At 41.9% G+C, this 144,179-nt stretch overlaps 2 protein-coding genes across 4 annotated transcripts; one reads left to right on the top strand and one right to left on the bottom strand.

Moving 5' to 3' along the window:
* Positions 1 to 34,478: 34,478 nt before the first annotated feature.
* maip1 (matrix AAA peptidase interacting protein 1) lies at positions 34,479 to 59,253 on the bottom strand. Of its 2 annotated transcripts, XM_060827428.1 has the most exons (6): positions 58,883 to 59,253; positions 54,079 to 54,150; positions 50,311 to 50,437; positions 46,403 to 46,553; positions 37,659 to 37,756; positions 34,479 to 36,380 (listed from the first exon to the last, which is right to left on the bottom strand). In XM_060827428.1, the coding sequence occupies exons 1-5, from the start codon at positions 59,177 to 59,179 to the stop codon at positions 37,678 to 37,680; spliced, it is 726 nt and encodes a 241-aa protein (XP_060683411.1). In that variant the 5' UTR covers positions 59,180 to 59,253; the 3' UTR covers positions 34,479 to 36,380; positions 37,659 to 37,677. The 2 variants fall into 2 exon arrangements, with proteins under 2 accessions (XP_060683411.1, XP_060683410.1); XM_060827427.1 differs by having other exon boundaries at positions 34,479 to 37,756.
* tyw5 (tRNA-yW synthesizing protein 5) lies at positions 58,789 to 128,303 on the top strand. Of its 2 annotated transcripts, XM_060827426.1 has the most exons (9): positions 58,789 to 59,274; positions 92,661 to 92,815; positions 97,778 to 97,847; positions 101,515 to 101,559; positions 107,577 to 107,714; positions 111,844 to 111,931; positions 121,217 to 121,333; positions 125,546 to 125,773; positions 127,652 to 128,303. In XM_060827426.1, the coding sequence occupies exons 2-9, from the start codon at positions 92,784 to 92,786 to the stop codon at positions 127,756 to 127,758; spliced, it is 825 nt and encodes a 274-aa protein (XP_060683409.1). In that variant the 5' UTR covers positions 58,789 to 59,274; positions 92,661 to 92,783; the 3' UTR covers positions 127,759 to 128,303. The 2 variants fall into 2 exon arrangements, with proteins under 2 accessions (XP_060683409.1, XP_060683408.1); XM_060827425.1 differs by lacking the exons at positions 58,789 to 59,274; positions 127,652 to 128,303 and adding an exon at positions 69,194 to 69,280 and having other exon boundaries at positions 125,546 to 125,886.
* The last annotated feature ends 15,876 nt before the right edge of the window (positions 128,304 to 144,179 follow it).

Genomic DNA, 144,179 nt, shown 5'->3' with positions numbered 1-144,179 from the left:
GAAGGAGGTCAAGGTGAGGGTGATAGGCCGGAGTGGGGTGGGGGCGGAGAGGTCAGTAAGGAGATTGCAGGTTAGGAGGGCGGTGCTGAGTTGAGGGAACCGACTGAGACAAGGTGGGGGAGGGGAAATGAGGAAACTGGAGAAATCTGAATTCATACCTTGTGGTTGGAGGGTTCCCAGGCGGAAGATGAGGCGCTCCTCCTCCAGCCGTCGTGTTGTTATGTTCTGCCGGTGGAGGAGTCCAAGGACCTGCATGTCCTCGGTGGAGTGGGAGGGAGAGTTAAAGTGTTGAGCCACGGGGTGGTTGGGTTGGTTGGTCCGGGCGGCCCAGAGGTGTTCTCTGAAGCGTTCCGCAAGTAAGCGGCCTGTCTCCCCAATATAGAGGAGGCCACATCTCCAAATTTTGTTGGTTGGAATGTAGTTCGGAGTCCATGTGGGATCAGTCGGTTCCTTAGGCTCCAAATTTTAGCCTGCTTGGCTACTCTCTCTCATTCCTGATGAAGGGCTTATGCTTGAAACGTCGAATTCCCTATTCCTGAGATGCTGCCTAACCTGCTGTGCTTTAACCAGCAACACATTTTCAGCTATAATGTCTACTAACAAATAATGATATCATGAAACACGGAAGCAATACACAAAGTGCATTTAATGTTATAATTGACCAAACTTAACCTTCACATTTAAAACTCATTTGGTTCACTAATGTCCTTTAGGGAAAGAAATCTGACATACAAATGGTGTGGCCTACAGGTGACTCCAGACCTACAGCAATGTGGTTGTGTCTCAACCACCCTCTGGGCAATTAGGAAATGACAATAAATGCTGGCCTAGCCAGAGATGCTCTCTCCTGGTGAATGAATTTAAAAAGCATCAAGATATAACCATGGTGCCTGCCATCATCTCACTCCATTCTGTTCCCATGTCTAGATTTCTATTAGGTTTTGAATTCAGGAACACACTCCTGAATTATTTTCAGGATTATTTTCCTGAATTATGTGTTTCCTGAAAGACAGTAATTCATGTAGCAATGTCTGTTTTCCACTTTGATGATTTCAGATTAAATGCCCAGGGGCTTTACTACTGGTGACATAGCCAATGGTCTGATTGCACTCTACCATTAACAGTTCACAGTCCATCTATTCTATAACAGGCATGTCTGCAGTGCTGATGAGAACTCCTTGAGGTGTCCATTTTTAGGAAATGCTTCTAGGTTCAATAATGATCACCCCTGTCTTACCTTAAAGGGGACTGATCTGCTTCTGAACTGCTGCTTTTTCAATTCCCTCAGGCATTCTTATATCATCTTGAATTCAGCACACCCTTTAGAATCGTTTCATTAAGTTCACATTGCCACTCCCTATCACTTCTGCTAAAAAGTGTCACTATTGGCAACTCTGTATTAAATTTACTTGTATGTCCATTCCTCTGACCCATCACCTTCCTGGTGCATGGAGGTCCTCTGGAGGCCCCATAGCTAATGATCTCTGTGCTCTCCATTCAGGCTTGCCAGTCTGGGGAGGGGGACTCTTATCTTCCAATCCTGGAATATCAAAATCTCTTATCGTGCAGTTCCAACTTGAAGAAGGAGCATGGAGTCCTCATCCAATCATGTTGGTGGTCAGCTTTTCACCTCCACCATTGCAGTTTGGCAGCTGGTGTTATGGGAGTGGGTCACTCAGAAATGCTGGGGAAGGAGATGTGAGAGCTCTGCAGTAACAATTATTATTTCTACCTTATCTAGTGTGCCACACCTTGCAGATTTTGCATCCAATGCCAACTTGCATCTCCCACTTCTTGCTCACCTCATTCCATAACTTTGATCAGAGCTATAAGGCAGCAGATTACCAAAAGTTCCTCCGATGTTGCCTTTGGCACTGACTGTGTCTCTTTCAATCCGACACTGAAGTCTTCTTTCAGCATACAGCTGATTGTGCCACCACAGGAAGTCCCAGCTGAGAACACCAGCTAACCAGGAGTCCCTCTGGTTAGCTGTGAAATGGCCAGCCATTGCTAAATTGTACTGGGAACACAGAGCTGGGCAGGAGAAGGTAAGCTCTCCACTTTTACATCCTGATCCCACCATGATACATAAAATCCATGTTTTTACTTGAATACTCTCAGGTTCGATAATTCTTTTTAACAGCTTTAAGAAAATTGCCCTTCCATTCACTTATTTGAACCCTCTGGTCTTCTAGGTGTCAGCTGTAATTTTCTAAATGCATCAGTTCACATTTCTCTGCATTAAATTCCATCAAAAATCCACATGTGATGAAACTGCTTATGTCCTCCTAAGATGGTGTGCAGTGACTATGTAGAGCATTTACTATTCATCTGCACAGTACTGAACTAACCCAGGAATTCCATCTGAACCAGACAAACTATTCCTTCAGGTCTGCAAAAGCCAGTCAGCAAAACTAAACTTACATTAAATAAATCAAATTGTCAAGTCTGCTGCCTTGATAAAAATGAAAGGGTATGTTTTGTGGATAGTTGACTCTGTGTCTATTCTCTCCCATGCAATGAATTGCTCTGGAATTGCTTGTGGAATAACTTGATGGATTTCTTTGACTCACAGGAATGTCTCTGACTACCAATGACTCAGCATGTACCACGCCAGTGAAAAGCCAGAAGTATTTGAATAGGCTTTTCTTGTCTGCCGTAAAGAGGTACAGGAAACAAACTGTTCAAACATAATGTCGCAAGTATGTACATAAGAAAAGTACACATGGTAGATCCAATACAGGCCTCAGTCTGTTACCCTGACCGACAGTATGCAAAGCACAAAAAACCGTCAATAACAGAAGGGTCAGCAAGATGTGGCGTTGATGTGGATTGCTGGAATGGGGTTGTGTTGTATGGAGTTGACCATTTTTGTGTCTCACCAGTTCCTAAATATAACTTAATTCCTGGATAATCATCTGTTGTATTTTGCTAGGTGTTTGATAAGACAGATTTGCGTATATTGAGAAGTAACAATTACAACAAGTTAACATTTCAGGACTTTTGTTACTGTTTCTCCAGTTTTATTTTGGACCTGATGTAATGAGAACAGACGCAAATGTATTGGGAAAATTGCAAACAAGAGTGAAACTGCAGCAATGTACATGTGCATTGCAAACATATTTTGAGAAAAGATATATTTTCTTCCCTCCTTTTAAAACCACAAGTTTTAAGAAAAGAGTAAGGGAGTTAGGAAGAAACAGTATTTGCTGTCTATTATCAATTGTTTTGAGAAAGTGGTGCTCAGCTATCTTCTTAAACTGCAGCCATGTGAATCTCCCACATTGCTGTTTAAGAAGGAGTTCAAGGATATTGACCAAGAGACAATAAAAATGTGAGATATGTTCTTGTTGAAATTGTGGGTGTCTTGGGTTATGTTCCCATGCATGTCCTGCCCTTTGCAATCTAGGTGGTGACCTGCCAAGGATTGGGACGTGTTGTTGATGTCTTTATAATTTCCTGGTACAGTAAGCTTTCTTTCTTTAGATAATGATACATGCACTTGCCACAATTTTACAGAAGCCACACAGTCCCTGGAGCCTCAATCAAGTGGCCTTTCATCATATTTGTACATAGAGATTATTGCTAGGGTATTCAACCATGGAAACATCACAGCCAATCCTGATATGTCCTCACTGGATGTCTGTACGTGATACATATGATAGTAAAATGAAGGGTATGTAGGTTAGTTTGAATGATAGTAAAATGAAGAGTATGTAGGTTAGTTTGATCTTAGAATATGAGAAAAGGTCGGCACGATATCAAGAGCCGAAGGGCCTGTACTGTGCTGTACTGATCTATGTTCTATGTATTTCCCAAGGGAGTTAGGAGATAGGAATCTCGGGTGATTTTCTCCTCCATATCCAGTTTAGTACCAAGACTATTGAAGCACCTACAGTTTCCATATTGCTGAGGACTATGCCTTCAGGAAGTGTCTTTGGTTGCAAATCCTATTAGATCACATGGATCGGTTGGAGTGGCAGTTAGAGGCAATGAGGAATTTACAAGAGCTCAGGGGTGTGATGGATGGTAGTTATAGCAAGGGAGAAAAGTTGCAGATAGTCAGATAGATGGGTTAACTCCAGGAAAGTTAGGCGGGTAGTCTTGTGTGGCTCTTCCCATTTCAGACAAGTATGCTGTTTTGGAAAATGTAGGAGGTGATAGATTCTCAGAGGAATGTAGCACAAACAGCCAAGGTTCTGATATCAAGACTGGCTTGAATGTAATGAGGGGTATGTTGGATTCTAAACGATCGATTGTGATGGGGACTCTCAAGTCAGAGGCACAGACAGACATTTTTGCGTCCAGCAGCAGAAAATCATAATGGTATGTTGCCTCCCTGGTACCAGGATCAAGGAGGGTGCAAGAATGTATTCAAAGAGGAGAGGTGCCAGCAGGAAATCATTGTGTACATTGGATAATAATGGCATAGGAAGAGAAAAAAGATTAAATTCTGAAGGGAGAATATAGAACGTTAGGCAGGAATTTAAAAACAAGGTCCTCAAGGATAGTAATATCTGGATTACTCCCAGTGTCACGAGCTAGTGAGGGTAGGAATAGGAGCATAGAGCAGATGAATGCATGGCTGAGGAGCTGGTCCAGGAGAGAAGGGTTCACATTTTTGGATCATTGAAATCTCTTCTGGGGTAGAAGAGACCTGTAAAAGAAGGACAGATTGCACCTGAATTGGAGGGGAACTCACGAACTGGCAGGGAGATTTGCTAGAGCTGCTCAGGAGGATTTAACCTAGCAAAGTTGGAGTGGGAGGAGGGAGAGGAAATAGTGAGGAAAGAGATCAATCTGAGACTGGTACAGTTGGGAAAGGGAGCAAGTCAAATGGCCAGGGCAAGCAGGAACAACACAGAGAACAAGGTAGGACTGATAAATTAATCTGCATTTATTTCAATGTGAGAAGCCTAATGGGGAGACGGATGAACTCAGGGCATGGTTAGGAACATGGGACTTGGATATCATAGCAATTACAGAAACATGGCTCAGGGATGGACAGGACTAGTAGCTTAATGTTCCAGGATACAAATATGAAGGATAGAAAGGGAGGCTAGAGAGGAGGGGGAGTGGCATTTTTGATAAGGGATAGCATTACAGCTGTGCTGAGGGAGGATATTCATGGGAATATGTCCTGGGAAGTTATTTAGGTGCAACTGAGAAATAAGAAAGGGATAATCACTTTATTGGGATTTTATTCTAGACCCCCATATGCTCCGCAGGAAATTGAAAAACAAATTTGTAAGGAATCTCAGTTATCTGTAAGAATAATAGGGTGGTTATGGTAGGGGATTTTAACTTTCCAAACATAGACTAGGACTGCCATAGTATTAAGGGTTTAGATGAAGGGGAATTTGTTAACTGTGTACAAGAAAATTTTCTGATTCAGTATGCAGGTGCAAAACTTGGCCTACTCTTGGGAAATAAGGCAGGGCAGGTGACTGATGAAAGGTTTTTGCCGGAAACATCGATTTTCCTGCTCCTCGGATGCTGTCTGACCTGCTGTACTTTTCCAGCACCACACTTTTGACTCTAATCTCCAGCATCTGCAGTCCTCACTTTCTCCCAGGTGACTGAGGTGTCAGTGGGGACCACTTTGGGGCCAGTGAACATAATTCTATTAGTTTTAAAATAGTGATGGAAAAGGATAGACCAGATCTAAAAGCTGAAGTTCTAAATTGGAGGAAGGCTAATTTTGACGGAATGAGGCAAGAACTTTCAAAAGCTTATTGGGGGCAGATGTTCACTGATAAAGGGACAGCTGGTAAATGGGAAGCCTTCAAAAATGCGATAACAAGAGTCCAGAGATAGTATATTCCTGTCAGGGTGAAAGGAAAAGCTGGTAGGTGTAGGGAGTGCTGGATGACTACAGAAATTGAAGTTTTGGTTAAGAAGAAGAGGGAAGCATATATCAGGTATAGACAGGATCGATTGAGTGAATCCTTAGAAGAGTATAAAGGCAGTAGGAGTATACTTAAGAGGGAAATTAGGAGGGCAAAAATGGGTCATGAGATAGCTTTGGCAAATAGGGTTAAAGAGAATCCATTGGGTTTTTATGACTACATTAAGGACAAAAGGGTAACTAGGGAGAGAATAGGACCCCTCAAAGTTCAGCAAGGCAACCTATGTGTGGAGCTGCAGGAGATGAGGATAATAAAAACAAATATTTTGCATCAGTGTTTACTGTGGAGAAGGACATGGAAGATATAGAATGTGGGGAAATAGATGGTGACATCTTGAAAAATGTCCATATTACAGAGGAGGAAGTGCTGGATGTCTTGAAATGCATAAAGTTGGATAAATCCTCAGGACCTGATTAGATGTACTCTAGAACTCTGTGGGAAGTTAGGGAAGGGATTGCTGGGCTCCTTGCTGAGATATTTGTATCATCGATGTCACTGGTGAAGTGCTGGAAGACTGGAGGTTGGCAAACATGGTGTCACTAATTAAGAAAGGTGGTAAGGAAAAGCCATGGAACTATAGATCAGTGAGCCTGACATTGGTGGTGAACTATTTGTTGTGGGGAGTCCTGAAGGACAGGATTTACATGTATTTGGAAAGGCAAGGACTGATTAGAGATAGTCAGCTTGGCTTTGTGCATGGGAAATCATGTCTCACAAATTTGGTTGAGGTTTTTTGAAGAAGTAACAGAGGATTAATGTGGGCAGAGCAGTAAACATGATCTATATAAACTTCAGTAAAGCGTTCGACAAGGTTCCCCATGAGAGACTGGTTAGCAAGGTTAGATCTCATGGAATACAGAACTGGCTCGAAGATAGAAGGCAGAGGGTGATGGTGGAGGATTGCTTTTCAGACTGGAGGCCTGTGATCTGTGGTGTGCCACAGGGATCGGTGCTGGGTCCACTATATTTCATCTTTATAAAAAGGATTTGAATGTGAACATAGGAGGTATAGTTAGCAAGTTTGCAGATGACAACAAAATTGGAGGTGTAGTTGACAGCAAAGAAGGCTACCTCAGAGTATGATCAGATTGGCCAATGGGCTGAGGAGTGGCAGATGGAGTTTAATTTAGATAAATGAGAGGTGCTGCATTTTGGAAAGCCAAATCAGAGCAGGGCTTATACACTTAATGTTTAGGTCCTGGTGAGTGTTGCTGAACAAAGATACCTTGAAGTGCAGGTTCATAGCTCTTTGAAAATGGAGCCACAGGTAGATAGGACAGTGAAGAAGGCATTTTGTATGCTTTCCTTTATTGGTCAGAGTATTGAGTACAGGAGGTCATGTTGCAGCTATACAACACATTGGTTAGTCCACTTTTGGAATATTGCATGCAATTCTGTTCAGGAAGGTTTCAGAAAAAATTTACAAGGATGTTGCCAGGGTTGGACGATTATAAGATAAGGCTGAATAGGCTGGGACTGTTTCCCCTGGAGCATCGGAGGCTGAAGGGTTACCTTATAGAGGTTTATAAAATCATGAGAGGCATGTATAGGATAAATAGACAAGGTGTTTTCCCTGGGGTGGGGGAGTTCACAACTCAAGGGCATGGATTTGGGGTGAGAGTGGAAAGAGAGAAAAGGGACCGAAGGGGCAACGTTTTCACACAGATGGTAGTGCATATATGGAATGAATTGCCAGAGGAAGTGGTGGAGGTTCATACAATTACAGCATTTAAAAGGCATCTGAATGGGTATATGAGTAGGGAGGGTTTAGAGGGTTATGGGCCAAGTGCAGGCATATGGCACTAGATTGAGTTAGAATATTTTGTTGGCATGGGCGTGTTGGACCAAAGGGTCTGTTTCTGTGTTGTACGTCTCCATGACTCTATGATTTTAATTGGCCAAGAGTCAAATTGGTGACTGTCTTATTCCCAGCACTATTTCACATTAAACAATGGGACCTTTACAAGTAAACTGCAAAATGCTTTGTCGGTTATGTTAAACCAGCAGGTTTCAAGTCACACAAAAGCAGCAGTATTTAAACATGATAATAAAACAAAGTAAAATTTGCTTCAATGGGAATCAATTAGTTAAAGAAACCTTAAATTCCTTCTTTATTCAACAAACTCAGAACATTATAACTGCAGTCAAGATATTGCATTACAGTTGATTCCCACTTGAAGAAATTTCATTTTGTCTCTGCATGGTGTCAATATCAACATTGTCAGTTTTGATTTGAAACATAAGGAGCTCCTGGCGTTGACCACAGAGAAATAGCTATCAGGGCTGACCACAATGTGAGACCATCCTTTCCTGGTGTTAAAAGAGTCACATTCCAGAAGTCTGGCAGTGCTTCCCTCCTGTCCTGGATATATCAGATGCTTCTTTGTATTGATTTGCAAAGCACTGGATTAACATTAACAGGAAGGACTGTATATTTGAAGTAATTACACTGAAACCATTTAGGAGTTACCTCCAAGCATACTGCCTTGACACTGTACACTTTGTATTTGATATGACGAAGAAGTAAATGTTTTGTTATTATTCATTCATGGGATGAGGGCTCAGCCAGCATTTATTGCCTATCCCTAATTGCCCTGTAGGCAATTAAGAATCAACCACGTTGTTGTGAGTCTGGAGCCATATATCAACCAGACCAAGTGAAGACAGCAATGTCCTTCGCTAAAGGACATGAGTGAACCTAATTGGCTTTTCCGACAATTGGCAGTGGAATCATGGTCAGCATTAGACTCTTACGTCCAAACATCCAGTGTTGCTTCCATCCCAAGATTAAAGTATTCTGAAAATTCACAAAAGTCCCAACAGATGTCTGATGAAATGTTGGCTAGGGTAATGCCAGCTGTGGTGAAGGTGGTGCTGGGTTGTAATGGCATTGTTGACGTAATGACATTATTTGGTGACAGTGTTGCTTGTGTTGACAGTGGTGGTGGCAATCATGGTGACAGTATTGTACTGGTCTTCTGCTGTTTCTGGGATTCTCGCACAAATTTTGTAAGAGGCAGAATCTTGACCCAGCCTTGCAAGACAAATGAGAAGAATAGGCCATCTCTATCACAGCAATTCCTGACTCACTGGCTCAGTCAGGAGTTAAAGTCCATCATCCTTAAAATATGAAGCTGGGCATTGCTATCAATGGCATCTCAGCTGACCAGCTAAGCCAGGTTTTGCCTTCACCTGAGATCCAATAAAAGCTGTTTTTTAAATAGGAGGTCAGTAACTAGCAATCGGGAGGAGAATTCCACTTCCTCTGAGGCTCTGAGTTCAACTTTTACATTTCAATTTCTGCTCTGCCTGAGATCATTTGACGCAAGATCATCCTCGTAAATACGTATTACTTGCAGACTGCCTTTACCATTGGCAAAATGCCATTGTGGGCTAACCAAATTGTTGACCTCATTACCATTGTTTACTGTCAACACAACTGTACTTTTTTGGAAAAAACCTTGAAAACATTTAGCAAATAAATAGAGGTAGTAAAGTCTGCTTTGGCCTGATGTAGATTAAAGTTTTGAATGTTGCGGTTAATATACCTAAATCTCAAGCATATATTAAAGTGTGTTGATTATGCAATCCTTTGTAGCAAAGTAATCGTTACAAACTTGAGTATATTAGAAAATAGAAAAAGATCTCTGCAATTTAGCTGTGTTCACTATTTGAATTTTAATCTGGAACAAGTTATAATACTACTCTCTTTTGTGTAACTAAGATATAGAAATTACTATCTCTGAGATAGAAAACCAATTTTTGAAAGTTATGGACAGATTTTCTCAGTCTTTCTCCTTTTCCACTGCTGTTTGCTGACCACCTTGTTCAGGCACTAAATGACGTTTCCACCAAACTTTGCTGAAATTACTCCAAAGGGAGAGCCATTCTCATAGGGGCACCATCTAGTGACAAGTGAATGGTCGTTGTACCCAATAAATCCTTTCTTTTTTATTGATCAATCTCTTCATGGCCTTGGCATGGTGGTGCACAAGGTAAACTGTGGGTTACAAAATATTGCTTGGAGAATTTAATCCTTCAGCCTTACCCCCTACTTTAACAGTAGCTCTCAGCCTGGAAAACTGGAAATTCTCTATCTATACAATGGACCAGCCAATAGAATGGCAACAGTACTTCCTCTCAACAGTTGCATGATGCTGTCAAGAAGACAAGAATAGTTGATTTTTCATAATTTTTTAAAAATTCATTTGTGGGATATGGGCATCACTGGCTAGGGCAGCATTTATTGCCTATCCCTAGTTACCCTTGAGAAGGTGAGTTGCCACAGCAAACAGTGCTTGAGCCCGAACAGTTCACAGTCCAAATCAATGGCTTGACATGAGCCAATTTTTCCAAGTTAGCAGATGAGCCAAGGGTTGGTGGAAATGTGAGCTATGAAAATGATGCTAAGAGGCTTTGTATGGACTTGGACAGGCTGAATGTTGTCCGAGGTCATAGCAGATGGAATACAATGTGAATAAGTTTGATTTTGATCATTTTGGTAGGCTGGAGTCGCAGAGTATTTCATAAATGGTGCACAAGTGTTGATGCCTAAAGGGACATTGGTATCCTTGCTCTTAATCTCAAACTAGCATACATATACAGCAGGTGATTTGGATGGCAAATAATATGTTTGAGCACAGAAACAAAGATGTCTTGCCCTGAATGTACAAAACACCGTTGAGACTATACCCGGAGAATCGCATGCACTTCTGGTCCCGATGCCTAATGAAGAATCATACTTGCCAAAGTGAAAGTGAAGCGGAGATATACCCGACAGATTCCTGGGAAGGTTGGTGATGAGAGGTTGAGGAGACTTGATCATGTGTGCTGTGGAGTTTAGAAGAATGAAAGGTGATCTTATGGAAACTTAATTATTAAAGGACTAAGGTAGAAGTGAATGGAGAAAATATGTTTTCCAAGACTGTGGAGTCTAGAGCTAGGGCATAGAATCTCAGAACAAAAGGTAAATCACGTAGAACTGAGATGAGGAGGAACTTCTTCATTCAACAGCTGGTGAATCTTTGGAGGTCTCTGCCCTGGATGACAAAGATTGATAGATTTCTACTTACAAACCCAACAAAGGACATGAGATAGTTTGAAAATGTGATGTAAATGATCAGCTACAATCTACAGTGCAGAGTAGGCTCAAGGGCTGAATAGCCTATTCTTGCTCCGATGTTCTTCACAGTTACTTTATGTCCATCTTCACTAAGAAGATACAGAAAAACTTCAAAGAAATACTTGGGGATGAAGGGACTTGTGAAATCAAGGAATGAAAAGACATTAGTATTAATACAGAGGCTGTTCTTGAAAAATAAAGTGGATTGAAGATTGATAAATTCAAAATAACTTCATCCCAACATATTGAAGGAAATGGCTAGAGAGATAGTAAATATTATGGAGGTTATCATTCAAAATTCTATAGACTCCGGAAAGGTTCCTGCAGACTGAAAAATAAGAAATGTCACTGCACTATTTAATAATGGAGAAAAGGGAGAATGGAGATTTCACACCTGTTAGTTTGATGTCAGTTGCAGGAAAATATTTAAATCTATTCTAAAGCATATGATAACTGGGGATATTTAGACAACAATTGTGAAATTAGGTAGAGTCAACATGGATTTATGGAAAGGAAATCATGCATGATAAACCTGTTGGAGTTGTTTTGAGGATGTCATTTCTAGTCTAGACAAAAGAGAACTATCAGTTATGGTGTACTTAGATTTTCAGAAGGCTTTTGATAAGGTCCAATATAGGAGGTTAGCAAATAAAATTAGAATGTGTGAGGTTTGGGATAACATGCTAGTATGAATTGAGATTTGTTTAACAGAAAGAAAACAGAGAATAAAGGATTAAAGAATGTTTCTCACAATGGCAGCCTGTTTACTATTAGGGTACCACAAGCATCAGTGCTTGGTCCACAGCTCATCTCAATTTATATAAATGATTAGAATTCATTAGTCACAATGCTGCAACCTTTAAGTTGCATATCCTTTAAGTTCTAACTTGGCCACTCACATATGTCATGGTGTTGAGGTCTTTTTCCTACCTATGATTGTAGAAACAAAAAGTAGAGAGAGGCAAAACTATATAATTATGAAATAAAATCTCAGAACAAAGAAGAGAAAGAAACAGAGCAAAAAGGGAAAAAAAAAGAAATGAAGGAGTTGTATGTGGCACAGTCCAATGCTTACAAGAGGTACACAATGGTTTAAAGAGGTTAATAATTGTTCCATTCAACTCAAAAGTCATTTAATCAGATGTAATTCACCTGATAGACCTTATTCATTAAAAGATCTAAGTTGTTATGTTACAGAAGGGAATTTGGACCCTAGATCAACCTTATGGTAAAGTTGCAGAACTGCACATCACTTGGTATGCATACTACAGAGTGGGTGGACTTAAAACACTCTGGAAGAAACACAATACAAGACAGTAGAATATGTGACTTACTGGGACATACGCTGAGAGCACATGGACTTGAAGGACTTGAGCACTCAAAGCAAATAGTTATTTCTTGATGTAACTATAAGTGAAAGTCTGAAATATGATATCATGGATAACAGTAGTTAATATGAAAATATACTAAATGCTGCTAATTTTAGATTCAAACCTGAAGACAGTCCTTGACTTCTCCTTCTCCACAACCAGTCTGATTCAAACCCAAACTCAGATGTTACATCAACCACATGACAAAAACTAGTGTGTGAGGTGGGGTATTAACTTTTAGAAAAATTAACACAAGTGTATGCCAGTCAACACATGGAAGTTACATTTCCCAATTATGGAGTCATGTTCAGCCCATTTCTTTGCTGTTAAAATAAGTTTAAAAGAACTCATATGGTTAATTCCCTTGGCATTTCAGTTGACTGTAAAATAAAAGGGAAATGAACTTCACATAGAACCATGGTAGAAATTATGGTTTGTGGCACAGTCGCATAGTAGTAAGGTATACCTATCATGATCATGACTGAAGAACACAACATTTAAAACATGTAAAGAAAAACAGTTGTTCCTTTGATTAAATAAATTATTGATATTCCCTTATAACTTGGAAAAGGGTGAAATCTCAGATAGTACAAAGGCGATCAGAAATAGTAGCATTCCCAGATATTGCTTACCTGCTGCGCTTTTCCAGCAACACATTTTTCAGCTCTGATCTCGAGCATCTGCAGTCCTTACTTTCCCCCAGACTTAATGACACTCATGTTCAAGCTATCATCCAACATTTATTGGCCCAACAATGGCCTTTCATCTGTAAACTGTGCATGGTGCCAGCAAAATGATTTCCTAACCAACAATAAAGTTCAATGTTTCCTCACCATTCTTGATTTAACGTTAAGAAGCTGAATCCAGAATGAATAAGAAAAGTTGATCCACATAATTTGACATAATACAGGTACTTACAGAATCCTATACAGGGCAGAAGCAAGCCATTTGGGTAAATGAGTCAATGTTGGCATCTATGTTTCACTCAAGCTCTTATTCACCTGTTTGTTTGTGCGATTCACCTCTTTAAAAATAATAGTTAATGTTATCATAAATCTTAGAAAATTACAATTTCAACTCTGATGCTTTGTTGGCTTATGGGGGAACCACATAAACCAGGAAGCTCTCAGGTCTGAATCCTGTACCATGTGCTGAGTTAGGGAATCTCAATCAGTTTGGCAGTAAAGTTGTTGAAATTGCCCAAGTTTGGGATCCCACACTCGGTTGCTCCTCTTGGAAAAAGCTGAGTGTGGGCCGAGGTAAACACAGTGGGGCTGCAATTTGTATAGAGTGTACATTGAGTGTACATTGTGAATGTGAAGAGTATTGAGATCAAATTGAGACACCTCATTGTGGATCATGCTGCCTGGAAAGAAGTGAAATTTTATTGCATTTTGTAATTGTCAAGTCAAATGCTTTGTAATGTCATAGAATCATGGAGAGGTACAGCATGGAAACAGGCCCGTTGGTCCAACCCGTCCATGCCGACCAGATATCCCAACCCAATCTAGTCTCACCTGTCAGTGCCCGGCCCATATCCCTCCAAACCCTTCCTATTCATATACCCATCCAAACGCCTCTTAAACGTTGCAATTGTACTAGCCTCCACCACATCCTCTGGCAGCTCATTCCATACAGGTACCACCCTCTGCATGAAAAAGTTGCCCCTTAGGTCTATTTTATATCTTTCCCCTCTCACCCTAAACCTATGCACTCTAGTTATGGACTCCCCGACCCCTGGGAAAAGACTTTGTCTATTTATCCTATCCATGCCCCTCATAATTTTGTAAACCTCTTAAGGTCACCCCTCAGCCTCCGACGCTCCAGGGAAAACAGCCCCAGCCTGTTCAGCCTCTCCCTGTAGCTCAGATCCTCCAACCCTGGCAACATCCTTGTAAATCTTTTCTGAACCCTTTTAAATTTCACAACATCTTTCTGATAGGAAAGAGACCAGAATTGCATGCAATATTCCAACAGTGGCCTAACCAATGTCTTGTACAGCTGCAACATGACCTCCCAATTCCTGTACTCAGTACTCTGACCAATAAAGGAAAGCATACCAAATGCCTTCTTATCCTATCCTATCTACCTGCGACTCCACTTTCAAGGAGCTATGAACCTGCACTCCAAGGTCTCTTTGTTCAGCAACACTCCCTAGAACCTTACCATTAAGTGTATAAATCCTGCTAAGATTTGCTTTCCCAAAATGCAGCACCTCACATTTATCTGAATTAAACTCCAACTGCCACTTCGCAGTCCATTGGCCCACCTGGTCCAGATCCTGTTGTAATCTAAGGTAACCCTCTTCGCTGTCCACACACCTCCAATTTTGGTGTCATCTGCAAAAATACTAACTGTATCTCTTATGCTCACATCCAAATCATTTATGTAAATGCCAAAAAGTAGAGGGCCCAGCACCGATCCTTGTGGCACTCCACTGGTCACAGGCCTCCAGTCTGAAAAACAACCCTCCAACACCACCCTCTGTCTTCTACCTTTGAGCCAGTTCTGCATCCAAATGGCTTGTTCTCCCTGTATTCCATGAGATCTAACCTTGCTAATCAGTGTCCCATGGGGAACCTTGTCGAATGCCTTACTGAAGTCCATATAGATCACGTCTACTGCTCTGCCCTCATCAATCTTTTTTGTTACTTTTTCAAGTTTGTGAGACATGATTTCCCATGCACAAAGCCATGTTGACTATCCCGAATCAGAACTTGCCTTTCCAAATACATGTACATCCTGTCCCTCAGGATTCCCTCCAACAACTTGCCCACCACCGAGGTCAGGCTCACCGGTCTATAGTTCCCTGGCTTGTCTTTACCGCCCTTCTTAAACAGTGGCACTTTTATGTAATGTACGTTTATAAATTTTATGGACAAAGTATATTTTTAGGAATAAATATAGAGTTAGGACCTTAATTAGGCTCATCTCTTTTACAGTCAACTCAGTCCACAGGCTAGATGTTGTGGACTTGGATAGACCTAAGTCCCCCAGAGACTGCACCTTCAGGGAAAGTAGGAAACGGGAAGGGTGATAACTGGGGAGGACAGCTACCTGCAATGCAGCATTAGCATTTGATATGACTGTTGTGGACTGAAATGTATATTAGTCTTGCGGGAATAATTAGAACCTGTTGCCTGTGTTAATATTCCTTTAATTTGTTCAGGCAAGCTGGTTTAATTTAAATTCTGTTAGTTGGATTTTATTTAGAACTTTTGCTACATTTAAGTTTAAAAGTGTGAATAATTATTTTTCCCCAAAATGTTCCCGAAAATTATTGTCGGTGGTACAGTGGTCTACATTTTCCTTACATTGCCAACATTAGTGAGAGTGTTGGTGGGAGGTTTGCTCTTGATTTCATCTCTGGCATTTGGGAATAAGTGATGTTTATCTAGCAACCAGTGATCCAGGTGATCAATGAAGAACACTGATACAATCCACAACATCTAATTATTGAAAACAATTCCATAAAAAAGGTGAATTGACAATATTGGTTGGTATCACACACATCCAAAACTTTCGGTAAAAGCTTTTCTGTTTCTCTCATTAGGAAATACCTCCTCATACAAGCATATGAGAGGTTCCATTTTCTCCAAACTCCCTTCCCTAAACACACTCTTTAAGTAAGAGGCTGGGAAGCAGGAATCTGTGACTGATACTCATGAGCAAGAAGTAATATGAGAGCAGCCTCTGAAAATTTCAATCACCAGACCAGAGGGAGTAAGCATCATTTCATAACACAGTCCACATAAGGGAATCATCATAATGGGACTCTGGTAAAACCTACACCTTGTCTTCCCTGATACAACATTCAGAGCACAAGAACACATCAAAGTCAAGTACCAGGACACTTGAGAAATTATTGTTTTAATTAAAATAAACAACAAAACCAAATGCACTTAGACCATAATTTTCAGAATTGAAAGCATGTAACTTGAAACTATCCTGTGTCATTGAATCAATCAACATCTTTTGCTTTCTTTTATCATAGCTTATTACATAGCTTATTAAATCAGGGACCTAAACACATGCCCTAATTAATGAAATTCCTTAATTTTTTCCATTAAGAAGCTTCTGTCCGATTAAACTAGGATCTGTTTGTAGTAGTTTTAAAACTAAGTGAAATTATTGATACAGGTATGGTATTGTGTGATGGACCAAAACTCTCCTTAACTCAGTGAATAATGGCAAGAAATTTGTTAACTTTTTGCAGTAATTAAAAATCCAGTCTGTGACTCAAAGCAACTTCATTTTATTAACCAAAAACAGTAAATGCTGGAGGAATGCAGCGTATTTGGCAGCGTCTGTGGAGAGAGAAAAACAATGTTAACTTTTCAAGTCCAATATGAGTTCTTTGGAAGACTTGCTGAGTTCCTCCAGCACTTTCTGTTTTTATTTTAGATCTCTGCAGAATTTTGCACTTATTCTTTTTACTCATTGTTGTTTTGATGGTGCAACATGTAAGATCACCAGGTTACACACTTTACTGACTAAGGTATGTCTTCCTCAGGTCTTGGGTTTTTCACTGTTCTCATCTTTCAACATTACAGCAACCATAAAATATGCAAATAGTAGTATGATCACAAACCACTGAAGTAATGTTATTTATTGCCATTTTTATAATTGATAGTATCTTCCCTTGGCAGAGTAATCATGAGCAGCCGAAGGTGGTCATGTTAAATATGGATAAAGTGACATTTCATTTAAATCAAAGATAGTTCCCAACTCATCAATAAGCTGAATGGAATAACTATTTATCTTTTGAATGGATATAATGAATATAGCGAAACATCAAGCATTTGAATTTATTTTGTTAGTTGACGTATAAATGTATGAAGTTGAAGAAAACCAGATCCACCCAAAAAAAGTGCAATCTTAATGTGTTTCGGTTGATTTCTTAGTTATCATCATGAAAGGTGGTTGCTGCAGTACAGTTCAAAGAAAATGGTCCCTTCTAAGGATTGTAAATTATGCTGTTATCAAAAGTAAATTGCACATTTGCAGAATTTTCTACCAAGCAAAACCTTTAACTGCCCTTCACTTGGGATTTGAATTTGACACTGAACAAGAGTAATAAAGACAGTTTTTGAATTGACTGAAAGCTTGTTACAAATTAATTCATCATACTGCTCCCAGATAGTCAGGCCACTCATTTAGCCTTCTGGCAGAAACATAGGAAAAGACCACAACTAAATATTTCCAATGGTGATGGGAGGTCAGCGCATGTATCTATTACGTGCAAGTGTCATTTCTGAATGTCAACTCAGATTGAGACTCAATGCTTCAGCCTTCTCTCCCTGTGCTATCTGGGGTGCAGTTGGAACCAAATACTTTTAACTGCAAGATGGAATACCACCACAGAGTCAGTGTTCACTCCATCTAAATATGCATGTGAAGCTGTTAGCATCCTAGCAGTGAGGCATCTTGGCTATAATATTTATTTGTGTAAATCCTGTATTTTTTAAACACAAGTGTGCCAAGACATGATCATGGCAGTGAGGTAGTGGTAATTTCATGGGACTGGCAATCCAAGGGCTAGGCTAATGGGGAAGTGGGTTCAAATCCTGCCAAGGCAGCTGTGACATTTAAAGTTCAATTTAAAAATATGGAAATGAAAAGTAGTGTCAGTCTCTGAAATCTGGTGAGAGGGTTGTGGGTGTGTGAAGCTCATGGGTACTGCATATTCCAAAGAGCTACCTGATAAAAATGACTGACACTTTGCCAGCCCTCTTCCTGCCCCCATAGCAAAGACCGCCCCCCCATGACAATTTAGAGTTCAACAGGTCAAGGTCAACAGCATAACACCACAGGCTCAATGGCTCATTTCTTTGACAAGCATTTTAATGACTCTACAAGTAAGTTGGAGCTTTTTTGAAGTTGCTGTTGTGAGGGGGGGATAGAAATGTGAGCGTCGATTCAGAAATGAGAGAAGAAAAGTTGAAAGTGGATGGAAGACAGACGAAACTAAAGTAACAAAATAGACATAAATAAAAACTGAAAGTGCCGTAAAAACTCAGCCTGTCTGGCAACATCTGTGCAGAGAGAAATGGAGTTAACACTTTGAATCCAATATGACTTGTTTAAAAGAACAGAAGCTGCCAGACCTCTGAGTTTCCCTATCATTTCCTGTTTTTATTTCAGATTGGCAGTATCCACAGCAGAACACTTTTATTGTTGATAAAAGAGACCGGGGAGAGCTTGATTGTGCTAAGTAGAATATATTTCAATGCAATAAGTCTAAAGAATTAAGCAGAGGAGCTGAAAATATAGGTTGGCACAGTGCAACTTAGCTAATAGCTAGGAGTGGCTGACAGAAAGCCAGATTCCTCGATTATGGGGTTTTCCGATGGGATAGAGGGGATTTACAGAGGAGCGTTGCAGTATTAGTTAGGGGCAATTATAACAGTCAAGAGGAATAATTTGGCATAAGCATCATTAAAAGAGGCCATAAAGATATAGCTAAGAATAGAAAATGGTTATTCACACTACCAGCACAATACAGCACAAACAGCTTGGGGGAGATGTAGGACCAAATATGTAGACAAATCTCTAAGAAATGCAAAACAAAACATATTATTGAATTTCAATTACCATAGAATCATAGAATTTTACAGTATAGAAGGAGGCCATTTGACCCATCGTGTCTGTACTAGCTCCCAAAAGAGCTAGTCTGATTTCCAACCCAATCTCTAAAGCCCTTTAATATACCCTAATGTAAACTGCAATAGAATTAGTGTGGAAGGCACAGGGGAAACAAAATTGTTAAAGTATGCTCAAGAGAACATTTTTAACAACGATGTAACAGGAAGTAATTCTAGACCTAGTTTTAGGGAATGAAACTGGGAGTTGGAAGGTCTATTTGTTGGGAACACCTTGGTGGATATGATCCTGATTCAATTTCAAGCTCCCTCCAAGTCATGCACCATGCTGGTTTGGTGCTTTAGCAGTAGACCTTTAGTGTTACTGGGTTAAATCCGAGAATTCCCATCCTAACAGCACTGTGATTGTATCTGCAATACATCGATTGCTGTAGGTCAAGAAGTTGCCTTACCATCACTTTCTCAAGGGCAAATGGGGATGGACAATAAATGGTGACCTAACCAGTGATACATTCAGCACATGAATAAATAAATAGCAAGTTCAGATTTAATTAGTTATGGTAAAGGACAAAGGTAGACCAGGAATAAAAGTTCCTCAATTAGGGAAAAACTGATTTTACTGAACTGAGATGTGACTTAACAGAAGTGGACTGAAAGCAGTTTCTTGAAGGTACATCAATGTCAGATCAATAGCAGACATTGCAAATTGAGAGAAAGTATGTTTACTTAAATACAAAGGGTACCACTGACATTTTCAGTGTCCTCTGAAAAGTCAAGAGCTTACAGGAAAGAACAAAGGGAAAAATAAGGGAAGTTTATGACAGATACAGAGGGGGTCTCAGTATGGGTGGTACGGTAGCTCAGTGGTTAGCACTGCTGCCTCACAGCACCAGGGACCCAGGTTCGATTTCCGCCTTGAGCGACTGTCTGTGTGGAGCTTGCACATTCTCCCTGTGTCCGCATGGGTTTCCTCTGGGTGCTCTGATTTCCTCCCACAGTCCAAAGATGGGTGGTACTTTGGCACTGTAGCTAGCACTGCTGCCTCACAGCGCCAGAGACCCGGATTCAATTCCCACCTCAGGCAGCTCTCTGTGTGGAGTTTGCACATTCTCCCCATGTCTGCGTGGGTTTCCTCCGGGTGCTCCGGTTTCCTCCCACAATCCAAAAAATGTGCAGGTTAGGTGAATTGGTCATGCTAAATTGCCCGTAGTGTTAGGTGAAGGGGTAAATGTAGGGGAATGGGTCTGGGTCGGTTTGCTTCGGTGGGTCGATATGGACTTGTTGGGCCAAAGGGCCTGTTTCCACACTGTAAGTAATCTAATCTAATTTGCAGGTTAGGTGAATTGGCCATGCTAAATTGCCCATAGTGTTTGGGGATGTGTTGGTTAGGTGTTTTAGTCAGGGGTAAATGTAGGAAAATAGGGTAGAGGAATAAGTTTGGGTTCAGTTACTCTTCGGAGGGTTGGTGTGCACTTGTTGGGCTGAAGGGCCTGTTTCCACACCGCAGGGATTCTATCTGAAACTCATTGCCTGAAAGGGTAGTCAAGGCAGAAATATTCATAACGGTTAAAAAATACTTGGATATCTACTTGAAGTACTGTAACTTATAAGACTGCAAACCCAGACCTGGCAAGCAGGATTAGCTGGATAGTTATTTGTTGGCTAGCAAAGACAGGATGTCTTCCTTGCATGTTGTTTATTATATGATTTATAGATTGTCTTTTATAAAGGGCAGATGTTTATTAAATTGTCAGAAATCAAAGCAATCCCAGCTGATAAAGCAGCAGGAACTTGGCTATGTACCATCACCTGGAATTCACAATTAGCATTCTCTTGGTTTTTTCTAATGGAAATTTCAATATTGCATGGGCTCTGGACCAACACGTACATCACCTATTGGCTTGTCGAGGTGGTGTCCGGATTTGCGCCTGTTTGAAATATTAATTTTATCACAAAAGTCAAAGACTGTGGATGCTGGAAATTTGAAGAAATGCTGGAAATACGTCAGGGCAAAAGTCTTTCCAACTTTCCAACTTGTCACAGATCTTTCCATTAGTTCGTCCTGATTTTACCTCCATCTCTTTAAGTGGCCAGCATTTATCTGCATGAAAATAAGTGAGAAATATAGAAAATGACAGGAACATGTAGCGTTATTTGTGGAGAGAGAAACAGTGTTAAGGTTTCAAGCCAATGAGCTATCATCAGTTCTGACAGAGTTAATATTTCACTGTCTCCACTGATGCTAACAGACTTACTGAAAAGCTTCCAGCATTTTCTGTTTGTCTTATTTCAGATTTCCAGAATCCACATAATATTTATGTTTGAATTAAAATTAAGTTGGTCAAAGAGTAAAAAACAAAATTGTTACTCTACGATCTATTTACTATTTTAATTTTTGTTTTATTCTTTTATGGAAAGTGGGCAACACTGGCAAGATCAACATTTGTTACCCATTCCCAAATTACCAATGAATGGAATGGCTATCTGGGCCATTTCATAAGGCAATTAAGAGGTAATCAAATTGCAGTGGGTCTGCAGTCACATGAAGTCAATACAAGGCAAAGGTGACTGATTTATTTCCCTACAGGATGAAACTGATAGAGTTTTTATGACCATCGATGATGTCTACATGGTAGTCAATACTGAGATTAAATCCAGTTACGTTAATTGAATCCAAATTTCACTAGCTGAACTGTTGGGATTTAGAACCCATGTTTCCCTGCTGTATCAGCTTGGTTGTCTCAATTACTAATCCAGTGATGTCACCATTACACAATAGCCTATCCTCAGATTTACAGAACTGGCTGATAAAATGCTTTTAAAAATCGTAGAACAAACATAGTCATTTTATGCCCTAAGTGGACTTGAAAAGATAACAAGGAGAAAGTGAGGACTGCAGATGCTGGAGATCAGAGCTGAAAATGTGTTGCTGGTAAAGCGCAGCAGGTCAGGCAGCATCCATGGAGCAGGAGAGTCAACGTTTCGGGCATGAGCCCTTCTTCAGGAATGAGCCCTTCTCATTCCTGAAGAAGGGCTCATGCCTGAAACGTCGACTCTCCTGCTCCATGGATGCTGCCTGACCTGCTACGCTTTTCCAGCAACACATTTTCAGCTTTGAAAAGATAACAAACTGATTCTCGAACACTCAAACTCACTCCTTTCCTTCCTTTAAATTCACCACATGCTTTATAAGAAAATAGAATCTCTACAGTGTGGAAACAGGCCCTTCAGCCCAACAAGTACACACTGACCCTCCGAAGAGTATCCCACCCAAACTTATTCCCCTATCCTTTTACTCTGTATTTACCCCTGACTAATGCACCTCACCTACACATCCCTGGATACACTATGGGCAATTTAGCATGGTCAATTCACCCAACCTGCACATCTTTGGACTGTGCGAAACTGGAGCACCCAGAGGAAACCCATGCAGACATGGGGAGAATGTACAAACTCTAAACTTATTGATGAATCTGATGAGAACAAAATCAGCACGTACATGTGTGGGTCTCTGTATGAGCATCTTCAAGTCTGAGTGGTCTAGCATGGATGAAGAGAGCCACTGTAATGATCTACCTTTCTGGTCTTAAGTTTTAATATGTTTATGAAAGCTGGCATTGTTTGCTTGTAATTAATTTAAATTTACTATTTTAAGGTACAACTTTATTTCAGGTATGGGTATGGCTAAACAAGCTCTCTGTTGAAAAGCAGGTAAGATTAATTAAGTAAGTAACAAATCTAATCCAGCTCTGTAGCTGCATGAAAGCTCATTCATCGAAATCTCAGTGGTAGATACAAGGAAAGAGAGAGTGCTGTCTATTGGAATGTAGCTGCAACAGAGTGTAAATCTGAGAGTTTGGTGAGTAAGGGAGTTCAGTGAAGAGGGAATGGAGGTGCTCCTTTCTTCTAATTTTTTCAGTCTCAAGGTGAGCAGAATTTTGAAAACTGCATGAGAAGCGACAGACAAACAGCAAGAGTTCAACTCTATGCAATGAAAGCTGAGGAAGAAGCTGATTAATGAGTAACTGGTAAGTTATTCTACTTATTCTAACAATCATAAAGAGTTTTTAAAGTTATAGTTTGGCAGGTCAGCCTTGCTAAATGAAATGTGTATCTTGTCATATGTGGAAGTCATGTGAATATGACTACAGAGAGTGCTAGCAGCATACCCAATCTTGGGTCTGTCTCCGATCAGCTTCCTCTTTATTCTGACCAAGTCTTCAGAATCGGTGGTGCTTACTTCAGACCCATTTACTTTTTAGTTGTCTCCACAATGTTTTATTCACTCATATTATTTTTGTTACCCATTTATGACCCCATGTCTCCCCACCTCCATCCAGGTCTTTGACTTTACCAATGCTGAAGAACCAGAGGATTCGCTATTCTTCCTGAATATGTTCCCTTCAGACCGAGATGAATGATAATTTGTTGGGGAGAAGGCACTTGACTTGGACCGTTCTCCTCACAGTCTGAGGTCTGTAGATCTCTCTTGAACTTCAGAGCCTTCAATCCCTTGTATTCTTTTGGTGGAGGGTTTTGCTGATGTTTGTCTACTCTTGAAAGCTGTTGGTCTGGTCCCTGCTATTGCAGCCACTTGTTTCCATTGCAGAATCTCAGATGTTTGCACATTGTTGTCTCTTTTTCGTGGTGTTTCTGTAGAGTTGTGTTCACCACATCTTCAATTTGCATCACTGGAACTTAGCTCTCCTTTTACCCACAGATTTGTGCTGACATAGTTAGATGTCGCATTTAAATTTTATAGATTATTTACAGGCAAATGATTCATATGAAACAATGGAAAATGAAGATGATGCTCATGAAAGGTGGCATGAGGCTGAGGCTCATAAGGCTGAGGCTCAACATAAGGCTGAGACTAATAAATGCATTTTTTAATAACGTGATGCACTTTTATTTACTCAGAAAGTAGTTGGGGCATAGAACAGCCTGCCTGCAACAGGAGTAGACTCACCAACTTTAAGAGCATTAAAATGGTCATTGGATAAACATATGGATGAAAATGGAATAATGTAGGTTAGATGGGCTTCAGATTGGTTTCACAGGTTGGCGCAACATCGAGGACTAAATGACCTATACTGCGCTGTAATATTCTATATTCTATGTTCTATTTCATTTGCAAATGTTTCCGGATCCAACTAGGACCATAGAAGTATTTAAGCAGTATGGGGTTGATAGGGGCGCCAAGTTTATTTTAAAGTCCCATAGCTCAGTTGGCAAAGACACTGCATATTGGAAATCAGTCCATCAAAGCCTCAAATTCAAGTCATGACTGACGACGGGTTAAACAAGTTCTGCTGGAGCTACAGGAGAGAATCTTCAATGCAAATCAATGGTCTTGGCCTTCAGAAATGGTAATAAATCTGCACTTGTCAAATCCATCGCATTGAGGTTTCAAAATGACACCTATTGATGTATTTTACCCCTGGAATGAGAATGAATCTCCCTCTTATTTCTGAAATAGAAGATGGTAGCTTCAAAGTCACCTAGAATTTGAGCATTTGATCTAGATTGATATTTCATTGCAGTATTGTACTATTGAAAGGCTTATTAGTCCATGCTCCTACCCCATTGACATGTTCAAGTAAAGACTAAAATAAATTACATGACTTGGAGAACAAATAGTTTTCTAAGTTGAATATTCATCACATAACCTCACCATTAAAACAGAGCCATGTGACATCAGTTTCCATAACTTCTCTGCCACACCCTTACCCATTCAAACCGATCTCCCTCTGAACTGACTGCACTTCGTGCTCTTAGACCCAACCCGGACTTGTCATCAAGGCTGCAGATGAAGGTGTTGCTGTTGTTGTCTGGTGTACTGATCGCTACAATGCAGATATCGAGCACCAGCTCTCTGGTACCTTTCTCCACTTGGACCATGGTTCCATCATTGAGCTTTAGGCCACTGTGTCCATGACTGTCACCAGCCTCACCTCATCTGGGATCTCTCCTTGAAAGCCTCCCAGCTGAGAGTCCCCCAACCCTGTACAGCCCACTTCCACCATCTCCTCAATAACCACAAACAGGACTGCCCATGCTGACCCATTGTTACTGCCTGCTCTTGCACCAAGGAACTTACTTCTTCCTACAGACTTGATCATTTCTCCCCTTGTCCAGTCCCTCCTCACTTGAATCCACAATTCGACTGACGCTTTATGTTGGTTTCAACCTTTTCTGTTTGAGGTGAACCAGCTTACTTCTCTTCATCATGGAAGTACAATCCCTTTACGTGTCCACCCCCCACCAGATGGTCTCAGGGTTCCCTGCTTCTTCTTGGAAAAACGGCCTGAAACTGTCCCCACTCACCACCACCCTCCACTGCCTGGCCGAGCTCATCCTCACATTGAACAGCTTCTCCTTTGACTCCTCTCACTTTCTTCAGGTCAAGTTTACCCGCATAAGCCCCAGTTATCATAAATACTCTATGGCGTGGAAGCAGGCCATTCAGCCTATCAAGTCCACGCTGACCCTCCAAAGATCATCCCACCCAGACACACCCCACTACGATATCTCTGTACCCCTGCATTTCCCATGGCTAATCCACCTAGCCTGCATATCCCTGGACACTATGGGCAGTTTGACATGGCCAATCCACCTAACCTGTAATGCCCATCTCTTTGTGGGGTACATGGAAATTCCATTTTCTAGTCCTAACCGAACCCTTCCCCACTACTCTTTCTCCCATACATTGATGATTTTAACAGTGAAGGAGAGCAGCCAGAAGTGGTGGTACACATTGGTACCAATGACATAGGTAGGGAAAAGGAGGAGGATCTCAAAAGAGTTAGGTTGGAAACTAAAAGGCAGGACGAGCAATCTCAGGATTGCTACCAGTGCCACATGCTAGTGAGGCTAGGATCAGGGAGTGAGTGCAGATGAACATGTGGCTGCAGGGCTGGGATAGGAGAGAGAGGGCTTCAGATATGTAGATCATTGGGATACCTTCTGGGGAAGGTGGGACCTGTACAAGAAGGATGGTTTGCATCTGAACTGGAAAGGCACCAATGTCCTGGGTGGGAGGTCTGCTTAGAGCTCTTCAGGAGGGTTTAAACTAGATTGGCAAGGGGTTGGGAACTTGAGCTATGGATCAGGTGATGGAGTACGTAGTGAATAGCCAGATACAGCGTGCAGAGAGTCTGTAAAGAGGGATAGACACTTGATAGGACAAAGGTGCAGTCAGTGTGATGGGTAGAAGTGTGTCTATTTTAATGCAAAAAGTCTCAGGATTAAAGGTGACGAACTCTGAATATGGGTCAGTACGTGGAACAATGATGCTGTGGCCATTATGGAGACTTGAATATCATAGGGACAGGAATGGTTGTTGGATGTTCCAAAGTTTTGATGTTTCAAAAGGAAAATCGGGGAAGGTAAAAGAGGTGGAGGAGTGGCATTGCTAATCAGGGACATTATCACAGCTACAGAAAAGGAGTTCACCGAGGTGGGTTTGTCTACAAAGTCAGTATGGGAGGAAGTCAGAAACAGGAAAGAAGCAGTTACTTTATTGGAAGTTCTCTACAGACCCTTCAAAAGTAACAGAGACATGGAGGAGCAGTTTGGGAGACAGATTTTGGAAATGTGTAGAGGTAACAGGGTTGTTGTCATGGGTGACTTTAACCCTAACACCGATTGGAACCTACTTAGTTCAAATTGTTTGGATGGAGCAGTTTTTGGCAGGTGTATCCAGTAAGGATTCTTGATGCAATATGTAGATAGAGGTGTGACTAGAGGGGAGGCCATATTGGATTTGGTGCTTGGCAATGAACCATGTCAGGTTTCAGATCTCTCAGTGGGAAAGCATTTCAGTGATAGTGATCACAACTCCATGACTTTTACTATAATCATGGAGAGGGATAGGAGCAGATATTATGGAAAAATATTTAATTGAGGGAGAGTGAATTACATTGCTATTAGGCAGGAACTGGGGTGCCTAGATTGGGAACAGATGTTCTCAGGGAAATGCACAACAGAAATGTGGAGGTTGTTTAGGAAGTACCTGCTGATAGTGCTGGACAGGTTTTTCCCACTGAGGCAAGGAAGATCTAGTAGGTTGAAAGAACGTTGGGTGACAGGGATGTGGAACATATAGTCAAGAGGAAGAAGGAAGCGTACTTAAGGTTGAGGAGGCAAGGATCAGACAGGGCTCTAGAGGGTTACAAGATAGCCAGGAAGGAATTGAAGAATGGACTTAGGAGAGCTAGAAGGGGGCATGAAAAACTTTAGTGAGTAGGATTAAGGAAAACCCTAAAGCATTCTACACTTATGTGAGGAACAAGACGATGGCCAGAGTGAGGGTGGGGCCAATCAGGGATAGAGGAGGGAACTTGTGCCTGGAGTTGGAGGAGGTGAGAGAGGACCTTACTGAATACTTTGCTTCAGTATTCACTACTGAGATTACTTGACGTTTCTGAGGACAATGTGAAACAGACTTGTTATGCCAGAACAGATTGATGTTTGGAAGGACGATGTTCTGAAAATTTTAAAAAACATGAGGATAGATAAATCCCCTGAGCCAGACAGGATATACCCTATGTTACTGCAGGAAATGAGGGAAGAGATTGCTGCGTTTTTGGCGGTGATTGTTGCGTCCTCACTGGCACAAGAGTACTAGAGTAGTGCCAGTGAGGATTGGAGGCAGATGATTGGAAGGTGGCAAAAGTTATTTCCTTTTTTTAAAAAAGTGAATAGGGATAATCCTGGGAATTATAGACCAGTAAGTCTTATGTCTGTGGTGTGCAAAGTATTGGAGAGCCTTCTGAGAGATAGGATTTATGATTACTTGGAAAACCATAGTTTGATTCGAGATAGTCAGCATGGCTTTGTGAGGGGCAGGTCATGCCTCACAAACATTATTGAATTCTTTGAGGAAGTGATGAAATGTATTGATGAAGGTAGAGTAGTGGGTGTGGTAAACATGGATTTTAGCAAGGCAAATGAAAAGGTTCCCCATGGTAGGCTCATTCAGAAAGTAAGCAGGCATGGGATACAGATAAACCTGTCTGTCTGGATACAGAATTAGCTGGCCCATAGAAGACAGAGGGTGGTGGTAAATGGAAAGTTTTCAGCCTTGAGCTCAGTGACCAGTGGAGTTCTGCAGGGATCAGTTCTGGGAGCTCTGCTCTTTGTGATTTTTAGAAATGACATGGATGAGGAAGTAGAACAGTGGGTTAGTAAGTTTGCCGATGACACGAAGGTTGGTGGAGTTGTGGATAGTGTGGAGGATTGTTGTAGGTTGCAACAAGACATTGACAAAATATAGAACTGGGCTGGCAAATGGTAGATGGAGTTCAACCTGGAAAAGAGTGAAGTCATTCACTTTGGAAGGTTGAATTTGAATGCAGAGTACAGGGTTAAAGGCAGGATTCTCAGCAGGGTGAATCCTGACTGATCCTCACTTACCACCCACCAGTCTCCCCATCCAAAGGATTGTAAGTTTGGGGCGGCACGGTGGCTCAGTGGTTAGCATTGCTACCTCACCTGCAGGATCCCAGCTCGACTCCAGCGTTGAGCAACTGTCTGTGTGGAGTTTGTGCATTCTCCCTGTGTCTGCGTGGGTTTCCTTCCACAGTCCAAAGATGTGCAGCTTAGGTGAATTGACCATGTTAGATTATCTATTGTGTTCAGGGGTGTGTAGGTTGGGTTATTTGGGGTAAATGTAGACTAATAGGATAGGGGAATGAGTCTGGGGTGGGTTACTCTTTGGAGGATTGATGTAGACGTGTTGGGCCGAAGGGCCTGGTTCTACACTGTAGGGATTCTAATTCTAAAAAAGCTGCCATTTTTGTCAGTTTCTGTGGGATGCCACCATCAGACATATTCCCTTCCCCTTGTCAGCCTTCTGCAGGGACTGTTCCTTCCGGGACAGCTTGGTCCACTCCTCCACCATTCCTAACACCAGCCACACAGCAGCTTCCTCTGCAGTCGCAACAGATGTAACACCTGCCTGTTTACTTCCTCCGTCCTTACTATCTAAGTCCCCAAACACACCTTCCAGGTGAAACAACAATTTACCTGCACTTCATTCAATCCAGTCTACTGCATTCGCTGTTCACAATGTGGTCTCCTCTACATTAGGGAGGTGAAATGCGGACTGGGTTACCTAAGTTCTATCTGAAGTTTCCCATTGCTTGCCATTTCAACACTCTGCCACATTCCCACTCCAACATTGAAGTAAATAACTTTAGAGCCTTATTCCACACTTCTAGGTATGTTTTTACCGACACTATACCTGGTCCTGGTATGACATGGGGTGCTTTTAGCTCAGTCATGTATTCCCACATTCTCTAGGCCCATTATCATGCTGTATGAATTGCATTCAGCACAGTTAACTCATTTTCTTAGCAATTATTATCTCTTATTCAGCTGTTCTTCTGTCCTGGCCTGCTATCCATTATCTCCTTGTTTACTTTCTCACTCCATACCTTGCTGTGTCTCTCCCTCTCTGGGCTCTGTTTCCACCTGTCAGTCTTACCTAGCTACTAAGTTCTAATGAAGTTCTAATGAAGAGTCACTGGACTCAAAATGTTACCTTGCTTTCTTCCCAAATGCTGTGAAAACTGCTGAGTTTCTCCAGCAATTTGTTTTTGATTAAAATGGATAATTTGCCAATTTCTATATGTTGCTGCATGTGGAATCTTGCTATCCCTAAAATGGATGATATACTTGGATATGTAAGTGAATGCACTTCAATAGTATTTATGAAAGGCTTTGTATAAAATATGGAGCTATGTTTTTTTAGAATGTTTCAATAGATTCGTGACCTGCTTCAGTCCTTGAATCATAAACCTCCCTTCCCAGGAACTGTTGTGGCACAGTGTTAGTGTCCCTACTTCTGAGGCACAATGTCTGAGTTCAACACCCACTTGGTTTAGAGGTGGGTCATAATACTTTGATTAAAAATATCCAAGTCTTGCTTCCATGATGATGACCATTCTGGAAAAAAATCAGCCTGGTTTCATGCTCAACAACACAAGGCACTTGTGAGAACACTGGATAAAGAGGGATCAGATTTTACCCATCTCCTTTCTTGCCACGTACAAATAATGCTCTGAGATTCACAACCTAGACTCATGGAATATGAAAGATACCAAGCAATCACATTCCAACAAGAGGCAAAACCCAATGTAAAGGAGACTTTGTTTGGGGGGGGAGGGGCGGGGGGGGGGGTGTTGGTGGAGAACGGTAACAAAGTTATACAATTGTGGGTGAGATGGACAGAGAAAAATGTGTAGGGTTGCCACCTCAAATAACTCTAAAGTTCTGGAGATTAATTAAAACACGCAAATATGCAGTGTTTCTTCAGCCTATGTCATAGACAAACATTAAGTAATAATCCTGGATGGCATGACAAACAAATAACTTCATATCTCACTGTCTCTTTCTGGGCTGTTTCCGAGACAACATTTTTCCATAGTTTTTGGCCTAAGGGTATGTCCACTGGTCGCACACTAGGATTCCCACAATATCACACATTACTAAACCAATCATATTGGCAACTTTGTGAATTCATGAGTTTTAGTGCCAATGTGATGCCAGGTCTGTTAACCACATGCTCCAACTAGTGGTCCTTCAAAGAACACTTCTTTTGATTGTCCAGCAGGCAGCATGTCAATCATGCTGAACCAGCTAATGTCTGCAAAACTCAGACATTTGAGTGCCCAACATGAATGTGATTCTACGAATGAACAGCATTTACTAAATAATTCAATCTGTGCTAAAAATACATCAGAAACTAATTTAAGTTTTATCAGTCTCCTCCATCATGCATTTCATTTGTGTGTGTGTGTGTGTGTGTTCAAAGTTGCATATGTTGACGCACAGCATCATATTCCATGAAGGCAAAGAGAGATTTTGCATACATCATACCTCTTTCATTGAAGCAGGGTTGAGACTACTATTCCCTGCTGCATTCCCATGATAATGCCCTGACCAGATTATAACTGCCTTGGCAGATAGTTACGATTAGCAATTCATATATTGAGCTGTCTCAATGTTCACTACTCTCCAATCAAGTCTCTTCCAATGCTGAATAAATTGGTGTGTTTTTTTCAAATTTTGGTATCTTACATTGCAGTCCTGATGAGTAAAAGACAAAAAGCTTCAACTTCAGGTCACATGTACGTGCTCATTTAGATTCTTATATTCATTCATGGGATGTGGGCAATGCTGGCTAGACGAGGCCAGCATTAATTTCCAACCTCTAATTGCTCCTTAGAGTAAGTGGCTTTTTCAGAGGACAGTGAAGAGTCAAACACATTGCCGTGGGTCTGGAGTTACACATAAACCAGATTGGGTAAGAATGACAGATTTCCTTACCCAAAAGAAAATCAACTAACCAGATGGGACTGTATAATATCACTGATGTTTGATGATTTTCATTCCAGATTTTATTGAATTCAGTGTGATTTGAACTAATATCTCCAGATCACTAGTGACATTCCCACAATGTCACTGCCACTCCCTTCTCAAAATAGCTTCTTGTTCAAATAGTTAGCCCCAGCTAGTTATCGTTGTCAACACTAAATTTACACTGCTAACAGCAGTAATTCAGCAAGACAATACAAGATCTTTTTAAAAAAAGAGCAGAGGACTTATACACTTAATGGTAAGGTCCTGGGGAGTATTGCTGAATAAAAAGACCTTGGCATGGAGGTTCATAGTTCCTTAAGAGTCAAAGGTAGGTAGGATGGTGAAGGCAGCATTTGGTATGCTTGCCTTTATACTGGTCAGTGCATTGAGTATAGGTGCAAATGTGTTGCTGGTCAAAGCACAGCAGGCCAGGCAGCATCTCAGGAATAGAGAATTCGACGTTTCGAGCATAAGCCCTTCATCAGGGTTGGGAGGTCACGTTGCAGCTGTACAGGACACTGATGGAAGCATTCCATGCAATTCTAGTCTTCCTCCATTAGGCAAGATGTTCCAAAAAATGAGGGAGTTCAGAACGGATTTATGAGGATGTTGCCAGGGTTGGAGGGCTTGAGCTATAAGGAGAGGCTGAGGCTATTTTCCCTAGAGTGTCAGAGGCTGAGGGGTAACCTTAGAGGTTTATAAATCATGAGGGGCATGTATAGGGTAAATAGCCAAGGTCTTTTCCCAGGGCAGTGTGGTTGGGAATCCAAAACTAGCAGGCATAGGTTTAAGGGAGAGGGGAAAGATATAAAAGGGACCTGGGGGGAGGATGACCTTTTTTGCAGAGGTGGTGTGTGTATGGAATGGAGCTACCAGAGAAGATAATACAGGCTGGTATGATTACAACATTTAAAAGACATTTGGATAAATACATGAATAGTAAGGGTTCAGAGGTTTAAGGGCCAAATGCTGGCAAATTGGACTAGATTTTTGTAGGATATCTGATTGGTGAAGACATATTTGTCTGTTTCTACGCTGACATTTCTACAACTGTCTACTTCCTTCCTAGCAGCAGAATAATATAGCAGTAATTACTGAGTAAGAATAACTGGTGAAGAGCAATGTTTCTTCATCAGTCTCATACTCCCTCATGTGGCAGGATTTATCTGAAGCTTGCTGAGTAGGAAATATGCACATTGAAAAGTGAGACGAATAATTGTAAACCACCCCTAAAGAACTAATAAGCAGACATTAAAGTATCTGCTTAATAGGAGGTCCAGGTTATGGATTTCTATCTCGATTAAAATCAGGTCATTTGATAAAATCCACTAATTCTTTCCCAATATGCATAAAAACTGTTGTGATCTGAGGAGTGTCGTCATTAACACAAAGTCCAAGCTCTCTTGCAATTTTTAAATCAAAATTGCTCTAGACAGAATTTACATTTTAAACTTAAGAAAAAAAAATGATTCTTCTGATTGAGACATAGCTCATACCATTTGTCATTTTATCGGTCCAGGAGAAGCCAACATCTCAGAGGAAAAAAAAGTTTACAAAATGCATGAAATTAAGATATTAGAAAGATCCACAATTTTCTCAGACATACATTGGGACACATATCAGGGAAGAACACAGTAGGTGCAATTGTATAGATGTATTTAACCTTTTTTGTTAGATATTAATTCACAAGATCATTGGCAAAGGAAGCACACAATTAACAGCAAAACACACTATATCCCCAAGCCAACATGAAATGTGGTCATAAGACTGGAGTGGTTTTGGTGGTGGGGGTCCATCAAGGTGGTGGTTTTGAGAAGGATTTTCTTGCAAGTCAACTTGAGATACAAAGCCCAGGAATAAATAAGAGGGCACATTTGTCAACCATCTCTGTGCAAATCAGTTATTTTGTTTAAGTCTGGAACTGTTAGGTGTGCAGAGCAGTTTCGTTTTCCAAGGTTAGTACCAACTTAGGAATTGCTAACTCCACCCAAAATGCTGGTAGGAGTCTGTTATAAAAAGCAATAAAATTTGGGCAGGTTTCACTGGAAGACTGCAATGTGTTTTTTTTTGGGGGGGCGGTCTATATTTTTTTGAGAGCTTCTCTTGAAATTTCTCAAGGCTCATATTTCCATTCTCATTAACTCACTTATTAGTTATGCAGAACTGTAGTTACAATAGCTTTTACATTTGTGTTGACATATGGGGTATTTAAGCTGAAACAGAATTTTAAGAATTCATACACATCCTCAATAATAATCAACATTCCCTTTCATTTTTCTTTGCTGCATGGACCTCAGAGGCCCATCCCACAAGCAGAGTTAATGTGTCAGTGTGCCAATCAGTTTGGGCATGGAACTATCCAGTAGCTTAGAGAAAACTTGCTCCCCATTAAACTTAAGTCACAAAACATAATGAAAGTATTAATTTCCTATATACAATCGTATTTAAATTAACACAAGGCAATAGGAATAAGTTAACAACAAAAGATTATAGAACACAGAACATTACAGCATGGTGGCTCACTGGTTAGCCCTGCTGCCTCACAGCAGCAGGGACCCAGGTTCGATTCCTGCAATTGGGGGAACTGTGTGGAGTTTGCACATTCTCCCAGTGTCTGCATGGCTTTCCTCTGGGTGCTCTGGTTTCCTCCCACAATCACAAAGATGTGCAGGTGAGGTGAATTGGCCAAGCTAAATTGCCTATACTGTTAGGTGTATTAGAGGGAAATAGGTCTGGGTGGGTTACACTTTGGAGGGTCAGTGTGGACTGGTTGGGCCAAAGAGCCTGTCTCCACAATGTAGGGAACCTAATATGTCCTGGAAGATGAATGAGCCAATTATGCATCATCAGGTGTCATTCAGCCTACAATTGCAAAACAAAAGAAAATATTGTAAACATGACCATTAACTTCACTGAGCAGGTTTCAGCACCTTGATTTTGAAAGGCCAAACATCAGTCAGATCTGACAAAATTAACAATTTGCTAATCAGATTCTCATTAACACTAGTTCTTTTAATATGAGAACTCAAAAGAATTGTGACTTTTGAAGCATATTTATTCATAAAAAAAAGTTCATCTTCACAAACTTTTTTAAAAATTCAACATTCACCACTTGAAATTTTATAAAACATCAAGAAAACTACAATAAAAACATTGAAATGTTTGTAGTTGCATCTTATGAGGAGCATATTCTGTTCATTTTGTGTGGAAAAAAATAATTCTACGACAAGTGTTGTCAAGTCCTTAGTTATGACTACAATCAGCGAAGCTAGCACCATTAGATGGATATTAATTTAGTTTTACAAAATTACCTGAAAATTTATTTCAATTACAAAAGTCAGTCTAATTAACAGGTTAAAAATCAAATGTTAATAGGTTATTGGTCATTGAGTACCCACTTTCTCTTTTTGAATTCTGTTCCATAAATTTCTGAATCCTTTCTGAAAGAGGAGCTTTATGCTGTACCAGCTGTCAGGTAATACTCTAAAACAGTGTAGGGTTAACTATTGGTCTTGTCCCCTTACCACAGAATTAGCTTACAGACATTCAGGCTGCACATTCAGGCATATATATGGGGCTTGGATGTATCATTCCTCCCATGCCCTCCTGCCAAACACACACAACCCCATTTCCCCCAAGAACATTAATTTAATAAGTTTCTGCTGAAACTTTGATTTGTGTTCCAGGTGCTCCTTTCTCAAGAGACAGTTTCTCATTTATTTTAATTAAATTTTTGGGATGTTATGTTATTTTAAATATCACTGGATGCAATAGTCGCATTGAAGGATAATACAGGAAGAAATCACATTTTCAACCAGCAATAAATGTTCATAGTTTTTGCAAAGTTATCAAGTGTTGAGCCTTTTCCTTCAAATGCATACAAAATGAACTCCATGAAACTGAACCAGTGTGTGCTGCAAGTAATACTCTCCAAGGGAGGAGACAGCAAAGATTTCTGTAAATTCACTGCATTTCAAGTACAGTAGTCCCTCATAATAATACTCCCATTGGGAGTAATAAAAATACATTGATAAATGGAAAACAGCCAATCTACATCTGCTACCATATAAATAAGACAATTATAAAAGGATCCCGACAGATAAAATTCTTCAGATGAGATGAAAAACATTGTCAAACAATATTCAACCTGTAAGTGTATTATCTTTGTTCAGTAAACTGACCAGTAAATTAATTTGAGCCAAGGAGTCTCCTAGTTTGGAGGACCCAGCCTAGCTCCTGTTGAACTAAAACCTTAACTCACAAGTGACAAGAGTGCAGACTGACTCTCATAGGTTATTTTTTGTGTAAAAGGAGAAAGAATGTAAAAAGGAACAAATTAGTTTGTTCTCCAATCTGCTCTTCACTCTTTTTTTGAAGTATCACCCAGCTTCTTTTATTCCACATTGGAGAAGAACTGGACATTGGAATCAAACAAAATAGCGTCCAAATAATGTGTAAGGTGTTGGCAGTATTTTTCCTCAGACTACTCCGTAATGACAACTGATTGCCCAAGCACTGCCCAATATAGGGCTTACTGTAGAAAGCACATTTTCGAAGCATCACTTTGCAGAAGCTTGAATAGTTACAGGAAGAGTGATCAAGAATAAGATACTGGAATTACTTAAGAACTAGCTGCAAGTGGGAAGATGGAGCAGTCAAAAAATAATTCCTTGCGTTGCATTTCGATTATAACCAGCTGAGTTCAGCAGTTTAGATCTGCAGAAAATTTTCCAATTGGAAGTATTCCGTTTTCCTACTGTCCAGCTGGTAAGTTCTCTACTTGTTCTGCAAAACAATAATGCAGACCAGGAGGCACTAGACTGTACACAGGGTTGCCTCTTCATTATGGATTATTACAGCATAGAACAACTGGTTTCTGCCTACTAGAAAGGAGCAATAGAAAAACAATGCATAACAGCCACCCGATCACTATCCAGTGGTCACGACATCAGTGAAAAATTGGAGTGAACGGCTTACACATGAACACCTCTTTGAGGAGAACCGTTATTTCCTGTGGAACCAAAAACATGCAGAAGTCAGCAAATTCAGGAGAGAAAGAAATGGTAAACCTTGTTAATACTGAATGTTTGTTGACAACTACATAACTGAAGTGATTTTATGGAAGAACTGGCTGTTCTTCAACAGGAAAGGTCACAATTAGAAAATGAGTTGAACAAAATGCAAAAATGCATAGGAAATTGGCAGATGAAATTTAATACAAACATGCAAGATATTGCATAGAAAGGAAAAGTAGGAAATATTTCTACTCCTTGAAAGATTCTGTTATAATCATGGATTAAGGTGAAAGCAGCAGAAATCTTATTCGGCCAAATGTTAAACATGACAAATCAATACAGACCAAAGATGCCAACAGAAAAGAGAAAAACACAATGGAATAATGGGGGAAAATCATTGCTTAGATTATATCATGTTTTGGCCATAGCTTGATCACCGTGTCTAGTTGTGGTCTGTACAACATAATGGATATATTCAAAACCTGGAGGGAATGCAGAGAAAAATTGATAGGGCCAAGAATTAAGCGACTCCCAAAAAATAAAATTGCTTGACTAAGACTTGGGGTGAGGCAGTGAGGATGTACATCAATAAAATGAAAGGCAGTTTTAGAATCAATTTTCTCACAGGTAAACTTAAGGTAGAATGATCCATAGGATTTCTGTTTACATTTAAAAACCGATTGAATTCTGTAACAGGAAACTCTAGGGTATTCTTTGAAATAAGATGGGTTAACTTCCTACATTTGTAATTACCTTACTATAGTGTTCAAGAAATTACATGTATTTGGGTTTACTGGAATATGCTTATTAACTTCGATTGTTGGACATTCGACAGGAAGCAACACATCAATATTCACTTTCTATCCCTCCCCCACCGACTCCATCATTGCACACCTTTAAGGAGTGTTTGCATATTTGCTGCAATTTTGTAGTGACACTTATGTTGCATGTTCCAGAAGACAGCCATTATCCAAGTCCACTTACACCTCTCTGCTGAGAATACCAAATCAAACTCATTGGAAGAGATAACAGGAGATCCACCATAAGCTAATACTTTTTCAAAAAAAATCATGAAGGCTTTGCAATTCTGTGGTGACAAAATCAATTACAATCGAGGTATCATTCACAATGGTTAAACATTGCAAGTGTCTTTCATGTAATATCAGCATCTAATTTGATGCTTGAATTTTACAGAATTAAAAAATTACAGCTCAAAAGGGCTCAGTCTTGCAGGTCGTCTTTTTTGGCTGTGAATTATGCAGTAACATCCTTACAGAAAGATTTTCAGCAGAATTACTCCAATAATTTGAAATGCTGTATCCTTGTAACGATCCAATCTGGTTCCACACCTTGTGTAAATTCACGCCGAAACCTAAAATTAATGAGAAATATAAAATTAGCTAAATTTAAAATGGCAATTAAAGAAAATTCTCATTGCCGCATTGCTTTAAGAATAATAGAACAAGGACTTAAAATGCTAAAGATCTCAATATAAAAAGCACAAAATGGATCCACGTTGCCCTAATGTTCTGCTGACTTCACACTACCTTCAAGTGGATTATGGTTCCTCTGGCAGTCCTCACTTTTGCCTAGATAGTTTCTCTGGGCCCATTTGTTGGTACCTCACGCAACTGTTCATTTATGGTCCTTGACAGTGAACATCTTTAGGTTATCCAAAACCTATGAAGCATCACAGCCAAATATATTCTTGCCCTTACCCAGTGTTCATATTTGAGCACATTCCAACAGAAGCCACCAAAATATGTCCAAGAGATAGGTGCCTAGAAGAGTTTGTCCTGTCTTTACTTCACCTTGGACCTTTACAGATCTTGAGCTTTATTGATGTGTAAAACTCATTATCCACACTGAGCAAAATTATCAACTCCACTATTCCTTGTCATTTTCTATTTCCTGAACTACAGAAATCCATAACTTAATATTTTGCAATGATTTCACATTAACAATATGCACAATTCAGCTTGTTCAAGTGAATACATTATCAAGTTTCACTTAAATTTCTAAACATACGCTATCTCTAAGGAAACTAATTGATTACATGGCAATATGGCTGTGATACAAAGACTTTCAAACTGATTAATATGAGGTTAATTTTATAGATAGTCAAACATTGTTCTATGCCAAATTACTCTGCTTTCATCAAGCTTTAACTGTCCAGCATTCAAACAAAATGTGGAACAAATGACAGAAGATGTACTGATAGACTTCCTTCCAACTTAATCGCATTAGGCTTTCCAGCCATTTCCACTTATAAAGTTTTGTGCTGTTGGGATCCATTATTAAGGTTAGGTAGTGTAAGAAACTTTATTGTTAGGTAGTGCTCACGTAAGGTAGTATTAGCAAGTCTGGAACTTGTTAGCTTCACTAGACAACAGTAAGCCATTATGTTACACTAAGAACAGACTGAAAAGCTGATGGCATAGCCTGAAGAGGCCCCAGGGAGGGTGAGAGATAACAGGACATTGGAGCCGTGTCTAAATGCACGTAGCTCAAACTGAGGTAATAGAACGTTATCAGGTGAGAACCAATGACATACGAAAATTCTGTATTTTACCAAATAAGGATGTAACTCTGGAATGTGAGAGAACAAAAGAATAGACAAATTAAAAAATAGTCAGAATGCGCCTTCTCCAGTGAGCTAGACACCTCACTGTACTGTGTACGATTCTCTCTCATTAAACCTGTTTATACTTTTAATCAGACCCGGTATCTCTCTCCTCCAAACGAACACGGGGACAGAAGACCTGTCTCAACAGAGATGGTGACCCCGTCGCGGGAGGGAATAGAGACACGACTGTTGGCAGGGATTGAGAGCTCGCCGGACGGCCGGCCACTCCTAATCGGGCTCGGAGACGCCCTTTATACAAAAGATCTCCAGTAGGGGTTTGAATACACTAAATTCTTATTTTGTTTGGCGTCTCACAACTCTTTGCCAACTGAAATTCTGGGCTTGTCAGCCCGAGAGAGAATCGAACCGTTTTGTTTTATAGTAACGAAAGTCTCTGGGTCAAGGATTGAAAGTCCTAGAGATGAGTAAGTAGAGTGAACCGGTGATCAAGAGTGGTGAGTCATTTTTGGATGCAGCGCTGCTAAGTTTTGGTGAAGAGATAGTTTTGGGGTAAAGCGGATACTTCCCCTGCGCTTTGGACTGGGTTGGGGTAAAGTGGATACTTCCCCTGTGCTGAAGAGTTTGGGTAAAGCGTATGCTTCCCCTTGCGCTGACGAATTTGGGTAAAGCGTATGCTTCCCCCCGCGCTGACGAATCTGGGTAAAGCGTATACTTCCCTCCGTGCTGACGAATTTGGGTAAAGCGTATGCTTCCCCCCGCGCTGACGAATTTGGGATAAAGTGTATACTTCCCCTGACCAGAGGACAGTGTTGACTGGAACAGGCTTTGTCAGGAGTCGAATTACAAGGATTTGAGAACCCGATTTCTGGACCGTATTTCAGTAGCCGGCCCGTCCCACAATATAATGGAAGTATTTAATAGGGGCTCACGAACCCCGACGCACATAAGTTGAATTCCTAGAGTAGGGGGGGCATTGGGCAAGGAGAGAGAGACAAAGACAGAGGACAGAGACAGACACAGAGTTACGGACAGAGCAACTGTGTGTGTGTGTGTGTGTGTGTGTGTGTGTGTGTGTGTGTGTGAGAGTGAGAGAGAGGGAGTCTGTTTATGAGAAAGATAGAGTCTCTGGGTGTGTAAAAATCTGTGTGTGTATAAATATTTCTGTGTTTGTAAAAGTCTGTGTGAGAAAGAGAGTTTCTGTGTGTGAGTCTGTAAAAAAAAAGTCTGTATTGTTGCCCAAAGAGAGAGAGAAAGCTATTGCTGCGTGCGTCAGCGGTGTGTCTGTGTAAAAGAGAGAGACTGGCTGAAAGCTTCTCTGCTAACACACAGTTTAACACTTTGTGCTCTGGCTTGAATTCATCTGTTTGATAGTGATTGAATGTTTAAGTCTTGTCACCTAGGGCGTAAGTCCCGGGACTGTTTTGGATGTGATTGTTATGGTTGTTTAACATGATTTAGATGCATCTGTTTGTTTGGTGATTGAATTCTTGTTTTTGTTTCTAGAGCTTGAGTTCCGGGACTGCTGTTTAAAGTGATTTCTTTTTATGTGAACTTAACATGATTTTTTAAGGCTAATAACTCCTGTTCTTTTATGAGTCATGACTCCCTAACTACTTTTCTTACTAACCTCTTTTATTTTTACATAAAAGCAATATATGAAGGACAGTCGAAGTTTCGTTCGACAGTGGGTAGTTGTAAAAGCGAAAGTTTCCATGGTTATTATCTGTGACCTTGGATTCAACCATTGTGCATGCGTTAGAAGCTTTTAACTTGAATTGACAAATTGTTGTAAGACAGCTCTGATTATTTTTACGACCTAAAGTATTGTAATTGAGAAATGATTGGTCAGGAGTACATAAGAAAACTAATTTTGGATCTAAATTAGGGTACTAAATCTGGACGATTACAGTGGATTTCAAAATTGGGAACTGTACGCATTTTACATTTTAAATATTAAACACTGAATAAATGGACGTAAATATATAAATATGTTTACAAGTTAGGAACAGGCCTTAAAGTTAGTCAAGCACGAATTGATAAATTGGTGTTTGAGCATATGGGAAGATAGGAACATTGGAAAATTTCTTAAAAGAAAGAAACAGGGAAGAACATAACGACTTGTCCCCTTCGGGAAGTGTTGATAGGGGACAAGGAGATTGGGTTTGTGTGTGACCCCCTCACCAGTGGGGAGGTCGGAACATTTAAAAGGAAATGACGGTCCTGGTTGAGAATCCGATAGGATTGTCAGAACAAGTTAATTTATTTTTGAGGCCCAGTCTGTATTTGTGGGCTGAGTTGATGTCTATTTTGAATATACTATTTACTGCGGGAGAAAGGAGACTTATATGGGGATGCTGGATAGGGAAAGATACGGAAGATAGAAGGGTGAAGTGGGATAAATCCATTAAATGAATTGTTAGGAGGGGCACAGAAATTGTTTGTAAAGAGAGAAAGGACGAGTGACAGGAGCAGAACACGTAAATGATGGTAGCTGCGGTTGATGAGGTAATTAGAAGAATGCAGCCAAAAGTGAGCAACCGGAGCAGCGGGTGATAGCATGTAGGGCAGAGAAGAAAGGGAGTAGGGAGAGACAAGGAGGAGCTTTTGATAGAGAGTTTGAGCGACAGGGGCAGAGACGAAGGTCTCCACAGGCAGGATGCCATTATTGTGGAAGGACATTTGATACTGAAACAAGATTGGTGGCTCAGGATTTTGAAGGGAGGTGCACACAGGGAGACAGTGTTAGAGGGGCCACGGAAGAAGGGATAACGGGTGGACAATAACTGGCACCACTTTTCACACTGTTCCAGATCTCCAAAAGGACAATCACTGGCGGAGGGCGCTCCCGGAGAGGAGACGGAGAGTGGTGGTGATGATGTCTGAATCAAGGCGGACTGGTCATCTTCTCATAGGGCTGGGTCTGCGCTTTGCGGTACGACTCTCCGTGCAGGACCCTTGTAACTCGAACTATCGACTGAGCCCTTACAGGCAAGGATGACCACCTTTCTTCGCCCCCACCTTATCAAGCTGTACAGCAGGAGTGCGCAGGCGCTTCCTGTGCGACACTTGGCATGGCCGAATTTGAGATGGAGGGAGCCCTCCCACCCCCATGTTACGACTTCTGAGTGCTTATGTCTGTTATGTATTATTTCACTGCTTCTCGTGCCTTAACGATTGTATGCGAACTGGAGAGGCGCCTAGAGTAGGGATTTTTTGTGACGCGGATTGCTTTGTGAAGTTGTATGCTGCTTAGGGACTCCTATCCCCTATAACTATGTCTCCCTAGAGTCAGACAAGCCAGGTTAAGCTAATTGGTCGGTCTTGCAAAGGAGCGACGGAGGGGCGCTCACCGACCATCCGGGTCCTGACTGCTGCGCACGAACTGCTGTATTTTGTGTGGCCTCTTTCGAGGCCAAGGGAGGGAGTGTTGGGATCCATTATTAAGGTTAGGTAGTGTAAGAAACTTTATTGTTAGGTGGTGCTCACGTAAGGTAGTATTAGCAAGTCTGGAACTTGTTAGCTTCACTAGACAACAGTAAGCCATTATGTTACACTAAGAACAGACTGAAAAGCTGATGGCATAGCCTGAAGAGGCCCCAGGGAGGGTGAGAGATAACAGGACATTGGAGCCGTGTCTAAATGCACGTAGCTCAAACTGAGGTAATAGAACGTTATCAGGTGAGAACCAATGACATACGAAAATTCTGTATTTTACCAAATAAGGATGTAACTCTGGAATGTGAGAGAACAAAAGAATAGACAAATTAAAAAATAGTCAGAATGCGCCTTCTCCAGTGAGCTAGACACCTCACTGTACTGTGTACGATTCTCTCTCATTAAACCTGTTTATACTTTTAATCAGACCCGGTGTCTCTCTCCTCCAAACGAACACGGGGACAGAAGACCTGTCTCAACAGTGCTCAAGCTGGAAGCTTTTCATTCGATGAAAAATAACAATTTCCTATATCAAGCATCCTTCATCAGCTCCAAGAATTTGTAATTACAGTAGCCTGTTATAGACAAAACTCTTTCTGCTGTGCTTCAACCCCAGTTCATACACTATCCATTTGTGCCTTGGTTCCGAATGAGGCTGCTACTCAAAGGCCAGTTTGAGCCGTAAACCCACACAAATGGAATACAGGACTCAGACTGGCCAAACTATATCATCATCAGGCAGGTAAGACTTCCAATTCATTGAGAGGGGTTGGAGAATTGAGCCAAGGTAAAAGGCACTCAGGTTCATAATTTGTTCTTGATTTTTATTTAATGTGTTTCCACTATTTTAACCATCATTTATACCATCAGAATAAATGGACTGAAACTAGAAGACATCTGAATCAAACCTAGTTGAACAGCAGGTGACCATGCCAACTTGATATCTACATATTTTGGCTGAGATCAAATACATGACAACTGTGTTTCTTAATCATTAGGCTTTAAAGTTTCAGCATGACATATGAACAAATTATTTCAGCAAATTCATAAACTCAAACATTTAAGACAGATAAAACAAAATGTGATGTCCTATATTTAATCATATTCACTTTGAAAATATCTTTTAAGAAATAAAGTTTCCATTTACATGACAGTACATGCAGCCATCTATTTGAGCCATCATGCCTGTCCCAGCTCTTCTGAAGAGCAATCCACTTAGTTCCACCTTCACTACAGTTTTCACCTTCAAATATTTACCTAATTCCTTTTGCAGAACCAATGTTGAATCCATTTTCACTATCCTCCTAGGTAGTGCATTCCAAATTTTAATCACTTACATTTAATCACCCTGGGTTCTTTTACCACTCATCTTAAATCTGTGCTCTGTTTATCAACCTGTCAGCTATTGGAAAATTCATCCCAACTAATTTTATCTAAGCTCATCATGACTGTAAACACTCCTAGCAAATCTTCCCCTGGACTTTTCTACTCTCAGGATTACAACCCTTGCCTTTTCAGTCTAGCCACAAAACTGAAGTTTTTAATTCAAAAACCTTTCTAGTAAATCTCTTCTGTACACCATGCAGGGCCCTCGCACCTTCTGTAAGTATGGTGCTCATAATTTGGACACAACAACCCAATTAGGATTAAATATTAATATAATAGTATTTATATTATTTTATTATAACTTCCTGGCTTTTGTACACTAATGCCTTTGTTTAGAAAACACAGAATCCTAGCACATTATTATTTGCTTATTAACCTGCTCTATCAACTCCAGATTGCGTTTCCTGAACCCACTTTACAATTTAGCATCTCTGTCCTCTCTTCTACAAAATGTATCACCTTAATTCTCTGCATTTAATTTCACTATCTATCCATCCACTGATTTCCTCAGCTGGGCCATGTTCACCTAAAATCTATTACTCATTCATGTTATTAAAATGCAAGTTTTGTGTCACATGCTATTTCAAATTAGTCAACATAGCTCAAATATAATGCTGACTCCCTGATAAGTGGTGACTCGACACACTTCTGTCCTTTTGTAGGTCACCCCATAATCCAGCTTTTCCCAAATTATCACAAGTCTTGCTACAATTCCAGAAGCATTTTGGAAAATTGATTTGCTCCACAACTTACCCACGCAGCAGCCCCACTCTCGCAGCAAGAGGCGAAAACAGAAATTTGTCACAACGACAATTCTTTTTTTAAAATTGTAGAATCCCCAGTGTGGAAACAAGCCGTTTGGCCCAACAAGTCCATCCCTCCTACTCTATCCCTATAACCTTTCATTTCCCATAGCTAACGCACCCAACCTAACATCCCTGAACACTGTGGGTAATTTAGCATGGCCAATCTATCTAACTTACAAACTTACAGATCTTTGGATTGTGGGAGGAAACCAGAGCACCCAGTGGAAACCCACACAGACACAGGGAGAATGTGCAAACTCCACACAGACAAATGCTCGAGGCTAGAATCAAACTCAGGTCCCTGGTACTGTGAAATGACAGGGAGGAGGCTGGAAGAAAACAGCAGGCCAGGCTGCATCAGGAGGTGGAAAAGTCGACATTTTGGGTGTAACCCTTCTGCAGGACTAGGGGTGGGTGTGGGGGAACTGCAGATAAAGGGGGTAGTGGGGACAGGGTGGTGAAGTGGGGATAGATGAAGACAGGTAGAAGGTACAACTTGGTTGGTCAATGGGGGGGTGAATCCAGTTGGTGGCAGGGAGGAGTGGAAGAAAGGGGGAAAAAAGAAAGAGGCTGGGAAGGAAGTCTTTGGGGGGGGGGGGGGGGGGGGGGTGTGGCAGGGAGGTCATTTGAAATTGGAAAATTCAATGTTGAGTTCTCAGTCTGTAGGTTGCCCAGGCAGAAGATTAGGTGTTGTTCCTCCAATTTGTGCTGTGGTTCATTTTGGCAATGGAGGAGGCCAAAGATGGTCATGTCAGAAAGGGGGTGGTTGAGGAATTGAAATGGGCGATGACTGGGAGGTCAGGTTGGCCCCAGCGAGCCCAGCTGCGATGCTTGGTGAACCGTTCCCCAAGTTTATGTTTGGTCTCCCTGATGTCAAGACGACCACATCAGGAGCACCTGATGCAGTAAACTAGGTTAGAGGAGGCAGGTGAACCTCCGTCTCGCCTGGAAGGACTGTTTGGGGCCCTGGTATACTGACAGGTCTTACATGTTTTCCAGTTTCAGGGGAAGGTACCTGGTGGTTTGTGGGAGTTGGGGGGCGTGGGAAGAGTGGCACAATTCAAGGATTTTCGAAGACAACGGTCCTTGCAGAAGGCAAAGAGTTGTGGGGAGGGGAGGATGTTCTTGGCGGTGGGGTCTAGATGGAATTGTCAGAAATGTTTAAGGATGATGCGCTGGATGTGGAGTCCTGGAATTCGGGGGGGGGGGGGGGGGGGGGGAGAGGAAAATTGCATTGTTCAAAGTTGGAGGACATCTGGGAAGCTCGCGAGTGGAATATCTCCTCTTCCGAGCAGATGCGTCGGAGGCGGAGGAATTGGAAGAATGGAATTGAGTTCTTGCAGGATACTGGATGGGAGGAGGCATAGTCTAGGTAGTTATGGGAGTCTGTAGGTTTTTAATAAACATATATCTGGAGACTGTCAGCAGAGATGGAAATGGTGAGGTCAAGAAAGGGAGGAACATGTCTAAGATGAACCAATTTGAGGGTGGGGTGGAAGTTATGGGTCAAGTCAAGTTCAATCTAGGTGCAGGATCTTGGTACTGTGAATCAGTAGTACAACTACTGAGCTACCACGTTGCCCTTGAGTAATAAAACCAAATTCATGTTATACCCAGTCCTGGGAAAGTGAGATGGCAGAAACATTTGGTTGCGAAACAATGTAGACTGAGTTTCCTCTTCTGGTTATATGTAGCCAAAGCAAGCAATTCATTTTGTAAATTTAAGATGCAATAAACAGCATATGCCTTCAAAACAATTGCCATAACTCCCAATATGCGTACAGGTTTAGTCAAAACAACTTACTCATAGTTGGCTGTGAGAAGGCGTAAGCTGTCTTTACTGCTTTCATCACCAAAGACAACTTGAAACACTTTCGTTCCCTCTGGTGTCTCATCAGGAAGGTCAACATCAGTCAGGTACCAGTATCGCATTATTATACTGACAAACTTTCTACCTGTTGATATAACAAAACAAAGGCTGACATTCTGATACCAAAAATTACTTGTGCAGTAGAACAAAATCCCAAATTAAGAATAAGTACACTGACATCAATGAAAACTAGCCATTTTATTTTAAAAAGCACAGTTGCAAATACAAAACAAAAATGACCTATCAGATGATGCGTCTCCTTACCCAACTGTGACATTATAAGGAAGAAGGCAGCAGGTTTAATTTCGGACACTACACAACAGATCAATATCAACTCTGTTGAACTTTGAGATTTATAGACACCTACTCAGTAATGGACACTCACATTAAAAGGTAGCAATACGATGCACTGGATCTTTTCTTAGTTGCAAAAATAACAAAATATTTCCTTCAACACAGTTCCTTTAAATGGTTTTAAAAATTTGTTCATAGGATGTGGCCAATGCTGGCTAGGCCAAAATTTATTGCCGAATCCAAATTGCCCTGGAGGTGGTGGTGGTGAGCAGCTTGGGATGTAGGGACACTGATTGTTAGGGAGTTCCAGGATTTTGATCCAGCAGTGAAGGAACGGCAATATTGTCAGCTGCTCCCTTATCTTTCATTGTGAAAGGTTTGGAAGATGCTATCAGTGAGTGAGTTGGTGAGTCACTGTCAGCCATCTTGTAGATGGCATACCCTGTTGCCACTCCGCGACAGCCATGATTGGAATGCATGTTGAAGGTGATGGAATGGGCACCAATAAATTGGGTTGCTTTGTACATGAACGGTGTCAAGTATCTCAAGTGTTGTTGGAGCAGCATTCATCCAGGCAAGAGATTAGTATTCAATCACCTTCCTGAAATGTACCTTGCAGATGGTGAAATGGATTTAGGAATACAAGAGACAAGTTACAAGCCACAGAATTTCTGGTTTTGACCTGTTCTTATAAACATAGTATTTCTATGGCAGGTCCAGTTAAGTTTCTGGTCAATGGGAACTCCCAATGTTATGGGGAATTCAGCAATGGTTAAATTCTCCCTTGTTTGGGATGGTCGTTGCCTGGCACTCAAGTGAACAAACGCTATCTGCAATAAATGTTCAAGCCTGAATGTTATCCAGGTCTTAATGCAAATGAGTACTGACTGGTTCTGCGTAAGAAAAGTCACAAATGATTCTGAACTTTGTGCCAACATCAGTACTTCTGGCCCTATGATAAAGGAAAAGTCTTTGATGAAGCAGTCAAAGATGGTTAGGCCTTATATATCTAAATCCTAATGAATGCAGGAATGACTGAGCATTGAGATGAATGAATAATAAACACAACTATCTTCCTTTGTGCAAGATGAAATACTTTAACCACAGTCGTTTCAGTTGTTCCCATTGACTCGAATTTTGCTCAGGCTCCTTAATGCCATGCTCACTCAAAAACTGCATTGAAATCAAGGACAGTCACTCTCGTCTATGACTGAAGCAATAAATGGCACGGTGGCTCAGCAATTAGCACTGTTACCTCACAACACCAGTGACCCACGTTCGGTCGGTGACTGTGTGGAGTTTGCACATCCTCCCCATGACTGTGTGGGTTTCATCAGAGTGCTTCAATTATGTGCATGTTAAATGGATTGATCATGCCAGGAATGTTGACTGGCCATGGGAAATTGAGGGTTACAGGGATAGCACTGGGGGGCAGGAAGCTATCATTTAGCTTCCCTTTCAAATTCCCTATGGTTTCAAGGTGTGACAAAATCTTGGAAATGGATTTCAATGGCCATATGGCATTGGTGGTGGTTTGGGGAGATTTGAAGCTCAGTTCATGAGCTAAAAATGAAAAACAAAGGTACAATGGCCCAGATTTTCCACTGGCTAGGTAGTCAGTTTGTGAGCACTTATCACAGTCATGCAAGGAGATACTATTAGAATTGCTGAGGAAATTGAATTATCCGCTCAGTAAATCCTCTACTTCTGGAATATTCTGAAAGTCTCCATTTAAATCTGAGAGTTGGGATGGTTTGGATTAGATTAAGTAAAATACTGAGGAAAGGTTAGACTGTGAAATGAACAGTATGACTCCTGAATAACAATTAAATTGAACTCATACTTAGGACACCCCTCCAACTACTTCTTCCCAGACCCCTTAATGCCCCCAAAAGCCTAACCCAACACCCAACCAGATCTGGCCAGACGTCCTTACCCACCTCCACTAAACTGACCCCAATGTGGATATACAGCTCCACATTTCTGAGTGAGCCCAGAGTTGAATTTCCTCTCAGAAATGGAGGGCTCCCTTTCCCTTTGGAAAAGAAAATCTGCAACTTGTCCTAGACTGCCATTCCTTGGAAAATTCAACCCAATGTTGCTTTAGGTAATCCGACCAGATCCAGCAGTGGATACAAACATCAATCAGCTCCAAATGCAGTCCAACCGTCAACCCTCAGATTCAAGGACACAATGTGGGAATTGCCGCTGAGGAAATTTACAGCAAATCAGTGGCATTGGAGGCATTGATAATAGAAACAAAGCAACCGTCAGCAAGTTTAATGCAATAGCTGTGCCAAGGCAGATGGCTATCTAGTGGAGAATGTGGAATTCGCATCACAAAGATGTGAGGAAGGTGTTAAATTTCTCCTGGAATGGAGATAATCGTAGAAGGGTCTGAAGTAATCAGAATGATATAGGTGTTCAACAAACTGAGGAAACAAATAGAAATGGTTTTGACTGAAGTGAAATCTTCAGGTGGCAGGACCTTTTGTTGAGAAGATCAAGAAAATTCATGGGAAGGAAGAACATCTAGGAGGGGTTCCTAATAACGAGTATGAAATGTATTGAAGTGGATTGCAGTGATATCAGGAGCCAGTAAGGGAAGGTGGGTGAAAAGAAATAACTAATGGGGAACCACTCAGGGCCAGAGATTTAAACTAAGAAGCAACATGTGGACTTGTGAGGGTGACTTAACAAAGGTGGTGATTTAACAAAGTGGACCGAATGCAGTGCTTAACGAAAGGTTGCCAACAGACTAAAAGGACATGTCAATGCCAGAACTAACAAATGCCACACTTGCATTGATTAGACCAAGGAAATACCATTGGAAATGTAGTCAGAAGGGCAGCCTTAATAAGTAGGAAGTGAATTAAGTTTCAGTAACGGCCAGGATAGCAAAAGCTTCTAGGATGAACTCATAGATGATAAGCTAAATTTACATGCAACAATCATTAAGCAGTGCAATAGGTAATGTACACATAGTAACTGACATCCATGTTATTGCATTACTATTCCAATTAGTCTTCTTTCCTCTTCATCTGCAAACACAGTTAATGTCCAGGAAGTACTCATTATTAATAACTGCGTTATGATTTCATGAGAAAAATCTGATGACACCAATCTAGACAATACCAACAGTTTTATCTCAAGTTTAATAAATCCACTCCCTCCACACTTCTGCTACTATCTATAAGATGCAATGCAGAAATTCACCAAAGATCCTCAAATAGCACCATCCAAAGCCTTGATCACTTCCATCTAGAGGGACAATTGCAGCAGATATATTGGCACTCCTTCAAATTCCCATCCAAGCCACATACCATTCTGACTTGGAAATATATACTGCCGTTCCTTCACTGTCGCCGGGTCAAAATCCTGGAATTCCCTTCCAAATGGCATTATGGATCAACCCACAGCAGATGGACTGCAGTGGTTCAAGAACACAGGCCACCACCACCTTCTCAAGGGTAACTTGGGACAGGCAATAAATGCTGGCCAGCCAGCAAAGCCCACATCCCACAAATGAATAATAAAAAAAGACAAACCTTGGTTATCATAATAAATTCCAACATCACCTGGTGTGCTATACATAATTTCATCCACTTCAGCAGCTAAGGCCTCCCTGCGGTTAACAGGCATAGCTAAACATTTTTCTTCCACCTCCTCCAAAGCCTGTATAGAAAACACTTGGATAACAAAAGAACAACACAGACCGACTGATAGACACAGATCATAATGTTAATACAATGGCTTCTCAATGAAAATAAAGGATGCTGACAAGTTATCACCTCCAAAAGGATTTAACAGCCAATAATATACAAAGCATAGTTTTAATCATTTTGATTTGAAGGAGAAAGTTAACGTTCGAGTCCTAGAGTCCACATCGATTTTTGAGGTTAAGTAGACAATTGTTGTTTTAAAAAAAATGCTCAAGCCATTCTCCCCCCTTTGTAAAGCCACAGCTCAGTACTTAGAATGTGGAACAACATAGAACAATGGAGCGCAGAACAGGCCCTTCGGCCCTCGATATTGCGCTGACCTGTGAACTATTCTAAGCTCATCCCCCTACACTATCCCATCATCATCCATGTGCTTATCCAAGGATTGTTTAAATCTCCATAATGTTGCTGAGTTAACTACATTGACAGGTAGGGCATTCCTCACCCTTACCACTCTATGAATAAAGAACTTGCCTCTGACATCTGTCTTAAATCTATCACCCCTCAACATGTAGCTATGCCCCCTCGTACAAGCTGATATCATCATCCTAGGAAAAGGACTTTAACTGTCTACCTATCTAATCCTCTGATCATCTTGTATGTCTCTATCAAATCCCCTCTTAGCCTTCTTCTTTCCAATGAGAACAGATCCAAGTTTCTCAGCCTTTCCTCATAAGGCCTACCCTCCAGACAAGGCAACATTCTGGTAGATCTCCTCTGCACCTTTTCCAATGCTGCCACATCCTTCCTGTAATGGGGCGACCAGAAATGGGCGCAATATTCCAAGTGCGGCTGCACTAGCATTTTGTATAGTTGCAGCATGACATTGCGGCTCCGGAACTCAATCCCTCTACGAATGAAACCTAATACACCATATGCCTTCTTAACAGCACTATCAACCTGGGTGGCAACTTTCAGGGATCTATGTACATGGACTCCAAGATCCCTCTGCACATTCACACTACCAAGAATCTTTCCATTGACCCAGTATTCTGCCGTCTTGTTATTCTTCCCAAAGTGAATCACCTCACATTTATCTGCATTGAACTCCATTTGCCACCTTTCAGCCCAATTCTGCAGTTTATCCAAGTCCCCCTGCAACCTGCAACATTCTTCCACACTGTCCACTACTCCATCGACTTTAGTGTCATCTTCAAACTTACTAACCCATCCACCTATGTCTGTTTCTAAGTTATTTATAAAAATGACAAACAGCAGTGGTCCCAAAACAGATCCTTGTGGCATACCACTAGTAACCAGACTCCAGGCTGAATATTTTCCACCACCCACTACTTCTTACAAATCCAAACTGCTAGATCACCCTCAATTCTATGCCTCTGCATTTTCTCCAACAGCCCAGCTTGTGGAACCTTATCAAAGGCCTTACTGAAGTCCACGTACACCAGGTCAACTGTCTTACCCTCCTTTACATGCTTGGTTACCTTCTCAAAAAACTAAATGAGGTTTGTGTGACATGACCTGCCCTTGATGAAACTACGTTGATTATCTGCAATCAAATTGTTGCTTGCTAGATGATTATAAATCCTATCCCTTATAACCCTTTACAAAACTTTTCCTACAACAGACATAAGGCTCACTGGTCTATAATTACCTGCATCATCTCCACGACCCTTCTTGAACAAGGGCACAACATTTGCAATCCTCCAGTCCTTCGGTGCTAAACCTGTAGACAACGACGACTCAAAGGTGAAAGCCAAAGGCTCTGCCATCTCCTTCCTAGGTTCCCAGAGAACTCTTGGATAAATCCCATCTGGCCCAGGGAACTTGTCTATTTTCACTCCTGCTAGAATTTATAACACCTCTTCCTTACTAATCTCGATCCTTTCTAGTCGGATATCTCATATCTCATTCTTCTCCTCTACAATATTCTCCTTTTCCTGAGTGAAAACCGACGAGAAATATTTGTTCAGAGCATCTCCGATCTCCACAGGGTCCACAAAACAACTTCCTACTTCTGACTTAGACCTTTTCCTACCGTAGTCATCCTTTTATTGCTCACGTACCTATAGAAAGCTTTAGGGTTCTCCTTTATTCTACCTGCTAAAGACTGCTCATGTCCTCTCTTGGCTCTTCTTAACTCTCGCTTTAATTCCTTCCGAGTTAATCTGTAACACTCCATCACCTCATCTGAACCATCTAGTCTCACTGTCACATAAGCCTCCATCTTCCACTTAATAAGAGATGCATTTTCTGCTGTAAACCACGGTTCACTTACCTTGTCATTTCCTCCCTGTCTGACAGGGATACTTATCAAGGCCACTCCATATTTTGAATGTCCCCATCCCCTGCATTTTGCTACCCCATTATATGCATCCTAAGTCTTGCCTCATCGCATTATAATTGCCCATGCCCCATTGATACTTTCCATCATTAAACTAAATGTAACCGAATTACGGTCACTCTCTCCAAAGTGCTCACCTACCACTAAATCAAACACTTGGCCTGGTTTATTACAAGCATCAAATCCAGTGTGGCCTCCCCTCTTGTCGGCTCTTCAACATACTGTGTCAGGAAACCCTCTTGCACACATTGGACAAAAACTGATCCATCCGACGTACTAGAGTTCTAGCATTTCCTGTCAATGTTGGGGAAAGTCCCCCATAATGACCACCCTGTTCCTTTCACTCCTACCCAGAATCATTTTGCTGATCCTCTCCTCCACATTCCTAGACCTCTGCAGAAGCCTATAAAAACTCCTAGCAGTGTGCCCTCTCTCTCCTGTTTCTAACCTCAGCAAAACGTGTCGTCTTTCAGCCACCGTTATACTGTCCTTGACTAAGAAGGCCACACCCTCCCCTCTTTCACCGCCTTCGCTGTTCTTAATGAAAGATCTAAACCCTGGAACCCACAACATCTATTCCTGACCCTACCCTGTCCATGTATCCAAAATGGCCAGAACATCAAAGTCCTAATTTAAAACAAAAACAACCTGAAATTGCAAAACAGAACACACAGATACCAGCAAAAGGGATGAAACATGCTCTGAGGGATTCTTTCAAACCTCCTTCACAATACTATGTTTGTCAAAGAATCTAGAACTTCGCATATACAGAACTTGGTTTTACAACGTGCTATTACAAAGATTAATCTAGGACAACACGCTATCCCTCTTCAAAACCTGTATAAATTTAAAAAATAATAAGATAGAGAGTCATAGAGACGTACAGCATGGAAACAGACCCTTCGGTCCAACTTGTCCATGCCAATCAGGTATCCTAACTAATCTAGTCCCATTTACCAGCACTTGGCCCATATCACTCTAACCCCTTCTTGTTCATATATCCATCCAGGTACCTTTTAAATGTTGTAACTGTGCCAGACTCCACCACTTCCTCTAGTAGCTCATTCCATGTACTCACCATCCTCTTCAAAAGTTGCCCCTTAAGTCTCTTTTAAATTTTTCCCCTCTCACTAAACCTATACCTTCTAGTTCTGGACTCCCCCACCTCAGTGAAAAGACCTTACCTATTTACAAGTGTTGAAGTCATTACAAATTTACTAGAGTAAACATCTTTTATTTAATAGAGATCTAAAAATCTGATTGTAGATCTAAAAACAAAATTGTATTTTTACCTCTTTTGATACAAGATTCTTCAAGGCATCAAAATTGCACTCTGAAAGCATCTTTGACACTTGTGAAAAGGCCTATGGAAAGAATCAATGAACATTTCGAAGCTTTAGTTTCACACAGTTATGTATCGACATACTAAACAATGCCCCATGACAACTATAGCAAAGCAGAAAATGAATAATTAATGAAAAAGTATTTAGTTATGTTAACTGCTTCATAAGCAATAAAACCATAGTCAGGAGCTCTCTTAAGCAAGGTAATAGAGAGTAGCCCCATCAAGCACATTTTTCTTTTAAAAAAAATGTCCTCAACATTCCCATGAATCCTGTCTTTAACCCTGTATTCAGCATTCAAATTCAACCTTCCAAAATGAATTACTTCACATTTATCCAGGTTGAACTCCATCCGCCAATTCTCAGCCCAGCTCTGCATCCTGTCCATGTCTTAGGGTCGAGGGCTGTTGCAGGCTACAACATCTGCAGCACCACTGACCTCTGTCATTGGCAAACTTACTAATCCACCCTTCCACTTCTTCAACCAAGTCATTTATTAAAAACTACAAAGAGCAGAGGCCCAAGAACAGATCCCTGCAGGACACCACTGGTCACAGACCTCCAGGTGGAATACTTTCCATCCACTATCACTCGCATTCTTCTTTTGTCCAGACAGCCAAATTTCCCTGTATCGCACACCTAACTTTCTGAATGAGCCCACCATGGGGAACCTTATCAAATGCCTTACTGAAATCCATATACACCACATCCACAGCTCGTCCTTCATCCACCTCCCCTTGTCACATCCTCAAAAGAACTCAATAAGGCTTGTGAGCTATGATCTGCCCCTCACACCGCCATACTGTCTATCTTTAATTAAACTATGTTTTTCCAAATAGGCATAAATCCTATGTCTCAGGATCCTTTCCAGTACCTTGCTTACCATAGACGTAAGATTGACTGGTCCGTAATTCCCTGGGATTTCTCTATTCCCTTTCGTCAACAGAAAAACAGCATTTGTCTCCCTCCAATCATCCAGTACTACTTCCATGGAGAGTGAGGATGCAAAGATCATTGCCAGAGGTACAGTGATCTCATTCCTCGCTTCCTGTTGGAGCCTTTGGTATATCTGGTCTGGCCCTGGGGACTTACCTATCTTGATCCTTCCCAGAGTTTTCAGTACATCCACTTTCTTAATATCAATCTGTTCAAGTCTTTTAACCTGGTTCACAGTGTTCTCACCATCAACAAGGTACCTCTTTCTAGTGAATACTGAAGCAAAAAACTCATTTAGTGCCTCTCTTACCTCTTCAGACTCCAGGCACAAGTTCCCTCCACTATCCCTGGTCAGCCCTACCCTCTCGCTGGTGCTCCTCATATGTTAAGCTTTTCATTCAATGACCATTCGTGTGCACCTCCTCTGAACATGCTCCAGGGCCAATTCATCATTCCTGGGACATGGGTGCTAAAACTGCACAGTATATTCCAAAGTGGTCTGGCCGCTTTTTTAGTCCTCTCAAAATAAATGCCCTTATTGCAGTTTCCTTCCTAAACAGGAATAGAAAGGGTTTAGAGGGATATGAGCAAGTGCTGGCAAATGGGACTAGATTAATTTAGGATATTTGGTCAGCATGGACGAGTTGGACTGAAGAGTCTGTTTCCAAGCTATACATCTCTATAACTATAACTCTTAAGTGCTGGGACATTCTTCTACCATTTGAAGGGGATTACACACAATGTGTGACTGTGCCTCAGTACTGATCTTTGGCCAACTGGAGGAGGAAAGTCAAAGAACCTGACAAATCTGCACAACATGGGCATTACCAAGTCTAGGCAGCACATTGTTAATAGATTCTTCAGTTAGCCACAGGAAGGAAACTGGCATTCTATGTCAAAACCTGAATCTCCTGAGAGAGAAAATATGCCTTATTTACCAGAACACTCAAGGCTTTCCTCTACAATAGGATGAAGGGACAACTAGAATATTTTAATGACATGGGAAATACCAATTGGATTTTAGATTAGATTAGATTACTTACAGTGTGGAAACAGGCCCATCAGCCCAACAAGTCCACACCGACCTGCCGAAGCGCAACCCACCCATACCCCTTACCTAACACTACGGGCAATTTAGCATGGCCAATTCACCTGACCTGCACATCTTTAGACTGTGGGAGGAAACCGGAGCACCCGGAGGAAACCCACGCAGACACGGGGAGAACGTGCAAACTCCAAGTCGGGAATTGAACCCGGGTCTCAGGCGCTGTGAGGCAGCAGTGCTAATCACTGTGCCACTGTACCACCCTAAAGATTAGTTTCCTCTTGTTTTAAGTTTATTAATTGTATTCCTTTTAAAATGTTGCCAGTCAACATTACTTTTTATTCAAACATGGTAAAGACTAACTCTGGACAGGATATAATTTCATCTGTACCATGCTGCTGCTGGAGAATCATCTCAGAAGCCACAGGACCTTGCTTCAATCTCCATGATGTAGATTCACTGTTACATTCACATCAACACTACACCTTCCCAACCCCAAGTTCATTACATTATCACACAATATATAACTATATCCCCAGATGTAAAAACTACTGGACTCCTGGCCAACATTCAGTAACCTATATAAAACAGATGCATTCATCTCAATATTACAACTGGGACCTTAATATGTGCAAATTTGCTGTCACATCAACTAAACTAAATTAATTACAAGAACTTCAAAACACCACATGGGCTCCTTTGGCATATCAGTACTGTCCCTGCCTTTGGGTCAAGGTTCTGAGTTCAAATCCTACCTTTACTGGAAATGCATCACAACATGTGATTAAAAAAAAACTCAAAGTACCTTATTGACTTGTGAAGCAATGCAATATCATGTGATAGTGTTCATTTTGTGGTAGGAATAGCAAGACGTTTCATTCAAATGCATGAAACTGTTAAAAGTTGACAAAGAGACTTAGGTGTTCTCATACAAGGAACACAGTTTGCAGATGAATGCCACGAGCAATTAGGAAGGCAAAGAGCATGTTGGCCATTAGTGAACAGTTCTTACAAAAGGCTGGTCGCTGTGATTATAGATTAGATAACTAGTGGTTGGAGACGCATTTAGGAAGTTGACAGTTTTGTGTTCTATTGGTTAGAGAACTATGCCCAGGGTAACTGAGAAGCATTTCTTAAAAAAAAATCTTTTTTTAAAAAAAAAGAAAGGTTCGAGCATTATAGTGGAGAGACTGAACGGTGATTTGTGTAAAAACTGTCTGTAAGTTGCATTAATTATTATAAACTGCAGTTACTTGGTATTGGGAGAGGGAATTGACTCAAGTTCAGGGGCATTTATGAGTTTGAGAGAGGTGAGAATAGGTGTTAGAATAAGTGACAAAGATATGTAAGTTTAATGTAAATCCATTTCCTGAATTTTTTGGATGGCCTAATTCAACAAATTTAGTAGAAACATGTTTGAGTGAAATGTTGAGTAACATGTTTAATGGTGTCCAGTACTCCAATCACCAATGGCTTCCTGCCTTCCAAAATGTTAAATTCAACATCTTTGACTGTTTATAGAATCACTCCATGGCTGTACACTAACTTATCTCTACCACCTCCATCAGCACTGTGATCCTCTCCTCAATGCTTTATTGCAGTTTTTCATATATTCTTCCCATCCACACCTCCGACTAACCATCAACTAGTTTCTTCAGTCACATGCTGCCAGTCTTCAATAGTCCTTATCCACCTAATTCACCTCCAAGACACAGACATTATTGCATTAGAAAACAAGTTGGACATTCACTTGCAACTTGTAAGTACAGAATAATCTTGATTATCCAAACCAAACAGGCAGGGACTATTTTGTTCAGATAACAGAGAATTCAGATAACTGACAGCGTTTTTACAGGCGGCGTGGTGGCTCAGTGGTAAGCACTGCTGCCTCATGGCGCCAGAGACCAGGGTTCAATTCCCACCTCAGGCAACTCTCTGTGTGGGGTTTGCACATTGTCCCTGTGTCTGCTTGGGTTAATCCGGGTGCTCCGGTTTCCTCCCATAGTCCAAAATGTGCAGGTTAGGTGAACTGGCTATGCTAAATTGCCTGCAGTGTTAGGTGAAGTAGTAAGTGTAGAGAAATGGGTCTGGGTGGGTTGCTCTTCGAAGGGTCGGCGTGGACTTGTTGGGCCGAAGGGCCTCTTTCCACGCTAAGTAATCTAATCAGGATCTTGAGATCTTGTTCAGATCATTGATGTTCAAATAATCGATGTTGTTCTGTTTTGGATTGCAATTTCCATATATCTCCCAAAGCAGAGAAAAGAGTCACGTCAGCAATCATTCCGATCAACAACAACGCAGGGAAACAACTTCACATTTTCTTCAGACAAAAGCAAGTCATCCATCCACCCTCCCCACCCCAAAACACTCGGGCATCATCCAGAACTGAACTTTATTCCTGATGAAGGGCTTTTGCCCGATTTTCCTGCTCCTCGGATGCTGCCTGAACTGCTGTGCTTTTCCAGCACCACTCTAATCCAGAATCTGGTTTCCTGAGTCTGCAGTCATTGTTTTTACCCTGAACTGAACGTTTGCTGATCAGTTTCACCTCATCCCCATGGGGGAGGGGGGAGGGAGAAACTAACACAAAGAGCCGACACGAACATGATGGGCCGAAGATCCTGAGTGTGCTGTAACCACGAATGATCCTGAAAGTGTCCAGCTGACCCCAGTCAGGCCGACGACCAGGGAGCCAGCACAGACTGGACGGGCCGAACGCCCTGCTTCCCTGATCTCACGGCCGTTCCTGTTCCAGCTCAGTCAGTCACCCACCTGCCTGGCACCGGCGGAAAACTCCTCGAAGGTGAAGTCCTGATCGAAATAAGCTCTGATCAGGAAGAAGTACATCTTGGTGCGGGCCCAGATGAACGGGTTGGGGATCCCGACCACCACCACCTTCTTGGGCCGCGGCTGGCGCCCCGGTCCCGGCTCAGTGCTGTACCGCCGGGCCCAGGGAAGAGGCCCGGGCGGAGCCAGGCACCGCGGCACGGCGACGGGGGCGGCTATGGGGCCGGGCTGCCTGTGAGCCCAGGACAGAGCGAAGCGGCACCGCCTGACCGCCAGCGCCATCTTCACCGGGCAACAGGTCCGCTCCTCCCATTGGCTGGGGAGGCGAGACCCCGCACACTCACCCGTCCGGGCAACAACCCCGACCCCAGTAACAGGTACCGCCCAGAGCTCACTGGAGCCCTCTTAATCTCTTTAACTCACCACCACTGTTTTTATTTCCAAAAATATACTTTATTCATGAAAATCTTTTTGTATATTTACATTGTCACAAAGGCAGTTCGGTTTTGTACAGTTGCATATCAAGTAAATAAACAAAACATTGAACTTTGACTCCATCCAAAAAAAACCAAAGACCCTTCTTGTACATATAATAGTAATGTTTATCTACATTTGGGGCACTCGGAGAGTCCAATACCTGAACTGACTCCCATTTACCGTCAGGAGGAAGACTTCAGACAGTGGATTTTTCCCTCTGCACCTTGGCAGCCGCTGCCCCAAGTCTTAGTGCATCCCTCAGCACATAATCCTGGACCTTGGAATGTACTGGTCTGCAACACTCAATCAGGGTCAACTCCTTGATCTGGAAGACCAACAAGTTCCAGGCAGACCAAAGAGTGCCTATCACTGAGTTGCTGGTTCTCGAGGCTCAGTTTATGTTTGTTTCAGTGTGCGCGCAGGAGAACAGACTGTAGAGTACAGAGTCCCGCGTCACGGAGCTGCTCAGAATGAACCTCGATACAAGCCACTGCATCTTTCTCCAGACTTTCTTTCCAACGGATGATTCCAGAAGGGGATATGTGACAGTCTCAAACCCCAGAATGACTTTGAGGGCAGCATGCGGTGATACAGATCAACCAGGTGTGCTCAGAGCGTTCAGCAGGAGTGAGGCCGGCTTTAGGGTTTAGGTAGAACCTCAGTACCAAATGTCTACACACAGCTTGATGCAGCCGCACTCAAAGGTGGCCATCAGGATGAGGGCGATGTTGGGAACATTCTTCCAACGCATTGTCCAGAGCTTTGTACATAGAGTTCCTGTGAACCGGATCTATCTTAGACTTCCAGATGAAGTGGAAGGTGGCTTGGGTGACTGTAGCAGCACAGTTTCAGGAAATGAGACAGACCTGTGCCATGTACAACAAAAGAGAGAGCTCCTCACACCTGAGGACCAGGTTTTTACATTCAATGGAGACGAACTAGTGCTCACAGAAGACCAGTTTCTACTTCACCTTGGTGATGCTGTCCTCCCAAGATTTTGTCCACATCCCAGCCCCTCTGAACCATATTCCCAGCACCTTCAGGTAATCTGTCCTGATGGTGAAGGGAATGAAGGATCATTTGGCCCAGTTCCCAAAGAACATGGCCTCACTCTTGCCTCGATTTACCTTGGCTCCCAAGGCCAGTTGAAAACTGGTTGCAAGTGCTCATGAGTCTGTGCACAGACAGCAGATCTGAGCAGAAAATGATGACAGCATCCATGTACAGGGAGGCTTTGTCCTGCAGGGCTCCACTGCCTGGAATACTCACTCCTCTCGGGTTCACATCCTTCCTGGTGGACTCAGCGAAGGGCTCTATACAACACATAAACAAAGCAGGACAGAGTGGGCAGCCCTGCTTGACTCCAGATCTGCTCGGGAAGCTTTCTGATTCCCACCCATTGATTGAGACTGCACTAATAATGTTGGTGTAGAGCACTCAGATCCAATTGTAGATTCCCTCCCCAAGCCCATTTTGGACACCATGTCCCTCATGTGATATCCTGTTAAAGGCCTTCTTTTGGTCTAGGCTGATGAGGCAGGTGTCCAGTCTCCCAGCCTGTACATAGACAATTGTATCCCTGAGGAATATGAGGCTCTTGGAGGTCATCCTACCTGGTATGGCACATGTTTGGTTGGGGGTGAATCACTGATTCCAGTGCAGACATGACCCTGTTAGCAATGACCTTAGACAGGATTTTGCAGTCTGCATTCAGCAGTGCAATTGGTCACCAGTTTCTAACTTCCTTCCTCTCCCTCTTGTAATTGAGGTTGATGATACCTTTCGTTGTGGATTCACACTTGGTACCAGCCAGACGCATACTGTCATACACCTCCAGTACATCCTGGCCTATCAAGTCCCACAGTGTTGACTACAACTCGGCTGGTAAGCCATCGCTTCCTGGAGTTTTATTCCTTTCTAAGGACTCGAGGGCCTTGGTCAGCGCATCCAGAGATAATGACTGGTCCAGCTCTCCCACAAACTGTCATCTAAGACTCCTATGTTAGATGACAGGAAAGACTGAGTGGCCGCTCTGTCTGTGGACTTTGTGTCTTACAGTCTGGCATAAAAGTATTTGCTGATCCCCAGGATGTCAGACTGAGATGACATTACCAAGCTATTTCATTCCTTTAGGTTGCTCAGCACGGTGTTCTCCTCATATACCTTCTAGAAGATGAATAGTGAGCACATCTCATCTTGCTCCACAGTGCGGATCCCGAACTGGACGACCCTTCAATTCACCACCATCCTGTGAACTGTCTCAGGACAGGGTTCCATCCCAGGTTCATGCTGGAGGTGGAGGAGGCTTTCCTGTCACTTTATCTTCATTGTTTGGTGCACATGATGTGGCACAAATATTATTAATCTCCCCAAACCTGTGCCTTTAGCCTGGAAATTATTTCAATATTATGTCTGCTCCTCAGGCCAACATTCTGGAATATGCAGCATTGCATCTAATTTTATAATAATGCCTGCTCCTCCCTCTCTTCACTGTTTTCATTGGATCAATCCAAGTGTCTGTTGATGGGTTCATTTGGTGGGCAGCAATTGCCACACACATCAACTTCCTCCCATGATCTGCCACTGTTTTTGCCCTGATGTGTTAATTCAGCTCCAGTGGCATTAAAACTGGATGTGCTGAAAGACATTTATTACAGCTCCTGTTCCAATATATTCGACTTGAGGGTGTGGTACGGGAAAAGCACAGCAGGTCAGGCAGCATCCAAGGAGCAGGAGAATCAACGTTTCAGGCATAAGCCCTTTATCAGGAATCGTGAGCTCTTGATGAAGGGCGTATGTCCGAACAACGATTCTCCTGCTCCTTGGATGTTGCCTGATCTGCTGTGCTTTTCCAGCACCACACTCTAGACTCTGATCTCCAGTATCTGCAGTCCTCACTTTCCAATTATATTATAGCCACAAGTACTTCAGTGTCTAGGCTAATGCAAAGCTATTTGGTTAGAAAATATAGCACACATCCATCAGTGCGTCATGCTTCAAATGACAACAGTTAGGTTGGAATCTGGACTTTACTATTCCTTGGGTCACATGGTGACAATATTACGAGCATTTCTCTTAATTAAAGATATACTGTATTCAAACTGAAGCATAACCCAACAGAAGTCAGATGTGAGACACATGGTGGACTGGTGAATGGTGGGCAGTAGTGACAACAACAGGATGTGATGAGGGTCAGGTGAATGGAGAACAGCAACCACAAGGACAAAACACCAATAACGTTATCCTACAGGTACACAATCCTTTATCCGAAATTCAAAAAAGCTCCGAAATCCTAATTTATTTTTGTGAAGTGCGGAGTGTCATTTTGGTGTGTGAACAGGTGACCCAACTCCAAACCCACACCATCACTCAGATGTGACTTGGTGGCATGGCCCAGAACTGGCAGGCATCGATTGTGTCTCAGCACTCGTACTATTCACACATGTGTCTGCTGTTAGGTAATTTTTTTTATTTCACAGTGAAAATGTCATTTATTCCGAAATCCAAAAATATCTGAATTCGGAAAAACAACTGGCCCCAAGGTTTTTGGACAAAGGGTTGTGTACCTGTAGTAGGGGAGATTGTTTCCATGAGGGTTGACATGGGATTGGTGGCTGACATGACATGGGAAGGAATTGGTTGGAAATGACAGTAGGGGATTCAATGGGAAAGAGGAGATAGCTTGGGAAGGGTTGATGATATTTGGTACAATTTACTTTTGCTAAAAATGACATTCAATAGATTTGATTGGAAAGGCTCTTGAAAAGCGGACAGGTAAATGAAAAGAATACATCAGGGTCGATTCCAGAAGTGAAAGAAGTTGATAAGGGTCATTTTCCGAGTTTCTTCATTGTACAACTCCAGTGATAAAGGCCAAGAAAACCAATTCATTTTATGGAAGGGGCAGTTACAATGTTACTATGAAACCTGAATGCAAACACGAACACTGTCATGGATTAAGAGTGTGACCTGGGAACTTGTTTTCTTTGGCTTTATTCTTTTCAAAGAGCTGTTCCATGAATAATAATGAGCTTGTCAGTTGTATTATTGCTAGAATGTTAATCCCTAGATCCTACTAGTGTTCTGGGGACAAGGGTTCAAATCCTGCCATCGAAGATGTGGAATTTGAATTTGATAAAGATGTGGAATTAGTAGACTAATGATGATCATGAAACCATTGTCAATTATCAGGAAAAACCCACGTAGTTCACTATTGCCCAATAGGGAAGGAATCTGCTGTCCTTACCCGGTCTGGTCTACTTATGACTCCAGACTGACAGCAATGTGGTTGACACTTAACTGCCCTTTGGCTGGCCAGCACTTATTACACGATGACACCCACATCCTGTGAATTAATAAAAAAAACCCTGCTTTTTCAACTCAGGAGAAAACAATTCCCTATTAGATTTTCATAAATTGTAGCTGTGAAAAAAATCCTTTAGACAAAAATATGTTTTCATATTCTCAGACCTGATCTTGCACGTGTGCATACTTTTAGGTAATTTTTTACAGTGAGAAGTTTTGATTCTGACCATAAATGTTTGTAAATCTCTTTTAGTGTTTAAAATCAATAACAGTAAAATGTGTTATAATGAAAGAATGTTAAAGGTTTATGGAAAGAAATAGATGAGATGTATTTCTCAGCCATTCTTTTTATTTTTGGTGTGCCATATTTAGTCTATAAAATATATCAAAGATGTTTTCTGTTGTGATTGTACTGGGTCTTTAAGAGTGATTTGTTCTGTACTGTTTCTCTTGAAGAGAGGGGTTACCAAGATGATGCTGGACAGTTTACTTCAAAAGCAACTTCGAGCTCCCTGAGTATTAAAGAAACTTGAGTGGTTGGATTCAGGTTCACAGATATTCAGGGTTTTTGTTTTGCTTTCAGTAGGATTTGGAACTAGCTGTTGCAACTGACAGATATATCTCTCTTTCTGTCTGCTGCAGCGAATAGCTTGAGTTCTGTCTCTGCTGCTAGATTGTTTATTTCAGTATTCCTTTCTCCTGGACTGGAAGGGAGATAGTACATGAAGAAAATCTGTTTTGCTGAATTTGCTTTTTGCCTAGGGTGTGTTTATTGGGTGTTGCTATATTGGAAGAGTTGTTGCTCAGTAGTAAAATAATATGTTATTTTATTAAATATTTCAAGAGAGTAAAGTTGTGACTTTTTGTTTTCTGCTTTTAACTGTTTTGTAAGAATGAAGTGTGTTTTGCTTAAAGTGGACGAATCAGATCACATCTGGAACACAACACTTGAATTTAAATAAAATAAGAAGTCTCAGAGTGTTTGATCTGGCCTATGACACTAACTTCATTTGTACTTTTTCCTGCTTTAAGAAGTTAGGTAACATTTTGGTCTTTTCCAGGAATTATGTGTATATCCTACCTAAAATCAATCTGTACCTTCCTCTCAAGGCCAACCTATATCTCTCTATCTCCCCACAGGACCATGCTGTATCTTTCTCTCATGCAGGATTCTTATGTTTCTCCTTCCCAGGACCAGGCTGTATCCTCCACCCAAATGATGACCTTCCAGGTGCAACCTTTATCGACCTCCCAGAATCAATGTGTATCACCCTCTATTTCAGGACCAGTCTGTATCTCCCTATCTCCCTCCCTAGACCAGTCTGTTGCTCCCCATACCCCTTCCAGGCTGTACCACTTTCTCAGGACCATGCTGATCTCCCTCCAGGATCAGGCAGTATCTCCCTTCTAAGACCAGTCTGTATCACTCTTCCAAGACCAGGCTGTATCCCCCCACCCAGGACCAGATAGTATCACCCCAATACCAGGCTGTACACCGCACCCAGGGCCAGGCTGTATCACTCTTCTAGGATCAGGCAGTATCCTCCAGCCAGAACCAAGCTGTATCTCCTACCCAGGACCAGGCTATATCCCTGTCCCAGGACCAGACTGTTACCCCATCCCAACACCAGCTTTTCGTAACTCCCTGGACCAAGCAGTATTCCCCACCCAGGACCAGGCAGTATCCCCACCCTGGACCAGCCTGCATCTCTCACCCAGGACCAGGCAGTATCCCCCACCCTGGACCAGCCTGCATCTCTCACCAAGGACCAGGCAGTATTCCCCACCCTGGACCAGCCTGTATCTCTCACCCAGAACCAGGCAGTATCCCCCACCCTGGACCAGGCTGCATCTCTCACCCAGGACCAGGCAGTATCCCCCACCCTGGACCAGCCTGTATCTCTCACCCAGGACCAGGCAGTATTCCCCACCCTGCACCTCTCACCCAGGACCAGGCGGTATCCCCACCCTGGACCAGCCTGCATCTCTCACCCAGGTCCAGGCAGTATCCCCCACCCTGGACCAGCCTGCATCTCTCACCCAGGACCAGACAGTATTCCCCACCCTGCATCTCTCACCCAGGACCAGGCAGCATCCCCCACCCTGGACCAGCCTGCATCTCTCATCCAGGACCAGGCAGTATCCCCCACCCTGCATCTCTCACCCAGGACCAGGCAGTATCCCCCACCCTGGACCAGCCTGCATCTCTCACCCAGGACCAGCCTGCATCTCTCACCCAGGACCAGGCAGTATTCCCCACCCTGGACCAGCCTGCATCTCTCACCCAGGACCAGGCAGTCTCCCCCACGCTGGACCAGCCTGCATCTCTCACCCAGGTCCAGGCAGTATCCCCCACCCTGGATCAGCCTGCATCTCTCACCCAGGACCAGGCAGCATCCCCCACCCTGGACCAGCCTGCATCTCTCATCCAGGACCAGGCAGTATCCCCCACCCTGGAACAGCCTGCATCTCTCACCCAGGACCAGGAAGTATCTCTCACCCAGGACCAGGCAGTATTCCCCACCCTGCATCTCTCACCCAGGACCAGGCAGTATCCCCCACACTGGACCAGCCTGCATCTCTCACCCAGGACCAGGCAGTATTCCCCACCCTGGACCAGCCTGCATCTCTCACCCAGGTCCAGGCAGTATCCCCCACCCTGGATCAGCCTGCATCTCTCACCCAGGACCAGGCAGCATCCCCCACCCTGGACCAGCCTGCATCTCTCATCCAGGACCAGGCAGTATCCCCCACCCTGCATCTCTCACCCAGGACCAGGCAGTATCCCCCACGCTGGAACAGCCTGCATCTCTCACCCAGGACCAGGCAGTATCCTCCACCCTGGACCACCCTGCATCTCTCACCCAGGACTAGGCAGTATTCCCCACCCTGGAACAGCCTGCATCTCTCACCCAGGTACAGGCATTATCCCCCCACCCTGGACCAGCCTGCATCTCTCACCAGGACCAGGCAGTATCCCCCACCCTGCATCTCTCACCCAGGACCAGGCAGTATCCCCCATCCTGGACCAGCCTGCATCTCTCACCCAGGACCAGGCAGTATTCCCCACCCTGGACCAGCCTGCATCTCTCACCCAGGACCAGGCAGTATCCCCCACCCTGGACCAGCCTGCATCTCTCACCCAGGACCAGGCAGTATTCCCCACCCTGGACCAGCCTGCATCTCTCTCCCAGGTCCAGGCAGTATCCCCCACCCTGGATCAGCCTGTATCTCTCACCCAGGACCAGGCAGCATCCCCCACCCTGGACCAGCCTGCATCTCTCACCCAGGACCAGGCAGTATAACCCACCCTGGACCAGCCTGTATCTCTCACCCAGGTACAGGCATTATCCCCCCACCCTGGACCAGCCTGCATCTCTCACCCAGGACCAGGCAGCATCCCCCACCCTGGACCAGCCTGCATCTCTCACCCAGGACCAGGCAGTATCCCCCACCCTGGATCAGCCTGCATCTCTCATCCAGGACCAGGCAGTATCCCCCACCCTGGAACAGCCTGCATCTCTCACCCAGGACCAGGCAGTATCCCCCACCCTGGACCAGCCTGTATCTCTCACCCAGGACCAGGCAGTATTCCCCACCCTGCATCTCTCACCCAGGACCAGGCAGTATCCCCCACGCTGGACCAGCCTGCATCTCTCACCCAGGACCAGGCAGTATTCCCCACCCTGGACCAGCCTGCATCTCTCACCCAGGTCCAGGCAGTATCCCCCACCCTGGATCAGCCTGCATCTCTCACCCAGGACCAGGCAGCATCCCCCACCCTGGACCAGCCTGCATCTCTCATCCAGGACCAGGCAGTATCCCCCACCCTGCATCTCTCACCCAGGACCAGGCAGTATCCCCCACGCTGGACCAGCCTGCATCTCTCACCCAGGACCAGGCAGTTTCCCCCACCCTGCATCTCTCACCCAGGACCAGGCAGTATCCCCCACCCTGGACCACCCTGCATCTCTCACCCAGGACCAGGCAGTATTCCCCACCCTGGACCAGCCTGCATCTCTCACCCAAGTCCAGGCAGTATCCCCCACCCTGGACCAGCCTGCATCTCTCACCCAGGACCAGGCAGTATCCCCCACCCTGGACCAGCCTGCAATCTCACCCAGGACCAGGCAGTATCCCCCACCCTGGACCAGCCTGCATCTCTCGCCCATGACCAGGCAGTATCCCCCACCCTGGAACAGCCTGCATCTCTCACCCAGGACCAGGCAGTATCCCCCACCCTGGACCACCCTGCATCTCTCACCCAGGACTAGGCAGTATTCCCCACCCTGGAACAGCCTGCATCTCTCACCCAGGACCAGGCAGTATCCCCCACCCTGGACCAGCCTGCATCTCTCACCCAGGACTAGGCAGTATTCCCCACCCTGCATCTCTCACCCAGGACCAGGCAGTATCCCCCACCCTGGACCAGCCTGCATCTCTCACCCAGGACCAGGCAGTATCCCCCACCCTGGACCAGCCTGCATCTCTCACCCAGGACCAGGCAGTATCCCCCACCCTGCATCTCTCACCCAGGACCAGGCAGTATCCCCCACGCTGGACCAGCCTGCATCTCTCACCCAGGACCAGGCAGTATCCCCCACCCTGGACCAGCCTGCATCTCTCACCCAGGACCAGGCAGTATCCCCCACCCTGCATCTCTCACCCAGGACCAGGCAGTATCCCCCACGCTGGACCAGCCTGCATCTCTCACCCAGGACCAGGCAGTTTCCCCCCACCCTGCATCTCTCACCCAGGACCAGGCAGTATCCCCCACCCTGGACCACCCTGCATCTCTCACCCAGGACCAGGCAGTATTCCCCACCCTGGACCAGCCTGCATCTCTCACCCAAGTCCAGGCAGTATCCCCCACCCTGGACCAGCCTGCATCTCTCACCCAGGACCAGGCAGTATCCCCCACCCTGGACCAGCCTGCAATCTCACCCAGGACCAGGCAGTATCCCCCACCCTGGACCAGCCTGCATGTCTCGCCCATGACCAGGCAGTATCCCCCACCCTGGAACAGCCTGTATCTCTCACCCAGGACCAGGCAGTATCCCCCACCCTGGACCACCCTGCATCTCTCACCCAGGACTAGGCAGTATTCCCCACCCTGGAACAGCCTGCATCTCTCACCCAGGACCAGGCAGTATTCCCCACCCTGGACCAGCCTGCATCTCTCACCCAGGTCCAGGCAGTATCCCCCACCCTGGATCAGCCTGCATCTCTCACCCAGGACCAGGCAGCATCCCCCACCCTGGACCAGCCTGCATCTCTCATCCAGGACCAGGCAGTATACCCCACCCTGCATCTCTCACCCAGGACCAGGCAGTATCCCCCACCCTGGACCAGCCTGCATCTCTCGCCCAGGACCAGGCAGTATCCCCCACCCTGGACCAGCCTGCATCTCTCACCCAGGTCCAGGCTGCGCCTTCCTCGCAGCTGGAAGTGTGAGTGCGCCATGCCTCCGGGCCGGGAGGGGGCGGTGGTTGTGGCGGGCTGGGGGGGGACTGTGTGAAGATGGAAGCGGGGAGCAGGGCGGCGGTGCTGGTGTATGACAGTGTGGACCAGGAGCGGTTTCTCCGGGAGATTTACCCGATGGTAAGCCGGGGCCTTCCGTGTGTAGGGGGCAGACCTTCCCCTCAGGCCCCGCCAGACACACACCGCTCACTTTGATACATTGTAGATTAATCACTGTCCTGAGCCTTTGATTTCTGTCACTGAGGAAACATTTGCTTCAAGACGCCGGGAAATTACAATTAACTTTAAAGACTTGATTTTCCAACAGTAATGAGTTTCGAACGAATTAACATTTCTGACCGAATTTTAAACGTGGATTTTCATTCGGACTTTTCTGCCTGTAAATGTTGAAATTGTAGCAAAAATTGTTAATTATTTACCAGATGGAAATAACTGTGACATTGGGTACAATTTGTATGGAGGGTCAGATTGAATGGTTAGCCTGAAGTAATATCCATGAAAAGAGTAGGCTGGTTTTCCCTTATCTCCCTCGTGAGTTATCTGGTCTTTTTCCTTAATTGTATCCACCGTTTCCAGTGATTTTTATTTGTTAAAAGTCTCTCCAGGCTGTTTTCAGGAACACTTCACTGACCAGTTCGTCTTCCGCCTTGCTGAATGTTCAGACATTGCTGACTTTGTGCCTTCTTTGGCACCTTGGTAGGTCACCAATCAAGTTTACGTTATTTGGAGATGCCGGTGTTGGACTGGGGTGGACAATGTTAAAAATCACACAACACCAGGTTATAGTCCAACAGGTTTATTTGGAAACACTAGCTTTCAGAGCGTCGCTCCATCAGGTGATTGTCCTGTACATGCTGCTGTCTTTATTATGGTTTTGTGTCTCCACCCATTTGTAATCAACACAAGAACTCACAACTGCCTTCTGAAACTCTTGTTTAACATGTTGTTCGCAAAAGTGTCACCAACTTAACATTGACTACGCAAGGTACAACTGATCTCTTGAAGCCTGACGTATGACAGTAATTGTATGTAATTGGGTGTGTGTTTCCCCTTTTAAGGAAACAGGTAAGGTGGCATGGCGCTGGGAGCTAGAGGGGTAGTCTGAGACCAACTGCGGACATGAGAGGATGTATTGCATGTTCTCGTTTACCCTCCGCCTACTTTGTGTTGTTTGTAGTTCACCAGAACCAGTAAATACATCATAACTGGCAATGAAAGTGGGATCTGAACCACAAACTGTGCAAATGCGTTTCTTTTAGTTAGGACGAAGGATGTCACCAGGACTTCAAAAATGGTGCAGAATTGTTTAGGTAACATTGAGAGAAGTGATCATGAAGGGACTTGGGCTGTGGATGACACCCCAGAAAAGAATAGTACCCACCAGGAAGGGGTGCAGTCATGAGAGGACTGGGACCGCAGCCAACGGCTGAGGAGGGGAGTACTCACTTGGCAGCTGACCGAAGTTATTGAAGAGAGTGGTCGCAAGGGGACTTGGACTGCAACTGATGCTGGGGAAAAATGATACACTTGCACAGTCAGTGAAGGAGCCACTGATGTGGCGAGTGTTTACTAAGGAAACTTGGACTGAGAATGGCAACTAGACGCAGGTGGCGGGCGAAAACAAAATGGCGGTCCAGTTTCGAGCCTTGGGACCATTTGATGAAGAGACAGAATGGATGTTATACACCAAACAGTTTGATTTTGATGTACTTGAAGAAGAGTAAAATATTTGAAGGCATAATGGTACTTGTTTTCCTGAGTACAGTTGAAAACAATATATCATAGACTCGTTCCAATAACACGTAGCCTTATTGTTTAAATCATTGGAATTATTGTGCTGTAAAGTAAATTTTTTTTACCTTGAGTGTAGCTGATTCAAAGGAGTCTGGTGCAATCAGAAAAAGCGGCAGTGAAGACATACCAAGAACTATGTGAATTATTTTGCAACATTGCTCCTCTGATGGCAGCAGTGGTAATTGAATATAGTTACTTAGCTACTATGAAGAATAGTTCATGCCCAGTTTGTAGCCAGCTTAAAAAAGTTAGCAGAACATTGTGAATTTGGAGGGTTCCTCCAAGAGCCTTGTGGGACCACTTGGCTTGTATCCTCCAATAATGAAGCCATTCAACGGAATCTACTAGCAAGGAGAGACCTAGCTTTCGAAATTGCTATCTTGATGGAGTTGGCCGCCTGAGAAGCAACACAGTTGAGTGACGATACCCTGGTACTTAAAATAGTGGAAACTCAATGGAGTGCTGTACCAACTGTACAATGCCACATGAGTGGTCTCAAGAAGTCAGTTATGCACTCAACAAGCCCATTGTCGTGGGTTAAGCAAATGGGCCATATGGACTGAAATTGCCAAGTTCAGTTCAAGGAAGAGAAGTGATATTTAAAGAGAACAGTTCAGAGGGGAAGACAGAAAGTACGTACCATCAGCCAGGAAGTCAGCTGGGTCTGCTGGAGAAGCAGGAGACCCAGAGTCAGCAGGGTTTCGGTCTGGCTCGTCCCAAATTAAAGTTAAGACAATAAACGTGGAATTGGATGCTGGCGCAGATTCAGTATATTAGAAGAAAGTTAAAGGCAATGGCATTAAGCCTGCCAGGATTACACCGTGGGCATAGATGGTGCTAAAGAAGGGCTGTGTACAGGTATAAGTACAGCTAAGGGACCAGTGCACCCAACTGCTGCCTCTATGTTATGAAAGATGACTGCCCCTAATTATTTGGATGCTCCTGTATACAGAAATTAAAGTTAAATTGGGGCATGGTTAATAGGCTGGTGGACTTAGAATCGAGTTTGCAAGAGATTTGGGACAGGTATAAGAACATCTTCAGGGGCATCTCTGGGGAAATGTAAAAAGTAGAAATTAAACATCTGTTGAAGTGGGAGGCTCATCCAAGGAGTGTGAAGACATATCCAATAGCATACACCATCCAGGTGAAAGTGGAAGCAGAACTGAAATGGATGGTGCACCTGGGAGTGTTGGAGCCACTAACCAGCAGTGGATGGGCCTTTCCAGTCGTCCCAGGTTTAAAAACGGATGGCCCGGCCAGAATTTGTAGTGATTTTAAGGTTACATTCAATTCAACCCTGTGTTCAAATCATTATCTTCTTTCATGCACTAAGGATCTGTTCCTTTGAACTGTCTGGGGGAAAAAATGTGTTAAAAATGGATCTGTCACAGGCCAACTTGCAGATAGGGTCATGAAGGAGCATGTGATGGACCAAATTTTAAGTGGGTTGCTAGGTTTTCTCACCAATATTTTAGATACTGGATCCTATGAAGAGGAGCATTTGAAAAACCTGGAAGAAACTCTAAATGCTTACAAGTAAAAGGGAGAAATACGAGTGTTGTTTGGGGACTTCATAGAGTACTTGGGTCATATAAGTGATTGTGAGGGACTACACGAGGCGTCCATGAAGATGGAGGCCATCACAAAGGCCCCTAGACCAGAGAACGTGTATCAACTGCAATCGTTCTTGGGACATGACTGTGGCAAGTCATTCATAATCTGGCAACTTGTTTTGATTTGACTTATTATTGTCACATGTACACGATACATTGAAAAGTATTGTTTTGCATGCTATCCAGGTAAATCGTGCGTAAGTACATCAGGATAATAATACAAGATGCAGAATATAGCAGAGAAAGATCAACTCTAATATATGAGTTGTCCATTCGTAAGTCTGATAAGATAAGATAGCAGGGAAGAAGCTTTTCTTGAATCTGTTAGTACATGTTTTCAAATGTTTGTATCTTTTGCCTGATGAAGAGGGTGGAAGAGAGTGGGTGAGAGGGGTCTTTGATGATGTTGGCTGCTTTCCCGAGGATGTAGTAAGTGTAAACTGAGTCAGTGGAAGGCAAACTAGTTTGCATGATGGTCTGGGCTGTGTTCACAACTCTGTATTTTCTTAGAGTCTTGGGTAGAGCAGTTGCCATGTCAAACTGTGATGATTCCACATAGGCTGTTTTCTGTGGTGCATCTATAAGAATTGGTAAGAGTTATTTTGGACATGCTGAAGATCCCTAGCCTTCTGAGGAAATAGAGATGTTGGTGTGCTTTCTTGTCTGTAGCACCAGCATGGATTGTTCTTGATATTTACTCCTCGGAACTTGAAGCACTTGGCCACCTCCATTCATTCAGACAGGGGCATGACCTTGACTCCACTTCCTGAAGTCAATAATCAGCTCCTTCATTTTGCTGACATTGAGGGAGGGATTGTTGTCTTTATCCATTACGGTCATCAAAAATTTGTAAGTGGCGTTAGAGCAGAATTTGGCCACACAGTTATGTGTGTATGTGTAAGGAGAATAGTAAGGGGCTGAGTATGTAGCCTTGTGAGATACCAGTGTTGAGGACTATCATGGAGGCGGCATTGTCGTCTATCCTTGCTGATTGCGGTCTGCGGTTCACAATGAAGATCCAGTTGTAGAGGGGAGGTGCCAAGTCCGAGGTCTTGGAGTTTGTTTGGAATTATCGTGTTTGAAGGCAGAGCTAAAGTGAATAAATAGGAGTCTGATGAAGGTGAAGTCGTTATCCAGATGAGCCAAGGAGGTGGTGTCTGCTGTGGACCTGTTGTGATAATAGGCAAATTGTGGTGGATTAAGGCAACCTGAGATGCTGGAGCTGATATGTGCCATTATTAACCTCTTGAAGCACTTCATAATCATGAATGTTGGAGCCCAACTGAGCGATAGTCATTCAGGCACGCTGCCTGGTTTTTCTTTGGCACCGGAATGGTAGTGGTCTTCTTGAAGCAGGTGGGGACCTCACATCATAGTATGAAGAGTGTAAAGTTATCTGTGATACTCCTACCAACTGGACTATACAGGATCTGAGTGCACAGCTGTGGACTCCATCCAGGCCAGTCACTTTCTGAGGTTCAATCTGAAGAAGGCCGATCTGACGTTTGCAGTGGTGACTGTTGGTAAAAATACACCATTTCCTTGGCCTTCTGTTCAAAACGAGCCTAGAATACATCGAGCTCATCAGGGAGGGATGCATTGCTGTCGGCAATTCTACTCGACTTCACTTTGCAGCCCATTACATCATGTAAACCTTGCCACAGTTGATGTGTTTTCATGGAGTTAGTCTGGGATTTTAGTCTATTTTGTCTCTTGGCAGCCTTGATGGCTTTGCAAAAATCATAGGATTTCCTGTATACGTCAGGGTCAACCAACTTGAATGCCTCAGACCTGGACTTCAGTAGGGAATGCATCTCCCAGTTCATCCATGGTTTCCAGTTGGGCAGCACTCCGATTAACTTCTCTGGCATGCAGTCCTCTGCACACTTACTGATGAAGTCTGTGATGGTAGTGGCATACTCATTTAGGCTGGGTGCTAAGCTCTTGAATACGGGCCAGTTCACCGACTCTAAGCAGTCATGTAGGAGTTCATCCATTTTGTCAGAGCAGCACTGTATAACCTTCTGTCCCAGATCCTCATGTTTCAGTTTCTGCTTGTAAGCCAGGAGAAAGAGCACAGCCATCTACTCTGATTTATCAAAATGTGGGCAGAGGATGGAGCGGTAGATATCTTTGGTAATGTAGCAATGATCAAAGGTATTTGGGCCTCCGGTGGGACAGGAGGTGTGTTGATGGTATTTTGGTAGGGCACTCTTGTGGTTGGCCTGATTTGAAGTAACCGGCTACAATGAACAAGATCTTGGGATATTCTGTCTCGAGGCTACTTGTGGCAATATGTATTTCACCAACTTCACTCATCATTTCTATCTGAGGTGGGATGTAAACTGTCAGGATAGCAAAAGTGAACTCCCAGGCCAGGTTGTAGGGACGGCACTTCGCCAACAGTGTTTCTAGGTCTGAGGAGCAATAATTCACCAGAGTCGTCATGTCCATGCACTAAGAGGTGTTTATTAGGAGGCAGACCCATCGGACCTTTGCCTTGCCTAAGGCTGTTGTGCGGGCCATCTTGTGACCTGAAAAAGCATCAGGTTGTAAGGCTCTGTCAGGTAAAGTAGGAGTGAGCTGTGTCTCTGTAAAGCAGAGCACATAGCAGTCTCTCAACTCTCTTTGGTAGGTGAGTTTAGCTTAAAGTTCATCCAGCTTGTTTTCAGTAACTTGTACATTTGCCAGGAGTATGCTGGGGAGGTGGGATTTGAAACCATTTTGTTTCAGTCTCACCTGCAGGCATTTCCTACGTAAGGGCTGCCTCTGGTCAGGCCCATGAGTCCGTGTTGGCAGTCTACCATTCGGGTGCATTCGATGGGACTCTGGACAATGGTTGTGGCCTTGGGCACTCCAAAGGGTCTTGTTCCCTGTCTAGTGAGGCCTCAAAGTCGGATCTCCATGAGGTTGGGTTGTTGATCAATGTCCATGTCGGGCCTTTGATAAACAGGAAAGTGACTGCTCTATTCATTGTCATGGTTCTCATGGCAGCAGTTGAATCGCATCAGTTCATGCAGTCAGGTGCTCCAAAAGGTGCAGGTATTTGGGTCGGATCCAGTCGGGCTGGGGGAAAGTTGGCTGTTTCTGGAGGTTGAAAAATCACCCGACATGTAAGTAGATTAAAGAGAGCATTGTTAGTAATTCTGACTGACTTAAAATTCAGATTTAAGAGAATTGAATGATTATAAAAGATGTGAAGAGATTATCTGCTGGGAACAGCTTGCAAAGAGTCACCATGCACCGTTGCTATCTTGGGAAGTAAAACCTGTGCTAAAACCTTTGCTTTGGTTGCTGAGAAAAGGCTGGAAAAATGAAAACAGATCCAGGAGTGTGAGGAGGCCTACCCTGAGGATGGTGAAACAAGCCCTGAAAAGGTCAAGTATTGACTCATCTCAGCCCGAAGTTGCCACTGCAGTCTGTCTATGATGCCTTGCCTTATGGGTTTAGCACTGTACTTATAGAGTCATGGCGATGGACAATATGGAAATAGACCCTATGGTCCAACTCATCCATGCCAACCAGATATCCTAAATAAATCTAGTCCCATGTATCAGCACTTGGTCCATATCCCTCTAAAGCCTTCCTATTCATATATCCATCCAGATGCCTTTTAAATGTTGAAATTCTACCAGTCTCAGTCACTTCCTCTGCCAGCTTGTTCCAAACACACACACACCACCCTCTTCCTGAAAACTGTCACATGTCTTGCAGAATAGATCCGAAATGCCCAGTATGTTCACTTGAGGTCACTAAAGAAGACAGAGGAGAAGAATGCCCAAGTGGAAAAAGAGGGATTAAGCTTCGTGTTTAGTATTAACAAGGTCACCCATTTCCTTTACAACAGGCATTTGGTGCTGCTGACATACCACAAATTGCAAACCTCCATTTTTGGCCTGTATACAGGAATACCATCAATGGCGGCAGCATGTGTGCAGAGGTGGGCACTGGCTCTGTCAGCCTACTCGCATAAGATCAGATACCAACAGTGTGACGAGCAAATCAATGCATATGTTTTATCAAGGTTACCAGTACCAGGAAATAAAGATGCTCCCAACTGGAACCTGAAAATTTTTACTTTTCCCAGTTTGACAGGGTACTGGTGTCAGCAGGTTGGGTGTGAAATGCGACCAAGAATGACCCAGTCTTGAGTCCAATGATGGTCTTAGTCATGAGAGGAAAGACAATTATGCCCTTACCTGTCCAGGAGGAGTGCATTGTCCATATCTATTGGATGTCTAATGTGGGGAATGAGGGTTTTATTTCTCTGCCATTAAGAGGAAAGGTGTTGGAACAAAACTACCAAGGGCACTCCAGTGTGGTGCAAGTGAAAGAAATTGCCAGGAGCTACATTTGGTGGCTGAATGTGGACTACCAGGTTGAGGAGACAGTGAGATCGTGTGAATCCTTCACAATAGTAAGGAAGGTGCTACTGTTGCCGTCCCTTCCTTGTGGGAATCACTGTGGCAGTGGATTCATGCTGATTTCATGGGAACAGTGGAGGGACAGATGTTGCTACTAGTCTTGAGTGCTGACTCCAAGTGATCCAAGATGGTGGTCATGAAGCCTGTATCAGTGGAAGTAACAATGAGTGAAATATTTATCAGGTTCAGGAACTCCAAACAAGTTGTGAGGGGCAAAGGTCCACAGTTTGTGTTGCAAGAGTTTGAGAAATACCTGGAAATTATGCAGTCAGATATATGAAATCATTTCCATGTCACCCTGTAACAAAGAGCCACGTGGACAGATTAGTACAAACCTTGAAACAGGCCTTAAATGGCCTCACGAGGAGGGTTTGCTAGCACAGCGACTCAAGCTCCTCAGCATGTACAGGAACACACCACACACAATGACCCATTGCTCGCAGGTGTCTTTAATGTTCAATCACCAGTTGGGAGCCATTTTTAACTTATTGAGGCCAGAAGAGAACAGAGAGGTGGCAGCATAAAATCAAGAAGGACAGATGGTCAGAAGGGTTGGGAACATTGCGGTCAACAGTATTCCAAAGAGGAGAGAGTGTGTTGGCCCAGAATTACCCATCTGGGGAAAAATGGATCAAGGGTGGTGGTGGTGGCTCAAACAGAACTATTTTCATACTCTGCAGGCTAGGGACTCACTGGTCTGGAGGAGCTTATGGACCAGCTGGTTGCTGTATCTCACCAATGTTAGGGGGAGGTGTCTCAGACTACCAAGCCAGTCAAGATGGGACCAATGGTGTCGATCAAGTCATGTGCCTTTGACCCAGCGTTGGCTATACTCAGAAGAGACAGCATCAGTATCACAGGGCAACAACAGTCAATCAGAGATAGATGTACATGCAGAAGAATCAGGTCCTGGTGGGATCTCAGGAGACTGCACTGGAAAAGGTTCCTGTGATGATGATGATGAAATGGTGCATGAGGAATTACCATCCTCCGACTGACTAATCAAGTCAATATAACCACATAGTGGTTGTTTTTTTATCCAAGTTTTTTTTTGTGTATACTCCTGGTGATGTATATATGTTAGCTCCAATCTTTGAATAATAGTTATAATTGTTGAATGTATATATACTGATAAAGGGTGGCGTGTATATATGTAGTTGGATGTGTGTTGCCTCTTAGAAAGCGGGTCAGGTGACCTGGAGGCAGAAGCTAGAGGGCAGTCTAAGACCAGTGGAGATGTGAGGATGCACTAAAGTAATCCATGTTGTAGTTTACTTTCTGTCTAATCTGTGAGCTATTTAGTTGTTCAAAGGAACTACAATTACAAGAACTGGCAAGGAGAAAGGGGTCTGACCCACAACGTGTGCAAATGTCACGTTCTTTCTCAAATGCCTGAACTTCAAAAATAGCACAATTGTGCAGGTAACATCAAGGAAAACAATTGTGAGGAGAAAATGAGGACTGCAGATGCTGGAGATCAGAGTTGAGGGTGTGTTGCTGGAAAAGCACAGCAGGTCAGGCAGCATCCGAGGAGCAGGAGAATCAACGTTTCGGGCACAATGATTCCTGATGAAAAGCTTTTGCCCGAAATGTCGATTCTCCTGTTCCTTGGAAGCTGCCTGACCTGCTGTGCTTTTACAGCACCCCAAACTTGAAACAATTGTGAGGAGACTGGCTCTGCAACCAGTGGCTGAAGAGGGGAATACTCATCCAAGACTTTACCAAAGTTGTTGCAGAGAGTGCTGTTGTGGGGACTGGCTGCGGCCAGGGAAGAACAGGTGCGCTTGCGCAGTCACTGGGAAAATGACTGCCATGGAGAGCACTCACTGAGGGGACTCGGGCTGCAAACGGTGACTAGATTCAAATAGCAGAAAAACAAAATGGTGTTCTAATTTGGAGCACAGGACCATTTGATGGAGAGACAGAATGTTGGATGGTATAAACAGAATATTTGGATGTGTATTTAAAGGTGAATAAGGTGGCTGAAAACATGATGGTACCAGTTTTCTTGAGTACTGTTGGGAGCAAGACTTTGGTTCAAAGGAGTTTGGTACAGCGAGAGAAATTTGTGGAGAAGACATATTGAGAACTGTGTGAGATGTTGGGGTGTTATTTTGCATCAAACCCATTGATGATTGTAGAACATTTCCATTTTATTAAATGGAGGAAACTCTATGCCCCATTTATGGCAGTTTTAAAGAAGCTAGCAGAACATTGTGAATTTGTAGAATTCCTCCAAGATGATTTGTGGGACCATTTGGTTTCTCGCCGTGACACAAAGCCATCCATCAGAAGCTAACATGGAAAGACCAGGCTTTGAAGACAGCTTGTGAAATTGCTACCTTAATGAGTTTGGCCACCTGTAAAGCAACACAGTAGAATGAAGATGTCCTGGTGCATAAAATAATGGAAACTCAGCAGAGTGTGGTACCAACTGTGCACAAGAGTAGCCATAAGAAATACACGTATTGCAGTCAAGAGGCCCAGTGCCATGGCTCGAAACAAGTGAGCCATATTGTCCGAAATCACCAAATACAATTCAAGCAGGAGAAGAACACAATTCAGAGGACAAGACAAAAGGTACACATCACAAGACAGGGAGAAGATCGGGAGTCAGCTGGGTCTGCAGTAGAAGCAGAAGGCTCAGAGTCAGCAGAGTTTCAGTTAAACGTCCTGTTGGTATGCGGCAAAGCTGATTGTTTCTAGGTTCTTCCCAAGTTAGAGTGTAAGACAATAAAGATGGAATTGGGGTACACGTACAGCAGTGTCTCTGATACCCACATCATATATGGGAAAAGCTAAAGGCAATGGTATTGAAGCCTGCTAAGATTACAGCACGGACATACATGGAACAAATGGTGTGGGTGAAGGGCTGTGTACAGATAGAAGTACAGCCAAGGGACTAGTGTGTCAAACTGCCTCAGAGCATAGTGAAAGGGGACTACCCTGTATTATTCAGATGCTCTTGGTTACAGAAATTAAAGTTAAACTGGGGTATGGTTAATAGGCTGGTGGATTCAAAAATGAGTTTACAAGAGATTTGGGACAGGTAAAAGGATGTCTTCAGGGAACTCTGGGGAAAATGAAAGGAGTAGAAATTAAACTGAAGTGCAAGGCTCATCTAAGGAGTCTGAAGGCGCTTCCTGCTGAAAGTGGAAGCAGAACTAGATTGGCTTGTGAACAAGGGAGATTGGAACCAGTAGCCAGCAGTGAATGGGCCACTCCATTCATCCCTGTCTTAATAACAGGTGGCACAGAGAGGATTTGTAGTGACTTTAGGGTCACATTCAATTCAACCCTTTGTGTAGATAGGTACCCATTGAGGATCTGTTTATTGAACTACCTGGGGGAATGCAAAACTAAAAAATGGATCTGTCGCAGGCCAACTTGTGGATGCGGACCTGAAGAAGTCCTAGGCACCACTGATGATAGTGACACACAGTGGATTGTTCTGCTACAAACAATTGCCTTTTGGCATCTCTTCTGTGCTGGCTCTATTCCAGATGTCCATGGGCCAACTTTGACTGGATTGCCAGGTGTCTAGTGTTAAAAGAGAGAAATATGTATTTTTTTCGGGACTCTATAGAGTACCTGGGCTATGTAATTGATGGCGAGGGACAACACAAGGTGCCCAAGATTATGGAGGTCATTATGAAGGACCCTAGACCAGACAGTATGTCACACAACTGAAATGCATCTTCAGACTTGTAAATTACTATGCAAGTTTGTGTCTGATCTAACAGCTGTGCTAAAACCTCTTCATTGGCAACTGAGAAAAGGGTGGAAATGGAAATGGACCAAGCAGGGTGAGGAGGCTGAGCAGGTGAAGCATGTTGTAAAAAAGATTGGAAGTATTGACTCATTTTGACCCAAAGTTGCAATTGAAGTTGGTCTGTGACATCTCATGTTATGGGTTTGGCACTGTACAATCACACATCTTGCCAAACGGAGAGGAGAAGCCCATTGTGTTCACATCGGGGTCATTAACAAAGAACAGAGGATAAGTGTTCCCAAGTGGAAAAAGAAGGATGAAGATTGTGTTCGGTGTTAAGGTCATCCATTTTCTTTCTGGCAGATACTTGGTGCTGCTGACAAACCTTCATTTTTGGCCTGTACAGGAATGCCATCAATGAGGCAGCATGCCTGCAGAGATAGGCATTGACTCTGTTAACCAATTCAAATAAGATCAGATACCAACAGTCTGACAAGCAGGTCAATGCATATGTTTTATCAAGGTTACCACTACCAGGAAATAAAGATGTTCCCAACTGGAACCTGAAAATTATGTCCATTTCCCAGAAAGACAAGGTACCAGTGTCACATGAGTCAGCTGCAGAATGCTACCAGTAATGACCCAGTCTTGAGCCCAGTGGTAGTCTTAGTCATGGGAGGAAGGACTTGTCATAGAAATTGCACACAGTTATGCCCTTACCTGTCCATGGCGTGGGAGTTGTCCAGATCAGTTGAGTGGTTAATGTGGGGTATGAGAATTGTTATTCCTCCATCATTAAGAGGAAAAGTATTGGAACAAGAGTACCAAGGGCACAAATGAAAGAAATTGCCATGCGCTGCATTTGATGGCTGGATTTGGACTCTCAGGTTGAGGAGACAGTGGGATCATGTGATATTAATGAGGAAGGTGCCTCGATCACCATGGTAATGGATTCATGTTATTTTCATGGACCAGTAGAGGGACAGATATTGCTAGTAGTCATGGATGCTCACTCCAAGTGGCCCGAGGTGGCAGTCATGAAGCCAGTCTCAGTGGAAGTAACGATAGACTGACTGGATGAAATATTCACCAGGTTCGGGAACACAGTGGCAATGGTCCATAGTTTGTAGTGCAAGAGTTTGAGGATTACCTGGAAATCATGGAGTCAGACATATGAGATTGACTACATATCACTTGGCAACAGATGACCAGGCGAAGAGATCTGTACAAACCTTGAAACAGGACTTAAAGGCCTCACAAGAGGCTGGTCCACCAGGATGGTGACTCAGCAAGTACCTCAGCATGTACTGGAACACACCATGTGACGCCCCATTGCTCACCAGTGTCCTTAATGTTCAACTACCAGCTGAGAACTGTGTTTGACTTGCTGTACCCAAGGAGATCAGAGAAGTGACAGAATGAAATCTAGGACAGATGGTCAGAAGGATGGGAACCTTGTAATTCAATGATATTCCATAGAGGAGAGGACGTTGGCTTGGAATTATCCATCTGGGGAAAAATGGAGCCCAGCTGTGCTGGTGGCTCAAACGGGGCAGTTTTCATACTCAGTGCAGACTTGGGATGAACTGGTCTGGAGGAGCACATGGACCAACTGGTCACTGAACCTCACCAATGTTGGGCTAGGGTGGGCTATCTCTCAGTATATCGAGCCAGTCCAGATGGGATCAGTGGTATGAATTGAGTCATATGTCTTTCAGCCAGGGTTGGCTCTACTCAGAGAGGAGACAGTAGCAGCATCACAGTACAACAACAGCCAATCAAAGAGGGACATACATGCAGAAGACTCAGGAGCTGCTAGAATCCCAGGAAACTGCAGTGAAAAAGGTTCCTGAGGCAAGGAGAGATGGAATTTGAGGAATCGCTATCCCCCTGACTGACCATGTCACTGTAATTACAAAAGGATTGTTTTCTTTGTCCATGTTTCTTTTTCTCGTATGTATTCCTGACAAAGTATATATGTTACCTCCAATGTTTGTATGACAGTTATAATTGTTGGATGTATATATACTGATAAGGAGAGTATGGAAATAGAAGGTGAGGTGTTATGTATATAGTTGTGTGTGTGTGTTGCCCCTTTAAGAGAGTGGGTCAGGTGAACTGGAGTCAGAAGCTCGAGGGCAGTCTAAGACTGACAGTGGAGATGAGAGGACACTCAATAAAATATTCCCTGTTCTAGTTTGCCCTCCGTCTTCCTTGTATTCTATTTAATGGTTCTAGTGAACCACAAATACAATGTTAATAATTGTTCTTTTTTTCTGTCAGAGGGTTTAGAGTGTTTGTCATTCCCTTCCTTAAAAGACAGTGGATGCAGACTTTTTAAGGTGGGGCAGATAGATTCTTGATTACAAAGGGGATGAAAAATTACCAGGGGTATGCAGCACGGTTAAAATTGATCAGCCATGATCTTATTGGTAGAACATGCTGGAAGGCCAGAGGGGTCTGCTGTTGTTCTTTGTTCATGTTTGAGGAAAGTATTTGACAGACTGTGTGATTGAAGTAGTTAATTAACCAAATTAGAATATGTTCAGTTATGGTGGTGCTTAGCCAATGTATGTTACCAAGATACAATCAGCCAAGGTCACATTAAATGCCAGAGCAGGCACAAGGGGCTGATTTGCCCACTCTTCTCCCAGCCCTTACGTACCATGTTGGATATAAATGCTTTAGAAAAGTGGAAGAGATTGAACTAGGTCTGGGCAAAGTACCCTCTTGGTTGAAACCGAAAGTCGGTAGTAATCCTGTAGTCAGTGTTTGGGAAAGAAGCCTCTGAGCTCTATGGCATTTGGTGGACCTGGATCAAAGCTGATGACGAAATCAAGATGGAATATTGCTCAGTGGCTTCACTACTGCGAATCATGCAAGAACATTTCTCCGAAGAAATGCTAGTTCAACAGGAAAATATTCAAAATTAGTACTGCAAGATGTGCCAAAGGATACATTTTCCATTTTGTAATTCCATAAGAATTGATAGGAGACAACTCTATTATGAATATTAAGTTGAGAGAGACAAACTGCTTCTCAAGGCTAACCGAACCCTTACGAAATCATGAAAGCTACCACATTTCTTAAAGTGTGGTGGTACAAATAAAAGTAATTAGGGATGGTGTGCATAGAATATGAGTGCAGTGCAGAAAGCCAAAGGGACAACAGCATATGGCACAGCTAATCTTCTTGTAGAAAACCAAATGTTTCCTGAATGTTTGTAAACATGGGATTTGTGAGAAATGATGTACATTGTTTCAAAGCACTGCATTTTAGCCTTAAGCTAAATGTGCAACAAATGTGACAAAGTAACCATTTTGCGGTGAACTGCTGTGGATAAGAATCTCTTCTATGTTGACTAACAGCTACAGCAATAGATGACAATCTAAGTATACAAAAAATAAAAAGTGCTGAGAATCTCAGCAGGTCTTGCAGTATCTGTGGAGAGAGACATAGATTTAATGTTTCAAGTCCATTTGGAAGTGCAAGTTTTATTGTTGACAAATGGTGGGGATGTAGAGAGGGAAGAAGAGGAGTAAGTGTTAATGGTAAGGGAGTGCTGATCATAATAGAGGAGTGATTAATGGATACAGAATAGGTATTAATGGTAGATGTGAATAATAGAAAATAAGTCACCTCTGCTGAGAACAAACCTGTGCAAACAAGCCACTGGAGTGATCAGCACAAAGGGTAATCCAAAGGAGGACAGTGTTCATGCTCAGAAGTTGATGAACTTGATGTTGAGTTCTGATGGTGTCTCAGAGGAAAATAAGATGCTGTTTCTCCAGGTTGTGTTGGTCTTTGGAGTGCCACATCAGGCCTAGGAAGAAATGGTAGCATGAAGACAACATGATTGGGTCATATTTATAGGCCAATGTGTTTTGCACAATGATTGCCCATTCCATGGAAGGGGAACTGCATAGTGAGCAGCAGATAGGGTCAATGAAATTGATATAAGTAGAAATAAATTGTTGCTTCACCTGGAAAAAGTGTTTGGGGCCTTGGACAATGAGGAAAGGGTAATTAAAGCATGATTAACAACAATTGAACAGGAAGGTATCAACGAGGTTGAAGAGGTGTTTGGAGTGATGGAAGAGTGGACTCAAGTGTCATAATGGGAATGGACCCTTCACAATGCTGACGAGGTAGGGGAAAGGCATGTTTGATTGTGGCACCCTTTGGAAAAGGATTATTCTTTGAATGCAAAGGCTGGTGGTGTGTAAAGTGAGGAGCAAGGGAATCCTCAAATTAATAAGCATGATACAGTGCACATGGAAATTTGGAATAAAAATAGTGAATGCTGAAGTAACTCAGTAGGTCTTGCAGCATCTGTGGAGAGAGACAGGTTGAATGTTCGTGTCCACATGTGGATCTTCGGAGCTGAAGATAGGGTTTACACTGTTGACAAAGGGTGAGGATGAACAAATGGATCAGATGGTGAGGGTGCACAGAGCAAAAGACAAAACGAGTGCTAACTGTGTTAAAGGAAAAATTGAGATGTAAATGTATAATATAGGTATGAATGGTAGATTTGAATAAGAGAAAAGAGGTCAGCTCTTCTGAGAGTGAAATGAACAAAACGTGTGTATGTATGTTTGTGTTTGGTTGGTGGGGGGAAAGAGGAAAAAACAAAGTGGAGGACACTGTTCATAGTCTGAAGTATTCAAGTACAATGATGAGTCTTGAAGTCTGTACAGTGCCTAAGCAGATGATGAGTTGTTCCACCTATTGCGTGAAGTGTTTTGGAACATTGCAGCAGGCCTTGGATGGATTGGTTGGCAAGGGAACAAGATGGTACATTAAAATGACAGGCAATGGTGAGGTTGAGATCATTCTCACAGACAGTAGCACTGGTACACAAAGTTAAAATGGTGGACTGCTAATGCTCTGAAGTTTTTACACTCACTGTTGATTCTTGAACGCTGTAGTGAGTAAGCAGAAAAAGCGAAAAGGAAGAATGGAGGGCAGAAATACAGGAACGAATCAGACAATGAGAAAGGCTCTTAACCACATGGGGAGTGATTCTTGGTTGAGAAATAAGGAATCTGTCAGAAACACGCTTATCGAAGTCCCATCATTCTCTGTCGTTGGAACATTTGCAACAGAGGTGGAGAAATGAGTAGAATGAAATTGAGTCCTTACCAGAAGCAGGATGTGAGGAAGTATAGTTGCGTTTAATTGGGAATTGATGGGTTTTTTATGGATATTTAGAAATGAAAGAGAGAGAAGTCAACTGTAGCCTGGGTGAAGTTATGGGAAGGATGAAAATTGAAGCAAAATTGATTAATCTTTCTGATTCTGGACGAGCAGGAAGTAGGATTGATAATTTCTTTGATGTACCAGAGAAAGAATTATAGAAGTGGGCAACGTTCCACTTGGCGAGACAAGCATAACTGGGACCAGGCAATTATCCATAAGTCACAGCTTTCACATGGGCAAAGTGAAATGAGTTTAAAGGAAATATTGTTCAAAATGAGAATGCACTCAACCAGATGAAGGAAGGCGACTGTGGATGCGAACTGTATAGACCTCTTTTTAAGGAAGAAGCAAAGAGCCTTCAGACCATCCTGGTGGTGGTTGGACTTGTAGTGGGATTGTATGTCCATGGCAAAGAGGAAAGCGGCTGGGGGCAGAAAACTGGAAATTGGAACCGATGGAACGTGTCAGTATCACAAGTGTAAATGGGAAGAGACTGGATGAGCAGAGAAAAAGTAGTGTCAAGATGGGAAAAAATGAATTCAGTCGGGCAAAACAGGTTATAAGTGTGCCATGGCAGTTTGTGGATTTTTGGAAGAAGTAGAAATGGTTTGTGTGGGGTTAGAGGTCTATGAGAAAATTATGGAGGTGAGATCTCCAGAGGAGATGAGGTTAATAACAGTCCTGGAAACAATAGCTTGATGTTCAGTAATTGGTCATTGTTCCGGAGGAGGATAGGAAGCAGTGCCTGAGAGTTGACATTCAGCCTCTACAAGACAATAACAGCACCATCCTGTCAGCTTTGATGACAAAGTCAGGGTTATAAGCATTGAAGCAGTCAGTTATCCTTGAGGTCAGTGCAATTAGTTTGGATGACTTGCATTGTGTTATACGGAAGAAAGTGATTCAAAATTTTAATTGCATCCAAATGCACAATGTGATTCCACTTGTATCAACAATCTGAGTTTTTAAGGTTACAAAGGTCAAACGATTTAACACCAATGTTGTAGCTATCAAGCAATCTTTTCAAGGTCAAGTATAAATTCAGGTTTAGCACAGTGTTAGAAATTTTAGGGGTTTATAATCAACCTGTTCTGAGATGTTGTGGAACTGGTGGGACTTGAGCCCAGACCTCCTGGCTCAGAGATAGGAATGCTACCATTGTAACACAGGAGAGTTTGTAAGATTATTAACAGTGTAGCAATATACCTTTGCTGGGTAGGTAGAAAGGCTTGCCTATGAATGCTAAAGGTAAAATCACTACATACCAGACATAAGGCTACTTTTCTCATTAAGAGAGACAGTGGCTTCACCTGAGGGTTACCATGTGTCAGATAAGAGAAGATGTTGAGATAAGAGTCATGTCAAATGACGTCATTAGATACAATATACAAACTCAAAAAAATCCAGACCATCATCTGCGTCCTTACGGAGGCATATGAGAGTGAAGATCTCACCCTGAACATCCACAAGATGAAGGTTCTCCACCAACTTGGCCTGGCATTGTGGACCAAACCCCTGGCCATCAAGGTCCACGGGGAGGCCTTGGAGAACAGTGGCCACTTCCAATACCTTGCGAGTGTCCTGTCGACCAGCAGTTATTGATGAAGAGATGCAGCATCATCTCTAGTGTGCTAGCACAGCCTTAGGCTGCCTGAGGAAAAAGATGTCCGAGGACAACAAGATCAGATTCAGCAGCAAGCTCATGGTATACAGAGCTGTCGTGATTTTGCCCACTCATATGGTTTTGAGATATGGGCTGTCTACAGGCAAGCCCCAAGTGGACTGAGGAAGCTCTTCAGTGACACCCACAAGACCTCTCTGGTGAAGTCCGACATCCCCACTCACACCTGGGAATCACTGGCCCAAGACTGTCCAAAGTGGAGGAAGAGCATCCAGGAAGGTGTCAAGCTCCTTGCAACTTGATGTCGGGAAAAAGCAGAAACCAGGAGAAAAAGGAGCGTGTTGCCACACCAATGCCCCATCCAACCCTTCCCATGACCACCTGACCCAAGTGTAACAGAGTCTATAGTCGCGTCGGATTTTCAGCCAACTGTGGACTCACCCTGAGAGTGGACAAGTGTCATCTTCATCTGTGAGGGTCTGCCAATGATGATGACGACAGCCTATATAATTATAACTTCCTCTACTAGTCCAGCTGTAAACACAATCAATAACTTTAAATTGTACATACTCAGTCTGTCACTGTCTCCCACACATTCACGGACGATTACACATGTTCACTGTCAATAATTCACTCACTTATTTGCACGCTCTTACACTAACACAGGAAGCAACTGTTGACAGTCAGGCCACGTCATGGAGTGGACCTTGGCTGTTGAGGACAAGAGAACGTTAGCCAGCTTGGAGCAAAGCACAGACCTCTGCTGTTGAGGGCAGAGCGTAGGAACCATTTGCAGCTAGGTTAATCTCATCAGATCAAACTCCAGTAATCTCCAGCATCTGCTATTTGCCAAGCTGTCACAACCATTGTAGCATCTCTCTAATATACTGGCTGGTCCCTTAGGAAGCTCTGACTCGCGTTACAGCATGCATTGGCAACTAATATTGAAAGGCTGCAGCAGAAACATTTTGAATGCCCAAGAACTGGACCAGACTGCATGTCAGGGCTGCCTACTTGCTGTTGTAGTCAGTCTCATTTAGCACTGACCCACAATTCAGGCAGTGTCTTTCCCTTGCATTGCCTGCTGTGCCAATCCTGTTAGTGCTTTGATGTTTCAGTGAGAGCCAAAGGCTACTGCTGTATTGAGGTGCTGTTTAGTGCAGACATACAGACTGCTTGAGAATCATTCTGGAGGTGATGGGTGGGAGGTATTCTTGATGAATGGCATACTGAGACACCAATCTAACACCTCACCTACAGTGTGTGTCAGCTGCTTCTGCAGCAAAAGCACAGGGTTGAGGGAGAACAAAATTCAGTGCAGTAGATCTCCACATGGGATGGATGGGTGTTTGGGGTAGTGTGAGGTAAAAGGAGACATGGAGTCCTTGGCAGGGAGCAGGGAGGTAATGAGTAACCAGGCAGGATCTGCCCACTGCAATCTGCATTTCTACTATCATTTGTTGTCCCTAGATGCAATCTGCAGCTAAAAAATAGCTGGTGCAGTGCCCAGGATGGGTGAAGTCAGTGTCACTTGAATGGACAAAAGTCTAGCATCCTCAATTGCTGGACCCTGTGACGTTGCTTCATGAATTTTCTCACACATCCATTTGCAAATCCCAGCCACAGTTAACTTGCAGTCGTTTCATTTCTCATTTGCTATTCATGCAGAGGGCAAGTTTATGACTGGTATCATACACATTGACTATGGACACCTCAATGATTTTGAAGTTAGCAAAAATGTCATTCCAAAAGACCATTGCAGGCTGAAGCTGAACCAGTGCAACCAGTGCAACTCCCAACGATGCAGTGGGAGCTACATAACTTTGCATTATCATTTGTCATGTAAGTTCAATGATAGTCTATACTGAATGAAGCGAGAAGCTGAAAGTTTGATGTGGATCTGGGAGAAGAAAGGTAATGGAGTGCTACAGGCTCTCTCTCCCTTTTCGATTACATGTAGCGGTATCTCAGCTAGCAGGACCAAGACCATCTTCACCAAGTTGCAGCACATAGTGAGCCTGAAGGGAATGAATGATGGAGGCATGTCCCTTGTTATCAGGGTAGGGCACCAATGACTCTTCTGGTATCTAAGAACCCCTTTTTCTCCTCCTGTTCCCAATGTATATCATTTCCAGTCCTAGTCCTGTGACCTCTTGCTGGTATGATGTTGGTCACTGTGGCTACCTACCTAAGAAGGTGAAGGCTGAAGAATCAGGGATGATAACAAGCCCAGGAACAGCAGCAGGTCAGCATGGAGGATGAGGAACATCCAGCTCAGTGAGAGGTCACAGTTGTAGGATATATGAGGTGCACAGAGGATCGGGGCTTTCAGTTCAAACTTCACTTCCTGAAGATGGACGGGTGTAAGTGTTGATCCAGATACTTCATGTCCCAGGACACTGTAGAAGAGCTTTGTTGGATTCTGGAGCAGCACCTGAGGGTTGCAGGAGGCCATTCTCTCCTGGTGGCTGGAAGGTGACTGCTACTCTGAACTCTATTACTGGCTCTTTCCAAAAACCATGGGTGACCTGTGTAGGATCTGTCAGTAGTGCTCTCAAAGAAGTATCAGAACACCAACCAATGTCAACCATGCATTTTGATCCCCCATGACGAGCTCAGTGTGTCAGCTTGGGCAACATTGGAGAATTCATCAACAGGAGGGGCTGCACTTGATAAATGATAAGGCTACCACTTCCTTGGAAGTGTGTGCCCACTACCCTGCAGCTGCCACAGCATGTACATCCTGGAGCACTCTCTTGTACCTGATGTGTTTAAGGTCCAGGACCTCATAAAGCTAGTTACTGGAATACAAGCACTACCCATTATGATCATGGCCCATGACACCATTGCACTGATGTGTAGTGCATATTTAATTTCATCTATGCCTCATCCAGGGTCTTCATGGAGCAGATGATAGAGCTGTTGAAGGTACAGCTCCACTGTTTGAACTGGCCTGGGAGGGCCCTCCAGTATGATTAAGACAGAGGTCCTGATGCGCTGTGTCTACAGAATTGGAACGAGCAATAAAGCAATGTGCTAGATGCTGAGGCAATGGGGGATGGGAGTCATCTTCTGAGGAGGAAGAGGATGAGCAGATTGTGGAGGCGGAAGCTGTCCTTGTCCATGACAGAGCTCAGCTCTGTTAGGCACTGCAAACTAGACAGAAGCTCATTAGCGAGGAGACAGGTCTGCAGATGCTGGAGATTGGAGTTGAGAGTATATTGCTGGAAAAGCACAGCAGATCAGGCAGCATCTAAGGAGCAGGAAAATCAATGTTTTGGACCGGAGCCCTTCATCAGGAATGATGAAGGGTTCAGGCCCAAAATGTCAATTTTCCTGCTCCTCAGATGCTGCCTGACCTGCTGTGCTTTTCCATCAACACACACACACAATCTCAGTGGCATCAGCTACCAACAGATGAGAGCTGGGTATAGCAGCCCACCAAGAAATGTGAAATATTCGCACACCATGAAATAGAAATCTGATTTGCATTGTCAGTATAACATCAGCTTTGATTGGTTTTATTTGCGTTCACTTTTATTGTCTGTATTTGTTCAATTGCTTGCCTGAATCTGATGCTTCCTTACTGGACAATGATAAACTGCAGTTTTATATTGGGCATTGGGGATAAGGTAGCACTGACTTAGTGTGGGTGTTCTGATGGAATGTAGCTACAGACAGATGAAGTGTGTGGTGTAGTGGCTAAAAAATGACTAGGGTGATAATATGAGATTGTATACATTGCGAAGTGTCAACCGTGCTGCTACATGGCTTTCTGGCTGCTGTGACATGATGTTATCAGTGAGGAGCAACAACAGTGCCAATGAGGAGTAGCAACAATTTTCCAGATACTCAGCTTTTCAAAGGTGGCATGGCTACGAGGTATGCTTGTCTTACTGCAGTTGAGAGTTCGCTGTTCTAGAATTGCATGTGGTAAAATGGAGCCAGTATCAGACTTGGCAGATGCCAGAGTGGGATAGTTTGGGAATTTACAGCAAGTAACCTCGCTAGACCTCATGGAGGAAATTTCTCCAAAACACGTGGAATTTGGATAAATTAAAAACCGTAAGATTCATACCCATGATCCTACATTCTGATAAAATTGTTGCGTGGTCTGCATTTTGATGCCTTTCTTGAAGTCATAAAATGCCATTGCATTGATCTAAATGGATCCCACGCTTATTTCTGGTCTAGTGCTTTCAATGTGTGGCTCTCTTCCCTGAGGGTGCCTTCACATGACAACGTAAGTCGCCCCCTACATAGAATCGTACATCACAGGAAAGGGCCCTTTGCCCACGATGTTGTGCCAAATATGACACCAAATTAAACTAATCCCTTCTGCCTACCCTTAGTCCATATCACTCCATTCCTTGCAGGTATGACTGTTCTTCTTGTTTGAGCCCACATAATGCATTTCAACCACAGAAGGATCACAATCAAATTTAATCGTTTTGCCAGCTCTACTTGCTCAGACCGTGTCCACAGTGAATTAACAATTTTTAAAGTTGCATCATAGAAAGCATCTTATCTCGTTGCATCACAGCTTGATGTTGCAACTGCTCTTTCCATTCAATAAGTACTGACAGTTGTGAACCCAGCCCAGTTTATCTTGCAAACCAACTTTCCTTACATTGACTCTCTGCTGCCTTGGGAAAACAGCTAACTATTCATAGACCCCTCCCACCCTGGTTATACTGTCATCCACCCTCATCTGTCAAGCGGAAGATAGAAAGGTTTGAAAACGCACACCAATAAATTTAAGTGCAGCTTCTTCCCTGCTTTCAGACTTTTGAACGGTTCTCTCGTATATTAAAGTTGATTTTTGTCTGCACCTTTTCTGTGGCTGTAGCACTATATTCAATATTCTGTTTTAATACTTTGATGCACTCGTGTAAGGTATGATTTGCCTGGATAGTATATAAAGCAAAACTTTTCACTGTCTCAGTACATGTGACAATGATAAATCAAATCAAAGTTTGAATGCTATCCTTACAAATAACTACTGTAGTTATGAGTAGGTCTGCAAGCATAATTTCACAAAATAGTTGACTACTGGAAAATGTTTTTTTTTCAATTGGGATTTGAATGTAAATTTGCATTTCCATTATACTTCCCTCCCCATAAACCTTAGAGAAAACCTGCAGTTCTTAAAGGAATTCCCCTCGGCTCGTGCACGTCAAAATGGACAGTTGATTACCTGAGTACGACTGGAGGAAGGCAGGAGGTCAAGGTTCATGTTGCATCAATACCACAGATGGATTTTATCAACAAAAATTTTATCTACAGGTACTAATATACTAGTGTGCTCATAGATTTTTTCTTTTGAATTTAAATTTATTTTCTATAGATTGCATTATTGTTAGTTTCAGAGCAATATTTAATGTAATGAAAATGTTCACAGAGTTACGTTTCTGCTCTGATTCAGTATCTAATTGTACTTGAGTGTTTGACACAAACAAACGCTAGATTATCAAGATTTTGAGTTCAAATTTAGGTAGCTTATACAGAACTTATACAAAGAACTGAGCATGATGCCACTTTGAATGATGAATTGTGGAGTTGCTCATTTTAAATCATGCTACTAAGAGCTTCCAGTAGAGAGAGAGGTGAGAAAATAAAATGGTTGGTCTTCCTGAGTTTTTCCTGTGACCACTTAGAGTTGTTTGGTGAGGCTCAATTGTAAAAGCTGCAGCACCAATGCTATCATACTTATTCTATGACCTATGCTATCCCAGCACCCTTTCCTTCCTTCCAATCGTTTTGGAAAGACACATATTCCTGAACATTTGGTTCCCAGCTTTGATGTCCTTTATAACCATGTCTGTCTAATGGCTATAAGATCTTGCCCATTAACCTGTATTTGTGCGTTAATTCATTTATTTTTATACCTGAATACTATAAGCATTCAAGTAAATGCCATTAAATTTGCTTTTTTTTAACTTTTTTTTTATTGACCTTATTTACTGCTCTTATCCAATGCTCATATGCTTTGTACCTTCCTTACAACTCTGGGTGTTATTGTCCACGTGCCTGTCCATGTAATTCTGCCATATCCTCTTGTTTCGTAAACCTAAATTTCCCCTCTTCCAAACTTACCCCCTTCCCCTATTAGTTCCAAGGTCTCAGTGGCCACAGCAGTGGTCTCACCTTGCTTCAAGTAAGGCCCATCTCACTAGAAAAATTCCTTTCCACACCAGTACTGGTGCCAGTGCCCCATGGAATGGAAGCCATTCTAGCTGCACCAAACTTTTAACTGTGAAAGGGTTCAGAAAAGATTTACAAGGATGTTGCCAAGGTTGGAGGGAGAGGCTGAACAGACTGGGGCTGTTTTCCGTGGAGCATCGGAGGCTATGGGGTGATCTTATAGAGGTTTATAAAGTTATGAGGGGCATGGGTAAATAGGCAAAGTCTTTTCCCTGGGGTCGGGGAGTCCAGAACTAGAGGGCATAGGTTTACGGTGAGAGGAGAAAGATATAAAAGACTTACGGGGCAACTTTTTCACGCAGAGGGTGGTACATATATGGAATGAGCTGCCAGAGGATGTGGTGGAGGCTGGTACAATGGCAACATTTAAGAGGCATTTGGATGGGTATATGAATAGGAAGGGTTTGGAGGGATATGGGCCAGGTGCTGGCAGGTGGGACTAGATTGGGTTAGGATATCTGGTCGGCATGGACGGGTTGGACTGAAGGGTCTGTTTCCAGGCTGTACATCTCTATGAGGCTGTACATCTCTATGACTCTATGTTTAACTCCTTAATTCCTTAATATTGGACTGTAGCATTTTCCCAATGACAGATGTTAAGCTGACTTACTTATAGTGTCCTGCCTTCTGTCTTCCTCCCTTTGTGAATAGAAGCATCACATTAATGGTTTTCCAACCTGCTGGAACTCTCCAGGAATCTAGTTCTGAAATATTTTGACCAATGCCTCCACTATCTCTGTAGCTACTTCCCTTTAAAAGTCTTGGATGCACGGTATCAGGTCCTGACAACGTGTCTGCATTTAGTGCCTTTAGTTTGTTCAATGTGTTGTCTTTCATGATAGAAGTTCCTAGAAGATCTTTCCTCCCAGGAGCTCCTTGTATCTATAACTTGATGATGATAATAACCTCCACTGCGATGACCAATGCAAAATATTATTTTAAATTATGTGTCATTCCCTAATCCCTGTTATCTGTTCACCAGTGTCATCATCACATTTAGTTTAATTACTCTCTTGTACATGTGCAGAAATTCTTGCTGTTTGGTTTTATATTTCTTACCAGTTTAGTTTTATAACCCATTTCCTTCCTGTTTATCAAGTTTTTAATCATCTAGTTCTAAAATCAATCCTAGTCCTCTGATTTACCACTAATTTTTGGTGCTTTGCATGCCTTCGGTTTTGCTTGAATATTCTCCTTGACTGCCTTTCTTAACCATCCTTCTCAATGATTCCTTTTTTTATACCAGAATAAATTTTTGCTGAGCATAATGAAGTATTTTCTCAAGTGTCTCATACTGGTTGTGCCCTGACATTCCCCTTGGACTATTTAATTAACTTACTTTAATCATCTCTTTCTTCATACCTATGTAATTGCCCTTATGTACATTAAGGACACTGGTTTCAGACCCAGTTTGCTCTCCCTCAAAGTAAATTTGAAATTCACAGCCATGTTGTGATCACTACCATCTAGAGAATCCTTCACTGTGAGATTTCTTCTTATTCCTATTTCATTGCGCATTATTAGATAGCTTATTCCTGGATTGGTCCTGCAGAGTACTGCTCCAAGAAACAATCCCTGATGTATTCGACAAATTTGCCTTCAAAATTACCCTTGTCTGTCTGATTTATCCAATCATTATGCAGATTAAAATAGCCCTTGACAGTTATAGTACCCTTCTTACACACCACATTATTTCCTGATTTATACCTTGTCCTACAGTGAGGCAATTCATAGGGAGCCTACAGAGGACTACCACCTGTGTCTACTTTCCCTCGCTATTACTTAATTCTATCCAAACAGATTGCACATCACAATCTGTTGTATTTACTTCATGAATCACTATGACACTGACTATTCACGAAGCTACCTCACCTTTTTCCTTTTGCCTATTCTTATGGAATTTAAATACACTTGAATGCTGAGTTCCCAGTCTTGGCGACCCTGCAACCATGTCTCCATACGAGTTATCAAGTCATATTCATTTAATTCTGCAATTAGAAATGACTGTTTGTGCCATCAACTGTTCTGTCTTGGTAGAAAAGCCATGTAAAGAACCTTAACCTTTGACAGTTTGCCATTATTACTTACTCTCGCTCCAATTTCTGCTGCACTCTTGTATATGTATTTTGTACCTGATTCTATTGTAGTTTGATTATTAAGTTATTCACTACCCTCATCTCTCTCATTTCTTTTTGGTCCTTCAAGCTTCCCTTTACTATGAGCTGAAAATGTGTTGCTGGAAAAGCGCAGCAGGTCAGGCAGCATCCAAGGAGCAGGAGAATCGACATTTTGGGCATGAGCCTTTCTTCAGGAAGAAGAATTCCTGAAGAAGGGCTCATGCCTGAAACATCGATTCTCCTGCTCCTTGGATGCTGCCTGACCTGCTGCGCTTTTCCAGCAACACATTTTCAGCTCATAATAAAGGGTTGCCCATCTAAGACTAAGATAAGGAGATTTTTTGCAAGTGGTGAGACTATTTGGAACGCTGTTCCTCCAATACCGGTTGGAGCTGAGTCCTTGAGTATTTTTAAGGCAAAGAAAGATCCTTTTTAAGCAGTTGAAAGATTATCGGGTAGGTAGATATGTGGAGTAAACTGATCAGCCATGATCTTATTGAATGGTGGAGTCGGCTTGAGGGCCTAGCGGCCTGCTCCTGCTCTTCCTGCACTTGTTGGCATATACTGAGGTGAGAGGGAGTCAGTGAGTATCCTGCCTTAGTATTGGTAACTGCAACTGCTGCAGCAGGGTTCAGCCTCATGGCTGCTGTGTGGAACAGGATTTGGGCAGTGAAGGTGCATAATTAGATTTAAAAGCTGTTGAACAAGCATATGAGAAATTAAAGCTGTATTGTTAAAACAATTAAGAGCTTAAATTAGAAGTGCAGTTTTTTTTCCTTGTATATGGCAAAAAATGAATTACAAGGATGTTGCCAGGATTGGAGGGTTTGAGGCTGAATTGGGCTATTTTCCCTGGAGCATCAGGGGCTGCAGGGTGACCTTATGGTGGTTTATAAAATTATGAATAGGGTAAATAGACAAAGTCTTTTCCCTGGAGTGAAAGAATCCAAAACTAGAGGGCATAGGTTTAAGGTGAGAGGGGAACGATTCAAAAGGGACTTAAGGGGCAACTTTTTCAGCAAGAGGGTGGTGTTTGTGTGTGTGTTTGGAATGATCTGCCAGAGGAAGTGATTGAGACTGGTACAATTTCAAAATTTAAAAGGCATCTGGATGGGTGTATGAATTGGAAGGTTTTGGAGGGATATGGGCCAAGTGTTGTGAAATAGGACTAGATTTATTTTGGATATCTGGTCAATGTGGATGCGTTGGACCGTAGGGTCTGTTTCCATGTTGTCCATCTCCATGACTGTAAGGCCTTAGACTTGCCTTATCTAGAATATCCTATTCTAATTTATTTCTCTCAAGTGATGACTGAAGTTAAGGCTCAAGAAATGATTCAGAGGACCATTCAATGTGACATACCATTTGAAGGCTTGTAGTTGTCAAGCAGGGCTATAGAACTAGGACTTTTTAAATTGAAAATATAGACTTGTAAGGAATATTATTGAAGTTTTTAAAACCGTAAAAGGATTAGATGCTGTCCATACGGATAGACTATTTGAGCTAATAAGGGAAAGAAGAACTAATAGGATATCAGTACAAATTGCAAAGCAGAGACAGGTGTGGACAACCTCTGGAATATCCTGATACCACTGGTTGACTGCAAGCTTTCACACAATTGAACAAGTTCCTGTGAGTGATGAGCATCTTGATTATTTGCAAACAAGTAAGGTAATGGATGTTTGTGATGCCAGTTGCCATGAATAATTGCCTAGAGCTAACTTGATCATCTTCATTTCGCTCCGTCAAGGTGGGATAAATTCATTAGATCAACTGGTCTTTTGCTGTGACTTTATGTATGTTGATATGTTCTTATTCTTTTGGTTATTCAGAGATCAAATATTACTAGACATGACTTAGTTAAATGATGTTTTCGTTGTTTGTGGCTTCAGATTGTAGGTTAATTGCTTTTGATTCTTGTTTGCAGAACTTTACCATTTGATGTTTTTGTGAAGCGAGCAGCAGAGTCAGTCCACACAGAATACTTCTTATCTGAGGTATTAATCCAACCAATCCTAATCCTGCACTAAAATAAAAATAGAAAATTTAGGAGAAACTCAGCATCTCTAGTAGCATCATGGAGAGAGAAAAACAGTTAATTTTTCCAATCCGGTATGACTTCTTTGGAACCAAGGTTGGTTATGGCAAGTTTATTTCAGGTGGGTTAAAGCTAATTCAAATTGTTGCCAAATGATGAGGAAGTTACATAGAAACATAACATTGAAGCAGGAGGAGGTCATTTGGACCTTCAAGCCTGCTCCGCCATTCATCATGGTCATGGCTGATCGTCCTACTCAGTACGGCATCATAAGTAGCCTAATCCTGCTTTCTCCCCATAACCTTTGATCCCATTCGCCCCAGTGCTATATGTAGCCGCATCTCGAATGCATTCAATGATTTGGTCAACTTCTTCGTGTGGTAATGAATTCCGTAGGCTCTCAACTCTTTGGGTGAAGAAATGTCTCCTCATCTCTGTCCGAAATGGTCTACCCCAAATCCTCAGACTGTGACCTCTTGTTCTGGACACACCCACCATTGGGAACATCTTCCCTGCATCTATCCTGTCTATTCTTGTTAGAATTTTGTAAGTCTCTTTGAGATCCCCCTCATTCATCTGAACTCCAGCAAAAACAATTCTAACCTAGTCAATCTCTCCTCATACATCAGTTCCACCATACCCAGAATTGGAGTCAAAAAGTGTTGTGCTGGAAAAGCACAGTCAGTCAGGCAGCGTCTGAGGAACAGGAGAGTTGATGGTTCAAGCATAAGCTCTTCATTAGGAATGTGGAAGAGCTTATTTTCAAAACGTCCACTCCTGCTCCTGGGATGATGCCTGAACGGCTGTACTTTTCCAGCACCACATTTTTTGACACTGATCTCCAGCACTCACTTTCTCCCACCATACCCAGAATCAGCCTGGTAAACCTTCGCTGCACTCTTGCTCTCGAAAGAGTATCCTTCCTTCGAAAAGGAGACCAAAACTGCACATACTATGGTAGGTGTGGCCTCACCAAGGCCCTGTATGACTGCTACAATGCACCCCTGCTCCCATATTAATGGTAACAAAACCATTTCTAAATTTTAACTCTGGCTACAGCAACTTTGCAAGTTATACCATGCCTAGAGAAATGTAAAATATTTCAACTGTTTGGTATTGAAAATAACTAATTACATTGGACCATAGAATCGCTACAGTGCAGGTAGAAGCCATTCGGCCTTTTGAGACTGCACTGACACTTGGAAGGGTATCCCACCCAAGCCCATCCAATCCCATAACCCCACATTTACCATGGCTAACTCTCCTAGCCTGCATGTCCCTGGATACTATGGGTCAATTTAGCACGGCCAATCCACCTAACCTGCACATCTTTGGACTATGTGAGGAAACTGGAAACTCAACAGAAACCCATGTGGACATGGGTGGAGCATATAATCTCCTCATAGACAGATGCCCAAGGCAGAAGTTGAAATCAAGTCTCAGAAACTGTGAGGCAGCAGTGCTGTGTGTAGGAATATTTTCGATTCACATTGGCAAAGTGAAAAACAATATCAAAAGTAGGAAATTCTATCTGCCAAGACTTGAAAGATTAACGGAGCAGTGAGGTACATACTCTGTTTGAATATATATATATATAAACAATACAGTTGTGATTGAATCACGGTTAATAAAGCCATAAGGTACATATTAATGAAGAAAAAATTGGATATGTAGAAGATCTGGATGATTAAATTTTTTTTCACAAATTCATGGAGGGGCATATAGTGTTCACTGTTAGTTTAGGTACACAGGAATGAACATTGGAGTCAGGCATATTTGCTTCAGTATGGATAGGGTGAAGAGCGACTTTATATATACTGATAGTATATGCACCTCTGCTCTATATCTGTACTTCATTGATGTCAAAAGGAGGTACAAAGTCCTCAATGGGATAGAAATAAGTTGTGGCAAAATTTTGGCAGGTGAAGTTAAATGTGGGAACTTGTCTACTTTGGCAGGCAACATTTTTAAAAATGATTTAAATGGAGAATTACTGCAGAAATGGAGGCTCAGAGGAATCTGGGTGTCCTGGTACATGTGTCTCAAAATTGTTTACTGCAAGGGAAATGAATATAACATCTGAGAAATTTTACTGCTGATGTACAAGACCTTGGTGAGACCATCTGGATTACTGTGTTCAATTCTGGTTGTCTTATTTTGAAAAAAGGATATTGCTATTGCCAGAAGTAGTTCAGAGAAGGTTCATTTGAATCGTTCCTGGGATGAAAGAGACCTATATGTGAAGAAAGTTTGAACATGTTGAGTCTTTACCTTTTTGAATTTAGAAGAGTATGAGCTGATCTTATTAAAACATGTAAGATCCTGAAGGGACTTCACAGGGCAGATTCTGAGAGGATATTCCCCTTGTCAGAGTGATTGTAACTAGGGGATAGTGTTTAAGGAAAGGAGATTTTTCATTTATGATGTCATCATTCTGTGGATTTCTTTTTCCCCAGAATACACAAGATGCTGGATCATTGAATTTATTCAAGGCTGAATTGGATTTTTGTTAGGGAAGGGAGTCGAGGGTTATGGCGATTAGACAGGAGAGAGGAGTTAAGAGCACAACTAGATTTAGGTGGGACAGACGCAAAAGAGCCAAATGACATAATTCTATTCTCACATCCTGTGTTCCTATGATATGTTGTGGTGAGTAGGTCTTAATATGTTGTCTCAGAGTTTTTTTAGCAAATGTATTTATCTAAAAGGACAAGAACTTAGCTCACACCTCTTCCACACTACAAACTTCTATGATTGAAATTGTTATCTACCGTGTCTCCAAATCTTCATCTGTTCTTGTTCCCCTCCTGAAAATACATGCTGAAATATTAATGATGAATGGGGCAGGAAGCCATTACCTGGACAGCGATTATTACTGGGCAATCCAACTTTACCGGTCCATCAGAACCAAACACAAATGCCCTTTCAGCAACAATTTTTGTGTTTGTTGTTTCTCTAGCCAAAGTCCAAAAGATAAACCAGTTGAATAGAATCACTATTGAAATGCTAGTTAAGGTTTGTTAGAATGGGCACTTTAATCTACATGACTCACCATGTGCTGTTATTCTCTGAGCCACAGGAGAACTCTTAAAATTTCCAATTGAAAGATATCAAAATTACAAAGACAATACAACTATGAATGACCTTTGCTGCAGATTATATGCTAAAATTATTTAAGTCCTTGAACTTGATCAAAATAATTTTTTATGCAAGTACAAAAGCAATCAGTTTGACTTTTCAAAATATGCCACAAAGAGAAAAATTGCTATTGTCTTATCTTACAGAATTTTTATGGCTTTTGTAGTAATTTGTATGACCGTGCTTATCTACATAATTCATTTGGTTTAGTGCTTCAACAGACCTGGTTGAAGTTGAAACACATTTGGCTTAACCTCTTCAGGGATTTGTTTTACACCCATTTGCCTCAAAAATAAGCCTGTGAATTGTCTAATGTTTCTTTGAGAACTCTGCAGGGAGCAATCAATGAAAAGTCAAGACTGTAGATGAGTTTATTCCAGAACTTTTATTGACATTTGGTTGCATGAAAGTTTAACGACTCCTGTAACTTGCATAGATTTATGAGTTGAATGCTCTTATGACTAATTTAATGATTATTTCTCATGCAGGATGAAAAATATTATTTAAGGTCATTAGGAGTTGACCCACGGAAGGTGAGTGAACAAACAGTGAAGTGTTTCACAATGTGCAGCTCCCAAACCACTACCTATGCTTATTCTATTTCTAGTTTTCTCTTTTGCTGTAATGAAGTCATGTTAGGCTTCACTTAGTAGGCTCTGGTATCTATTAATATTTCACAAATGCTCATGCTGTCAGCTGACACATCTGGTGCTTTGTCTCTTAACAGCAGTACCATCAGGTCTGATCCCATCCTTGCTGACTTTCATCCATGGAGAATATCAAATTGATATCATTGTATAGTGTGCAGTGCTTACTTTATCCACTTGTGTAATCCACACTGTCTATGAGCCATTTGCCATATAAGCCAGGACTACAGCCTGCGATCTTCTTAATCAGTATATTCATTGAGTAGGCAGGACAACCTCAACAAAATAACTGCTGGTAGTCAAATATTACTTAGGCTATTCAGTTTTGACCACATCCTGTCAAATAGATCGTTGTACAGTTATTTGTAGTAAACCTTCTGCAGTCTGCAGATAATTAACATTCCTTTGAATCCAGATCAAATGCAGTAATCAGATTATACAATTAGCAAGATGTCAGGTGTCACAGATAATTAATCTGCTGTTATTAAAAAATGCATGAACACAAAGGAAATACAGAAATACGGACTTCAGGTCTCACGTTTATTATTAATAATATGCTTCACAACAGGGAACTTTGTAATTATATGACATTTGACAGCAACAGATTCATCACAAATTCTAGTTTATTGCAAAACTTTAATATGCTATATATTAGCAAAGCAACTTGAATTGATATTTTAAAAAATTACTTGTAAAATGATATATATGAAACTTTAAGAATTATAAAGGATGCAATGACCAGAATGTTAGAGCCCTCACTGATACTTCATTTTTGAAAATTATTTAATTAATTTTGATTTGAAGCTGTGAACTGAGAAATGTGAACTGAAAATGACCTTTGAACTGTGGGTAACAGCTTGTGTTAAAAGGCAAACAGACCAAACATGCTTTGATTTATTCGTGAGGGCAGACCTGGAAGTTAAATGCGCGTTGGTTCCCGATTAAAAGATTCTGAGACACTTTGTCGCAAGGGAAGAGCATTCTGTTTAAACAGGTAGCAGAAGCTGGCTATTAAAATATCAGTACCTGGAATTTGATAGTAGCAAGTCTAGAAAACATTTTATGCTCAAGCAGATGACAGATGTTGAATGGTAGGAACAAATTATTGCAGATGTTGGAAGTTGTACTGAAAACAACAAATGCTGGAGATTACAGCAGCTCATAGAGCATCCGTGGAGAGAGCGCAAGCTAATGTTTCGAGTGTAGATGACTGTTCATCAGAGCTGAAGTGAAGTGTGGAGGGAGCAGCACTGGATCTAGGGGAGGAGACAGTCTGTCAACAAGTGGTCAGTGTTAGAATTGGGTTTTGGACGGTTTCTCAGTGGAAAAAGGAACCTGACTGTTGATACCACAGCATGAACATTTGAAAGCTCCTTGTCTACTCTCCCATTACAGTTCTTGGAAGTTCTGAGAAGATAAAACTAATTTGTAACTATTGCCGCCTTTATCTGAGTGAACTGTAAAGGTGACCCTGATCAACATCTTCAGAAAATCAACCAAGAAACCATTATCTATGCCTGTGGGACAACACTTCATGAAAACCACTTAAGTAATCTGGCCAGCTTCGTTATTTTCTTTTAGATATCTCTTAATTGTGTTTATTTGTTTGCTTATCTATCTTTTGTGTGAATGGGGCTGTAAACAAAGGCTGTTAGGTTTAAAGAATATGCCAGTTAGATTACTTTGTTGTTTAAGAACAACAAGTTCTTAAATTAAGGAATTGTTAATAAATTACTCAGTCTTTTATTTAAGATAGAAACAGGACTCTGAAATTGATTATTCAGACACTCTGGGTTTGGTTGTACAGAAGTCTAGTTTGGAAACATTGGGGTTAATTTTAAAGGTTTTTGAAGATCTTAATTTTATTGCATTGCAAATACAGAGGTAGGAATGATGATTTGGTTTGGATGTCTCTGTCACAACAAGAAAAATGAAGTCAATTTTACATGTGGCTCAATAAAGATTGAAGTCTAATGAATTGAAATATATACTAGTGTGGAAATCACAGCAGGTCAGGCAGCATCCATGGAGAGAGAGCAAGCTGATGTTGTGAGGAATTCATAAACAAGGATTCAAGTTTTAAATTGAGATGTTGCTTAACTCCAGATCAGAGAGCACAGGGGAATATAAGATGAACCTGATTTACTATGAGATGGATGATAGACGAAGTTATGGATGATGTCAGATTTATGAACGGAATGTTGGAGGCCAGCCAAGATGAATGAAACCTGCTCATAACGAAAATATAAATCAGGTTTCAGCAGCAAATGAGTTGAGACAGGGATAGAAAGTCACAGAGGCGGATACAGGATTTGCACCTTTTGTCTTTCTGATTGTTGTGACAATGTGGTTGTGCGGCATTGGAGGTGGGGGGGCGAGTGGAGTGAGATTAGGTGGTCAGGGCCAGGTTGTGTTCAGGCCCAGGGGTTGAATGTGTCAGGGATTGAGGAATGTCAGGGATGGGGTGTTGTGTAGTTCATGGGAGCGGGTGTCATTTGTGAGTTGAGTATTCAGTTTCATGGTTGCCCAAGAGTTACAGTGAGTTTGTAACCCTCTAATCTTTCCTGAATATCTATCAAGCTGAAGTGAGTTGGAACCCTCCAAACTCTTGGAGCCTAAGGGACATTTTCAGAGGATTCCACATGCAGGTGAAGCACCTATCAGAAGTTTCAGTTTCCCAGGTATTTCCCACAGAATCAGCCTCGAAGGGGATTCTGCATGATCCTGATGCACAACTCCAGTCTGTGCTGTTCCACTTACATGTAAACCTGTCTGTGTGTCTATTACAGTTAAACAATTAAACACTCAAATGTATTGGTTAGTAAATAATTTTTAAAACACTTGCTGCAGTCAAACCCATTAAAGGATGGGCAATAAATGTTAGGCTAGTCAGAAATACCCTCCTTCAATGAACAAATAAATAAAAATTGAAAAGTGGACAAAGCAGGCAGCCATTGTATCATTTCACACCTTGCTGTAGCAAATGTGTTTCATAATTTTGCCCAGATTGTCAGGTGTATGAAGTAAAAATAATGACTGCAGATGCTGGAAACCCAATTCTGGATTAGTGGTGCTGGAAGAGCACAGCAGTTCAGGCAGCATCCAAAGCGCAGTGAAATCGACGTTTTGGGCAAAAGCCCTTCATCAGGAATATAGGCAGTGAGTCTGAAGCGTGGAGAGATAAGTTAGAGGAGGGTGTGGGTGGGGAGAAAGTAGCATAGAGTAAGTCCACATTGATGCCCTGGGGTTGAAGTACCGAGTTTGTTTCACAACATGGTTGAAGAGCTTCAGGGCAGAGGAAGTGACCTGGGAGTTGCAGTGGGAGAGGGACTCCCTGAGATTCTTGTAGAGAGAGGAGGAAAACTTCTTCAAGGCAGGCATCCTTGCAAGAGGATTCGCAGTAGGGTTAAAATCAACGAGGTAAAAACAATGACTGCAGATGCTGGAAACCAGATTCTGGATTAGTGGTGCTGGAAGAGCACAGCAGTTCAGGCAGCATCCAAAGTGCAGCGAAATCAACGTTTCAGGCAAAAGCCCTTCATCAGGAATAAAGGAAGTGAGCCTGAAGCGGGGGAGTGGTGTATGAGGTGCCTACATCAGTAACCTTAAACCTTTAGTCCCTCCTTTTAAAAAAAATCAAATTCCTTAGTTAAAGAATTTATAAGATGCATAATATTTTAATTGATATCTGTGAATGAAGGAAAGAATTAAATAGCACATCTATTGTTGGATGCAGTAATATTAGAGATCAGCTGCTTATTCTGGATTCTGATTGAAAGTTACATGTTGTACAAAGGTGAGGATGGATAAACACAAGGAACATTTGATCCAGGTGGACCCTTACCAGATGAACAATGAAATACTGCACACTGCAGTACACCAGAACTGCAAAAAGAGGAAGAAGAACACCTAAACAATGTATTTGCCAAAAATGGATACCCCCGCAATTTCATCAACAGATGCCTAAGGGAAAGACAACGGAATGAGGACATGCCACAACCCAAAAGACTAGCCACACTACCATACATCAAAAACATTTCCGAACTGACAGCCAGACTACTGCAACCACTAGGACTCATAACAGCACACAAACCAACAGCCACTCTCAGACAACAACTCACCAGGATGAAGGACCCAATACGCAGCATGAGCAAAACCAATGTAGTGTACAAAATCCCATGCAAGGACTGCACAAAACACTACATAGGACAAACAGGAAGACAGCTATCGGTCCGCATCCATGAACCCCAACTAGCCACGAAACGAGTAAAAAGTGAGGTCTGCAGATGCTGGAGATCAGAGCTGAAAATGTGTTGCTGGTTAAAGCACAGCAGGCTAGGCAGCATCCAAGGAACAGGAAATTCGACGTTTCGGGCCAGAGCCCTTCATCAGGAGCCACGAAACGACCTGCTATCCTTAGTAGCCACACACTCAGATGACTAGCAACATGAGTTCGACTGGGACGACACTACTATTATAGGACAAGCCAAACAGAGAACAGCCAGGGAATTCCTAGAGGCATGGCACTCATCCACAGATTCACACATCGACCTGGACCCAATATACCTGGACAGCTGGAACTGACAACCGGAAGCGGCAGATACAAATCACTATAAATGCCGGAGGAGACATCACAGAAGCGCTTCACAGGAGGCTCCTAAGCACTGAGGATGTCAACAAGACGGGGGACGAAACGTCTGCAACACAAATTCCCAGCTCGGCAAACAGAACCACAACAACGAGCACCCGAGCTACAAATCTTTTCCCAAACAATGAAATACTTTTTTCACTGGAGTGTGATTATATTCTGAGAAATGTTTTATTATTCCAGTAAAATGTAAACTTTCAAAGGCCTGTATCTTCATGCATTTTACTGAAAGTTTGTGTTTAATGGATTAGTGGATTTGGTGTTGAGGAACCCTGAATAGTTTTAAATCTGTGGCCATAAGAATCCTTAATCCAGCTTTGGTGAAGATCACTGTAATATGTAAATTTGTTATTTAAGTTGAAATAGTAAAGTAAAATTTACAAAAATTGGGTGAAGGGAAATCACAATAAGCAATGTTACCTTGTGAATATTTGGTAACTTGGGTCAGATTTCCCCCTCCAACATTAGTTTCAGTTCAAGCACTGTCTTAATTTTAAAATTCTCATCCTTGTTCTCAAATCCCTTCAGGCCTCACTCCTCCCTATCTCAGTTGAGTCCTCCAGCTTTGAAATTACTGAGCTCCCTTAACTCATGCTCCTTGTGCGACTTCAATTTTAGTTGATCCACCATCAGTAATTGCAGGTGCTGAGGCCCACAGCTCTGGAATTCCCTTTGTCTACCTGCCCAACTACCTTTATCTTCCTTGAAGACATACTCTAAAATCTACCTCTTTAATCAAGCATTTCATCATCTGCTTTTAAGATGCCCTTATAACGCTCGGTGACTCCTTTGTTTATCGTGCTGCTGTGAAGCTTTTTAGGGCATTTCATTGCATCGAAGGCACTATACAACTACTAGCTATTTTATTACATGTATTAAACTTTGTGCTTAATCAATAATCCTAATATTTTAACAAAGGGATCAAAGGTTCATGTAAATTGTTTCCATTTAAAAAGGATGTGAATCTAGTCAAAATAAATGGATTAATGTTGCTGTCAAAGTAACGGAATAATTTATTGAGTGTTAATCAGATAACTTGTCAGATAATTTTCAGGTTTGATACAGTTAATTGATTGTTAATCCTAAATGCAACCACTATACCTGCAAGTTTGGAATGGCTTAATAATGACACTTGTATAAATTATCAGATTCCAATGCAATATCATTTCTGAACGTAGCCATTTTATACAAAGTTATTTCTATTAGTTTGTAGATCAGAGAAGACCTGATAACATATTTGTTGTTTTAAAAACAGGATGTAGCAGATATCAGAAAACAATTCCCACTTCTAGCTGAGGACATCAACATCCCAGAGTTTTTTGAGAAGGATCAGTTTTTCTCCAGTGTTTTTCGCATCAGCTCACCAGGCCTGCAGCTGTGGACTCATTATGATGTATGTAGTATGACCAATGTACATAACATTACTAATAGTATAGTGTATTTTTGCAGTAAATATTCATTTGAAGGAGCATGTGTTAATATGGTGATTCTGTGAATTTGTATGTGTTGTATGGACATATTAAACATTTCCCAGGATAAGGCTTCTTTCCAATTTGAAGCCATGTGATTAGCCAGCCAAACAATACTCACATCAGCCTTCTCCACTTCAATATGATATAAATGTTCAATTTAATCTTAAATTACATGTTATCTCACCTTTAATATCTGACTGTTAGATATGCAAGATAGCTTAACATCACCTCAGATAAAGACAGAACTTTTATTTCCATCATAACCTTCTGTTTTGGAAGTCACAAAGCATTTCCCAATCAAAGTACTTCTGTAATGTAGATAAAATATAGAGAAAATCAAGAACCAGCTTGCACATAGCAATGAAAAAGATTTCCACAGTTCCCTGGAGGCTCATGGACTTTTCAGGGTTCCATGAAATAAACAAATGAGCAGATGTTGACATCACATAGTGTTGGAATGAAGATCATATCAGTCATTTGCAGCATGTTCACAAATTGGTGGACCATTGTTAATATGCATGAATCAGCTAGCAATTGATCCAAGCCAAAAAAACTACTGAATTACCAAATTTGGTTTTAGTGTTATTTAATTGAGTAGCAGAAAGTTGGTCTGAATACCAGGAGAACTGACTTGCACTTTATCACAGTCCATTTACATTTATGTTAAAAGAATGTTGAAGCTGTAATTTAATGTCTCATTCAACAGATGGCAGCAACAACAAGTCCTCCGTATTCACCAAATCAGTATTCACATAAGTCCACGCTAGAATCATAGAATCCCTACAAGTGACTTAATCCAATGATTAAAAGGGTCTCGGGGATATTGTGGGGAAAAGGCATTGAATTGGTTAATCAGTTACAATTAGATTTAATGGCAGTGTGAATGGCTTACTCCTGTTCCTACCTAATTGTGCTGGGTCTTTGATCAAAGTGAGATGAAGGTGAAATGCTTTGACAAATGCAAATTTTGTGTCTTGTTTCTGAGAAAAATTTAAAAATGTATAAAGTATTTGAGACATCCCTAAGAAGACTCAGTACAGTAGTTTTGTCGTAACTGTGGATTCCCACATAGTGTTCTAAATAAGCTGAATCAATAGCTGCAGGTTGAAAAGAACAACAATCAGTTCCGTTTTTCTTCTGAACTTACAACCTGGAGAATAGATCAGACTGAACCAGAAAATGACTGTTTACCTTGAAGCAGCCCAGGGTTTTGCTGGCTTAAGTAATTGTTATTGGCAGCCGAGAGTGAAAGTGGCTTCTACTCAGTCTCAAATGCCACATCTCCTCTGTGTGTTTGCACAGTATGGTAGTCCCAGCCTTCCAACAGAATTTTATAAAATAAACTGCATGTGACGAAGATAAAAGAGTCCAAGCAGTTTACCTTGAAAGTACTTTCCCGTACAACATTACTCCCTATTAATGGGTACTCATTACCGGATATTATTGTTTGTGGTTACATATCAAATTCCATGTTTTATGATGCTGTTAAAAGTAGGAAACCAGTAATAGGAAATGAATGAGTCATGGTGCCCTTTCTAGAGGGTTTATCATATTCGGCTGACCACGTCATATAGCTGTAAAGCTCCCTTGGGCAATTTAACAGATTTAACACTCATCATGCTTTATATTATTAAAGAGGCATAGAATAAATTAAATTAAACAACCTTTATAATGTCATAAAATTAGGCTTTTTAACTTTGAAATTGCAAACAAGATAAAAGGGACATAGATTTCAGATATAAGAATTGCAGTGATCAAAGAAAAATGTTGACTTTGATTCAGAGGTTGTGTTTCTGGCTGTTGGCTATAAAACACTATGCAGTTATTAATACTATTCCAGGGACGCAAAGTTCATGCATTAAAATAATGTATAAGTTTGTGTATGTATAAAGTAAGTAATTCAGTAGAACCGGTTTTTGTTTATGAAAAAGGACGTTCTGGAACTGTTGAAAACTCAAGTAGTTCCCACATATTTCAGGTTATTGCTGCAACCAGAAACACTTGGACACAATATGAGTTGCCAATAGTTCCAAGTGGTCCTCGGCTGTGCTAATGGGAGACAGCCCCAAGCAGCAATGCCTGGACAAAGCTACAGGCTGGGGTACTTTCATAAAACAGCATTGGTTCCACTGAATGCTAATTTAGAGACTAGAATCTAATATATGACTACATAATAATGCAGCAACATCAGTGAGAGTTGAATTCAGATTATCCAAAATTCCAGTTGTATTGTAGTGTCAACCATTCCACCAGCAGAATAGAAAATTCAGTAGGATGCTGTCCATGATAAACTTAAGTTCTGGACTAGTAACTCTGGATTAGCTGAACTCTTTCGTATGATCATGCTAGACAATCAGATCTGAGTTAAGTAACACAGGACCGTGAAATCCCAGAGCTCTTGGAACACTGCCATATATTAAGAGCTCCCTGTGAAAGAATGTCCAATACCTGCAGGCACGATTATTTGCTGTTCTTGTTTGGGACATTTTTGACATGAAACATGTTTGTTAAGAAGTCAGGTTACATAGATGCTCTTTCATTCCCTTTATAGCTAAACTTGTGTTTTTACACATATTTAAAATTAGAATTATGAAGATGAATATTTGTTGAATCCCCAGCAATTTGACTCATCACAATTTCTCAGTAATGATTTTATTAGAATATCAGATGTCTCTTTCCTGAAGTCAACAGCATGGGCAAATTATCAATGGTGGTATGGACTGACTGGCATCAGGAAACAGGTGCTCCCAGTTTCTGCACAAGGTTAAGGAAAAAACATTTAGTGTGTATTTTAAGAAGGGTAACCAAGTTTTTATTCCTGAGCAAGAGGAAAGAGGTACAGCAGACCAATTTGATGGAAGTGTAGATGCTAAAAGTCACATTCTACAAATCTTGGTTTTCCAGAATGTTACTGAGCGATGTACCAACCTGCAGATTTTTGAGGACAGTACTTAAATAAGTTAGAATCTAAACATTTCTCATTTGTGCAGGGCTGGGTAATCTTCATCAGAAATCCAATTGAAATGTAACAGGGGAATATTTGGAATAGAAGATCAATTAAAGTTCCTACACCTGCAATAAAAGTATAAACATGCGGAGACTTGAACCAGTCTTGGCTGTAATGGTCCTGTATTCAAATAATTTGCCTGTATGCGCTGTATGAACACTTACATTCTGGTGAAATTCTGTTAAATTTCCAACAACAAAGTGCTACATTTCAGCCAATACTTTATGAAGAAGGGAAGAAAACTAGCCAAAATAGGGAAAGAATTAGCAGAACAGTATTTAGATGTATAAACAGTATAGTGTTATTTTCAGTTTAAATAATTTGTTGTTTGTAATTTTGGTACTTGAGTTCCTACCTAGTTTTATTGTGAATTCATTTGTTTGAAGAATAGTTGTGCAGCTGTATTAACTATCATTAATTCTTTTTTCTAGTATTGCACCAGGCCGCTTGTTGGGCAGTGGTAGTGTCCCTACTTTTGAGCTTGGAGACCCGAGTTCAATTCCCACCTGTTCTAAAAGTGGGTCCTAACATCTCTGAATAGGTTGATTTAAAATGTCTCCAGCACTGTACCAGCTCCATTTGGTGGCTGACCTCCTCCCCTCCAGCCTCAGGTTTTAGTCATCCCCTTGTTAAATATAAGATATATCTACCCGCAGTTCGAACTCTCATCCCAAAACCCTGCATGCTGATTATTCATTCTCTGCCTATTTCTTTAACGAGGACTGCTGTTTGAAAATCTCCAGTAGTGGCATCACTGGGAGCAACTTCTCATTTCTGATGTATCAGCTGCAATGACTGCATATTGTCTTCATTTCTCACCCGATGATTGGGTGATCGTAGTATCCTAGTTTGTTAGAGAATGGCTTTTTTTTTCCATTTTAAAAGCAAGAAAAATCACAGCAAAATGCAGTCTCCCAGATAATGTGAGAATCTTTCTGCATGAATACTAAATGTACGCTATATCTAGAAATTCAATGGACAGAACCTTCTTGAATCTGCAGTTTCAATGAAATAAATGTATCTAAAATAATTATCTGTCGTAGGTTATGGATAACTTTTTGATCCAAGTAATCGGCAGGAAGCGAGTGATCCTCTTCAGTCCTCAGGATGCACCTTATCTGTACCTAACAGGTAAGACATGTAGTAAGATTTTAAAAGGAATACAGGCCTACAATTTAACTCTCCATTTGGGAGTATTCCTGGCATTATGAACCCAACCTTGAAAAATGGCAGCCAGATGTCAGATTTTCAGTCAGAGGGTAAAGTTTGGGTTAGAAGTCAGGGTAGACAACCCCAAAAGAACTGAGGACTGCCAGGTATGTAAGTGGGATGGGTAGAAAGCCTGCCTTAGCACTTGTCACTGTGCCCAAAGATTAAAACGAAACAATATAAAACATGAAATATCTCTCCAATTCTCATCCCCAATTCTCATCTCGATAATTCTCCCTCACAGCTCATGCACAGCTCTGTCCCTCATACCCTCCATGTCAAGCCAAACCCCCAAATTAGTTTCAGGTCATGGTAACCTATGCTGTCTATCATCTTTTGCCCTTACACATACCATGCCAACTCACCTCGTACTCATCATGTTATGGATCAGGTTAGACTGGTCCCATGGTGAAAATGCTAAATTGAAGGAGGGCTAATTGCAACAGTAATAGACATGAACTAAATGAATTAGACTGGGTATGGCTGTTTGAGGGTAAATCCACATCTGACATGTGGGCATCATTTAAAGGCCAGTTGACCAGAGTTCAGGGCCAGCATGTTCCTGTGAAGATGAAAAAGAAAAATGGCAAATTTCAGGAACCGTAGATGACAAAAGATATTGAAAGTTTAGTGAAAAAGAAAACAAGCATATTTAAGGTTTCGCAAAAAGAAAGCAGAAAACCTTAAAAAGGGAATTAGGAGGGCTGAGAGGGGTCATTAAATGTGTTTGGCAAGTAGGATTATGGAGAATGCCAAGGCATTTAAATGTATACTAGGAGCAAAAAGGTAGCTGCAGAAATAGTAGGTCCACTCCAGGACAAAAAAGGAAATTTATATATGGAACTGGAGGAAGTGGGAGAAGGACATGAATAACAATAAATTTAGGGAGGGGTATATTAATATTCTAGGGCATCTTGATATTAAGAAGGAGAGAGGTTGGGTGTCTCAAAAAACATTAAAGTGGACAAGTCTCCATGACTGGATGGATCTGTACACTAAGATTTTGAGAAGATTTGTGCTTCAGGTTGAGGTTCTAGATGTAGGTTTGCTCGCTGAGCTGGAAGGTTCATTTCCAGACATTCCGTCACCCTACGTGGTAACATCTTCAGTGGGCCTCAGGAGAAGCAGTGTATATGATTCTTGCTTTCTATTTATAAGTTTGGATTTCTTTGGGTTGGTGATGTCATTTCCTGTTCTTTTTCTCAGAGGGTGGTAGATGGGGGTCTAACTTGATTTGTTTATTGATAGAGATAAATAAAGCCCTTTGACAAAAAACATTGTGTTCAAATGCACAATCTTTTATTACAGGCATTGAAATTCAAGCACCACATCAACAAGTGTGTTATCACTTGTACCTGTCAGTGAAACTGAGAAATTGAGGTAGTCTACTGTGATAAAAGATGGTTATGAAATCAGTGAAGCAGCAGTAATCCGTTAAGGAAGGTTTCCAGCTTATGTCAGAGTGAATTAACAAGCAACTGTTTTATTTAACATTTCAGTGTTTTCTTTGGAATTTTAAAGAATAGACTTCTCATAACTTGATAGTTCCTTCTCACAGATCTTCCTGACAGTTTTTACAGTTCCCTTAGACTCACCCTCTTGAAACTTTTGACAATAACCTTTCACACATCCCTTTGTCAGGTGCTTCAGACATTTAGACAGGTTTGTTGACCATTCCAATGACTCTATGCACAGTACATTTATGTGTATTTTAAACAATTCCAAAGAGCATTAGCTTGACCCCAAAGGCCACCAAAGAACATTATTTTTTCTTTTCTTCCCCTCACCTCCACTCCAGCTCGCAAAAGTATCCAAATCCACAGCCAAATAAATGCTAAAGTTCAGAGCTACCATTGCAGAGTTTACTCAGCTTTTCATACACCTGGGCCCACCATAATCCTGCTTCCATGAAAATAGCTGACAATGTAAATTGTCCACTGGCTCTGTGAATTAGGCATGCACACATCCAAACAGACCCCCACAAGAATACAGAGGACCATGTTCAGGATGGGAGCTATGACTTCTAGCTCATCCATGATGATAAACCGGACCCAATCTCTCTTCTCAGGTCCTATAGTGGCTGTTAAAAACTCATTTGAAGATAAATATCATCAAACCTAATTGATATATCTTGCCAGAACTAGAAAGTGTAATGATTGTAGCTGATGCTGTAAGGGATGATTAGTTCCATCGGCTTAACGTAAATGATTTTTGAATATTCATTTAAAGGTTGGACACCAGTTATAAAAACAAAGTGTTTTTCAAGTGTTTTAAGCTCACTGTTAACCCATTTGCTCTCCTCATTCCTTTTTTTAAAATTGATCTAATTATAACTGCTGTGCAATTACTGCCAGTAATTGATGATGATCAATATAAGGTTGTATTCTTGTGTAATTGGAATCTACTAAGACGAGCTTTTCCTCATAAATATATTTATGTCATTACATTTTTAAAATTCATTCATGGGAAGAGGGTGTCGCTGGCTAGGCCAACATTTATTACCCATCCCTAATTGCCCAAAGGGCAGTGAAGAGTCAACCACATTGCTGTGGGTCTGGGATCATGTGTAGGCCAGACCAGGTAAGAATGGCAGTTTCCTTCCCCAAAGGACATTAGTGAACCAGATGGGTTTGTTCCTGACAGTTGACGATGGATTCATGGTCATCGTTAAACTCTGAATTCCAGATATTTATTGAATTCAAATTCCATCATCTGCTTTGGCTGGATTCAAGCCCAGGTTTCTGGATTAACAGTCCATGATAATGCCACTTGGCCGTTGCCTCCCTGATGAAGGAAATTTGAATGAAGAACTAGTCCTGGTAAAATATTTACCCTAAGTGGATTTTGTTTGGGAACCTAGTTCACCTAGTAGCCCTAAAAGATACATTTTTATATACTGTGTGAGGGTAGGACCTACGCTCTGCAGTTCTTAATGCATTGTTTCAGGGTTTTTTTCTCTGTGTTCACTCCCTCCAAATCTAACTTGTTTAACTAATTTTGTTCTAGATATATGTCCAAATCATGTTTGGATATCAAGGATACTATAGAGAGTCCTATAGAGGATGGCATCTCTTTTGTTTTCCCCCAAAACATTTTGAATTCAAAGTGCATTGTGTTAATTTGGGGAATTAGTTCTTTTAAAACTTCTTTGCTGAATCTCTCATCCACAAAGATCTTTACCAGGACATCAGTTATTTACTTTTTTTGTATTAATGACTTGGCTAACACACTATCACATCACAGCATGAGTAAATTATGTGAATGGGAGCATAAAATGACAGAGGAATGTTGATGTGTTGAAAGAGTGAGCAAGCTATTGCAAATGGATTTCAGCATAGGTATGGGTGAGGTAATCTATTTTGCATTAGAAAAGATAGATTGAAGTGCCTTTAAATGGTGAAAAGTTCAGAACGGTGGCATTCCAAACAATTTAGTAATCCGTATTCACAGATCATTAATATGTTGCAGTTAGGGAGATTCAAGATGGCGGCAGTCTGAAAAGTCTGCTGTGTTGGGCTCTGTGCCATACCCCAGCCAAGGGCTCCTACCCCTCCCCCATTTGCCACCCCTGAGGAAAATTTTCAGTATAAAGCAGGCAGAGCACCTAGAACCTTTTAAGTTTGGATTTGGGGGTTCTGGAGTCGAAATGAAAACGGCTAAAGGTGAGGGAGGTAGGAGAGTGCAGCAGGCAGAGCACTCCCCTGTTGCGTTGGACACACCCACAGCTGCTGCTTTGACCCCTGTGGTGGCGACTTTAAGCTTGTTGGAGCAGCAGCACCTACTCACCGAGCTTGCAAAAGTCAGTGAAAAAAAAATGGAAACACCGCTAGAACCAATTACTGCCATGCTGACAAAGCACGAGCAGGAGATTCGGGCATTGGATCAATGCATGGAAACGGTCGAGCAAAGGATCCCGGCCTCAGAGACCGCAACGGAGAACTCTGAGGGGCGGGCCTGAACCTTGAAAGGCCAAGTTCGGGCCTTGCTGGAACAGGTTGATGATCTTGAAATCGAGGTTGGAGAAAAAAACGTGTGTCATGGGTCTACTGGACTGAGAGGAAGGCGAGAACCTGGTTGAGTTCCTTGAGAAGTTGCTCCCGGAGTTGCTGGGGCTGGAGATCGAGTCAGGCCGGGTGACTGTGGAGCGGGCCCACCGGATCACAATGCGCAAGTCCGAGTCGGATCAACACTTCTGCCCAGTCCTGGTGCAACTCCAGCACTATAAAGAAAAGCAGTTAATAATAGAAACATCCAGAAAACTGGGAAGAGATCCACAGGCTCTGATATACAAAGGTTCGAGGATAATGCTTTTTCAAGACTACTGGGGCCATAATTAAGAAGAGGAAGACTTTTGATGATCTTAAGAAAAAATTAAGAGACTTAAAGATGCTGTATTCTCTGAGGTACCGGCAGTACTACGTTTTAATGTGGGGAATCTGTCTAACTTCAACTTGATGGAAAAAGCAAAAGAATTTCTGAACTCGCTGAAATAATAGACTTGGACCGAGGGGGAAAGAGGAAAAGGTGTGTGTGGACAATGGCATAATTTTTTTTTAATCTTCTCTTTATTTGTTCTTTTCCCTTTCGTGATCTTGAGCCTTATAGGCTTGGTATTGCTTTGATGTAAAATCTGGTTTGTTTTATATTATGTCTGTTTGGTGGTTATCTATTATTTCACTTCTGTTTTTCTGGGTGAGGGGCGGTTACTTCTTTGGTGTAAAGATGTATGGGGTTGAGATAGTGGGGGGGGGGGGGGGGGAGACGGAGCGGGGTGGTGTCCATTGTTAACTTACAGGAGTGTAAATAACATTTTTTTTCCCATTGGCTGGGTTTGGGGGCGAGGTCTTAACGGAAGGTGCCAGAACAGCTGTAAGTTTGGGAGTGAATGCCCTCTATGGGCGAGGGAGGAGATCTCTGGAGATTTATGGTTTTTGTGTTTATTTGTTCAAGTTAGGAATACTGGTTAGTTTCTTAGTTTTAGTAATGTTTATCGGAGTAGTTTTTAGATTTGATAAAGTGTGTTTTTTCCCCACTCGCTGCACATTGAACGGGCTTCTTCCTCTCGGGGAACCACGGGCTGTAGCGCAGGCTAGCGATCTTACAGGTTGTGCACCTGGAAAATAAAGGGGAACCATTCCCCCATTAAACAGAAAGAGGTGCTCTCAAATCTTAAAGAATGAATTGACATCGCTATGTTACAAGAGACATATTTAACCGATAGGGAACGTCTGAAATTACAGCAGAGGGGATATGATGGGGTATTCTCCTCCTCCTCCAACTCCAAAAGCAGAGGAGTGACTGTACTGGTATGAAAGAATCTCCCATTTCAGGTGATAGATCAAATCAAGGATGATTATGGACAGCTCATCATTCTCACGGCTCTGGTACACGGAGAAGAGTATGGCATCCTGAACGTTTACTGCCCACAGGTGCATCTTCTCAAATTTTAGTTGATGCAGTCTCTAAATTAATGGCTGTTGAGGTGCATCGTACGGTTATAGGAGGAGACTGTAATCATCTCATGGACCCCAGGGTAGACAGGATGCCAAGGGGTCTGTCAAGTATACCGCTGCAGTCTAGACAACTAGCGGACTTCTGCAAGGAGTTGGGGCTACTGGATGTGTGGAGGTGTCTCCACTCTAATGGGAGGAATTTACCTGTTACTCCAAGCGGCCAAGTGGGTGGCAGTGCTAGAGAGACCACAAAGCAGTGGTTGTCATGAATGGTGTCAAATCAAGCAATTTCAGTGTGGGGAGAGGCAGCCGACAGGGATGTCCTTTCTAGCCGCTGCTGTTTACCTTGGTAACTGAGACATTGGCGGAAGCCATCCGGAAGGATCCTGAAATAGTGCACCAGCGGTGGGAATTGAGGAACACAACATTACTCTTTATGTGGATGATGTCCTTCTGTTTCTGGCTAACTCTGGAAAAGTCCATACCCCGGCTAATACAAAAAATTAAATTATTCATCAGTTTTCAGGATACAGGATAAATTTTGCGAAGTCAGAAGTCATGTCCTTGGGGGGATTGGTGGAAGTAACAAAACTGGAGGACGGAATGCAGTTTCCTTTCAGGTGGTCACAGAAAGGTTTTCTCTATCTGGAAACTTTTATTACTCCTACCTTCCATCAGCTGTACAGAGTTAACTTTGTACAATTATTTGAGAGAATAAAGCAGGACTTGCAGTGTTGGGAGGGACTACCTATATCATGGTTAGGCAGTATAGTCTTGATTGAAATGAATGTTCTTCCTTGGTTATTATATCCTATGAGGATGCTCCTGTTGTTGTTACCCAGACGGATGCTACAGAGATTTACCGGCTGGCATGGAACATTCATTTGGTGCAGTAGGCGCCCCCTAATTAAACTTACCAAGCTGCAATTTCCACAAGATATGGGGGAGTTGGACCTCCCAGATCTGAAGAAATAACAAATAGGTGCCCTGCTGTCATATGTGGGTGACTGGATGCGTAAGGAACTCAAGGTCGAAATGACTTGATGCTGTGGCCTCTCAGGCAAGATGTCCCTCATCAACTTACTGTATCTGGACAAGATGAGATCTGTGGCTGAGCACAGTGAGAGTCCAATTATCTTAAATACAGTGAAAGCATGAAGGATAATGTGGCAGGGTGAGGGCAATTTGCTTAAGAATTTGCCGTTCACCTCATTAGTGGGAGCCCCAGAATTTAAACTGATGTCAATGGACTTTGGCTTCAGAGCACGGGACGGTAAGGGAATCTCCTGTTTGGGAGATTTACTCAAGGGAGAGGTCTTGATGTCTTTCAACCAATTAAGTCAGAAATACAGGATTCCTAATAGAGACCTTTTCCGATACTTCCAGTTTAGGGATTATATGTAGAAGAAGACCATGCTCTTGGCTCAACCCTACAAGTCGGATATAGAGAGAACAGTGCTACGATGTGGGGCGCTCTCTTGATTAGTAATATATATCATCTGCAGAGATGAAATGCCTTGGGGGATATGGAGAGACTCCATGGGATCTGGAATTAGGGGAAGAAATTTCATCGGAAACATGGGAGGATATATGGAAGAATGTAAAGAAAATTTCAATATGCAATAAAACACAAGCTATGCAATTGAAGATCCTTCACAGGGCCCATATAGCACCAGAGGGGTCAGCAAAGTTTCTTTGTAATGTCCCAAATGTAAAATCAGCATAGGCACCCTCACACATATTGCTTTTGGTCCTGCTACAAGATTCACAAATAATGGGGTGCCGTGGTGAATGAGCCGGAGAAGATCCTGGGAATTGAAGTTAAGGAGGATCCAGTATCCCTTCTTTTGGGATTGCTGAATCTGCCGTCTCTAGGTGAGCAGGGGAAGAGGTTATTTAACATTCTTAAACACTGCACAAGGAAGAACATCCTAATGAACTGGATATCAGAAGAACCTCCAGGTCTTCCGGGTGGTGCAGATTTGTCTTGGAGCACGACCCCCAACATTATCTGACAAGTATGGTGCTCCACAGAACAGAGCAATTTTATAAGACATGATGGCCCTTTCTAAATTACATAGACATGGACCTATCAGTGGTACTGATTAGGGCCTTTACAAAGCCGTGAGGGCCATATATGGTGGACCAAGGATTCCGGAGGAGGAGGCCTAGTAAATACAGGTATAATAACTGTTGCTCCCGTGGACAGGGAGCTTTGGTGGAGGTGCGGTAAGTGGAGTAGTGTAATGTAGTGTAACCTAATGTAATTTAATTTTGTTGGATTATAATTTAATTTAATACTATTTCATTTAATTTGAGTTTATTTTAACTTGAGTTAACTTTATTAAAATGAGATGATTGTATCTTGAGTTGTAGGTAATTTATTGTTACATTATATTAATGTCTTATTTCTACTTTTCTGTATTTTTGTACTTCTATAACTTTTTGTTTTTTGTAAAAGAGTACAACATTTTCAATAAATAAATATAGAAAAACATATAGCAGATACAAATCTGAAATCATGAAGGCTAATGGAACATCACACTTTATAACTAGACTTCAGCTAGGTACAGAATATAAAAGGTGATGTTTTGTTGCAACTACATGAAGCACCAGGAGAACTGTGCACAGCTGATTTAGCATCACATCTTTGAAACAATGTGTTGGCCTTTGAATTAGGATTCATCAACATGTTATCAGAGCTTCAAGGCTAGATTATAAGAAGACATTGCCTCAGCTGTACTTGCGTGCATGAGAATATTATACAGTTGAGGAATGATTTGATTTTGGGTTCTTGGATTGTGAAAGAAAATTATAGCATAAATATAGAAACTTTTATTTTTCCCCAGTGGTGGGGGCAGTATTTCAGTCAATGGGACCTTAAAATCCAAGAAGGGCCATTCGGGAGTGAATTTAAGAAACACTTAATCACATGAAGAGTCATAAATTTTGTGCTTTTTCCCACAAAATACACTTGATGTTGGCTCAATATGCATTTGAAATACAAGATCGATGGCATTTTGCTTGGCAAGAGAATGAAAGAATATGGAGCAAAGGCCAATAAATATGTGGAGTTAAGATACAGACATAGTGAAACAGGCATGAGCAGGAGAATGAACAAGTTCTTTTGGTCATTTTATTTTAGTTAGTGTTGCATGGTTTTCACATAGATTTTTTTAAAAAATTAAAATCAACAAAATGTATTAGCAGTAACACTTGTCAATTGTGATAAAAATTGTTGCACAACTTTATCAGGGTTTTGTCCCTTTAACTCACTGGAAGCACTTTGAAGAAATGAGTATAGCAAGTGAATGAGTAGCAAAAGAAAGGGAATAAGGGCATTTACTGTGTTGTGAATACATTTCTTACAGGTATTGAACATTAGAGTCAATCAGATCATTATTAAAGCACAACAAAAGACAGTCTCAGTCCCAGCAATCTAGAAAATCACAAATGTAATCTGGTAAACATCATCGACAAAAAATGTTTCCCTCCTTAAAGATTACCTAACACACATTCATTTGCACAACTTGTTGTTTTCGCAAATGATATATGATGTACCGATAATGATATCTTTAAGGTTCTGATATTGTTTCCTGTTTCAGTGGTAAAATGTAGAATCTCTGAGATAGAAATCAATCCATATGTGGACTGACATTTTAAAATGTTAAAAATTCCTCAAAAAATTGATTTTTAAGCTGTTATTGCTAAATAATATACTGTCATCTTCACTTCTTTTCCTAACTTTGCACAGGAGATAAATCTGAGGTCTTGGACGTGGAGAATCCAGATCTAAGAAAATATCCACAATTTGCAAAAGCTCAGTGCTATGAATGTCAGTTAGATCCAGGAGATGTGCTTTTCATTCCAGGTATTGTCAAAATCAACTACCACAACTTTTATCCTTTTATTATATTAACTGCAGTTGAAAGGAAGCATTATGCTACTGTCAAAATTTGACTAAATAATGAATGTGTCACTCTGAGTCAAAAGATCATGGGTTCAGCTCATTCCAGAGGCTTGAGCACCTAGGATTACACTTGAATGCAGCATACATTCAAATGATTGAGGAGCTGTCAGAACTGCTGTCATTCAGGTCAGATATTAAGCTGAGATCACATCTGCCCCATAATTAGATGTAAAGAAACTTATGGCAATCCTCAAAACAGATCAAAACATGCTAATTATCATGCCCTCTAATTATTCCTAACTGACAAAAATTATCCAATCATGTCTTGCTGTGTAAAAATTGGCAGTGACATCTTCCTACACTGCAGCATGACAACACTTCAAACTAGCATCCATCTTGTTTGTAATTGTTTCGTATATGTTTCTCAAAATTAAGTCACCTGATGCAGTTCGGTCCAACTCTGAACACTTTCACAGACACCGGGTGGATAATTTCAGACCCTTTGGCAACTATTTTATTTAAACCTTGGGCACATTCTTCTGTTTGCTAAATAGGTCAATCTTGTTTTTTAACAAATGAAATTTTACATACTGCATTTTCCTTTTTGTCAAAGTATGGTAGCCTTTATGTTGTTTTATCCCCTATCAAATAAAAGAACCTATTTTCTCAGTTCTATGTGAAGGCATTTGTCTCCCCTTTATCCAATATAACATTGACCAGAAAGTAACTGGTCCATTCAGAGGTTCTTAACCAAACTCTTGAATTAAGAAATAACAATTCTGAAGAAGAGTCATATTGGACTCAAAACATTATCTCTCCACGGAAAACGTACAAATACAAGACTATAGGGAACTTTTTATTTTGCGTTATAGTGTGTGCTACATTAGAAAAGTACTGCAGTGCACTATTACACTGTGCTGGGCAATGTAAGGGTGAACTTATCTTCACAGCACTAATTCCAATGCTACATCACTGCATTAAAATCCCACTAACATTACAACATAGCACTGAAGTAATGACATTTAAAAGTGTCATATTGTCTCACACGTACCTTTCAGAATGTTGCTGATTCCACAGCAGGCCTACATTTTCTTTATGAACTCTCAAACCTGATGTCCTTTTAATGGATTTTCAAAACCCCACCCCACCATTCAAAAATTTCCAAGACAAAGTCTGATTTTCATCCCCAATTAAAATGGGGATCCCAAATTCATTGGTGTGTTTTGGATCCTCGTCAGTTCTCAATGTGGAAAAGACTGGTGAGAAATGGTGCAAGTCAAAGAATGAAGAAATTCCTTGAAATTTCTCTATTTAAAACACTGAAACACACCTCCACACCTCGACAAAAATTGGATTCCAGAAATTGGAACATACCTATGTGTATTCGAGTTTAATTTGTGGAAACATTGAACGTGCAAGAGTCGGGCTGTTGTGGTGCAGCAGTAGTCTCCTTACCTCTGAGGCAGGAGGGCCAGATTCAAGTTGCATTTGCTCCAAAGCTTGAGTCGCACAGATGTACAGGATGGAAACAGATGCTTCAGTCCAACTCGTCCATGCCGACCAGATGTCCTATATAAATCTAGTCGCATTTGGCCAATCTCCCTCTAAACCCTTCCTATTAATGAACTATCCAATTTCCTTTTAAATATAATCGTACTCATTCCGTACACACACCACCCTCTGCATGAAAACATTGCCCCTTAGGTCTCTTTTATATCTTTCCCCTCTCACCCTAAACCTATGCCCTCTAGTTCTGGACTTCCCCCACCCCAGGGAAAATACTTTGTCTATTTATCCTATCCATGCCCCTCATAATTTTGTAAACCTCTATAAGGTCACCCCTCAGCCTTTGACGCTCCAGGGAAAACAGTCCAAGCCTATTCAGCCTCTCCCTATAGCTCAAACCCTCTAACCCTGGCAATATTCTCATAAATATTTTCTGAACTCTTTCTAATATCACAACATCCTTCCTGTCAGAGTGTGTAATAATATCTGTGAGCAGGTCGATTTGAAAATAAATACAAGCAGGAATGGGCAATTCAGCCCTTTAAACCAGCTTTGTCAGTCAATGTGATCACGGCTCATCATCCAACTCCATACCCTGTTCCCGCTTCTTCCCCATATCCTTTTTGTTCTCAAGTCATATCTACATCTTTCTTGAAAGTCTTCAATGCTTGGCCTCAATAGTTTTCTGAGGCAGAGAATTCCCAGGCTCACCACCCTCTGGGTGAAGACATTCATCTTTAGTTCTGAACTAAAACACTTACCCCTTATCACTTACGACATACCATTCTAGGTGCATCTAGTAAACCTGTGATGCACTCCCTCAATAGGTAGAACACCCTGTCTCAGATAAGGAGTCCAGCACTGCACAATATTCCGGGTATTGTCTTCCCAATGCCTTATACAGTTGCAGCAAAACATTCCTACTCTTGTACTTGAATTCTGTCGCTATGGAGGCCAACACACCATTTACCTTCCACGAATTCATAGTGCGGGTATCCATTTATCAGGCACATACATGAGAACTTTGTTTATATTTGTTGCTATCTGATGAAACAGGACCTTACTGCATTGTTACAATGGTTATATAACTGAATCAATGTATGCCACTTTAATGATTGGCTTGAAAAGGATTTTGTAGAATCCCTGATGTGGAAACAGGCCCTTCGGCCCAACAAGTCCACACTGACCCTCTGAAGAGTATCCCACTCAAACAGTTTACTCAATGTTTACCCCTGCCTAATGCACCTAACCTACGCATCCCCAAACTCTATGGGCAATTTAGCATGGTCAATTCACTAACCTGCACATCTTTGGACTATTGGAGGAAACCAGAGCAAACCCACGCAGACACTGGGAGAATGTGCAAGCTCCACATAAACAGTCACGTGAGGCTGGGATCGAACCCAGACCCCCAACGATGTGAGGCAGCATTGCTAGTTATTATGCCGCCCTTCATAATTTTATATGTCTCTATAAGTTCCCCGATTCTTTTAACTTCCAATGAATGTAATCCCGGTCTAGTCAATCTTTCCTCATAAACCAACACTGGCAACTCTGAAATCAATCTAGTGAACCTTGTCTTCACCCCCTCCAATGCCAGTACATCCCTTCTGAAGTAAGGAGACCAGAACTACACAGTGCTCCAGTTGTGACCTCACCAGCACCCTATACAACGACAGCATAACCTCCCTATTTTTAAACTCCGTCCCGCAAGCAATGAAGGACAATATTCCATTTGCCGTCTTAATGACCTGTTGCACTTGCAAGCCAACTTCTTGTGATTCATACATAAGAACACCCAGGTCCCTCTGCACAACAACATGGTGCAATTTTTCATCATTTAAATAATGGTCCTTTTTGATGCTGTTCCTACCAAAATAGAGGACCTCACATTTACCAACATTATACTCCATCTGCCAGACCCTTGACCATTCACGTAACCAATCTCTATCCCTCTGCAGACTTTATGACCTCTGCACACTTGGCTCTACCACTCATTTTAGTGTGTGAATTTTGCACTTGATCCCGAACTCCAAATTATCAGTGTAAATTGTAATAGAGGTTGCAGTTGTGAAAAAGGAGAGGTTTGTTGCTTCTCTCTTTCTCCCATCCCCTTGAAGACCTGAACCAACTTTTGTGACAACTCTGACTTCTGCTCCCCCAGCCCACCTGTGGCCTCACTGCCCCTCCATGTGTTTCTCTGTCTTTTCCAAGAGCTTATAAAGAATATATTTGGTTCAGGATGAGCTTAACTAAGTGTAGAAAATAGAATGAGTTGAGTAATTTGGTTAAGAACACAGTCTTATTAATTGAGGTAATTAATATCTGAAGTACATGTGAGCTTGTAAAATGCTTGGTTCAAAATAGCGGGCCCAAAATAATAATGCTCAAGGTGTATTCTGGAAATGCAATTGAACATGTTCACTAATTTAAGACCATAACTTTGTTTTATTGCACTGTATCTTGACAAAACAGAAGGGCTTCAGAAAGCTTTTTGCAAACTGTATCTGACAAAAGCTGTTTATAGCTTCCCTGCATTTATTGAATTTGATCCACAGTTCATAACTTGTACTGTTTTAATATGCTTTCAGCATGCAGTGTATGAATTATTCTTTGTAATTATCATGCAAATAATCATCTGAATTACTGATTGCATTTCTCTCTCAGCACTGTGGTTTCATAACACTGTTGCTAAAGAGTTTGGAGTGGGAGTGAATGTATTTTGGAAACATCTTCCTGCAAACTGCTATGATAAAACGGACACTTATGGAAACAAGGACCCTGTGGCAGCCTCAAGAGCTATGCAGATTTTAGACCGAGCCTTAAAAACACTAGAAGAGCTTCCGGATGAATACAGAGACTTCTATGCACGGCGAATGGTTTTACGAATTCAAAGTAAATCATACAGCAATCATTATAAATAGAATATAGAAATAAGTAAGTTAGAGTGATAAGTTTATTTGGGTGTGTAACAGTTTATAATAAAACTAGTTTTTGCTTTTTGAAAATAGTTTCTAAATTCCACAAGTTGCTAATTTAAATGATCCCATAAGTTATGATCCGTAACTACATCAGCAATAACCTGTTCTAATCTTTATGCATAACTGCTTGGTTTGCAGTTTTGATACTTAAGGGACTTATTGCCCTAATATTCATTTTCCAAAGCACCACAAAATATATTATGATGTATTTTCATTTTGTGTTTAAATATCTTGCATAATCATTATGGCTGTAAAGTCCATGGTGTACATTTCAAATGGTGTGGAAAATAGGAGATTTCTAATCTTGTGTAAGTAATTGGCTAGTTCTTAAGTGCAAAATCATACTTCATATTGAGAATATTCATATCAGTACATCTCTCTAGTATATTTAACCAAATAGCAGGATACTATTTCTACAAATGCATTAAGATCTCTCTCCCAATAATAGTCAAAGGTGTAGAAGATCAGTTTTAAAGCATTGCTGGTGAACCTGGCATGCTCTTTATAAATGTACAAAGGAGATGCTTCTAAAAGATGAGAATTCTCTGTGAAATCAACTTATATAAGACATGATGAGTCAGTACATTGTCATACCTAACATTGTTCTTGCTGTACAAACTCTTCTTTGTATACAGATCTTGGAAGATGACTACTCATACATTTGCTATTTCTTGGGCCACTTCCTTAAGTACTCCAGAGATGAAGATTATCAGGCCCTGAGGATTTATCAGCCTTCAATCCCAACACTAAATCTCCACTTATACAGATTTGCTTCAGTTCTTCCTTCTGACTAAATCCTGTATTCCCCATCATTTCTGGTACATTATTACTGTCCTCCTTTGTGAGGACAGAAGCTAACATAATGTTTAGGCCTTAACCACTTTCTGTGGTGGTGACCCCTGATTCTGGACTTCCACACCATTAGGAATATCTTTCCTGTCTCGAACCTGTTTATTGTGAAAAGTATCCTGAAAATGTCCCCCTCTGTGCTTTTGGTTGTGTGGCCGGACATCAGCTGATGTGGCACCATTGCAGAATGTCGCTTTTGAACGATCCTGAGAGACATTTTTGGTTGTGTTTCTAGTTGAAGGTGCAGCTTAAATCCATGTTTTGGTTGTGTGATTGATAGTGTCACCTACGAAAGTACTTTCAGCAGGAAGACGTTCTCAGGAGCCAATGGTTGCTGCTCCCTCAGTGTCAGTTGCTGTCTCGGGCTTTGTAATGTGTAAACAGGCCAGGCGATGTGCAAAAACAAAACACAAGCTCTGCACTTGCAGCCTGGTGTTTTCCAGTTTGTGTGTGAAATCATTTAGCTTTTGTGTCAGTGTCTCAGGTTCACAATCGAAACTTTTTTTTTATATAATGCTAAGGAATCATGTCAAAATCAGATGCATGCCTTATTTTATTTTAGCAAGTGTTCTACCCGAATGCAGGTTATAAACTCCGTTTTCAATCCCAGTTTTTGGTTGACAGTTAAGACTGTTTAGTTAATGCTCCTGCCGCACTGCCCCTCGCTACTCTTTGCTTAACTTGTCTCATACACTGCAAAAAGGGACCCACGTATTGGACAGTTTAAGCGCTGTCTGACGGAGAACTGACCCTATTTCAAGATAGTTTGGAACCTCACGCGGTCAGTCAAACGAGGCGGGAGAGGGGAGGGGGGAGTTACAAATCTTTGGTCCACTCCCGTCTTTTAAGTGGATTTCTTTTACCGCGCAGCTTTACAAAATCTAAAGGATACACTGATATTGCGTCTCTAATCAATACTCAACTGTGTCTTTTAATAATTCAGGTTCTGAACAACAACAGAGAAAACAAGATTTATTACAAATACCAAGTGGGGCTATGTTTACATTGCAAAATCACCACGTGTTTTCGGATAGTCGGATCTGTGGTTAGATGATTATACAATACAGATCAAGTGTTGGACAATATCATGGAGGGAACTACACAAGTAACCACATGGCACTCGATATCTAAGTGCTGCCACATCACTTAGCCAAATATTCACGATCACTCAGTGGGAAACCTGCCATTTCCCATGTCATCCAGTTGAGGGACTGGTGCGAGAGGCTGCTGGAGATTGGAGTGGAGCTGCAGAGCCGCTCTCTGCTCGGCTCATTCCCGCCCTGTTTCCTGCTCGAGACGCGAAGCTGAAGATCTGACGATGAGACGAGCCCCGCGAGCGCCAGGCTCCGTCTCCAGACCGTGAAGATGCCGGCGCCGTCCAGGAGTTGGTCAAGTTTGCCGGAGCACTTTCCCCGGGTATCCGGCAGAGGGAGGAGGAGCAGAAAGACCACCAGCAGGAACAGCTCACAGCAAACCTGCAGAGCAAGTGTAGCCGGAGATGTGAGAATAATACTGAGCTCCACCACACAACTTTAACCACGTCAATGTCCAGCTTCCAGCGAAGACTGGCTGCTGCAGTTAATCCCACAAACAAAAACGTTGCAGCTGTAGTGTCATTAAGTAACGGCGCGTTTGGCGACAATAAATAGTTCATTTTAGTTCTGCACGCATTCTGACAACTTTTAAACAACGAAGCCACGGGTAACAATGTGAAATGATGTGTGTATGAGCCACCATTCTGTTCGTTGCCAGTGCAGGTGATGGTCAGTCTCTCATCGCTTTGCCAGTTCAGGATGCTCCGAAATTTCCTGTCTTTGCTGAAACTTGGAAACTCAGTGAAGCAGGCACTAGGGCAAGGAGCGTGAGTCAAACAGCTCTCAACACAAAGGTGTTTTAAAACACCCAAAATGCGCTTCTATTTAAAATGAAAGGCAGTCCAGTGATGTCAACATGAAACCTAAGTGGATTGCTCCCAACCCCTTGGCGCTGAAATAAAATAGACCTCCTGGACCGTGGCGGCTCAGCACTGCAGGGAAAACAGACAAGATTAAATTTTATCTGCAGCCAAAAGTAACAAGGTGGTGATCCATCTTCCTGAGATTCCCGGCATCGTTAAAGCCACTCCATGTGATGCCAAGAAATTAGACCAGGCTAGAGTTTGTGATGTCCATCCCTGGCAAGCTCTGTAACATAGGACTGAGTGCTTCACCGCCAGTTCCCTGGGATGCACATCAGGGTAAGCCTCAGCTGATGAAACAGTCTATTCAAAACTAGCCATTTTCCCAGTGCAAAGGGTTGACTATGATGAGGTGTTGTAGGCTGGCAGTTTCCAAGTGCCAAACCAAAAGCTGGAGGATCCTGAAGACTCTGGCTCTAATTCTCAGAGTATTCCCCCGAACTAGAATCCACAGTTAGTGATAATAGTTTTACTTTATGTAGCCCAATTTTTCCTGTTAATTCCTGTTTTACTGTCACAATTTTGTTATATTTTCTTGTGGTTGTGAAATTCCTTTCAGTTCAATCTGGATAAACGCAAGGTATTGCATTTTGACACAACAAACAAGGGCAGGGCTTATACACTTAATGATAAGGTCATGGGTGGTGTTGTAGAACAGAGGGACTTAGGAGTTCATGTACATAATTCTTTGAAGTTTGTATCCTATGTAGACAGGGTGGATGAAAAGGCCTTTGGCATGCTTGCCTTCCTTTAAGTACAGGAGTTGGGAAGTCATGTTGAGGTTGTACTGGACATTGGTGAGACCTCCTCTGGATTACTGTGTCCAATTCTGGTTGCCCAGTTACAGGAAGGATGTGATTAAACAGGAGATGGTTCAGAAGAGATTTACCAGGATGTTGTCAGGTATGGAAGATTTGAGTTGTAAAGAAAGGCTGGGTCGGCTGGGATTTCTTTTCACTGGAGTGTAGGGAGATCGAGAGGCGACCTTATAGAAGTTTATAAAATAATGAGGAGTGTAGATACATTTAATGGTAGTTTTCTTTTCTCTAGGGTGGGGATTTCAAGACGAGGGGCACATTTTTAAGGTGAGGAGAGAATTTTTAAAAAGACATGAGGGGTAATGTTTTTACACGGAGGGTGGTTTATGTGTAGATAGAAGCTCTTGAGGGAGTGGTGGTTGTGGGTAATATTACAACTTTTAAAAGACATTTGGATATGTACATGAATAGGAAAGGTTTGGAGGGACATGGGCCAGGAGCAGGCAGGTGGGATTAGTTTAGTTTGGGATTATATTCAACATGGACTGGTTGGACCGAAGGGTCTGTCTCCGAGCTGTATGACTCTGTGACAAGAAAACCTTGGTAATTCATCTTCTACTCAATTATGTTGAAATTGATATATGATAGATGCATGGTAAGAAAAGTAACAAAAGTATTTGTTGCAACTGCCAATCAAGGTTTAACAGAGGGGAGCCAGATACCCCTCCTCACCTGGATGTAACACACTGACACACTGTGGCCATCCATAACACGCTGTGCGGCAACTCACTCAGATTTCTTCAAAAGCATCTCCCAAACCTCCACCACCTAGATAAATAGAATGAGTAGTCATACTGACCTACACATTCCCCGCCAAGATACACATCATCCTGATTTGGAAATGTATCGTTATATTTCAGTACTGCTGGGTCAAAATGCCAGAATTGTCTACCAGCACTTTGGGAGTCTCAGCACAAAAACTAACGTCATAGTGACTTCGACATCCCAGATATGATTTTTTTTTTAATCTGCAAGGGGAAAGAAGATTTCATCGTAACTGTCAAAAGCAAAGAGAAAAAGAAAAAGATAGGGGCGTCTGTCAAAGTTGTTCAACTAGAGTCATAGAGTTGTACAGCACAGAAACAGACCCTTCGGTCCAACTCATCCATGCTGACCAGATATTTTAAATTAATCTAGTCCCAATTGCCAGCATTTGGCCCATATCCATCTAAACCCTTCCTATTCATGTAACCAGCTAATTCTCTCTAATCTCCAATGTCCAGCAGGAAGAGCAGATCACTCTACTAAAGGCCACCTCTGCGCCTGAATCTATCGACCCAGAAAATAACACTGTTTTGTGTTCTAAATCTAATCAGTAATATTTTCTTAGAAATGGTGGGCTGCATGGCCTCATTTTGGACCATAAAATTCTATGATAAATTGTGGGAATTATTTCGTCCATTTCTTTCTATTCTCTTTCAGGAGTTAAAACTGCAAGATAAATACATCATCGTTCAGGAAGATCAGCTTCCTAAATCTGGACACGTTATTAACAGAACTACTGCTGATCACTTCCAGCAATTTAAGTTAGCTTGCATGAAAGAGCAAAGATTTACATCAGTACGCTATTTCTGTAGAATAATCTATTCTGGGATTGGATTTGTATAATTCCTTTGGATAGATACCAGCAGCCACCTAGCTGCATGCTAGGAGTGATGTCATGGACAGAGCTTATGTGCTTTATTGGTGTCTGTGATCAAAAGTGTTCTAATTTGTGAGCTTAGTGTGTGTGTGCTTGTTTTTTTTTATCTCCAAATGAATAGCCCAAACTATTATTTCAGTATTGTACAAGCATTTATGACTTTTAAGATTATGAAGGTATTTTATTATCACACATTTGTCCCAACGGTTTAAAACATGATACCATTCTCACACACATAGTCACATGCACAAAGCCTGAAAAAGATGACAATTTGGAATTATTTCAGTCCCTTCCATAGAAGTCCCATTGTTTATTATATTAATCAAAGCTTGAGCTAGAGTAGGGTCTTGTAAATGTCGAGGACTCTCATTTTATCACACTGTAATCACAAGCGCCACTCACAGGGAAGGAGAATTGATATGTCTACACCATATATAGATGGATAATATGTAGCAGCATTCCAATTTTTAAACTTACAAGTTACACAAGGAAGAATGAGGTGAACAATTGTTAAGCAGGTTCACAGTGGCTCAGTGGTTAGCTCTGCTGCCTCACAGCACCAGGGTCCCAGGTTCAATTCCAGCTTCAGGTGACTGTCTGTTTGGAGTTTGCACGTTCTCCTCGTGTCTGTGTGGGTTTCCTCTGGGTGTTCTGGTTTCCTTGTACAGGCCAGGTGAATTGGCCATGCTAGATTGTCCAAAGTGTTAGGTGCATTGGTCAGAGGGAAATGGGACTGGGTGGGTTACTCTTCGGAGAGTCAGTGTGGACTTGTTGGGCTGAAGGGCCAACTGTGGGGAATCTAATCTTAAAAAAAATCTAATTTCTGATGCAGAACCATATTGAAGCTCCTCTGTCCACAAAAGCTGAACAGCTTGGTTTTGTTTGCAGAATTGTCTGCTTCAGGTTTCCAGTACGGAGTACGTAATTCTTATCATTGTTTCATTTTAGTAAATGGCAAATACATTTAAATTCCATTCTGAAAATCATGCTAATGTATTGTTATTGAGTATGAGGGATGATAGAATCAAATATTCTGTAGTTCTTTCAGTTGTATACAACTCATGATCAGTTACAGTGTAATTGGGACTTGCTCTTTTCTGTGGAACTGGTCACTATTCTATTCCTGATGAAGAGCTTTTGCCCGAAACGTCGATTTTCCTGCTCCTCAGATGCTGCCTGACCTTAAAGAGCTGTGCTTTTCCAGCACCACACTCTGATCTAAACTATCCCATTATCAACCTAGATTACAAAAATAGCCTTTGTGTTCTTGTCTTTTCTGAAAATTATTTTCTTAACACTCTGGCCCCTACCCTCACCTCGATCAGCAAAAATAAGCATATGATAAATGATTAGAGCCCATCCAAGCCTATCTTTCACTGGTTTGTTTCCAATCACACCTAATACTTCTTCTGTGTTCATCTTGTCCATAAGACTCACCTTCCTCTCCCTTGATCCTATTCCTACTAAACTACTCACCATGGAACTCATCTTCCTGGCTCCCGTGTTGGCTGACATTGTTGGCAGTTCTCTTTCCTCAGGTTCTGTCCCCCATTTCTTCAAATATGCTCTCATCGCTACCTCCTCAAAAAAACACCCGTGACCCCTTAGTTCTTTTTAACTATTGTCCAATCTTCATCCTCCTTTTCCACTCCAAAACCCTTGAATGTGATGTACTTTCTAATTTCACATCTGTTATTCACAGAACTCAATGTTTCAATCCCTCCAGTCATGTTTCCCCTCCACAGAATCAAAGCTCTTTAAGGTCACAACTATCTATTTGAGTCTGATGAAGTTTGTTGATTCTTCCTCATACTTCTTAGCCTGACTGTAGTCTTTTACCATTGTTAATTACACCATTCTTTTCCAATAGATCTCCTCTAGCATCTTGCTGGATGGGTATGGCACAAGTCTGGTTACATCTTTGTCCATAAGTTCTTAAGTGGAAAATCACCTGCAATAGCACAGTTAGCCCCAAGAATCTATGCAGTCCCCTCCTTCCTGTTTCTCATCTACCTGCTGCCTCTTGGTCACATCATCTGAAAACATGTCAGTTTCCACTTACATGTTAATGACTCCCAGATCTACTTCACCACCATGTCCAATGGACCCTCCCATCTAAGTAAAATATCAGATTATTGCATGAGAAAAATGTCCTTCAATTAAATGTTGGGAAGCTGAAACCATGACCTTCAGTCCTCATCACAAGCTCTACAGGACACCCTCTCCTGGTCAATTGGCTGAGGCTGAGCCAAACTATCTACAAGAGTCATGTATGCCACCCATGCAAAGACCTTATATTCCCACCTCCATAGCATTTTTCATGTCTGCACACCTCAGCTCCTCAATCACATCATTATTATTTGAGATTTGAGTATTTCAACACATTACTAGAAGATTTGCAATCTTATACCCTCTGGAAACTTGAGGTGATGCAAAACTCTCTGGGTACCCAAACTAACACCAATCCATTCACCTATCACCATTGTGTTTACTGACCTGTACTGGGAAATTCTTGCCTTGACTTTAAAATTATAATATTTATATTCGGATCCCTCTATGGCCTTGTCTTCTCCTACCTCTGTAACTTCTGCCAATCCCATAACCCTCTGAGATCCCTGTGATTCTCTAACTCTGGTCTTTGACCCTAATTATGCCATTATTGGTGATTGTGCCTTCAGCTGACAAGTCCCTAAGCTCACAGACCTCCTCCTCCTTCAGGTCACTCCTCAAAACCAATTCTTCGATCAGACTTCGGTCATTTCCTCTAATATCCCTCTTTTGAGGCTTGGTGTTACATTTTGTTGTCCAGTACCATCCTGTGAAACACTGGAAAGTGTTATTACATCACTGATGCTATATAAACACACTTTTGTCGCAGGGAGAACACAAGTCCTCAAGGCAATGCTCTTAGTGAACCTAAGTTGTGAGAAGTGGGCACAGGCTCCATCCAATGGTTGAAATAGGAATAGCAGAGGATGAGATATAAATCTGCATCTAGGCAATTTATGGCAGTCGTAGGTGACTTCCACTGTTATTGCTGCTCTGTAGCCCCTGCTTGTGGGATCCCAATGAGGCAAAAACAAAACAGCACATTTGAAGCAAAAATTATTCAAATTGTCATTTCAGACAGATGCCAGGGAGATGGGTTTGTGTCAGTTGTTTTGCCCTCTGTGGTATAATTATAGTCAGCAGTGACACAGCGGATGCATTTGCTTGTCATAGAAATAATGATGAGATTTCTAGCGCTTATTATAATTGAGGTATAAATCAGACAGTAATATCTGTGGGAAAAGATTGTCTTAAATGAGTGACCCATTTATTTCCAGTGCTGTCCTGTAGTTCTAATCATTCCCACAAGAGGGAGCAACCTTACAGCATCCACCCTGTCAAGTTCCCGACAGTCTAATCCCTCCTATTTGCTCACAGCCTCATTCCCTGATCCACTCGCTGACCTGAACCTGACCCTGGCTCACTTACACCCTTGTCCCCAGCATACTTGCAGCCTTATCCCACCATCCTACACAGCTTCATCCCATGATTCACTTGCCAACCCAGTCACTGGCCCACCCACAGCCTTGACATCTGACCTCTTTCCAATTTCATTTCCCAACCTGACCAGCAGCAATCCTTTCTTTCTGCACTTTCCTGTCCCCATTTCAATCTTGCTGCTGCTCCTCCCAGGCCTCAGGCAGACTGAAGGTAGGGATGTTTTCACAAGTTGCCACACTTCCCATCAGAGGCTGTTTCTCTTCCAGCTGATTCTTGAGACATTGGAACAGGAACCAGAATAAGTTAGGACTGTATTCAGTGGAGTTTAGAAGAATGAGGGGGAATCGCACAGAAATCTACCAAGGACTAGACATGGTAAGTGGCAGGACAGCTGTTACCAATGACTGGGTAAATTCACAGCCTAAGGATACAGTGTAGGCCATTTAGGATGGAGATTCTACATATATAAAGGCTATAAGCCCAACAACATCCCAGCTGTGGTACTGAAGATTTGTGCTCCAGAACTAGCCATGCACTTGGCCAAGGTCTTCAAGTTAAGTCACAAGACTGGTGTTAAACAATACTGCAGAAAGTTGCCCAGTAATAACATTTGACCTGGAAGCAGTACAGTCAGAAAACTTATAGAATCATAGAGTTGTATAGCACAGAAAAAGACCCTTTGGTCCAACTCATCCATGCCGTCCAGATATTCTAAATTAACCCAGTCCCATTTACCAGCAGTTGGGTCCTATCCCTCTAAATCCTTCCTATTCATGTAGCCAACCAGATGCTTTTTAAATGTTGTAATTGCACCAGCCTCCACCAATTCATCTGGCAGCTCATTCCATACATGCACCACCTCTGTGTGAAAAAGTATAATATCTGTGGAAACTGTAATTCATTAAAAACATTTGAAACAGACTTTTAGAAGCTTCCATCAGTTGTGAAGGGATCCATTGTAATTTTTTTTTGATTAGATTACTTACAGTGTGGAAACAGGCCCTTCAGCCCAACAAGTCCACACCGACCCGCCAAAGCACAACTCACCCATACCCCTACATTTACCCCTTTTACCTAACACTACGGGCAATTTTAGCATGACAAATTCACCTGACCTGCACATCTTTGGACTATGGGAGGAAACCGGAGCACCCGGAGGAAACCCACACAGACACGGGGAGAACGTGCAAACTCCACACAGTCAGTCGCCTGAGTCGGGAATTGAACCCGGGTCTCTGGCGCTGTGAGGCAGCAGTGCTAACCACTGTGCCACTGTGCCGCCCATCTCGAATATTAAGTGGCATTGGTCCATATGATCTGTCATTCTTTGAAGTGGAAGCAATACCAACAAGAAGAATATTAACACACAAAAGCTGTGTGGCCAGACAGGCAATTGCTGTAAGGAACAGAGGACCACCCCAGCAAATGGCAGAACAGAAAAGGCATATAATTCAAGGAAGTGTGTGTGTGTGTAATTTAGTTAACTAGGACAGAAAGCTGAAGGCAGGATCATGAATTAGAAAGGTTTTGCTCGAGACGAATACACCATTTAACTGGGTTTATTAAAGAACTTGAATAAAAAGTCACCAGAGCATTTGTGCCATTAAGACTGTTGTGAAACTAGCTAAACAGGTTCTGTGGAAGTTTATAATTTGGATAACCTGACCTGGTCCAAGCAAAAGAGCTGAACTCCAAAGTGAGGTGGGAGTGGCTGACCATCAAAGCAGCTTTTGATTAAACGTGGAATCAAGGAACCCCAGCAAAACCCAAGTCAATGGCAATTAGAGGAAACTCCCCACTGGATGGAGTCATAACTAATACAAAGGAAGATGGTCCAACAATCTCTTCTCAAGCACATCACTTCAGGAATTTCTCAGAAAAGTGGTGTCTCGTGCTCAACCTCTATGGATGCTTTATCAAGATCCTTCAATCAAAACATCAGAAATATTTGCTGATGATTGGACAGTATTTAACACTATTCACAATACATTAAGCACATAAAAATCAACTATCAATAACTTGATTAAGCTTTTTGAAGAAGTGACAAAGAAGATTGATGAAGGCAGAATGGCAGACATTGTCTATATGGACTTTAGTACGGCATTTGACAAGGTTCTGCATGATATACTGGTGAGGGAGGTTAAGATCCATGGGAAGCTAGCCAATTGGATACAAAATTGTCTTGAAAGTAGGGGGCAGAGGGTGGTGGTGGAAGGTTGTTTTTTGGACTGAAAACCTATAACCAATGGTGTGTCACAAGGATCAGTGCTAGATCCACTGCTTATCATCATTTATATAAATGCTTTGGATGTGAATGCATGTAGAATGGTTAATAAGTTTACAGATGACACCAAAATTGGTGGTGTTATGGACAGTGGAGAAGGTTATCTCAGAGTACAACGGGACCTTGATCACATGGGCAAGTGGACTGAGGAGTGGCAGATGAAGTTTAATTTAGAAAAATTTGAGGTGCTGCACTTTAGTAAGGCAAACCACGGCAGGACTTAAATACTTAATGGTAGGACCCTGGGAGTGTTGCCAAACAAAGTGACCTAGGGGTGCAGGTGCTTAGTTCCTTGATTGTGGAATTGTAGATAGACAGGGTGGGAAGAAGAGTGGTCAGTGTATTGAATATAAGAATTGTAATGTCATGTTGTAGCTGTTCACGATATTGGTGAGGCTACTTTGAAACTGCGTTCAATTCTGGTCTCCCTGCTCTAAGAAATATGTTGTGAAACTTAAAAAGGTGCAGAAATAGTTTACAAGCATGTTGCCAGGGTTAGAGGGTTTGAGCTACAGGGAGAGGCTGAATAGGTTGGGACTTTTTTCCCTGAGCATCAGAGGCTAAGGGGTGACCTCATGAGGGGCAATGGATAAGGTCATTAGCCAAAGTCGTTTTCCCAGGGTAAGAAAGTTCAAATCTAGAGGGCATGGGTTTAAGTGAAAGGGGCAAGATTTAAAAGGGACCTAAGGAGCAACATTTTTCCATAGAGAGTGCGCGTATGGAATGAGCTGCCAAAGGAAGTGGTGGAGGCATGTACAATTATGACATTTAAAAGACATCTAGATGGGTACATGAGTAGGAAGGATTTACAGGGATATGGGCCAAATGCTGGCAAATGGGATGAGATCAGTTTAAGAAATCTGGTCAGCATGGATGAGTTGGACCAAAGGGTCTGTTTCTGTGCTGTATAACTGTATGACTCTTTATGCAGAAAGATCGATGTTACATGCAAGCTTACAGCAATAAGTGGCAAGCAACGTACATGTCTCACAAGTGAGACACTGATCATCTCTACCAACAGAGATTCTAACTGGCTTCTGCTTGATATTCAATGGCATCACTATCACTGAACTCCACCAACAATCTGGGCTTTACCATTGTCCATTAACTAAACTGGAACAGCTATATAAATACTGTGCTGACAAGAACAGGTCAGAAGCTGGGAATTCTGAGGTAAGTAATTCACTCTTGATTCCCTGAAGCTTGTCCACCATTAACAAGGCACAATTCAGGGGTGTGATGGAATACTATCCACTTGCCTGGACAAGTCAAGCTCCAAGAACACTCAAGAAATTCAACACCGTCCAGAAGAGAAAAGTATGTAGAATATAACTTTGACAGCTGGACTGCAGTAGTTCAAAAAAGTAACTCACCACCATTTTCTCAAAGTCTACAAATGTTTGCTATGGCAGCAATGCTCACATTCATTGCTTTCGTATCTCAGCCCTAACTTCAAACCCCTGATCCTCTAAGCTTCATTAATCATTCTTTTCACCTGTCCTGTCATGAGATTTTTTTTCACAAATACACCCTCTTTGCTTATGCACTCTGTTACTATTTGTACCATTTATTTTCTGTTGGTTATCCTCATTCCTTAATGCCATAATGAGTCAATCCACATTCCTCTGCATTAAATTTCATCTGCCAATACAGACCAATCCCGTTGCTGGCCTGCTGAGGTTTTGCACTATCTTCCTCACAATTCACAATACTTAAATGCTTTGTTCCATTCAGATTCCATGGGCACATTGGAACATATAAATATCACATTAAATGTCCACAGTGCACTTTTTGTAATTACATTTATTTGTACATAACAGTGCTTCTCCTACTAATTCTGATTAAGACTAATGCTACTTGAATTGCTGCTGTACCAATATCACTTGAGGGACATACTAATGTTATGAGTTTATCAATTATATCTCTCTCTATCTTAAATGTTTTTATTATTAATGAGATTGGTAATTTTCTATGCTATTAATGAATTGCTTTCAACTCAGTCATTTGCTAATGTCATAACTCATAAACAGTGAATGAACTGGAAATGTATTCTAACTTTATATTGATTAGTCTCTTAAGAAACCTTCTTAAAAGACCACCTATTGAAGTTGATTTACTGAAGCAAAGTTTGACACCTTGATATTTAGATATTGCTTTCTCTAGGCTTGATTGCTTCAGGGTTCTTTCAGATCTCGATACGTGATCACATTTGTTTCAATCACTGATCTCTAAATTGTCATCCAACACAAACAGATTAGTTGCATTTTCTCAAGAAATAGACTTGAATCTGATGGTTAATATTTAATTGGCTGAAAAAGTCAGCAGATGAGAAATATTGCTTGTTTGTACCCATCTTTATGGGGCATGCCCTTACAACACCACAATGTTGACCAGGGCAACAGTTTAGGGAAGGGTTGGTGCACATGGAGTGAACATCAGCAGAATTGACAGATTGTGATGTTAATCATATTTAATGATATTAAAAATCACACAACACCAGGTTATAGTCCAGCAGGTTTAATTGGAAGCACTAGATTTCGGAGCGCCGCTCCTTCATCAAGTGATTGTGGATGAAGTAGCAGCGTTCCTAAAACTAATGCTTCATTAAACCTATTGAAGGAGCGACGCTCTGAAAGCTAGTGCTTCCAATTAAGTCTGTTGAACTATAACCTGCTGTTGTGTGATTCTTAACTTTGTACACCCCAGTCAAACACCGGCTCCTCCAAATCATATTTAATGAAGATGGCATCAACTATTCAGCTAACATCACCATCCACCACACCCATATAACTGCACCTAGCCATGGACCTCATTCCCTTGTGTTAGTTAGTTATCCTGCTTATTTGATCGCCACCAGTTTTAATATTGGCGACCCCTGTTTAAATGTACATGTGCCAGTACCAGGTTACAGGCAAGCATGGCTTTTGAAGTGATGACTTAATCCAATAAAACCTGTAAGTTAACACTGAAGAGCTTGTCCCCTAAAAAGCATTGCAAGCCACAGAGGTTGGCAGTCTCTAAGTAATTGCAAAGAGAAGAAATGAAGCTAAGAGTCATAAGTTATATCTTGAATAGATGTTTGAGATATGTGTGTCCCTCTATGCAAAACAACTCTGACAGAAACATATAAGTTGTACATGTCTCTGAGCTTCGAAATGACGTCTTGAATGACTAAAGTGGTGTGAGAGTTGGTCTGAGAGCAGCCATGATAATGTGGTGAAGCTGGTGGCTTGCCTTTGCCCATTTGTATGGATGAAGGTTGAAGGTGATGGCATCCGTGCACCAAGTAGGCTTTTACAGCGATGATAGAGTTGGATGAAAACCTGGAGAAGCAAGTGGTGAGGTACAAATGCCAGCTACCTGCTCTGACTTCCATGACAGGAACTGGTGCCATCTAGTTTCTCGAGGAGAATTGGAAACTAAACAGAATTGAGCTGAGTTGGCTGTAATGAGGTGCAAATGCATGAAAACAAGATGGTTCTTTTTAACAGCAAGATTCTGAAGTCACTGTTTAAGCTTAAGGAGAATTTTTGGAAACTTTTCTTAATGTTGAGATTTGGTGTTTTCATTCTTATCGTATTTTCCCAACTTTCTCACCTGATCATCTACTATATCTGACCTCAGTGCCAAAGTAAATTTTTATGAAGCATCATGACCCTATTCAAAGAAGTGATCAGATTGAAATCATGAACCTCTTTGAATAGAGAAAAGTATCTGGATATGAAGCAGAGAAATTATTGTTTTTTGTGTTATCCTCCACAAATATAAAACTGATTTTCTATCCAGTCTCATCAATAAATATGTCCTTTTGGGCAATGGATTAGAACAAATGCCCTCAGCACCTTCAGAAGGGAAAGGGTGAGCAGTGTGTGGTGGAGTGGTTGGTAGTGAACAAATATTAAGTAAGTCAAATGAAATAACAGCTATGAGTTAAGAAACCAAACTTAACCACTGATGAAAATAATCATCTTTCCATGAACACTAAGCCAAGTAATTGGTTACAACAACTTCCTGTTGAGACATGAAATTCTTCAGAAACACATGATGTTTGTCAACATGAAGTGATTGTGAAAACTAATTTATTGCAAAATGCACTTTGGTACTTGTATTTAATTTTCAAGCTGAGTCACAGATGTTTATCATTTTCCATAAATATTTAATTATCCACCTCTAAAGGCTGTGATCATTTATTGAAAACTTAAAATTAAGCTTTGATCTGTGTTTTTCTAAATTGTATTTTTGTATTTGATTAAACTGCAATTTAATTGATTTTTAAAGGAATATTTGCAGTAAATAATAAAAGCAGTATAGTGTAGTCTAGAATTTTCCAATATTCCAATCCTGTCCTAAATTTGGAGAGTTATTCATTGCCCAATAATTGTTATAACATTGTGAATCATATTGATCATCCACTTGTTTGATAGCCCATTGAAGCACTCCAACATTCATAACTGCAAACTGGTATGGATCCAACGTTCAATTCATGCCAAAATGAAGACAATGAATACAGCAGTTAAATTTGCCCTGGCAAAGAAATTTATTAACCATTTACATTTCTTTTGTGGTCCTCCTGATTAAGGATATATCTCTCGTGTTATATAGGACACTGACAACAGAGCAGTCACAAAGACTCAATACTGAACAGGAATACGAGGAAGCACAGAAAGATTGGGATGCAGGAAGAACCTGAAGCCAAATATTCAAAGAGAAGTCTTTCAGAAGAATAAAAAGTAGTTAAAGAGGAGACAAGGCATTGACAATGAGGGAGGAGTTTCAGAATGTTGGGAGGCTAGTGCTGGGAATGAGTAGCTTCTTGTCATAAAATGGAACAAACAATAACAATTTGATTAAGTGAATGCACATAAGACTGGGGAAGAGTGTGTAGATAGGACAGGGTGAACCTATGGACAATTTGGAAGAATAGATGAAAACCTATAAGCAAATGTTCTAGGGAATGGGGAGCTAAAGATTTGGGTCATAACGGATGTCTTGTAATTTATGGAAGGTGAAGGTCACCAACAAAAGGATTGGTTAAAATTCAACCTCAGAGTGATAAATGATTAGGGTTTTGGTAGTGAAGGGGAAAATGTATTGTTGGAAGCTTGTAACGTTTTAGAGGTGAAGGAAACAATCTTGCCAATGTATTGGGCATGAACAAGGAGCAGAATTTAGGAGAAAGCTAACAAGCAGGAAGTTAACATTCCTCACTCCTGTGTATGATCTCAGGCTCTAGCCCATCATTTTAGTGGGGCTGAAACTGGAGGCCTTGAAGATGCTTGTATGACTAAAGAGAATGGATTCTGTTCTGTTAAAATTTTCTATTTGGAAGTATTGGCACCTGCAGCTCTTATTGCAGGAAGTAGCAATACCTTTGAAGATCTTAGGAGAGCTTGCCATCAATTCCCAAAGTGAGAGGTAAAGCTGAATGTTCTCAATGAGCAAGTGAAAACGTATCCAGTGCCAACATATGAGATCAATGAAGAATTACATACAATGATGAAGCCTTGGAGGATAATATCAAAGCAGGAATCAATGGGCAGAAAAAGAAGCCAAGAGGATAAGCCATTCAAAACAAAGGTGTGTCTAAGACAGTAGATAGGAGTAGGATTATGTCATGAAGATGAATTGCAGAGGGAAGGCTTTTCAGGTGGATGAAATGATTAACCAGACAATACTGGGAGGTTGTGAAGTATTTACAATAACAACGACCTTACTAATAAGCTCTCAGTGCTGTGAGTCAAGCTGAAGGTTGTATTGAGGAACAATAAATAGAGACAGTGTGACTACTATTATGAGGTGGAATGTTTCATAATATTAAATGCAATATGTAGCTGGAGATGAAATGACTATCAGAAAGAATTGGACAGTTAACTCTTTTCTTAAAACGTGTTATTGATACTGCGTGCAATTCTGATCTCTTTCCTATTGGAAAGATGTTGTGAAACTTGAAAGGGTACAGAAAAGATTTACAAGGATGTTGCCAGGGTTGGAGAATTTGAGCTATAGGGAGAGGCTGAATTAGCTGAGGCTGTTTTCCTTGGAATGTCAGAGGCTGAGGGGTGACCTTATAGAGGTTTATAAAATCATGAGGGGCATGGATAGGATAAATAGGCAGGGTTTTTTTTTCCCTGGGGTAGGGAAGTCCAGAACTGGAGAGTATAGGTTTAGGGTGAGAGGGGAAAGATATAAAATGAACTTCAGGGGCAACGTTTTCACACAGAGGGTGGTGCGTGTATAGAATGAGCTGCCAGAGGAAGTCGTGAAGGCTGGTACAATTACAGCATTTAAAAGGCATCTGGATATGTATATGAATAGGAAGGTTGGAGGGATATGGGCCAAGTGCTGGCAAATGGGATTAGATTAGGTTGGGATATCTGATTGGCATGGACAAGTTGGACCGAAGGGTGTGTTTCCATGCTGTACATCTCTGTGGCTCAATGATGACCACATTTGAGGGGAAAGCAGCAATTTGATAATGTCAATTAGTACGGTAAATAAGCAGAAAATTTCATGGGCTGCCACTGAGATGATAAGATGCAGGAGAAATAATATATTTGGGGAAGCAGGAATTGGGAGGAAGGGAGAATGGGATGATGGTGGCTGGGGTAAGAGAGGAAGATTGACAAACCATTCGAATGCGAATTGAGCAAAGAGGAAGTCTGGGGAGAAGTAGCATCCGAGGAAAGAGAGTCAGCAGATTGGACAGTTTGAATATTGAGCACAAGATATCCATGAGGTCCTTGGATTTGATATGAGGCAAGCAGTTGTGTAGTGCAGCTAGAAAAGGTTAAATTGAAATAGTTAAGAGTTGTAAAGTTTCGAATCAGATCAGCTTTTAGGGATAATCTTAGTACAATATAAATACTTTGATTGGAAAGGCAATAATGGGAAATTTAAGATGATGGAGTCGTTCTCGGCGAAGGACAGTCACCAAGTGTGGTCATGCTTTTGGCTAGTATATCAAAGCACAGAGAGGTGACTGTTGATTGGGTGAGAGAGGTGAAGATGAGAGACTTCCCCAAAACTAATGGAGACAAAGGTGTGGAAAGAACAGCTGAACAATTGTAGAGGAGACTGGCAGAGGCATATTGTCATGCTAGGCCAAAGTTTAGAATGGAAGGCACCCACTCTTGGGGAATTATTAGTTATTTTTAAAACTGAAAATTAATCGTGCTTCGAAAGGTGTGACAGTGCATAGAAGAATGCTGTACAACGTTAGAGAAGTTGTGAGGCTAATCATGTTGATAAGATTCAGGGAGTCCTAGAGTAACAAATGTTGAC

This window comes from Hemiscyllium ocellatum, chromosome 7, assembly GCF_020745735.1.
Source record: "Hemiscyllium ocellatum isolate sHemOce1 chromosome 7, sHemOce1.pat.X.cur, whole genome shotgun sequence".
In the NCBI taxonomy this organism is placed as follows: Eukaryota; Metazoa; Chordata; class Chondrichthyes; order Orectolobiformes; family Hemiscylliidae; genus Hemiscyllium; species Hemiscyllium ocellatum.
This window is presented reverse-complemented; position numbering and strand designations above follow the sequence as displayed.

Excerpts from the sequence above, each read along its gene's own strand:
- maip1 (XM_060827427.1), bottom strand. The coding sequence starts at position 59,179 with ATGGCGCTGGCGGTCAGGCGGTGCCGCTTCGCTCTGTCCTGGGCTCAC. Across the intron at positions 54,151-58,882 it reads TTTCCGCCGGTGCCAGGCAG|GCCTTTTCACAAGTGTCAAA; the intron begins GTGGGTGACTGA and ends TTCTTTCCATAG. Across the intron at positions 46,554-50,310 it reads AATTTATTATGATAACCAAG|GTAGAAAGTTTGTCAGTATA; the intron begins GTTTGTCTTTTT and ends TTATATCAACAG.
- tyw5 (XM_060827425.1), top strand. The coding sequence starts at position 69,200 with ATGGAAGCGGGGAGCAGGGCGGCGGTGCTGGTGTATGACAGTGTGGAC. Across the intron at positions 69,281-92,660 it reads TCCGGGAGATTTACCCGATG|AGAAAACCTGCAGTTCTTAA; the intron begins GTAAGCCGGGGC and ends CATAAACCTTAG. Across the intron at positions 111,932-121,216 it reads ACCTTATCTGTACCTAACAG|GAGATAAATCTGAGGTCTTG; the intron begins GTAAGACATGTA and ends AACTTTGCACAG.